At 31.4% G+C, this 144,179-nt stretch overlaps 3 protein-coding genes across 8 annotated transcripts; 1 reads left to right on the top strand and 2 right to left on the bottom strand.

The window, feature by feature from the left end:
• Window positions 1-18,464: 18,464 nt before the first annotated feature.
• On the bottom strand, window positions 18,465-36,480 carry LOC119607363 (mucin-17-like). Of its 2 annotated transcripts, none has more exons than XM_037961233.1 (6): window positions 35,782-36,480; window positions 23,787-25,844; window positions 22,158-23,556; window positions 21,611-22,101; window positions 19,943-20,084; window positions 18,465-19,880 (listed from the first exon to the last, which is right to left on the bottom strand). In XM_037961233.1, exons 2-6 carry the CDS (start codon window positions 25,803-25,805, stop codon window positions 19,783-19,785), a joined length of 4,149 nt encoding a protein of 1,382 aa, XP_037817161.1. In that variant the 5' UTR covers window positions 25,806-25,844; window positions 35,782-36,480; the 3' UTR covers window positions 18,465-19,782. The 2 variants fall into 2 exon arrangements, with proteins under 2 accessions (XP_037817161.1, XP_037817160.1); XM_037961232.1 differs by having other exon boundaries at window positions 18,466-19,880; window positions 19,937-20,084.
• An 861-nt stretch (window positions 36,481-37,341) lies between these two features.
• LOC119607372 (HIG1 domain family member 2A, mitochondrial) lies at window positions 37,342-38,096 on the top strand. Its single transcript, XM_037961246.1, has 2 exons — window positions 37,342-37,620; window positions 37,722-38,096. The coding sequence occupies exons 1-2, from the start codon at window positions 37,482-37,484 to the stop codon at window positions 37,883-37,885; spliced, it is 303 nt and encodes a 100-aa protein (XP_037817174.1). The 5' UTR covers window positions 37,342-37,481; the 3' UTR covers window positions 37,886-38,096.
• A 14,079-nt stretch (window positions 38,097-52,175) lies between these two features.
• On the bottom strand, window positions 52,176-135,696 carry LOC119607366 (uncharacterized protein DDB_G0283357-like). Of its 5 annotated transcripts, none has more exons than XM_037961235.1 (8): window positions 135,549-135,696; window positions 95,484-95,575; window positions 61,542-63,136; window positions 59,163-59,338; window positions 58,765-58,884; window positions 57,912-58,689; window positions 56,604-57,832; window positions 52,176-56,281 (listed from the first exon to the last, which is right to left on the bottom strand). In XM_037961235.1, exons 4-8 carry the CDS (start codon window positions 59,334-59,336, stop codon window positions 53,300-53,302), a joined length of 5,283 nt encoding a protein of 1,760 aa, XP_037817163.1. In that variant the 5' UTR covers window positions 59,337-59,338; window positions 61,542-63,136; window positions 95,484-95,575; window positions 135,549-135,696; the 3' UTR covers window positions 52,176-53,299. The 5 variants fall into 5 exon arrangements, with proteins under 5 accessions (XP_037817163.1, XP_037817162.1, XP_037817164.1 ...); XM_037961234.1 differs by lacking the exons at window positions 95,484-95,575; window positions 135,549-135,696 and adding exons at window positions 75,655-75,924; window positions 76,254-76,529; XM_037961236.1 differs by lacking the exons at window positions 95,484-95,575; window positions 135,549-135,696 and adding an exon at window positions 90,189-90,308.
• Between the last annotated feature and the right edge of the window lie 8,483 nt (window positions 135,697-144,179).

The following is a 144,179-nucleotide window of genomic DNA, read 5'->3' as shown; positions in this document are numbered from 1 at the left end:
GCAGACAATTAGCCTTATGCTCTATTACGGCCTCAGTTGTGTCAAAACTTCTTTGGCATTGTGTTTTCTTCGATATAGATCTTGTACATATCGTTATATGTTCTCCGCGGATGTTTGAAGATCCTTTTGGCAATGCCTAGGGTATTGACAGGGTAGTTTAATACCTATGTGTAGAGCCCAATCCCAAGCTAATGTAGTCTTCTTGAAACCAGTAGACGATTAGCCTATTGCTCGATTTCGGCCACAGTTGTGTCAAAACTGCTCCGATATCGGGTTTTCATCGGTATAGATCTGTTACATATCGCTATATGTTCTCCTCGAATATTTAAAGATTCTTTTGGCAATACTACTGCATGTAACCAGTGGTGGTCCACACTTTAAGAACTTATCGAAGGTAATTAGTCCTTATACTAGCACTGTAATGGTGTCCACACTATAGCAGCTTAATAAATCACTGATCACTCAATAGCTTTACAGGTATCCAATAAGATTTCTTTAACCAAGATCCTTGTACTGACGTATAACTCCAAAATAACTGTTCCCCTATTAGCATATATTACGGGCCCTTGGAATAATGACCCAGTCGTCCACATAAGAAATCATTTTCAGTTCTTGTTGAGATGTAAGGAACTAAGTGAGGAGTTTATTAATAGGGTTTATTAGTTTGTTTCTATACTTAACGAATGCTTGAAGTCTGGGCTATTCGTATTGAGTATTAAAGATATCAGACTACATACATATATTGAGCTGATAGGGTCGAATGCTTTCTACAATTTAGCTCTATTAAGATGGCCCTTTTACTAATCCTCTACTAGTTTAAGTCCTTGTCCTAATGCGTCTGTGCTCTGGAGTTCATATTGTCAAGAAGCTATTGTTAGGTGACGTTAATGCTGTAGGAAGAGAAATGTTTCAAGTCTCTTCGGGATAGTCGCTACTTAGAAGGGATGAAGGCCTGCAGGAGTTTCTCTTAGAAGAAATTTTTCCTAGTTTGAGGGTTAGGATGTATATCAACAAGTACACAATTAAATTTGCTCGATTTGCTCGAGAAATGAGTTTTATTTGAAACACTATTAACTATTAGATTCCAAAAATTTTTGGAGTAGCGATGGAAAATAGTTTGGAAATCAATCGCCAACATACAATCATTACAGTTTCACTTTAAATTGGTCTGACCGGAAGTGTTTCTAAAACAAATTCTAAGGAAAACGGTGGCGTATGAATATTTAAAAAATATTACTCATACTATCCGTAGTACTTGTATGATCTTACATGTTAAGTATTCGCAATGTGAAAATGAAAGCCACTCTGATTTCAATAGATAAAATTTTTGAATTTAAAACTTTTGAATAGACCTTCGCAAAATATTACAACATAAAATATATGAGGAAAAAAAAAAAAAACAATAGAAATGAGTAGAATATGATTATCCCAGTTGAATCCCTGTAGTAGACACGAGTTAAACAAAACACATAAATAAATAAAATATGAGAAAAAATAAAATTATTGCTATCAAGGGAATTTGTATGTTTGAGAAGTGAGATAAAAAAGAAAGAAAACAGATAAATAAATGAATAAATAAATAAAACCTACATACCGACATAAAGGTACATAAATACAAATATTGTATTAGAATAAGTATTGTGCTAAATGTTTGCATGAACCAAATTTATGTTTAAGACCAAACAAACAAACAATTTAGTTTTTTTTTTCTTGTTTTCTTTTTTGAGAAATTATGATTAAATAAAACAGCCATTAGGGAATATGCTATATACATAATATATACAATATTAAACTAAACTAAAAAAAATTAAAACAAATCATTATATACACCAGTTAGTACTCTTTACCAACTATTGATAACAGCAAACATTTATAATTATTAATGCTATTACTTTCATTTTTTTTTAAAGAATTGTCATGAAATTGATTATTAACAAGATGTTTGGTCTGCATACAGTTTTAGTGCCGGGAATTAAATATCTGTTTTTTATAAATTCCTTTTATGCTTTTTGACCCCCTCCCCCCTTAAACGTCAAATCATCTTTACAAATTATATAAAAAGAAAATACTTATACAACGTTATTGAGACATATTTAAGGAAAATCTACAATAAACAGATTTAAATGAAATAAAATTTAAGAAATTTTAAGAAAAAAAAAACCTAACAACAAAAACATATAAATTATTTAAAATAAAAACAACAACAAATACAATAAAATATTTTTACAATAACACAAAACAATAGATTATTTGCAAAACAAATAAAATGGTATTGTTCTAATATTGGAGAGATTTTCAGGTTTAGAACAGAAATAGTAAAGAACAGAAGAATTGTACGGTAAAACATGTTAATCTGACAAATGTTAGAACAAATCTATAATTTTCCACAAAATTTTGAATTTACTTTAATTAAATCTGAATTATAGTTCAGCAAGTCCACTACAGAAAACTTTGCAATTTTAAGAACATTTATGTACAAGCTTCGAGTTATGATGACAATTTCCGTATCAGAATACCCAAAAAGAATACTAGGTTGATATCTGATAATAGTCTACACTAACTACTGGCTCAAATACTGTTACTTATATCCGGCTTTCCTATAAACACTTGGTATCCATGAAATCGCCTAATAACTGTTTTTCAGGCTGAAATATATGTACCTACGCTAACGATACCATGTCTCGAGATGACGACTTTTAAAATCTAAGTAGACAGTTTTACAAGTCTCGAACATGATAAAGCTGCATTTACTTCCAGCCCCACTGTAATGTCGACGATTTAAATCTGCATACGTAGTCAATTTTGCATATCTTGCATTCAATCCATGTCCCAATTTAGAAGACACTTTGTCGATATGATGAGGGTTCAAGTTAAAGATTGCTATCTATCGAAAGGACTTCCATATTCTTAAAACACGATCAAAGAATGGTCGACAGAAATCTGAGAAGACAGACCACTATCACAACTTGCTGAATACACAAAATGCTCAGGCCCTGTCCTTCATGAATCCTTAACTCTCTTGGTCCTTACTAAAGATTCGTAAGGCTTCTTATTGGGTATTGCAGTGTACCTCCGGTAGGTAATTTGGTAATATTCTAGTCAGTCCGGAAATCGTGGATTTGATTCATACCAGAGACTGTGGTGAAGTATCGACCATAGACCCAATTGTGTTCTAGAAGTATTTTATCGGATTTGATGTAAAATACATCCTCCTTTCAACTAACTAACTCACTACTGGATAGTGCATGATTGGACGCTTGCCAAATCATATGCTCTACCCAATCAACAGTTATTGCAGAAGTTGTTTTAAACAACGAAGACGAAGAATCACTCCAAAACCTGATATGGAAGTATATGTCACAAGCAAATAAAATCAAAATTTGTTAGAAGAAGCAGACAATTCTATTATGGTAGTAACAAGACAGATCAAATTAGAGAGAAATAATGTTAAGGACATCTTAATGAGCCAAATGATCACGCTAAATTACAAACTTCTCATATAGCCTAACGAGGTTTTAAACAAATTAGAATCTGTTCGATATCGAACAAGAAATCATGCATTAATGTACTACTGCATCGCTTCTAAATCGAAATATTTTTTGTTACGAACGCTCGATCGTAAACTGATCGATCGGATATACTCTATTTCGACGACTGATAACCTCGAAAATCGATTGAAGATATTTATGGAAGAATTCTTCCAAACTAAACTATAAGGAACTAAATACATAAAGACCGAGTCTTATATAGAAAAAAAACACCATAATGTCTTTCAGACATCCGAATATCAAAAAGAAATGATGAGGATTTCAGAGATTTTAGATTAAGGGATGTCACCGATGGTTGTTGACTGCAGTCACATTGTGTTTAAGGCTGTGTACTGGTACGTATTTATAAGATAGAACTCTGATTAACAACTGCTCTGTAAGTTCATGAGACACTGATATCTCTCAAACTTTCAAATACCAATGGCATTATTCAGACATAAAATTTGTAATCTTTGAGAGGCCTATCTCGATGTTGAGTACTACCCAAAAGAACTTTAACAACTTGTAATACGTCCCATTGTTCCAGGATTGGTTGACAGTTTCGCGGAATGTATTATGTTCTCTCTGTTCAAATGAAAATCCAAATCCTGTTGTAGTACATCGTTTGAAACTCTGTTACTCTGTATATGTATTACAATTTCATAGAAATTTACATAAAATCTCTAAGAGAACTTTAACAGCAATTGACGATGTAAGATGACACTGTACGACATTTGAATGCCTTGAGTGTAGTCTGACTATCAATTATCATCAACTTCCAGATCGCTGAGATCTGAGTCTTTAGTAGTTTTTTATATCACTGTTAACAAGCAAGTTTTCATCTTAGAGTCGCCAAAAAATAAGGGGGTTTGATAATTATTATCCCAAAGTCTGGTACCATTATCCTGTCCTAACCAAATAGGCCAATATCGCAAACGTTTTTGTATATTCTTCCTGCATTGGTTTCACTAAGGAAGACTCAAATATGAAATTACTAACGAATGACCAATGAGAGATTTGCGGAGGATTTTCTTATAGATATTCATTATTAAGGTATTCCACCAGGCAATACATCCATAACGTAAGGATAAGCCTAACAATTGAAGTGATGATGTTACCAACATACTTAGTATCATTCCAGCTTAACGCCATACATTATCCTTGATAAATCTGATCATATCGCCTGATGAAGAGATGCAGCTCTGTCTTTGCAAGATTAACATCAACCTATTAGCTTTCGCCTAGATTTCAGTATGACTATTCAAATACTTTTACATAACTGTTCTCCTTCCTTGAAATCCTCATGAAACGTATCCGAGACGTTCTTTCACTCTATAGACGAATGTTCAAATTCGGCTAGAATGCAGTATAACGATTAAAAATTAGATTAAAACATCTATAGAATAGCTATTATGGTGATAACCGACCCATTCTCAAGAACCGTAAATTATACGAGCCGTTTATAGACTAATGCTCAAAACCTCGTAGACTTATAGAAGAAGAAGTTCTGCCTCTAATCGTGCTAAAACAATAAACGTAGATAGCTCTCATTACAACCGAAAGGAAAAAGGTATAATTAGCATTACCCTCATAGTCGATAGAGTTGGACAATTGGTCGCAACTTTAGGGCTTAACATTCTCTTTATCTCCTCAGTTCAGGATCAGGAATGTTTCATAAATTTAAAAGTGGGAATAATGTGGAAGAAATAGAAAATAAATGTTCTCCTTGATATAATATCGGATAACTTATTCCAACTAAAACATCATACAATTGGGGTCTGTATTGAGTTTTTTCAGAAAACCCTTTGGATTGTATGAAAACTTGATATGTGAACGAATTTCAGATTAGATTTTTTTTAATTGAAACGCTATCAATTCCGCGGTTGTCGGATATCACATGAATGTCTTACTTGTCATGCATTGTAGTTGTTGTTGGAGTTGAAAGCCTTTGGACTACGAATTCGGGTCATTCCGAAACGTAGAACCGGCAGTCGAAGAATGTTCTTCCAGCCATGTTGACTAAACAGTTCCTCCTGGGATGTCATTTGAGGAGTCATACCAATTTTAACATCACACAGTTGGGGACACATCCTCTCCCCCGAGGCATGCCAGAAATGATCTTCGTATGTACGAGGGGAACATACGCAGTTATGTGTCCTCGTATATGGCTGCTTTGAACGACATTCATAGAGACGCCATCAATTGCGCGGTCGCAGGATACTGCATGAATGTCTGCATATAGCAGACACAGAAGAAAACCTGACGCGGAAAACAAGAGTTGTTCTGGCACAACTAAGATCGGTATGGAGCAACAGGCTTAATGCCTACTGGCTACGCATAGACGAATGGTCAGCATGTGGTCAAGGTCCACCCACCACATATGCAACTGCTCAGCCAACCCTACTTCACTTTGTTCAATGGATTTATGGACAGTTGAAGAAGCACAATTTTAAGGCCTGGACATAGATGTAGAACCCTCAACTGGAATATTGTATAGTTTTAGCTGTTACAACAACAACAACTTGTCATGCAAAGCAATAGTAACGGGTCATAAGTCCCCAACTTATATTTAAACTATTTGGACTGAGAATATAGTGAGAGGCTTAAGTTGTTTCTTAAATTGCTATAACTTTTAAACTCTCGACTTTATAACAACCCAATATTCTGGCAACTGAAATAATTCCCGAAAATTCAGTAAATTCAAAATTTTGTTAAAAATTGCAAAATACTTATGATAAAATTTTATGTAGTTTATAAAAAAAATCCTAAAAAACAATAAAACAATTTAAAATAAAAAAAAAACACTCTTAACAAATAAGAAACACTCACTATAAGAGTTAAGTCCGTCTATAAAACGAATTCCCCAATATTTTTCACCTCAAAGGGAAAAATGTTACTTAGACTCCGTATTATATCAAATAAACGGAAATAATGAATATAAATTTAAATTTATTATAGAAACAAAAAAAACACCATATAATTTTTTTGCTTTTTTCTTAGCACTTGTTGTAATAATTAAATTAATCAAACTATAGTTTTAATTATCAATTTGAATTATTTAGCAAAACATTTTAATTAGTTTTTTATAATCTGTATAAATGTGGTTTCATTTAGGTTTCTGGAGCAAAAAAAAAACGTTTTTTTTTTTAATTTCATTGAAAAATTTAATTAAATGACTTCAACATCTAAAGAATCAATTTATTACTTAATAAAATATTTGTTTTTTCTTTTTAATTTACTTTTTGCCTTAAATATTTATTAAAAGTAAAACCAAAGAGTAAAATGTATTATACAAATGAAATTAACAAAAAACTATATGTTGTAAGTATATTAAATATTTTATTTTTTAAATAAACAAACAAAGCGATTTTATAAACAATTTTATTCACACAATATTAAATTAACAGAAAAAAAATTAAAACAAAATATTAAGAAATATTTATGTATGTAACTAAAATAACTTTATTGACAAAGAAATCAATAAATAAATAATAATATAAATATATAAAAAATAAATAAATGTAAATGTATTTATGTAAAATAAAGAAATATCGACAAAATGTAGAAAAAACTTAGCAACAAATTGTTTGTTTTTTTTCTAAGCGTAGTATCCTTAGCCATGGTAAGTGATTATTTAGAAGTACTTCTAACAATTGTTATTGGTTTGTAGGCGAACAACGCGCTAACTGTCAAATAAAGACGAAAAGATTTCCTTCAGACAAGATCACACTCTCTCAGACTTACACTGCACAGTGGTATAGGAAAAAAAAAAGAGGGAAATAATTCGGTAACTTCTAAACGGTTAATCCGATTTTAATGAAATTTGGTATGCACAAAGAGGAGGTGTTGTCGAGTTTAGGTTTTGAATTTGGACCTTATAGGCCAACCAGGGGCCCGGCGGGGGGTCCTCAAATTAGGACACCTCGGCTATGTTAAATTTTTAAAACGATCCTATTTCTTCATTTGAGTTCCGATTTAAAAAAAATTTCGTATATAGAATCTCCTCATCGAGCACTATAAAAAATGTCGTCGTAGCAGTAAATTATCTCTTATAGTTTAGGAGATATTCGCATTTGAATATTAAAATTTTAAAATTTTTACCGTCCTTACTTTAGTTTTTTTGATAATAGCAGGTCCAAATATTTCCGATTTTCGCCATTTTTTTTTATTTGCTTAACAACAAGTTTATATACCAAGCAGTGAAAGAATTATGTAAAAATCATGACTGAGTCCAAAGTTATAGGCATTTAAATTTAAAAAATTAAAAAAAGGCGATTTTTTGACATTTTTTTGGGAAAAAAGTATCTTTTTCTTTTTAAGTTATCTAAAAAGTTTCTAAGAAGATGTATATAGAATTTATACTTTTTGGAAAGCTGACTTTACATAAAATACGATAAATGAAACAAAACCTAAAAATTTTTGATACCGAGGGGACCAGGTCCATCCAAAAAAACCCTATTTTTTATGGAAAATTAAATTTTGAGCAAAAATTCTCAAATCGCATAGTCGATATCAAATTATAGTGACCTGTTTTATATGACCCAATAAGTTCTTAATCATTTTGTAACGGGTTTCGATAACCCCGCCCCTGGTATGGATATAATAGGCAAAAAACCAAAAAATCCCATTTTTGGGATTTTTTAAAACTTTTTTAGGAATTCCGGGATTTCTAATAAGAAAATTCGAAATTTTTATTTAATTTTGGATTTTGAGTAAAAAAATCTACCTAACTGTAAAATTTCATCAAAAAATATTCATAAATAAAATTTTTATTGCAATTTGAAAAATTTGTATCTTCGCAAAAACTGAATAAAAAACATTTTTTAATTTTTTTTAAAAAAAGTATTCCGCGAATTTTTTAATTTTCAAAAATTATATACAGTTTTGAAAAATAGACAAAATTACCTTTCCATTGATATATAACATGCCTACCTAATGTTTTTTAAGTGACAAATTAATTAGGGAAAACTCAACATCTTTTAGAAAATTTGCCTAGCACTATTATTTTCATCCATAAGGTTAACTCTTAAATTTGTTACATATATGGATGAAAATAATAGTGCTAGGTAAATTTTCTAAAAGATGTTGAGTTTTCCCTAATTAATTTGTCACTTAAAAAACATTAGGTAGGCATGTTATATATCAATGGAAAGGTAATTTTGTCTATTTTTCAAAACTGTATATAATTTTTGAAAATTAAAAAATTCGCGGAATACTTTTTTTAAAAAAAATTAAAAAATGTTTTTTATTCAGTTTTTGCGAAGATACAAATTTTTCAAATTGCAATAAAAATTTTATTTATGAATATTTTTTGATGAAATTTTACAGTTAGGTAGATTTTTTTACTCAAAATCCAAAATTAAATAAAAATTTCGAATTTTCTTATTAGAAATCCCGGAATTCCCAAAAAAGTTTTAAAAAATCCCAAAAATGGGATTTTTTGGTTTTTTGCCTATTATATCCATACCAGGGGCGGGGTTATCGAAACCCGTTACAAAATGATTAAGAACTTATTGGGTCATATAAAACAGGTCACTATAATTTGATATCGACTATGCGATTTGAGAATTTTTGCTCAAAATTTAATTTTCCATAAAAAATAGGGTTTTTTTGGATGGACCTGGTCCCCTCGGTATCAAAAATTTTTAGGTTTTGTTTCATTTATCGTATTTTATGTAAAGTCAGCTTTCCAAAAAGTATAAATTCTATATACATCTTCTTAGAAACTTTTTAGATAACTTAAAAAGAAAAAGATACTTTTTTCCCAAAAAAATGTCAAAAAATCGCCTTTTTTTAATTTTTTAAATTTAAATGCCTATAACTTTGGACTCAGTCATGATTTTTACATAATTCTTTCACTGCTTGGTATATAAACTTGTTGTTAAGCAAATAAAAAAAAATGGCGAAAATCGGAAATATTTGGACCTGCTATTATCAAAAAAACTAAAGTAAGGACGGTAAAAATTTTAAAATTTTAATATTCAAATGCGAATATCTCCTAAACTATAAGAGATAATTTACTGCTACGACGACATTTTTTATAGTGCTCGATGAGGAGATTCTATATACGAAATTTTTTTTAAATCGGAACTCAAATGAAGAAATAGGATCGTTTTAAAAATTTAACATAGCCGAGGTGTCCTAATTTGAGGACCCCCCGCCGGGCCCCTGGTTGGCCTATAAGGTCCAAATTCAAAACCTAAACTCGACAACACCTCCTCTTTGTGCACACCAAATTTCATTAAAATCGGATTAACCGTTTAGAAGTTACCGAATTATTTCCCTCTTTTTTTTTTCCTATACCACTGTGCACTGCTCCCCTTCAACTTACACTTGTTCAAATTTGCTAAATTATCCTCGTGCAAGATAAATTAAAGTTAAACAATGTTGGGATTTCTTCTAGAGTTGCATTCCCCATATTTTTCCTGTAATGTTCTGGTCAGATTTCTGCAGTTCATAAACTCAGTTTCCCGGACGTAGTACCTAATCCAAAATAATATCACTCTAATGATATTTGGATCTAATTTCGACTAATGCCTGACAATGGCAAAGCAAGTGTTTCAGAGTTTCACTGTCCTCTTCACAAGTTCAACATTCGTCAGAATCCGCACGTCCGATTTTGTATAGCAGTACCCGTAATCGAATGTGTCCACACATCATACAAACCGCAGACTTGATTATTTTGAGGAGATACATATCTCGTCCTGCTCTCATTAGGGTCAATCCATAAGATCTTTGTGGTCCTACCCACCTTTTCATTATACCAAGAGGCTTTATCGGATCCTCTTAACCATATTTGTAATTCAGACTTCGTTGCGTCAAATGGTTCTCCGTTCGTCACTCCAGAGATAGTTAGTTAGTTAGTTAGTTAGTTAGTTAGTTAGTTAGTTAGTTAGTTAGTTAGTTAGTTAGTTAGTTAGTTAGTTAGTTAGTTAGTTAGTTAGTTAGTTAGTTAGTTAGTTAGTTAGTTAGTTAGTTAGTTAGTTAGTTAGTTAGTTAGTTAGTTAGTTAGTTAGTTAGTTAGTTAGTTAGTTAGTTAGTTAGTTAGTTAGTTAGTTAGTTAGTTAGTTAGTTAGTTAGTTAGTTAGTTAGTTAGTTAGTTAGTTAGTTAGTTAGTTAGTTAGTTAGTTAGTTAGTTAGTTAGTTAGTTAGTTAGTTAGTTAGTTAGTTAGTTAGTTAGTTAGTTAGTTAGTTAGTTAGTTAGTTAGTTAGTAAGTTAGTTAATTAGTTAGTTAGTTCATTGAATGTTAGTTAGTTATTTGAATGTTAGTTCAGTTAGTTAGTTAGATAGTTAGTTAGTAAGTTAGTTAGTACTTAGTTAATTAGTTAATTAGTTAATTAGTTAATTAGTTAATTAGTTAATTAGTTAATTAGTTACTTAGTTAGTTAGTTAGTTAGTTAGTTAGTTAGTTAGTTAGTAGTTAGTTAGTTAGTTAGTAGTTACTTAGTTAATTAGTTAGTTAGTTAGTTAGTTAGTTAGTAGTAGTAGTTAGTTAGTTAGTTAGTAGTTAGTTAGTTAGTTAGTTAGTTAGTTAGTTAGTTAGTTAGTTAGTTAGTTAGTTAGTTAGTAGTTAGTTAGTAGTTAGTTAGTTAGTTAGTAGTTAGTTAGTTAGTTAGTTAGTTAGTTAGTTAGTTAGTTAGTAGTTAGTTAGTTAGTTAGTTAGTTAGTTAGTTAGTTAGTTAGTTAGTTAGTTAGTTAGTTAGTTAGTTAGTTAGTTAGTTAGTTAGTTAGTTAGTTAGTTAGTTAGTTAGTTAGTTAGTTAGTTAGTTAGTTAGTTAGTTAGTTAGTTAGTTAGTAGTTAGTTAGTTAGTAGTTAGTTAGTTAGTAGTTAGTAGTTAGTTAGTTAGTTAGTTAGTTAGTAGTTAGTTAGTAGTTAGTAGTTTAGTTAGTTAGTTAGTAGTTAGTAGTTAATTAGTTAGTTAGTTCATTGAATGTTAGTTAGTTATTTGAATGTTAGTTCAGTTAGTTAGTTAGATAGTTAGTTAGTAAGTAGTTAGTTACTTAGTTAATTAGTTAATTAGTTACTTAGTTAGTTAGTTAGTTAGTTAGTTAGTTAGTTAGTTAGTTAGTAGTTACTTAGTTAGTTAGTTAGTTAGTTAGTAAGTTAGTTAGTTAGTTAGTAGTTAGTTAGTTAGTTAGTTAGTAGTTAGTTAGTTAGTAGTTAGTTAGTTAGTTAGTTAGTAGTTAGTTAGTTAGTTAGTTAGTTAGTTAGTTAGTTAGTTAGTTAGTTAGTAGTTAGTTAGTAGTTAGTAGTTAGTTAGTTAGTTAGTTAGTTAGTTAGTTAGTTAGTTAGTTAGTTAGTTAGTTAGTTAGTTAGTTAGTTAGTTAGTTAGTTAGTTAGTTAGTTAGTTAGTTAGTTAGTTAGTTAGTTAGTTAGTTAGTTCAAATCAAATGCGAAGAAATACACTTAGGCCTCCATCGGTCCCACTGCCCTTCTTGGGAATCGAACCCATGCCTCTGATGGAAATCGAAACCTCGAACTCCGGTCCATACTATCCTCCTTTCCAACGGAAGTGCAATAATTTTCTTCCACCTTACTCCTGAAATAGCGGAGTGTCGAGTTTTCCCACCTCAATGAATCAGCTACGTCACTAGTCCTATGTCAATTCTTCACCATTTCGAGAATTTTGAAAAAATTTTAATATTGAAACAATTTTTATAAATAAAACTGCAATTTGAAGATTATTTTGAATTTCAAAATGTGAATTTTATTCTTTTTGTTTTAAATTTCTTTTTATTCATTTTATTTTAATATTTTTTGTTGTTGTTTTTGTATTATTTACTTATCAAGTTAACTTAATTTCTTACATACATATGTTTTCTGTTTATAATAAGATTTTTTTTTATTATTTTTTTCTCGTTTTTTATTATTAATAATAATAATAATATTGGTTGTAATGGGATTTATTTTTTTATTCTTTGTTAAATAATTTATTTTTGTTGTTTGGTTGTTAATTTAATTTTACGTGGGATTAATTAATGTTTGATAAGGTTTACCTAAGTTAAAGGGGTCAATGGGGGACTTGTTATTATTTTTTGTATATATATTTTTTAATATTTATATAAATTTGTTTATGTTTTTTTAATGTTAATATTTATATAAATTCTATTAAAAAGTGGCGTTTTTTAGGTGAATTTTTTTTTATTTATTTTTTTAATTTTTAATAAAACAATTTTTTGTGATTTTGATTTATTTTTTTTTATTAATTTTGTATTTTTTGTTTTGTTTTTAAAATAAAATATATATAGACGATATCTGGTTTAAAGCCAAAATTTTAACAAAAACTTTAATGAATGATGATAACAAGTGTTAGAGGAGAGGGCCAATGAACTCGTTTATTTTAGGGATTAAGATTTTGTTTAAAAGAATATGCAGTTTGTTATTAAATGTTTATATTTTTTTAAATGATTACATAATATTATCATACAATAAATATAACCCTTTTTTAAAAGAAATGCACACATATTGGATCCATGATTATAAATGGTTTATTTTTAGGTTTTTAAAATCAGTTTTTGAAAACTCCCTATAAATTCTATTAATATTCCTGGGTATTAACTATATATTGCTAGGAATTTTGTTTTATAATTTTTAAAAAAAGTCATGTTTTTTGCAATCGCTTGATAATTTTTTTTTTTTTTTTTTTTTGTTTAAATAAACATTTTGTAATTTATATAAAGTGTTCTTGTTAAATTATCAATTATGACCAATAATAAAATAATTAATTATTATGTGGGGGTAAAAACAAGAGAACTGATAAATCCACATCTATAATTAAATATGTAAATTTGATTAATTGCCTGTTAAGAAATTGAATGAAAGAAATCATGCGATAAGTCCATGTTATCATCTACGAAAAGAACAATATTCACTTAGGGTTTCGTTGAATGGAAAATTTTCAAAGAATTTTCCTGTTATAACAGATATATTCTCGTTTCGGATGGCTTTTGCCAAGGATGATAAGTATGATATTTATGTGGTAATCAGCAGAGACTGTGCATTGTAGAATGTATTTTAAAATTTCAATAGCACATTGCTGTATACCCTACATCACTCTAGACCTCGCACATTTAATGTCTCATGGACATATTGCAAAGCAACATCAGAAATGCCCGATTATATACTAGAGACAGAGTTTGTTATATAGAATATCATTGTCAAGCGGAACATTAGAGCGAACAACCCTAGAATCTGAATCAATTGGCTCTAAACTGCATTGAAAATCCACACTACAGTCTACTAAATCACAATATAAGCTTCCAGACAGAAGTGTGTGCAATCGGGATTGTATAGAATTCAATCATTGTCAGTAAATAAACAATAATCTATATACATATAAGTGAATTCTAGGGGACTCAAGGATGTAATGTTTCTCTTACAACATTTGATAACTTTACCTCTTGTTTCCTCGATAAGCTTTTTATAGGAAATACGGCTTCTCATAAAAATCTTATCGATATTTTCAGTTGAAGGACTCGGTAAAACGCACAACTTATGTATCGAGCCGGACGACTCTAGTTCTTATTATCGGACATATCCAGTATGCGTCGGACTTATATATATTGAGCGGAGCGATATCGTTTCTTACCTTTAATGGAAATGGTCCCTATCATCAATACGGAGTGTCACCACCAGATGGACTACCCAACTACGATCTACAAACAAACATCTACTGTCAAACATGCTTTCGAAAACATCGCTATTTAAGCCATATTCTAGTCTATAGTCTAGTCCATAGTCTAGTCTATAGTCTAGTCTATAGTCTAGTCTATAGTCTAGTCTATAGTCTAGTCTATAGTCTAGTCTATAGTCTAGTCTATAGTCTAGTCTATAGTCTAGTCTATAGTCTAGTCTATAGTCTAGTCTATAGTCTAGTCTATAGTCTAGTCTATAGTCTAGTCTATAGTCTAGTCTATAGTCTAGTCTATAGTCTAGTCTATAGTCTAGTCTATAGTCTAGTCTATAGTCTAGTCTATAGTCTAGTCTATAGTCTAGTCTATAGTCTAGTCTATAGTCTAGTCTATAGTCTAGTCTATAGTCTAGTCTATAGTCTAGTCTATAGTCTAGTCTAATAGTCTAGTCTATAGTCTAGTCTATAGTCTAGTCTATAGTCTAGTCTATAGTCTAGTCTATAGTCTAGTCTATAGTCCTAGTCTATAGTCTAGTCTATAGTCTAGTCTATAGTCCAGTCTATAGTCTAGTCTATAGTCTAGTCTATAGTCTAGTCTATAGTCTAGTCTATAGTCTATAGTCTAGTCTATAGTCTAGTCTATAGTCTAGTCTATAGTCTAGTCTATAGTCTAGTCTATAGTCTAGTCTATAGTCTAGTCTATAGTCTAGTCTATAGTCTAGTCTATAGTCTAGTCTATAGTCTAGTCTATAGTCTAGTCTATAGTCTAGTCTATAGTCTAGTCTATAGTCTAGTCTATAGTCTAGTCTATAGTCTAGTCTATAGTCTAGTCTATAGTCTAGTCTATAGTCTAGTCTATAGTCTAGTCTATAGTCTAGTCTATAGTCTAGTCTATAGTCTAGTCTATAGTCTAGTCTATAGTCTAGTCTAGTCTATAGTCTAGTCTAGTCTATAGTCTAGTCTATAGTCTAGTCTATAGTCTAGTCTATAGTCTAGTCTATAGTCTAGTCTATAGTCTAGTCTATAGTCTAGTCTATAGTCTAGTCTATAGTCTAGTCTATAGTCTAGTCTATAGTCTAGTCTATAGTCTAGTCTATAGTCTAGTCTATAGTCTAGTCTATAGTCTAGTCTATAGTCTAGTCTATAGTCTAGTCTATAGTCTAGTCTAAAGTCTAGTCTATAGTCTTGTCTAAAGTCCAGTCTACAGTTTAGTATATAGTCTAGTCTATAGTCTAGTCTATAGTCTAGTCTATAGTCTAGTCTATAGTCCAGTCTATAGTCTAGTCTATAGTCTAGTCTATAGTCTAGTCTATAATCTAGTCTATAGTCTAGTCTATAGTCTAGTCTATAGTCTAGTCTATAGTCTAGTCTATAGTCTAGTCTATAGTCTAGACTGTAGTCTAGTCTATAGTCTAGTCTATAGTCTAGACTGTAGTCTAGTCTATAGTCTAGTCTATAGTCCAGTCTATAGTCTAGTCTATAGTCCAGTCTATAGTTCAGTCTATAATCTAGTCAATAGTCTAATCTATAGTCTAGTCTATAGTCCAGTCTATAGTCTAGTTTTACAATAAATTGTTCCTTTTCTATTATATCTCACACTATTATCCTCTAAAACTTGTAAATCGGTATAGTAAACCAAATAAATTCGCCCAAAATTCAATTGTTGTTATATAGAAGTAGGAATCAACGAAAATAAATAACCAAAGAAAAGTAATGAAATCAAAACAAAACCAATTGAAAATGTTAAAATATATACTTTATTTCTTGTTTTTTTCTCCGTTTTAATAAATAAAAAATATTATAATTCAAACGTATTCCAAAAAAAGCATTGTTATTTTTAAATATTAAAAATTAATTAGCTCGTTTATTGTTTTTATTATTATGTATTAGTATTATTTTGTGTTATTTAAGTTATATGCATATTGAAACTATTGTTTATTGGTTAGTGTGTGTGGTTGGTTTTTAAATTATTATTTTCTACAATTTTTAAAGTGACGACGACAGTTATTACTTTTGTTTTTTTTTTTTTCCTCTTTAACTTTAGGGCTTTTTATGGGTTTTTTTGTAAATATTAAAGTAGTTTTTGTTTAATTTTTATTTGTTTATGTTTAGATTATTATATTTTATTTTTATTCTTTCAATTAAAAACTAAAATCTACATAAAGAATTGGATTTTTTTCTTGTTTTTTTATTTAAGTTATTTTATATAATTGCCATAGATATAAGGTTTTTTATTTATATATAATTTCTTGTTTTCAGTTTTTTTTTATATTTAATTTATAAACTATAATTTTTATTCAATAAATTTTTTAAGTAAAATCTTTTTCCTTTTTTATTTTGTATTTATAATATGGTTTAATTTTATGTTTAAACTCTTCTTAATAAAGATTTTACTTGTAATTTGTTAATGTTTGTAAATTGTTTGTCATGATTTGTTTAAAGGGTTATAGCAGTAGGGGAGTTTGTTTGTTAATAAATTAACTTTCTTTTTCTTTAGGGAGTTTAATTATGAACCTTTTTTTAAACAGTTTTTAACAGTTTGTTTAAATTATTTAATTGATTTTGTGGTAAAAATTAACTTAAAACATATTTTAAACAAAAAACACTTAAACAAATTAAAGATTCGTTTTACTTGATTATGAAGCATTTAAGGTAATTTTATTTATATTTTTTATTTAATTTTGTTGTTGGTTTTAATATATTTTTCCTGTACTTCTGGGAACTTTTAACTGATATGAACATTGTTTTTATAAATTTTAATATTTTTTTAAGTTTTTTTGTACAATTTTACCCAGTGTTTTAAAAATAAGTGATTAGACTGTTTAATAAAGTTGCTAAAGAAGGGGAAGTGGGTTAAATGTTTGAAATCAGACAGTTTATTTTAAGACCTAACAATGATTCATTTCGGGAAGAAGCAAAATCGTCCCAGTAAGGAAATTGTTTAATTATAAACAAGTAAAAAGTTCAATGATTTGTTTTAAAATGAAAGTAAAACAATAACATTTAAAATAAATTCACAATAACCTTTTTTTCAAAAAGCTTTTTTTAAAGCTTCTTTTTCCCAAAAAGCTTTTTTAAGAATTCTCTAAGTCTTTTTAAGTTTAAAAGCTTTTCTAAACATTTTAGATAAAAACTTTTTTAAGCACTTTGAAATAGGAAGCTTTTCTAAGCTTTTAAAGCATTATAAAAGCTTTCGTACAAAAAAGCTCTTCTAAGCCTTTTCACAAAAAAGGTTTTGAAAGTTTTTTATAAGAACATTATTGAAGCTTGTTTACAAAAAAGCTTTTCCAAATTTTTCTACTAAGATTTCTTTCAAAAAGCTTTTCAAAGGACTAAAGCTTTTAAAGTCTTTTTTTACAAAAATGCTTCTTCATAAGAAATTTCTTAGCCTTTTAAAGCTTTAAAGCTTTATACAAAGCTGTTTTAAGCATTTTGAAATATAAGCATTAGTAAAGCTTTTAAAGCAAAATGCTTCTCTATTTGTGTAAAAAGCAGCCTTTCGAAGCTGTTTGATTGAATCTGAATGATTTCTATGTTTTTGTATAAAACAATATCTTGCTTACAAAAACACTTTTCTACTAAATTGCTAAAAAGCTTTTCTAAGCTTTTTCTACTAAAAACCAGTTTTAAGTTTTTTTTTATTAAACGATTTTCCAAGGTTTTCGACAAAAAAAAAAAAAAAACTTTTCTAAATGCTTTTAAAAAATGTTTTTACTAAAAAGCTTTTCTCATAGTATATTTACTAAAAAGCTTTTCCTAGTATTTTTTTCAAGCTTTCTTACCAAAAAACTTTTCCTAGCTTTTTTATTAAAAGCTTTTCCCAGCTGTTTTTACTAAAAAGCTTTACCCAGCTTTTCTACTAAAAAGCTTTTTCCAGCTTCTTTATTAAAAAGCTTTTCCCAGCTTTTTTACTAAAAAGCTTTTTTACTAAAAGGCTTTTCTTTTTTACTAAAAGGCTTTTCTTTTTTACTAAAAAGTTTTTTCCAAGGTTTTCGACAAAAAAACTTTTCCAAATGCTTTTAAAAAGTGTTTTTACTAAAAAGCTTTTCATAGTATATTTACTAAAAAGCTTTTCCAAGTATGTTTTCCAAGCTTTTTTACCAAAAAACCTTTCCCAGCTTTTTTACCAAAAAACCTTTCCCAGCTTTTTTACTAAAAAGCTTTTCCCCAGCTTTTTTACTAAAAGCTTTTCCCAACTTTTTTCACTAAAAAGCTTTACCCAGCTTTTCGACTAAAAAGCTTTTCCCAGCTTTTTTACTAAAAAGCTTTTCCCAGCTTTTTTTACTAAAAAGCTTTTCCCAGCTTTTTTTACTAAAAGCTTTTCCCAGCTTTTCTACTAAAAAGCTTTTTCAAGCATTTTTACTAAGAAGCCTTTCCAAGACTTTTTACTAAAAAGCTTTTCTTATCTTTTGTACTAAAAAGCTTTTCAGTAAAAAAGCTTTTCAGTAAAAAAGCTTTTTAGTAAAAAATTCTAAAGAAAATTTTCCAAAAAGCTTTTTTTTACGGACAATTTAAAACCTCTTAAACATTTCTAAAAACAACTGGATAAAATGTCTTTCTATTTCACGACAACAACTTGAAAACAAAATTATTTTGCACATTATTTTTTTTATTAACAGTAAAAGCTGATTTGGATTTAAAACTAAAGTTAATCAGACAATCAAAATACAATTAAAGAAAATCAAAATCTATATTCTCAATTAGACATTTAAAGGTTGTTTTACAAAACGAATATGATCAATCCATCGTACATTAAATGCACAACAAAAGACAAAGAAAAATGTTTGTTTCAACTTATAACTAGAAAATTAATAATTAATACATTCAATATGTATGTATATGTGTATCTATATATGTATAATAAATTGGTAAAAATATGCCAATTAATAATAAAAAAAGTTAAACGTTATAAAAGAAACATATTTATATAATAAACACATACGCTTCATATACGTATCTATAATTTCAAGGGGGAGGAAGAGGGGGGGACGACCACTTATTTTTGTTCAACTTAACTTAAATATTATGAGAAATATTACACATTATCTTTTAATCAGTTATCATTATAAAAAACATATATATAAAAATATTTAAAACAAACGAAAAAAAATAGAAAATAAAAAAAAGAAGATATTTCTTTTTAAGCATTGTTAGTTCTTAAGAGTAGCCTGTGGTTTCATATATTATTGAAAAATATTTACTTAACACTTTAATTGAAAAGGTTTTGGGTTGTTATAAAAAATAAAAGAAAAACAAATATAAATTTCAATTTATATAAAGTTATATGTACCAGAAAAGAAACTATTGAAACGACTTTGTAAAAAAGGGGAAAAAATTAAGAATTATGTTGAAACTTAAAAACTAGAAGATAATAAAAAAAATGTTTACCTTTTTGTTTTAAACATCATTACACTCGTACAGGTTACAAATTTCATGATGATGTGAATACCTTATTTTGTGTAAATCTATTTGCGACTTCGGTAGAGCACCTTCATCATCTTCATCATAATCATCATCATCGTCGAAAACAGTTTTTAGCAGAGGCCGAGGATTTTGAGAATGATGTGAGGAGAGCAGTTTCGCTTTATTTAACGTGTTGATGTTGTTGTGTGATGTCTGAAGTTTAACTACCACCACTACTACTACTACCACTAGTACTACTATTATCAATGAGGGACGATTTTTTTACAGGAGTAGCCTCGTTCGTATCTTTACCAGATGCTACAAACATTTTAATTAAACGCTTTTTTGTTAATGTTTGGTCTTTTTTAATGTACCTTTACTTTTGTTATTTGAGGTTGTCGCTGGTTTTTTGACTGGCGTTGTTGCTTCTTCGGATGAGCCGGCATCGGTTAGTGATTTCCTTTTTGCAGCTCTTTCGCCTCGAGAAGCTTTTGATGTAGACGGTGTAGGTGTAGGTGTTTCCTAAAATAAATAAATCAATTTTAAAATAAATTTTGTTAAGCTTTTTCTCAAAAAAGCTTTATCAAGGAATTTCTTTTCTATACAAAAACCTTTTCCATAGAATTTTTTCTATTTTTTTTTTTTTTGAAATAAAAGCTTTTTAAAGAGATGATTTTTTACATAAAATAGTTATATTGAAAAGCTTTTTAATATCAACAATTTTTTGTAAAACACATTTCTATAGAACAATTTTTTTGTGGAAAAGCTTTTTAAAGAAATTATTTTTTAGTAAAAGTTTTTTTTATTAAAAAGCTTTTTATATGAATGGTATTTATTGAAAAGCTTTTTTATATGTATTTTTTATTTAAAAATCTAATTTAAAAAAGCTTTATTGTATTTTTTTATAAAAAAGCTTGTTTCAATATTTTTATTAAAAGCTTTTTTAGAAATGTTATACATTAAAGCTTTTTTTGTTATTTTATTAATAAAAGCTTTTTTGTAGAACAGATTTCTATAGCTTTTTAAGGAAAATGTTTTTGGTAAAAGCTTTTTATAAGAAGGCAATTTTAAACGAAAGTTTTTTATTAAAAAGCTGTATTTCAATGTTTTCTATAAAAAAGCTTTTTAAAAAAAAGCTTTTTCAAGCATGTTGATATAGGAAGCTTTTATAAACTCTTAAAACAACATAAAAGCTTTCGTACAAAAAAGCTCTTGTAGCCTTTTCACAAAAAGGTTTGCATTTAAGTTTGTTTACAAAAAAGATTTGAAAAAAAGCTTTCTTTTTACAAAAAAAGCCTTTCAAGCTAAAAGGCTTTTCTAAGCTTTTAAAGAAAAATGCTTCTCTACATATGAGCTTTTCTAAGATTTTAAGAAAAGCTTAAGATTTCTTTTTAAAAAAGCCATTCAAGCTTTTTGAAATAAAAAGCTTTTCTAAACTTTTAAAGAAAAATGCTTCTCTATATGGGAAAAAATATTTCTAAGCTTTTGTATAAAAACTATATCTTGCATACAAAAACACTTTTCTACTAAATTCCTAAAAAGCTTTTCTAAGCTTTTTCTACTAATAACCAATTTTAAAGTTTTTTTATTAAAAGGTTTTTTCAAGGCTTTCGACAACATTTCGAACATTTTTACAGAAAAGCTTTTTCATTAAAAACTATTACAGAACTTGCTATAGAAAATCATTTTATAGAATACCTTCTCATAGAAAAGCTTTTTATTGAACATGTTCTTGTACAAAAACTTTCTCACAAAAGCTACTTTTCATAAAAGCTTTATTAAGTAATGTAATAGAAAGAAAAGCTTTTAAAAAAACGCTTTCTACAAAAAAGCTTTTAAAATCTTCACTTTTTATACAAAGCTGTTAATTTCCTACTGGGAACTTAAAAAGTTACAAAAAAACCTCTTCATTTTATAGAAAAAGTTTTTCACATCTTAGAGGGAACTCAAATAGTTGATAAGACAACTCCATAAGTAATAAATGATCATCGTCCCAAAATAAATATGGATCGTATAAAATCCTCTCTAAATCCCTAATTCCAACTTACTTTTTGAGGTACAATTTTAGATGATCTAGATGTGGTTGGTGTTATTGGCGATGCAGCTCTTGCCTTAGCTAAAGGTGACCTTTGTGCACGTGGCGTTGTTTTCGATGCACTTGTCGCATTTAGAGATGATTTCTTTTGCGTAGGCTTATACTCAACATCCGATTCAGCATCATCTGAGGATTCGTCATCTTCGTCATCATCGCTATTGCCCAACTTCTTCTTGCGTTTAAGTAAAGTTTTTCGTTTTTTAGCCGACGATTTACGTGAACTGGACGAGGTCGCTGAACTAGCCGCACGTTTACGTTTATTGGCTGCGGACGTTGAGGGCGTAGCAGCTGTGGTGTTTGATTTACGGGCTGATGAGGCAGCAGCGGTGGTAGTTCTTCTAGATTTTCTACTAGCTGCCGTTGAAGGTGTTTGACTTTCGCTACCCTCTGCTAAAGAGGATTTCTTTTCAATTTGAGATTCATCTTTGAAGAGGGATATATCAACTGAAAAAAAAATAATTAATAGTAAATGCTTAAGTGAGTTTTACAAAAATACTTACGACCATCAGGATTTTCCTCGGTTAATTCTGGTCTTGGTACCAAACCTTTCTCCACATCTATAGCCTTCTTTAGTATGCTTTCAATGCGATTTCTTTCGGCTTTGGGCAAACGTAAGTGTCCCTTATCGATACGCTTCAGTTCAACCGTTGTTAGCACACACTCAATATCGGTGTGATCATAGAAATCCGGTATAAAAACATTGCTGTCTTTAGTATCCTCCGACAGCCAACGAATGCTTATGCGCGGTGAGGTGCGATAAACATTTTGCATTGTTTGGCACAAATAGAATGTACCCTCAGCATTGCGTACGGCCATGTATTCATTTTTATAGAATACAATTAAACGATCCTCATTCGACATGGGTTTGGGCGAATTGGAAGCCTCACTGGCGGACAGCTTGGTTATGTAGGCCAATTCCGGAAGAGGACTTTGGTAGAGTATTGTCTTAAGACGATGACGTTTTGATTTACGATCCGAATCATCATCGTTAGGTGTTGAGGGTGTGGAATTTGATGCAATTAAAATGTCGGCTGTTTTAAGTTTTCGTTTGACACGAGTAGTTGTAGCTGCTGGTTTTTCTTCTTGTGTTTCTGGGGTTTTAGTTTCTACTACAGGAGTAGCGGCTGTAGCAGCGGCTGTAGCAGCGGCTTTACTTTTAGCTCCTTTACCTAGACGACCAAATTTTTTGACAGGTGTCGAAGCTGCTGTTTCTTTTTCTTTTTGTGTTGTTTCATTAGTATCCTTAACACTATCTTCAGCATTTGATTTGCTGTTTGCTACTGCTGTTGTTGTTGTTTTTGCAGTAGTTGTAGTTTCAGCCTTTTCAGTCGATTTAATCGATTTTGCAGTTTCCTCTTTCTCCTTGGGAGCAGTTTCTTTAATATTATCTTCTGGTGTACTTTCCTTGGATGTTTTTGTTGGTTCCTTTTCCTCGACAGTTGCAACCTGTTGTTTTTCCTGATTTTTAGCTGGCACACTTTCCACTTTATCTTTTTTACTGTTTACTTCTAACGAAGTTTTAACATTGTTCTCCTCTTTTCCTGTAGATTTGACAGCGAGCGTTTGTGTTGTTGTTGTGGGTGTTTTTGTTTCTACGGCAGTGTTTGACTTGTCCGTTTCTTTTTCAGTTTTTTGTACATCTTTTAAGGGGACGCTTTTTTCTCCATCTTCTACTTTAGTTGGTGATTTGGTAGTTTTAATTGTTTTATCTTTTTCTTTATCTACAACTTTTTCTTTACTTTCCGTTTTTTTGTCTTCTGGGGAATTCTTGATTTGATTAGAATCATCTGTTACTTTTTTGTCATCAGTTTTAGGTGCTTCCGTTTGTTTGGGAATGGCTGCTGCTGCAGTTGGTGTAGCGGGAGTGCTAGACTTTTCATCAACAGTTGAAGTTTTCTCCTAAAATAAGAAGTTTTAAGAAGTGTTAAAATGTTTTATAGAAAAACTGTTAAAAATAATAAATTTTTTAAAAAAGGTACTTTTTAAAAATGTATTCTAAAAAAGTACTTTTCTGAAAAAGGTTCTTTTTAAAAAATTTACTTTTCTAAAAAAATATACTTTTTAAACCCGCTTTTCAAAAATGTATTTTAATCGCTTTCAAATAATTTAAACCACCTTCTTCTTATTACCTTTTCTGTTGCTTTCTTAGCATCCGCTAATTTCTTTTCGCTTTCACTGATCTCTTGATTATCCGTTTTATTTGCTTTGACAATAGCTTCTGGTTTTTCTTCTGTCACTTTTGATGCGAGTGGTAATGGTGCAACCGTTGTTACCGGATTTGAAGTAGTATTGGTAGCAGTAATTGATTTTAAATCATTGACGTTCTTCTCCATAGATTCCTTTAACTCCAAGGCTGGTGCAGCCGGTTTGTTAACTGTTAGTGGTGTTGGTGCTGTTGCCGCATCTAATTTCATATCTTTCGGCTTGTCTGTCTCCTTTTTATTGCTGTCAATAGCAGAAGCTAAACTTGACTCTGTTGTTGGTTTATTGCTGTCATTTGAAGCTGTTTTGACAGGTTCTTTTTCAGCATTTACAGTTTTAAGTGGTACTTTTGGGGGAGACAATTCATCCAAAGCTGGTTTAGCAGCACCTGTTGGTTTTGTTGCAACAGCATTAGTTGCCGGTGTAATGGTAGCCGAGGTGGTAGTGGAGGTGTTAATGGGTCCAACTGTTGGAGTAGTGGTAAATGTATTAGTAGCACTAGGTGTTTGTGCTGTTGTTGCTGCTGGTAATGCTGTTGTTGTTGGTATTGTAGATTTAAGTGGTGAAACCATGGTTGTAGTAGCTCCTGTTGTGTTAGTTGTTTTATTGCCCATCGCAGCTGTAGTGGCCGTTGAAGGCATTTGTTTTGTCAATTGTACCGGTGTAGATTGTGGTGATTTCAAAGCAGCCACAGTAACATCCGCAGTGTTTGCAGCACCAGTCTTGGCGGGACTAGTAGTATTGCTAGTTGCTGTATGTGTAGCGCCATGTGTTGATTTTGGTAAATTTTGTGAATGTCCCGCCGAATGTGCCAAGTGTGGTCCTTTAGCTCCCGCACCGCCACCAGTATTTGTGGGTGGTGTGAATTTATTTTGCTGGTGTGCAACACTTGGTCCTGTTGTTGTCGGTTTCGATGGCGTTAATGATATGGATGGTGGTGGGCCTTGATGTTTAGAGCCAGAGCTGGTATTTGTATTGCCGGTAGACATTTTGGGATGAGGACCGGCCGATAAATTGCCACCGGCAACATTAGCTGCAGTTACTGGTGTTATTTGGGTATTCGGTGGCAGATTTGGTGGCTTCATTTGGTTGGTCAAAGGCGGTGGTGGTGGAGGAGTAGCAGAACTCATTTTATTGCCACTCACCGCTGCCGCCTGAGCTGCCGCAGCTGTAAGGTAACGTGATAGAGCATTCTGCTGCTGTTGTTGCTGATGTTGATTCTGATGCTTCTGCTGTTGTTGTTGCTGCTGCTGTTGGTGAGACATTGCAGTTGTGGTAGGTGGCGGAGGCGGTACACCCTGTACCGGTTGCTGTTGACCATGGCCATGTTGACCCTGACCGCCACCGTGCTGTTGTTGTTGCTGCTGCTGTTGCATTTGCTTGGCCTGCATCTGGTATTGGAACAGCTGTACAAAGTTTGTGGGTAAGGCCTGTAATGTTTGTTGTAGCTGATTAAAAGCGGGATTGGCAGCTGGATTACCATTGGCCTGCTGTTGATAGGTTTTATTCAACAGCTCCGCTGCTCCCGCTGTACGTGTTAAAGATAAAGGTTCACCACTGCCACCAGGCCCACTACTACCCGGACCGGCAACACCTCCCACACCGGCTACACCACCTACTGGGCTAGGACCTACACCTCCGCCCATATTGTGGTGTTGATGTTGTTGTTGCTGATGCTGTTGTTGCTGCTGCATTTGATGTTGAAACTGTAAGAATTGCTGCTGTTGCTTCAACATACTCTGTATTCTTTGCTGCTGCAGAAAAGCATTTATGTCGGCCTGTGCTGACTGTGGTATGGCATTTTGACCATGTACTAAATTCTGCATTTGTTGCTGTATGCCAGCAGCAAATGTTTTTGCTACCTGTGGCATATTGTTGGGACCATTGGGCGGTCCTCCGCCCATGCCACTGCCACTCGAACCAGGTGGTTTTTGATTGTAACTCATTTTGTCATTCAATTTAATTTGTGTTCGTTATGAAAAGCACTGGAAATAAGAAAACAAGTAAAATAATTATTTAGATTTATTTTTATTGCTGAATGTATGTATTTTTATACATATTGTGCTGTTATTAAACACATCGTTAAGTTAACATCATGTTTTGTTACGTCGTTTTTTTATTATGATTCACTACTTCCATTTTTCTCTGTGTGTGATGGTGGCATGAGCCAGGTTGCAAGTTATAGGCCAAGGTTTACAGTAAACAAAAAAAAACAATAATAAAAACAATGTGCTCCGTATACTTTCGTTTGTATGAGTGTTCAAGTAACACAATGAATATATTTTAATACATAAAAAAAAACATTTTTGTGAAAAACTAGTTCAAATTGATATGTTTTCCTTCTGTGCCCGATATTAATACAAATGATAATAATGTTGGTTGGTAACATAATGTTGCCGTATGTTGAACTTGTTAGTAAAACAAAATTGTTCAAATTATTCAGGATTGAGGGAAAATTATACATTTATACTTCATTTAACAACCTGAATATTTAAGACGACAATGGAAGACTAGACTATATACTAGACTATAGACTAGACTATAGACTAGACTATAGACTAGACTAGACTAGACTATAGACTAGACTATAGACTAGACTATAGACTAGACTATAGACTAGACTATAGACTAGACTATAGACTAGACTATAGACTAGACTATAGACTAGACTATAGACTAGACTATAGACTAGACTATAGACTAGACTATAGACTAGACTATAGACTAGACTATAGACTAGACTATAGACTAGACTATAGACTAGACTATAGACTAGACTATAGACTAGACTATAGACTAGACTATAGACTAGACTATAGACTAGACTATAGACTAGACTATAGACTAGACTATAGACTAGACTATAGACTAGACTATAGACTAGACTATAGACTAGACTATAGACTAGACTATAGACTAGACTATAGACTAGACTATAGACTAGACTATAGACTAGACTATAGACTAGACTATAGACTAGACTATAGACTAGACTATAGACTAGACTATAGACTAGACTATAGACTAGACTATAGACTAGACTATAGACTAGACTATAGACTAGACTATAGACTAGACTATAGACTAGACTATAGACTAACTAGACTATAGACTAACTAGACTATAGACTAACTAGACTATAGACTAACTAGACTATAGACTAACTAGACTATAGACTAGACTATAGACTAGACTATAGACTAGACTATAGACTAGACTATAGACTAGACTATAGACTAGACTATAGACTAGACTATAGACTAGACTATAGACTAGACTATAGACTAGACTATAGACTAGACTAGACTAGACTATAGACTATAGACTAGACTATAGACTAGACTATAGACTAGACTATAGACTAGACTATAGACTAGACTATAGACTAGACTATAAACTAGACTATAGACTAGACTATAGACTAGACTATAGACTAGACTATAGACTAGACTATAGACTAGACTATAGACTAGACTATAGACTAGACTATAGACTAGACTATAGACTAGACTATAGACTAGACTATAGACTAGGCTATAGACTAGACTAGACTAGACTAGGACTATAGAACTAGACTATAGACTAGACTATAGACTAGACTAGAGACTAGACTTAGACTAGACTATAGACTAGACTATAGACTAGACTATAGACTAGACTATAGACTAGACTATAGACTAGACTATAGACTAGACTATAGACTAGACTATAGACTAGACTATAGACTAGACTATAGACTAGACTATAGACTAGACTATAGACTAGACTATAGACTAGACTATAGACTAGACTATAGACTAGACTATAGACTAGACTATAGACTAGACTATAGACTAGACTATAGACTAGACTATAGACTAGACTATAGACTAGACTATAGACTAGACTATAGACTAGACTATAGACTAGACTATAGACTAGACTATAGACTAGACTATAGACTAGACTATAGACTAGACTATAGACTAGACTATAGACTAGACTATAGACTAGACTATAGACTAGACTATAGACTAGACTATAGACTAGACTATAGACTAGACTATAGACTAGACTATAGACTAGACTATAGACTGGACTATAGACTAGACTATATACTACACTATATAGACTATAAACTATAAAGCAGATTAAATTTTCCACGGATTAAATAAATTAAATAAATTTTCCACGGATTAAATAAACTAGAAACCCTGCGAACTGTTAACGAGATTAGTACCCTAACGGATTATGTTTTCCTCTTTAAATCATAAAATTTCCAATTTCATATTTTCAACAGAACAAAATTTAATAAGTTATAGCAGCAGTTATATTCACACCTAAAGACAACTATTCCCAAGCATCTGGCAATACTCAGCAAAAGTAATATAGACATCTATCCATCTAATACATACAAACTTAAATTCTTGGACATTAGAAGAAGCGTTAGAGAGACGAAATACGAAGAAATGTGGAAAAATAGTTCAAATAACCACAATATCAAAAAAAAAACACACACACACACGAAATAATGTTACCTGTATTTATATGGAAACGATATAGACAAAAACATAACTTACCTGTACACAAGGTACAAATATTTATAATCTAATTTTAGTTAATATTTGTATTTGCAATTTTACTCTCTAATTTCTCTGTCTCTCTTCTAAAAACCTAAACACTCTCAGTTACACTGCAATATTTGGAAAATAAACACAAATTTCATTTTATTTCTCATTTCACTGGGTGTGAAATGAAGTAATTTTGCAAATGATGACGTACAAACATGTAAATTAAAAACGATTTATTTTAACAACGATTAGTGCCAATAAAAATCAACAATAACTATAGACTACAACAACTAAATCAATGCCTAGTGCTGTTGTTGATGACAACAACAGCAACCATTTAAGATATACATTTTGAAAGAGTGTGTTTGGGACTTTTTTCGAAAGAATTGCCTGCTTAGCTTTATTGCCAAACTTCATATAGAAAGATTACACTTATATAGTAAGTATTGTAGTATTTCGTGTGTTGTGTTCAAAAATATAATTCCAACACTTCACTCTTCTTCACTCATTTACACTCTTTTGCAAAATAAAAGAAATACTTTTGGATACAATGTATATTCTGTACTAAATGCTTGCCTGTATGTTTTACAGTATGTATGTGTGTGTGTGTGTTTGGTTTTTTGCCGCCTTACCATGCCTCCTCTGCTATATAAAATTTTTGAGTAGTGTAGTGCACGTTCAACGAACTTTTGTTTATGATATTTTGTTATTGTTGTTTTTTTTTATTTTCTTATATTCTGTGATTTGTTGTTTTATTATTTTTTTTTCTATTGTAATAAGAGGCTCACTATTATATTAGACACTTCCTCCAACGTCATAGTGTTTTCTTGAAAAGAAATACTTTTGCCAAATATACCAAATTCTATGTGTAACAGGGTTTCTTAATGGGAGTGAATAAATTTATAAATTTTGTGTAAAACTGAAAGCTTTATGGAGAAATAACCTTGCAAACACATTAATTCTTTAGTTTTTATCAGGAGAACCTAGAATTTATAACACCAATAGAATTTTGCAGTAGAGACATGTAAATTGAATTTGAACAATTGTTTGAGTGTTTTAACTAATGGACCCAATGTGGATTTTGATACAGAGTTGAAATGTATTTGGCAATACAAGAACAAGTCCTGCAGACTTCCAAACAAATGTAGTATCTTTCAGGTCTAATCTTTAGAACCAGACAACACTTGTATTTGGTAGACAGCAAGAACAGGTTCTACATACTTCCGAACAAATGTAGTACCTTTCAGACTGAGATCTTTGAGATGTTGAAAGTTGTAGGGTGATCTAATCTTTAGAACCAGACAACACTATCAAGAGGCAGACATATGAACATAACTAGATCGTCTTAGAATCTATTAATGCCCCATTATATACATACATACAGAATTGTGTGGGTCTACGACCAATATTTCTAATCAGGGAAATCTATTATGAGATAGAAGTAGATACAGAATGATACTTAATAAAGATGTCATTTAGGTTTTATACCAAATCCACTTCCCCGTAAAAAATATACTAAAAATAATTTTGATTCAATAAGTATTCTCTTCTCCATTTGGCGCTAAAAGGGAGCACATAGACTTAGAAATTATACGCCCAGTAAAGACGAAAAAAGACAACTGTTTGTATATTTTTACTAATGGATCTAATGGGAATTCAGATACAGTTACAGGAGTGTATTTGATAGCTGTACTATACAAGAACAAGTCTGACAAACTTCCGAGAGAATGTAATGCTTTTTAGACAGAGATCTAAGAGTTCTAGAATATCGTTGGGAGGTCTAAACTTTATGACTTTAAAATGTTAATGTATTCAGCACTTAGGATATCGTTGGGAGGTCTAAACTTTATGACTTTAAAATGTTAATGAATTCAGCACTTAGGTCTTTAATATGTCAAATTATACAGTATTAGTTTAGTGACCGGCTACAAAAGAGGTTACAAAGCATTAGTGATAATAAACACAAGTAAATTGTGTACTAGGACACCGTAATATATGGGATAATGTCAAAAGGGGATACAAATCAAGGTCATAAATATGTGACAGAAATTGCTGAAAAAATGTTTTCATTATAAGCTAGGTTATACCATAACCAACTTCTTGATTTGATCAGATGATTAAAAATGTTAAGTTCTCAAAAGGGACCGACTTTTACTTTCATCTACTTGAATGGTAATTCAATACTTCACTCTTTAACAATCTTCTAGTTTATCAATGGGCCCCTTGTGTACCTTAAATAAGTGCTTCCCAAAGTTGTTTGTTCTTTCTTTTATAAAGATCAAATTAGTTTTTAATAGAGACTAATCATTTATCATAAATTGATGTTATTGATTGGCAACGATTGTGATTCAAACCAAGAGCTCGTTTTTCAAATCATGTTTAGTGATCAACGTGTTAACTACTTAAGCTACTGCTTTACGGATCCCTTGAGGAATATATTTCATCTCGAAAGCCTCAATAAACATTTTAATGTCTAATGTTTTTAATAACTTTTTTAAAAGCTAAATATTGTTTATTTTTCGCATATCTTTATGCGAATATATCTCTTAGGGTATCCTTATTTGGGAACCATTCCCTTAGAGTACACATCCCTTTTAAACTAGATTGATTAACAGTCTATGAGAAACATTTATACGGATCTTTTAGTGTTTTAAACATAAATAGAAATGGAATGTAGTAAGGTCCCGAAATTGGTCTACGAGCAATATTTCGATGTATTACAAATGAAATGACAAAATCATTACACCCTAATCTTATTGATGAAAAAATTTCGACCATTAATTCCAATTTTATTTCGTATAATCAAACATAGTATGCGTTCATTAACGCCAAATTCCAGTCTTATACAGATTACAGGAACTAGTTCATAATTTCGTTACAAATGTTCATCTAAATTCATATTTAACGAGGCAAATAAACAACAAACTTCTCTTTTATATGTCTATTTTCTTTATAAATTATTATATGTAATGTTTTTCCTATTATTCTTGTTAAAATAAAATTAACTAAATATTTAAAGAAAATACTTTTATGAAAAAACTTTATTAACCAAACATATGTACATATGTATTTGCCCACGTTGAACACAACTCAGCCAAAAACCAAGTAATATTCAACGCAATCATACATCCATCATTTGTTTAACCTAATGAATTTCTCTTTAAAAACTTTGCCAATCAAGTTTAAATTAAATTGTATAACACACAAGATTACAATGAGATAAAATAATAAAACGTTTAACCCTTTTTTTTTGACATCTCTCTGCTGTTCATAGTCATGTGAATGAATGGTTAGATGGATGTGGATGGATGTCTGAACAAAGCTGCTCTCATTCACCACAGATTCGCACAATACTCTTTTGATTTTTTCCTTTAAAAAAAAAAGCTATGAAATCCATAAACTGATATATGTAACTCTCAGTTATAGTGTGGTGGTGATGATGATGATGGTGTTGTATTGTAGCTTGTGGCGGGTATATTGGTGATGATGGTAATGGTGTTACTATGATTCGTGTGGTTCGTTTTTTGTTGGTATATAGAACGACGACGTTTATTCCTATACAATTTTTATTGTATAAGCATTCACACACAATTAAAATAAAGCCTCTGCAAGAAGAACAACATTGTAAAAAAAATGGAATGTGCAGGACAGCACAGCAAAAAAATGCCGGCATCCTTAGTGACACAGAAACAGAAAACTATTAACTAAAGAAAAAAAAAATCAATGTTGTTTTAAACTGTATTTTTTTGTTTATTTGTTTTAAGTTTTCTCTTATGTTACACACATGCTATGGTTATAATGAAGGACTGACTCTGATTGTTTGAGTTTCTTTAAAAGATTGTTTAAAAATACAAACAACAACAAAAAACTACACATTTTGCCAATACGTATAGAGTTTGTATTTAAAATATGTCAAGAATTTTAACGAAAATTGTTGTTTTGTTTAACAGTTTTTATTAATTTCCCACGTATTTAATAAAACTTAAAGTTTAAAAAGGAATCATATTATGGCAAACGGGATAATTTATGTAGAATTAATTAAATAGTTTAATTTAAATGCTTAAAGTGTTCGTGTAATTAGTAACTTATCATTGTTGGTAGTAAATTACAATAGTAAATATAGGAAATATAACAACAATTATAAAAATTTTAAAAACATAACATTTAAAAAGTCTTAAACAGTAATACAACTATACCAACAATATAAATGAGTCGTAAACTTTGTAACAAAATTTTAGCAAACAAACAAGGGGACAAAACTGTTCCATATGAAAGACCCAGAAACAGAAACCTAATCACAACACTAGTTTTCTTGACATCAGGTGATATGTTTAGATCTAAGACCGCATTGGATTATAAAAAAGCCTAAATAGAACACTTTCACGGAGGTAAACTTTGCATCACATGAGTACCAGGGTACTCAGGAGTAGTCACCAACCAAAGAGCTAAGCTCGAAATAAGCCCTCCGTAAGGTTTCTTAGAATCATGAAACGGTGAATAGAACCAAAAAGTTTCTATAGGGTGACCCCAACGAGAAGCTTAACCTAATCTTAGTTAACTAAAATTTCATTTATTTTACGGCCATTTATAAGAACTTATTTATACTAATCAATCAAACAATCCATTTTTAAATAGACAATACACTAAAAAAAGCTTTCTTTTATATTTAGAACTCGTTTCTTTGTCAAAGTTTATTATTAGTTTTGAAAAACATCCGGTTTAAGTTTAAAAAAAAATCAAACTATTAATTAATTTTAATAGTTTTACACCTTTTTAAGCAACTTATTTAATAGCATTTAAACATTTGGTTTGTATATTTAGAAAAACTAAAAAAAAGACTTTATCAATTTCTTTTCGCGCCATAAATTATTGCCAAACAGTGCTCTGCTTGAGACCTTTGCTTGCCATTGTTTTCGTTTATTTTTCTATAGTTTTTCTTAAAGCTTTTTGATTATTTACTATTGGGGTATGGTTTTTGATCTTCATTATTTTCCTTATCTTACTTTGAAATCACTAGATAACTTATTATTTTGTTAGAATTTCAAATTGTTATTCTATTAATATACTAAATTAGTTTAGATTTTTTTCCTTATCTTAAACATTATCGATCATGAACTTGATCTAGTATCCATGTGTTAATTTGGAAGGGGCATACCAGGAATAGATGGCATTAAAGTTGGTGGACTGCCATGCTTATATTTAAAGTACATATTAAAAATTATCTTATATATTAGGAAACTACGATTTGATCTCCAGTTCTGATATTTCTTTTTATGTTTTTTCATACTTTGTGGTTGAATATGTAGGATTTACACAAGGAATGGGAAGAGTGGTTGGCATAAACTTTCATATCGTTAAAATATCCCTACTTCCACTGTTTTAGATCTAATTTAGAACTTGGAATAAACTTTCATATCGTCAAAATACCCCATCTTAAACTTTTTAGACATAATTTAGAACAGGTATGTATTCTTGGAATAAATAGGACAAACACATGCCAATAATCTGGCCATTAAAGAATCCTGACGAATCTTAACCAATTTTTGGAATCCTCCATGGATTTTTATGGAAAGTTTTTAAACGATCATGGACCATAACAGAGCTCAGACAGACGAAACTATTTCTAACATATTTATAAACACATTGCTCTGGGACTCATAACACGGTTAGCCAGATTTGTCTACTGAAATCATGATTATCTATATAGTAGGCCTGAAGGGAATGTTTACACAACTTAGCAAGTAGGAATGAGTTCTATACGTGATTTCAACTTACAGGGAACTAAAATACTGTTCAAAATACCAAGTTTATGGCCCTTAGTCACTATTATATCTCATAGAATATATGACAGCTCATAACAATCCTGGAATAGTAATGTGGATTGCATATAAAATTTGCTTTGGAAATAGGTAGTTATCATATCTACATTACTAATGAGATCACACAATTATTTTTAACATGATTTAGCAAATTCCTTTTAAAAGAATAAATTGTCAACAATATTTCAACAGAAAAAAAAAGAGCGGCAATCTAAATCTCTAACCCAACAATCTCATTCTTATCTGGCAACATTCAAAACACCTCAACACACAAAAAAAAGGTCGGTCAGTCGTCGCTAGTTACAGTCACACAATTAAATGGAAAAACACCACAAACAATAATACTACCACCACAGCCGATATGTGGTTTAAATTGGCACAAGTCAATAGCACAAACATATGTATGTACATACTCTTCAGCAAGCTGGAAGAGCTAAAACAATTATTAATTACTTTTATTTAAAAATCAAGGAAAAAAAACGGGGTAAATTCTATATAATACTAATATTTATCAATACGGGAATATATAGATTTTTTTTAGCTAAAGTTGTCTAACCAAAAAAACAGATTCAAATAAATAAAACGGGAACAGAGTTTAACAAGAACCAGCAGCAACACAGAAATTGACAATAATAAATCATTTGGCCTCAAAGTAAGTTTTTAGGTAGAAAAAAACCACATCACATACAACACACAACAATTGTACGATTGTGAAGTGGCGCGCGGCATTAGAAGCAGGAGATGGAGCAGCAGAAGCAACCTAAACATACATTTGCAAAAACAAACAAATACACAAGTCTCCATATACAGAACAAAACAACACACTTTTTGAAAAATATCAAGAGAAAACCAGAAAGTATAAACGGCTATGACAGACCATGTGTTACGCTACCATGGAGGTTTTTAAATGGAGGCTAGGACATCAAATGGTTGGGTTTCTACATGATTTAAGTGCGTAATGGTTTTCAATCCTCTATTATTGCTATTGTTGTAATAGTTTGAATGTGGACGATAGTTCTTTCTGGGGCGAAATATGTTGGCTTGATACAGCTTACGCTGATTTAACAATCTTTGGATGAGCCTCTATTGACAGCGAATGTCAGTTTCACCGCCCACAGTTTGAAAACGATTATGTGATGCTTCCAGGTGTTACAAGCTACAGCATAAACTCATAATACCCTCCTATAACCATCAGTTTGTATATAGCGTATAAACACACATAAAAATAAACACTAATACGCGGAAGCAGCAGCGGCAGCAAAAACCCCAAAAAAATATATAGAAAAAATAACTAAGAAAGCAAAAAAACAAGTAAGCGTCAATGTGGATCACTTAAAAACAGAGAAAATAATAAAAAATACATGAAAAAAACTTGTATAAAAACAAGAGGAGGTTGAACATGAAAACCAAAGCAACGCGCTCCATTTTAGCCTGCGTCAATGTGGCTAAAGTGGTCGCGCGCATTTTTTTTTTCTTACGACTACGTGTTTTTTTCTGTTTGTTACGGTGTGTTTTTATATAGAAAATCATGTTTTAAATTAGAAAAAACTTACATTTTTTTATTACAGTTGACCACTATACAAAATTTCTTCTTAAATTTTTGTTGTTTTTAATTAATGTTTAGTTTGTTGTTTTGTTAAATGACCGGTTTTTCTTAAAGACTTTTTTGTTGGTTTTTAAGTAAAAGTTTTTTTAACTGTTTGTTATATTAATGAAATATTGTTTTTTATTTTATTATAAAAGAAAAATCTTAGTTTTCTTTATTTTTCACTTTTTTCTTGTTAATTTTTTTATATTATTTGCTTGTGTTTGTTGTTCTTCTTCTGTTTAATAATGCTGCTTGATTATTACGTTCTTCATTATTATTTGCTTGTTGTTTCTCTCATTTCTTCTTCTGTGTTTTTCTCCGCTTAATAAACACACATTTATGCACAAACATATATACACAAGCTCTCTGAAACACACACGCACACACATACAAATATCTACATAACTACTGCGGCATCGTTTGTTGGGAGAAGAAAAAAATGTTTTCCTTGAATTATTCACTTGCAATTTTTCTTAATTAAACACTTGTTTTTCTTTAGATTTTTATGTTTTTTCGATAACTGACGCTTGCATTTACATTTTACAATAGATCTTAGTTATTTTACATTAAGTTAAATGTAAAAAATTTAAGTTTTTCTTAAGCGAGACGTGAAAACGAAATTTTTTCACAAAAATCCGAAAGTACACGAACACGATTGTTTCGAATTGCCAATTGTAAGCATTAGGTAACACATGGTTGCATTTTCTTTGGCTGCCCTATAAAAACACAGAGTTGTTATATTTATTGTTTGGGTAGTTGGTAACGCGTTGGCATTTAAGCGAACTGCCAGATTGTTTTGTTAAAGCTATTAACGGACATTAGTATATTTAAGAGATATATGATGAAATTTTTGTATTTAAATAAAATTTAATGAGAAAATTCAAAATTTAGTCTTAAATTAAGTATGTAGTTTAATAAACTGTAACAATTTACTTAAAGAAACCACTAACTAAACAGTAACACAGAACTTGCTTAAAAAAAGCATTATTATCTATAAAATTAGACATAAGTTTTATTGAAATCAAAATCTTTGTCAAAATTAATGAGCATCGGTCAATAATTTGCCCTATCCCCTATATAAGGTCTCCCTTAGAAAACGACTTAAACGTTCATAACTGACTTATAAATTAAAGTATAGCGACGAATTTTGAAATAAACAAACAAATGTAGCAATCAAAATTCTTCTACATATGGAGATCGGTTTACAATTGATCCATACCTCCATAATCAATTGATCGTAAACAAAATTTGGTGTTATAATAAAATTCGACAAAAATTATCTGAAAATTCAAAATGTACCAGAAAAAAAATGAAATTTTTAAAATAATCTTTAAATCATGGGAATCTATTAAAAAATAAAAATTATTGTTCTATTTAAGGTTGACATCTTATATTTTCCTAATTTAACGTTATAAATTATAAAAAAATTAAAATTTTCATGAATTTTTAATATTATAAAATGTCATATCGTTGAAGAATTGAAAAACATAGCTGAAAACTTTGACGGCTTGCTATTAATTTTAATCCGTCGCCGTAATTCAAAGTATTAAACGGCGTTGACATTATATTTTGTCGGCAAAAGTCTTTGCCGGTCGCATTATTATTTTTACCCAAAAAAAAAAAACTTGTTTTGTTGCAACAATAATAAACTACAATATCACAACAATGGCTCCACAACAGGTAAATTTACCCAATGAAGACCTCGATTGGATACAGATGCGCCAGGAATCTGGTCCAGTGTTTCCCGAATCAACCAAAGAAAAAATGATGCGTAAAATTAAGGAAAATCCCTTGGTGCCCATAGGTAAGTCGTATTTTGCAAATTATATAAGAAAAAAGAAAAATTACATTAAATATTTGAAACAAATTAATTGCTATTGCGTGTTTCTAATTCTTAATACATAGGTTGTCTTGCCACAGCCAGTGCCTTGGGTTTTGGTCTCTACAATTTCCGTACGGGCAATCGTAAAATGTCACAGATGATGATGAGAGCACGTATTTTAGCGCAAGGTTTCACTGTAGCCGCTTTAGTCACCGGTGTTGTGATGACTTATGGCAAAAAAGATTAGGGAGGGAGCTCTATAGTTATACCCATGGGCTGGTTCCTTTCGAACTATTAACTTTTTGTAGCTTTATAAATATTTTTTGAAGCAATAATAACTGTTTTATTTTTAGTTGTATTTAAGATTTTTCGGAAATAGAAAAGTATTGTTTTTGTAACACAATAATATTCGAAATAAATGTTTTGTAAATGTACTACCAATTTTCCCCAAAAAGTAAGTTTCAAGGTGTTTTTGATGGTGATGGTGTCATTAATTTAAAAGTATTCCATTGTATTATGCACGCTTTTTGAATACAAACTTAAAGTATACAAATCTAAACATAGGTGGTACCTTTATATTTTTATAACAATATCTAAAATTTTTCTTAAAAGAGGGGGACAGGGCAGAAAATATACAAGATGTTGGATTTGTTTGCTTTTTTAAGATTTATAAATTTTGACACAGTGACGAAATATAAACAATTATTTGTATTTGTTGTTGGTTTTTGTTAAATAGATAATCGATCAGTAAGTATGTGGTGTTTAATTAATAAAAAATTCCGTTCATTGATCATGGATCTCTATTTGTGTGTATTGCCGCAAGATACACGCGCCTCTCTATAACAATGAGAGCAAACTTAAAAATATTAGGGTGGTACCAATTAAATTTTCAATGTAAAAGTTTTTACTCGTTTATAACCAAAACAAGGTAGGTATGAGTTTTTGATATTTAAAGAAGTTGCTATAATGATGACTATTTGTAAGGCAACCTTAGATACTGTTTCAGGTCAATGACAGAGGAGATATTCCAGCATTTCTAATTGCCAGCCGTCTGTAGGAAAACTTTCGCCAAATTAATTCCAATCCCTTTTTAACATAACAGTTGTATAGATAAGCGCTACTTCAGAGATAGCGAAGAGTCTAAAGGTACAAACACTTTTCTTTAGAAGTTGGTTTGCTGCTGACTGACATTTTTGCATCATAAAGCATGAGTGACAGCTTTGTAGGAATTATGATGTAGACGAGCTTCTGGAATTATCGAATTGGAGAAACTTTCGCTATTCTTAAGTTTTGGGGATATGGCTTTGCACTTTGTGATATATGTATGCATAGCATAACAGGACATAGAAAGGAAGGATCTATGGTCCATTTTATCCCTTATTCTCTATTTCTCTATAAATAACATCTGCTTTTCTTTCTTGGAAACAGTAAGTGGGAGACGTCGTCGGCCGGCAACCATTGGACTTACTAGACAACTGGAGGAAACAGAAATTTATTCTTATAACAAAACCAGGAAAGACGCTAGATGAATCACAAGCATACAGACCAATTTGTCTCCTTGATACACTTGGCAAATGCTTAAGGAGACATCGGATGTCGTTGTTGCAGCAGCGAAACGTGTAATATCGGTTTCGCGGAGTTGACAATTATTGGTCGTTGTTTGTTGAACTTCGAGTCGTTCCGGCGCGAAGAACCGATTTTCGTGGGAACGTATCAGATGTCGTCGAACAAAGTGAAGGTCTTTCTAAGAGACAGTATGGCTCTAGAAGGCCAAAGTCAACAATAGATGCAATAAACTTTCTAATTGATTCTGCAAGGATGAAAGCAATCAAAGTCAAAACCAAAGGCAAAAACAGGAAATGCAGTGCCAACATCACACTCAATATAAAAAACGCTTTTAACTCTGCTGGTTGGAAACATATTATATTGTCTATAAGATCAATTGATGTTTGAATCAGACAAATTTACAGAATCGTACAATATCTCATCAGGTGTCCAACGTTATATTCGAGCTTAAAAAAATTAACATAAAGTTATGCCGACTAAACAGTTCTTTCTGGGATGTCATCGGAGGAGTCATCCCAACTTTAGCATCACACAGTTTAATCATTCATACAGACGCCAACAATTCCGTCTCTATGAATGAGGTTACCGCTTGAATGTCGTACTTAAAGGTCGCCCACCGCCCATAGCAGGCAGAAGAAAACCTGCCGCGGAAAACAAGAGTAGTCTGGCACAATTTAAATTGGGATGGAGCAACAGGCTTAATGCCTACTGGTCACGCATAGACCGTTCCGTCCCTAACGAATATCCGGCATGTGGTCAAGGTGCTCATGACACCCACCACATATTCAACTGCTCAGCCAACCCTTCATCACTTTGACCCATGGATTTATGGACATATCCAGTGGAAGTAGAACAATTTTTAGACCTGGATATTGATGTACTCTCTTTATCTAATAGGCTTAATGCACATGAGCAACAGGCTGGTCACGCATATACTGTGTCGTTCCAAACGAATGTCCAGCATATGGTCCCCAAGGTTCCCATGATTCAACTGCTCAGCAAAACCTTGCTTCACTTTGTTCAATTAATTTATGGACAAATCCAGTTGAAGTAGCAACAGTTTAGGCCTGGACATTGATGTAGCTGTTACAAAAACAACCTAAAAATTCCAGAAGAAGCGACCTTGGTAGTACTCGAAAAGAAGGTCGAAATTCAACTATATGCAGATGAAGCCGTCAAAACAATAAGAAACTGGATTAAAGCTATGAATTTACTCCTGACAGACCACCGTCCTTTCCGTCGTTAAATAGAAGACAAGGCGGACTAATCTGACATATGACACAGGAAGTTACAGGACACGGAATCTATAGGACCTATCAACACCGCAAGATGCAGAACTTATTCGCAAATTACAGGATGAGTCTCACACAATCACAGTGAATAAAGAAATATCAACAAAAAAGCTGACCACCGCACTAAGCAGTACCTATTGATAATTCCGCGAAAAAAGATAGAGCCATGCATAAGAGAACAACTAAACACAGAAAACATAATCGAATTTATGAGGACGTCAGAACATTGGTTTACCAATGACCATGACGCATATTTTACAGCCATGAGTAGTAATGTTCCACGGAGTGTGGGTGTTGACACTGGAGGTGGTTTTAGTCGGCATGAATCCGAACTTATTCAGTAGAGAGAAAACTGTAATAAAGAATTTCCTCCTATTCGAAATAAAACACATTTGTTTGTTTTGTTTTTGTTTTTTTTTTCGCAACATTCTTAAAATGCGGTTGAAATATATTTTTTTTTAAATTTTTTCCAACTTTTACATTTAAGAAATATGTGAAATTTTAAACTTTATTTCCAATTCTTTCAATGTTTTTTTTATTTTTCTTTTTGATATTTGGTGGTTTTTTATCAATGATTTTGTTTGTTTTGTTTGTTTTCTTGTTATTTTTGTTATAAGTTTTGGTAATTTGTGTTTGTAATGTAAGAGTTTTGTTTTTGTTTTTATTACAATTTATGTTGTGGTATTATAAATAGATTGGAGTTTCAAAGAAACAACAATTTACATTATGTTTTGAAATAAAATTTTAACAAAATAAGAATAAATTTAAGTTAAATTTTACTGTTTTTTTTTAATAAAATTAAAATAATAAGTTGGTTTTGGTTTATTTTAGTTTTTTTTTGTAAAACAAACAAAAGTTTAAAAGGAAAGGAAATTTGTTTTTTTATAACTTGCTTTTTTGTTTACTTTTGAAGGGGCTGGTGGGAGTTGCCAATGTTTTATTTGTAAGCAAGTTTTTAAGGTTAGATTTTTTTTAAAGATTTTATAACTTAACTAGCAGTTTTTGGGGTTTTAAGTCAAAAATACTAGTTAATTTAGATTTTTTATTTTTTTGTTTTAAATTTTTCCTCATTTTCTTTTACAAGTTATATTTTTTTGTCAAAAAAGGCACAAATACCTCTTGTTTGTTTTAAGCAAAAGCTTTTTTTTATTAATTTTTTTTAAAGAAAAAAATTAGCAATTTTGTGGGGAAAAATTTATGTTTTTTTAAGGTTATGTTTTGCCATTTTTTTTTATTTCATTTTTATTTTACTTTTTTTTAGTTAGTTGTGTCGACCAGTTGTTTGTTTTGTTGTTTTTTTGCTGTTACTTATTTACTATTGTATTTTTTTTTTAGATTTTTTATAATTTTTAAATTTTTTGTTTTATTTTTTTTGTCGTTTTTTTGTTTTTTACTATTTAAATAATAAAGTTTTTTATATTATTTAAGACTCTTGTTACTTAATTGTTTTTAAGTTTAAACAAGTTTTATGTTTGTTTTAAGAGCCTTTACATTTACTTTTTTTTAAAGTTTTAAGTGCTTTATAATTTTGTTTTTGTTTTTTTTTATAATTTGACAAGGATATTTTTTAAACAAATTTTCATATCCTTGTTTATTAGTTCTAAAGAAAATTATAAACAAATGATAAAAATTTATTGTTTAAATTTTAAATGAAAATTGTCTCAAATAAAATAAAGTTTTAGATTTTTTTTTCTTTTACATTAAGGACTAATTTTTGTTTATAAGAATTATTTATATTATAATTTATGACAATTTGTAGAAATTTTAAAGTTTTTACAAGTTGCTTTTGTTTAAATTTTAATTAAATCATAGAACTATTAAACTACTTTCTTTTAAATTTAAATGTGAACAATTAATTTTGTCAAGTTTGGGGTTTTTCTTTGTAATTGTTAAATAGATAATTTACATTTTTAAAAGGAAATAAACAATAAAAAGGTTAAAATTTTAAAACAAAAAGGAAGAAAATTAAACAAATTTAGAAATTCTTTCAAAATTAAGTAAAGGAAATCAAAATTTTTGTCTAAAAATTAAAATTTAAAAGAAAATTTTCAATTTAAATGTTTTATACCAAAAATTTAAACTTTAATTTAATAAAACTATTTCCCTTTTATTTTGTCTTCATTATATTATCTATTTCGTTAGTTCTTTGAGTTGCTTTTTGTGTCTGCACTTTTCTTTTTCCTTTATTATTTCTTCCTTCTTTATTGTTTATTTCCTTTAAACAGAAACTATTTAATTTTCTTATTTTTTTATACATTTTTACTTTTTAAATTGTTTTATTCAATTTTATTCTGTTTCTTTTTAAATTTTTATTATTTATTTAACTTTGCTATTTTATTTCGTTTATTTGTTTTTAGTTTAGTTTCTTTAATTATTAATTAATTTATTCATGTTATTACTTTAAAAAGGGGGAGGAGTTTGTTTACAATGGTTAGTTGTTAGTGATTTACTTTTTCTATGGGGTTTTTTTAAGAGGGGCGGGCGGGAAGTTAAAGGAGTTTAAGTAGTATAATATTTGTTTTTAAATTAAAAAATTAAATATATACAAAATAATAATATTTTATTTTAAAGTTTATAATTAAAAGAAAAGACACACAGTAGGTGTTCATAAAAAGTACTCAAATAACAAAAATTTTAACTAAAAAAGAGATTCATTTGTAGTTAAAATTTTTGTATTTGTAATTTTATTAATAGAAATTTAGTTGTAAATTAAAGACAAACTTGCAAGTTGTAAAAAATTTAAAGTCAAAAAAAAAAAAAAAAAAAGAGAGCAAAAAGTGCAAAGGCAACATTTTTAATTGGTTTACTTCGCGGTTATACAAATTTACCCGCTTTACAAAAAGCAGAAATCTTCTTTTCCCTTGATTGATACTTTTATATACTAATGCTTCCTATTTATAGTTTAAGTCCCAAAAGTCAGGGGAAAAGTGTGCAAGGGCAACATTTTTAGCTGATTTTTCTTCCGATGACACAAAAGAAAGGCTGTGTATAGTAAAGAGCAAAATAAAGTCAACATTTTTAGTTGTTTTCACCCTTTTAAGGTTGCATTTTTTAGAAAAGTGAATGTTTAAATATTAAGTCCAAAAAGGCAGGGAAAAGTGCAAAGGCAACATTTTTTAGTTGTTTTTTCTCCTGGTGATAAAAATTTGCCCTCTTAACGGTAGCAATTTATAGAAATTAATATAAGAGCAACCCACTTTCACCTAGATTGATAACTTTACAAAAGATTGTTTTCTCCTTAATGTTTTAAGTCAATAAATGCAGGGAATTAGATGCAAGGGCAACATTTTTAGTTGCTTTATCTTCCGGTGACATAAAATTGTCCCCTCAAGATTGCAATTTTGTTTAAAATAATGAAAATAAACAAAATTCTTTTATAAAAGAAAGTTTTCTGATTAAGGAGAAACGAGCAAGGGGCAATATTTTCACATGTTTTTTCTAACCATGACAGAAAATTGTCCCCTTAATACTGCAATTTTTAGGAAAGAACAAAAATAAACAAAATTCTTTCCACTTTATTGATACATTTATAAAAGTAAGTTTCCTGTTAAAGGTTTAGGTCCAAGAAGTCAGGTAAAACGAAATTTAAAGTGTTAAGGGCAAAGTAAGGGCATTTTTTAAAATAATTTTTCACTTTTTAGTTCGAAATCTTTTAAAAAAGAACCATATAAGACAATAGCTTCTGCTCTTGAATGTTATTTTGAAAGTAAACTTAAAAGTATTAATGTCAAGTGCAAAAGGCAAATAAAGGGCAACATTTTTTAGAACTAGTGTTAAAAAAAAGTGAAAATAACAAAACAAAGCCACAATTTTAAACTTATTAGGCGAAAAAGGGCAAATGAGGTCAATATTTTTAAACGCTTTTCAAACGTTAATACAAAATTTATAAATTATGCAGCAGAAATAGTTGCTTTCTCTTTTCTTGTTTGTTATTTTTTAAAGTTAGTTTAAATATTTCACATTGAAGTGCAAAATGCCAAAGAAGGGCAACATTTTCTTACAAGTTTCTTAAAAGGTAAATAAAGGGCAACATTTTTTAGAGCTAGATTTGAAAGAAATTTAAAAGATTGCTCTTCAAAAGTGCCAAGAGCAAAACAAAGTCACAATTAGGAATTTTTCCCCCCTTGGCGGCCAATTTTTTAAAAAATTTCACATTTAAGTGCAAAAAGCCAAAGAAGGGCAAAATTTTTTTTGCAACTTTTGATATCTTGCAAGTAGTGTTTTTTAATTATAAACTAAATTTGTATTTTTAAAGTATTTTTTATCCCTTAAAAGCAATATTTTAAAAGCATTTTCTTTCTTAAATAAAATATGAAAACTAAATTAAAATATTTATATTAATTAATGCTTAAAAAATGCCATTTAAAATATTGCTTAATGATTAAAGCTGTAAAATGAGGAGAAACCAAACAAATTGAAATCACAATTACAAAGTTTTAAAAAAAGAAAGGGTTTAAAAGTGTTTGAAAATGGTTTTCAGTCCAATCCAAATAATCTCTATGTTGGAAGTAATTCTTAACATTATTTAGATCTAGATCTCTTGAAAATAGTTATTAGAACAAAAGTAGTTTGAAATATTCACAATTATAATAAAGATTTCAACAAGGTTTTCTTTTTTGGAAAGGAATTTCAAGTTTTTGAACTTTATATGGATGATTTTCAAGATTTAAAACATTGTAATAATTCCAATTTTTAGTTTTCTCCCCGTTATTTTACCACATTTTTATAAGGGATAAGATCTTTTAAACTAAATTATAAAATTTTAATTGTTTTATGAATTTTAAATTTGTTAAACTAAAGTTTGTTTTTTTTAATTAAATTTAATTATTTCAGTATATTTTTTTATAATTTCTTATTTGTTTGCTTGTTGTTTGTTAAATTATTAAGAAGAAATTATACTTTAGTTTAAATTTCTCTATAAATTTACACTTTTCTAATGAAATTTGTTTATTTTGTAAAAAAAAGTATTTAGTTTTTAATAAAATTTACGAAAAAAAAAACTAAGAAAAATAAACAAAGAAAAACAACTTAAAAAAAGTTGTAAAGTGTGGCCAACCTTAAGGCAGAGTTAGTTTGTACGTTGCGTTACGTGAGGTATCAGTTGTTTCGCGTTTTTTTTCATACAAAAACTTAACGGCAATCTCTTGTACAAACTAACGATTTACACAGTTTTACGTAAACAAAAAAAAACGAATCAGCTGATTCATCATGAAACTATCTAAGCCTTTAATAGTAAACAAATTTTTATTTTAACAAAGTTGTAAACATTTCATTTTCAAAAAAAACTTTGTTAAAATAACTATAAGTTTAACTAATAAGTTCTTGAACATTTTTTTACTAATTATAACAAAAACACAAACCTTTAATTATAAAAAGTTAGTGTTTTTGTTTTAATTTTTAAATAAATTTCTTAATTTTTTAAATAAATTTTAATAATAACTATATACAGTTACTATAGTATATTTGTTTATATATTCTAATTATTAAGAATATAATAATTCTTGTTTTTTTGTTTGTTTTAATATAAAAAAAAGCTTGAATTTTGAAATTTTTATAAGTAATTAACTTTATACAAATTAAAATAAACCAAATTAAAGAATTTTACTTCACTTTTTTTTATAATAATAATAATAATAATAACTATACAAAGTTACTTTTGCTTTAGTGTTGTTAAAATATTTAGCAAAAGTTTGCAAATTTTTTTTTATAAATTTCTAATAAAACAAAAAAATTGTTTTTAATTATAATATAAATTTTGAAAATTAGTTTTCTTGAATAATATTTAAATTTGTTTTGTAAATTGTTTAAATTATAGTAGTTACTTACAAAATACTTTTACTACTATAATTTGTTTGTTGCTGTTTTGTTTATTAATATATACTTCTTTGTTTTAGATTTTTGTTGTAAGTATTACATATATATTATTACAAATTTCTTTACTTTTATCATTTGTTGTTTATATATTTAGTTTGTTGTTTTAATAGTAAATAAAATATTTTACATAGGAGCCTATTTTCAACAAAAACTGTTAAGAGTTTTTTTAATAATAAATTAAACAAAATTTAAAAAAAAAACATGTTTGTAATAAATATGTACATTTAATATACACATAACAAAGAAAATACTCTATGGAAAACAAAAAAGAAATTAAAGAAATAAAGTAATTTAACAAAAAAATTAAAGAGTTTTAAAAGTTATAACAGAAAATTATTAATTATATTGTTAATTATAGATTGCTGTTTAGTTCTTTTTTTTATTTTTTTTTTTTTAAGTTTATAAACACAAATGAAACTATTAAACATGTTTTTGTTTACTATTAAATGTTTAAATTACAAACAATTGTTACAGAGAGAACAGAATTATGTTTAACGCAGGGAGTTTACTCTCGATTTGCAATTTTTTTAAGAGTAATCCCCCCAAGTGTGTTGTTGTTGGTAGAACTGAAAATTCTTTTTTTTATTAATTAATTAATTTAGAAATATTTGTCATTTTGACTAGAGTTTAGTTTTAAATTATCGTTTTATTTGTTTAGCTATTAGTATAAATAATTTTGCAATATTTTATTAAAGTTTTTGTTTGAATGCTGGCAAAAAGTATTGGAAAGCGACAAAATTATCATATTTTATATAAAAACTAATGTTACTCCTTGATTATAGTCTAAAGTTCTCTTTTGTATCTATTTTAATCTATTCTCTTGACTGTAGTCCGATCTATAGTTTTGAATATAGTTTGAACTATAATCTGAACTGTAGTCTTGACAATAGCCTGAAATATAGTCTGTACCATAGTCAGAACTATAGTCTAGACTATAATCTGAACTGTAGTCTATACTACAGTCTAAACTATAGTCTGAACTATACTCAAGAATATAGTCTGAACTGTAGCTTTGACTATAGTCTGAAATGTAGTCTATACTATAGTCTAAACTATAGTCTAGAATGTAGTATGAACTATATTCTATAATATGGTCTGAACTGTAGTCTAGACTATAGTGTGAACTGTAGTCTAAACTATAGTCAGAACTGTAATCCTACCTATAGTTTGTTTTAACTATATATTAAACTATATCATCGATTATAATCTGGACTATAACATGAACAGTCTGAATTAGTCTGGATAATAGACTAACTATAGTCTGGACAATAGACTGAACTACAGTCTGGACAATAATCTGAACTATAGTCTTGACTATAATATCGACTATAGTCTGGACTACAATGCCAATTATTGTCTTGACTAATGTCTAGACAATAGTATCTACGGTCTGTACCATAATCTGGATTATTGTCTATACTACAGATTCGTAAATAGGCCCGAAACTAGGCTAGGCTTGCCTTAAGTCGCGACTATTGTAGTCTATACTATGTTCGTGACATATATACTAAAGTTTTTAGAATAGACGTGCTCTTTAGAATTGTCTGAAGTCTCCTCTATAGAATAGATTATAATACCGATTAAAGTGTATACTCTACTGAGATATTCTGAAACCAAAAAAAGGTTCATCTGTATTAAAGAATTAAAATACAACCTTATGTTTTCTCAGGGTTTAAGAAAGAACTTTGAATAGAGAATGAGAAAAGCCAACATCTGTTTCTTCCGATTAAGAAGAACTGAATTATACTTTGTTCTTCCAGAAAGGAACACAATTTAAACCAAAAGAAACAAAATGCATGCCACAATGATGAATAAGGAAAACTTTAGCAATTTCTCCAAACGATCTTTATATAATGACAGCTTGTTAAGAGATTTAGCTTGTGAACTTTTAAAAGTAGAGAATGTTTCAGCTTAACAAGCATTACAACAAAGATTTCTCTATTTAAATGATTCATCAATATATGTTTTGGAATCAGTTTTTAACAATTGTTTTGCATTCATGTTATACATAATAAACAACTAAAGTTGTTAAAAAGGATACCTTAAGATACTCTTTGGAATTAACTGTTTAGCCTGAGCTATTTCATTTCTTATAAACATTTCTTTTTTTTTCAAGGATTCTGCTTTTCTGAAAGTTAATATCCAACTTGCAAAGGCAAAAGTTATTTGTGCAAGTGAGTAAAAGTAGCCAAAGAAGTAATTTAATAACACACAATAGCAAATTAGTAAATTTTATGGGGATTTTCTTTAAATTAGTAATTGTTAGAACATTTAAAAGATTTGTAGTTGTGATTTTAAATTCCAATTGTTTACAAGTTTTACAATAATTTTTAGTTTAGGTTTTCTTACTTATCTGTTCTTTAAAGTTGCATTGTATTTGAAGTAATTTATTTGGAACAAAATATCAACTGCCAAAACTTTGAAAACAAAAAGAAAAAAAAACTTAAACAAAACATCTCACAGCAAATTTACAAAATCCTCGACAAGATAACTAACTGCTTCTTACTACAGAGTCTTCTATGAGCAAAGGTTCAGAAGGTGAAGACAACAACATCTTTTTAATAAAATTTACTTTATATAACTTGCTTGCAAATGTGTTTTTAATCTTTTATTTGGTCTTTTTAAACAATAATCTTTACATTTATTGTTGAATACAGAATTTTTTATTGCAAATGTTATTCTTATGTTTAGATTTTAATAATTTTGTCACTTTCTTTTCTCTAATTTTATAAAATTATTATAATTTGCCAATATCCAAAAACAAAACTTAACGAAATTGTTTTCAAAATTTGTAAAAGTTTTTAAAGTTTAAGTCTAATTTACATTAGCATAACAATTTTCAATACTTTTTTATGTAAAATATTAGATTTTGAAAAATTTTTGAGGATTTTTTTTTTTATAAAAAATTTTGAAATTATTTTGATAATGTGTTGAGTTCAGGCAGGAATCCCGATTTCTTAAACTTTCTGATATACAGAAAAATTTTTAACATTTTCGAAAAGTTTTTAAACTATTTTTTTAAAATGAATTTATAGATTTACAGCTGTTTCTTAAACTTAAACAATAAGATTTAATTTTGAAAAATTTTTAAAATTTTTAGAAAAGATTTTTCATTTACCAAATAAAACCAAACTTGAGAGTCGTCCACAGAGTATAACCAAACATACACATACAAACAATTCACTTCGATTTGAAAACTTTTTCAATTAAAGTTTAGTTTTTTTTTAAATATTTATTCGACTAAAGTCTGAACAATAGTCTGAACTATAGTCTATACTATAGTCTTGATTATAGTCTATACTATAATCTTGACTATAGTCTATATAATAGTCTATACTATAGTCTTGACTATAGTCTATACTATAGTCTTGACTATAGGCTATATTATAGTCTTGACTATAGGCTATATTATAGTCTTGACTATAGTCTATACTATAGTCTTGACTATAGTCTATACTATAGTCTTGACTATAGGCTATATTATAGTCTTGACTATAGTCTATACTATAGTCTTGACTATAGTCTTGACTATAGTCTATACTATAGTCTTGACTATAGTCTTGACTATAGTCTATACTATAGTCTTGACTATAGTCTTGACTATAGTCTATACTATAGTCTTGACTATAGTCTATACTATAGTCTATACTATAGTCTTGACTATAGTCTATACTATAGTCTTGACTATAGTCTATACTATAATCTTGACTATAGTCTATACTATAGTCTTGACTATAGTCTATACTATAGTCTTGACTATAGTCTATACTATAGTCTTGACTATAGTCTATACTATAGTCTTGACTATAGTCTATACTATAGTCTTGACTATAGTCTATACTATAGTCTTGACTATAGTCTATACTATAGTCTTGACTATAGTCTATACTATAGTCTTGACTATAGTCTATACTATAGTCTTGACTATAGTCTATACTATAGTCTTGAATATAGTCTATACTATAGTATTGACTATAGTCTATACTATAGTATTGACTATAGTCTATACTATAGTATTGACTATAGTCTATACTATAGAATTGACTATAGTCTATACTATAGTCTTGACTATAGTCTATACTATAGTCTTGACTATAGTCTATACTATAGTCTATACTATAGTCTTGACTATAGTCCATACTATAGTCTTTACTATAGTCTATAGTATAGTCTTGACTATAGTCTATACTATAGTCTTGACTATAGTCTATACTATAGTCTTGACTATAGTCTATACTATAGTCTTGACTATAGTCTATACTATAGTCTTGACTATAGTCTATACTATAGTCTGAACTATAGTCTATACTATAGTCTTGATTATAGTCTTGACTATAGTCCATACTATAGTCTGAACTATAGTCTATACTATAGTCTTGATTATAGTCTATACTATAGTCTTGACTATAGGCTATATTATAGTCTTGACTATAGTCTATACTATAGTCTTGACTATAGTCTATACTATAGTCTTGACTATAGTCTATACTATAGTCTTGACTATAGTCTTGACTATAGTCTTGACTATAGTCTATACTATAGTCTTGACTATAGTCTATACTATAGTCTTGACTATAGTCTATACTATAATCTTGACTATAGTCTATACTATAGTCTTGACTATAGTCTATACTATAGTCTTGACTATAGTCTATACTATAGTCTTGACTATAGTCTTGACTATAGTCTATACTATAGTCTTGACTATAGTCTATACTATAGTCTTGACTATAGTCTATACTATAATCTTGACTATAGTCTATACTATAGTCTTGACTATAGTCTATACTATAGTCTTGACTATAGTCTATACTATAGTCTTGACTATAGTCTATACTATAGTCTTGAATATAGTCTATACTATAGTATTGACTATAGTCTATACTATAGTATTGACTATAGTCTATACTATAGTATTGACTATAGTCTTGACTATAGTCTATACTATAGTCTTGACTATAGTCTATACTATAGTCTTGACTATAGTCTTGACTATAGTCCATACTATAGTCTTTACTATAGTCTATAGTATAGTCTTGACTGTAGTCCATACTATAGTCTTTACTATAGTCTATAGTATAGTCTTGACTATAGTCTATACTATAGTCTTGACTATAGTCTATACTATAGTCAAGACTATAGTCATGACTATGGTATTGACTAAAGTCTATACTATAGTCTTGACTCTAGTCTTTACTATAGTCTGTACTATTGTCTTAACAGTACTATAGTATTGACTATAGTCTGTACTATAGTTTTAATTATAGTCGCTACTATAGTCTGGACAATAGTCTGTACTATAGTCTAGACCGTAGTCTATACTATAGTCTGTACATTCTTGTATAGTTTAAACTGTATCGATTATAGTCTGTACTACAGCCTGAACTATAGCCCAACTATTGCTTCGAGACCATATCGATTGTAGTCTAGACTACATTGTCTTGTATAGACTATAGTCTTGACTATATTCTCAACTATAAATTAGACTGAAACTTTGACAAAAATCTCGACTATTATCTTGAATACAGGTTATAGTCCAGACTATATACACACTTCATCATATAAATGACTACAATCTAAAACATTTGCAAACTTCAGTGAAGAGTTCTTTTTTTCTTTCTAAAAACTCTGCATACTTTATGTTGGCCACACTCTGTAAGACAAACACTATTGAATGACAAATTTTGTTTAAATTAAAATGGAAAAATTTTCAGTTCTCCTTTTTTTTAGAAAACCTAAAGAAAACGAAAAAAACTAAAATATAAAAAAACTTAAACAAAAAGAAAATAAGTAATTTAAATATAGTTTTTTTTTGTTGGTTTTGTTGTTCTAATTTAATCCTTTATTATGCTGTTTTTATAGAAGGATAATTTATTAATTTATATATATATTTTTTTTTGTAGCATTTTGTGTTTTTTTTATGTGTTTAATATTTTTAAGTAATAATCTTTACTTTACACTTCTTTTTTTTACAAAGTTTAAATTGCTGGTGATTTAGTTTTCTTTACTATTGAATGAAAATATATATATGAACAGGTTTGTTTGTTTTTTTTGTAAATTTTTTTGAAGTTTTTTTTATTTTAACTCGTTTAAACAAATATATATTTTTTTGTTTTGTTTTATAATATATATAATTTTTTTTGTATTTTTTTAACATTTTTGTTGAAATAAATTTTAAATGTTATTCTTTTTTTTTAAAGGTTTTGCTAAAGGTGTAGATTTTCAAAATATAAAAAAATTATACAAAAAAAATGTAAACAAATTTTGAAAATTTGATTTGTTTTAAGTTTAAATTTAACAAAGAAATAGCAAAAAAAAGAAGAACGGAAAAATAATAATAATAATAAGAAAAAACAAATTAAAGTTTAAATTTTAAAGTTAAAGAAATTGTAGTTTTAAGTTATATAGATAAATTATTTTATAACAATATTTAAGGGTAAAAAAAGGAAATAATAGAAACAAAAACAAAAGCACTAAAAGTTAAAAGAAACTAGTTTTTAAATTAAGTTAAATTTGTTTGCTAAAACTTTTTTTTTTTGTGTAAATTGAGGAGTTGTGTACATAAATAACAAGGCTTTTTTGAGGGGTAAAGTTTTCAAGGGAGAGGTTTTCAAACTATTTGTAAACAATATTAGTTTCAGTTTTTAATTTTAACTCTTCAAATTTTAAGTTTAAGGGAAAATATTATTAAGAATTATTTCCATTTTTTTTGGGAGTTTTTATAAGTTTTGAATAGAAATTGTTTGTTTTTGAAATATTCTCACCATATTATTTTCATCATTTGTTATAAAAAGGTTTGTTTTCTTAAGGGGAACGAACCTTTTTAAATTTTTAATATTTTTTTTTTTTTTTTGTATTTTTTTTAAATTTTTCATTTTTCATTTGTGTTGTTAATCATGAGTGTAAAGTGTTTGTATTGTATTATGGTTTCAACGTGTTAGAGGTCGTGTCATCATGGTCACATGTTTCAAAATGGAGGCATTTTTATCGATAAGACAAGAAAAAGTATTACCAAATATATTCTCTTCTAGCATAACATCTTCTTCGTGTTGTTGGTCGTAGTTATGGGCCGGTATTATATCATTGGCATTGGTGGCGGCGGCCAAAAGCATCATAGCTGCTGCTGCAGAATCCAAAGAGGATTGTGTGCCATTAGTGGCTGTGGTCCAATATTTACAGGTGATTATGGTTTGTTTGGTAGGCTGTTCTTCCAAATTCGTAATGCTGTTATAGGGAGTAACTTCTTGCAGCTGTTGCTGCTGCTGTTCCTTAGCGGCTTTGAGTGTTTCGTTTAGTTTTTGTTTATAAGCATTCAAATCGGTTATGTTATCATTATTGTTGTTGTTATTATGTATATTATTGTTATTATTATTATGGCTGCTATAGTGCAATTGCTGTTGTTGTTGTTGCTGCTGATAGAAATTTTGTGAAGCTGAATGTCTTCTTTTGCGATTGGCGGCTAATTTCAATTTGGCCGCTGAATTATTTAAAAAATTTTGCATTCTTTTGTAACTATTACCCGGCAAAGTAGAGGGTGGCGTTAGTGCGTTTATATTCTGTAAGTTTTTTAGATTTTTCTCTTCTACCAACTTTTGTGTACCCTTTAAGGTTTCTCTATCTTCATCTTCTTCAGCTACTGCTGCTGCTTCCTCGTCTTCATCGTTATCGTCTTCATTTTGTGGCAAATTTTCCTTAATAATATTATTTGCCATTTCATTTTGTTTATTTTTATTAAACATTTCCTCCTCTAGTTGTATATTAGAGGGTATATTAGTAGTAGTTTGTTGCCATATTTTAGCCAAATTATCATGTTCCCAATTTAAAGTTTCCATATATTGTGTATCCTCACTTAAAGAGCCACCCACTTGTTTTAACAATTTCATGGGTTTCATAAAGTTTGTTGTTGTTGTTGTTGCTATTTCATTACCCTCCTTTTCCCTAGTGCCCTCAAAGTTGTTCTTTAATGGTTTATGTTGCCATATATTATTATCTTCCTCTTTGTCATTAAATTGCCAAAGATTTTTTGTGTTTGTTTCCTCTACTGCGGCTGTTAAGTTCCAATTATTAACCATTTCCGTTTGCTTAAGCATGTCTTTATATTCATCAGTTTCTTGTGTTAATTTTCCATTATTATCTGGCTTTAATAAATCCTCTATTAATTGATTAACTTTTTGCAACATGGAAACTTGCATTGGATCTGTTACCACATTTTCTTTTATATCACAATTCCAGGGATTTTTCATAGCATCCATAGACATTTCTTTGTTATTGGTATTATTAAACATTTTATCTTCCATTTCTCCAGCTACAGTGTCAGTTAAAATATCTGTAGTTTCGCCTATATATAAATCTTGCATATAACGTAAATCACTCATTATTTCATCAGCTTCTAATTGTAGTTCATCTCTTAGTAAGCGATTAGCAGGCAAAGATTTGCCATATTCACAGCTATTGCAAACAGCACACATGCCCCACAAAGTATGCAGGGAATTGCTGTCCAAAGAGTTTTCTTCACTTCTTTCCATTTCCACATTAGAGGGAAATTTCCTTTTAATATCTAGCTGCTGCTGTTGTTGCACTAGTAGTTGTTGTTGCTCTTGGGGCAAACAACGTCTTTGGTGGCATTGTTTTTCTACCTCATTCATAGACCAATTTTGAGCCAATTGTGGCTGTTGCTGTTGCACTCTGGCAGCACAAAAATCTACTTCATCACAAATGGCATTGTCTGACATCCATATGGTATTGTTTTCCATACTATTACCGCTACTAACAGTTGCTATATTATGCATATTATGACCCGGGGTCCAATTGAAATGGCCGGCATTTAAATGATTTTCGGCGGCTGCTTTGGCGGCAGCTGCCACAGCTTTAGTAACAGCGGCCATAATGGCTTCATTGTTAGCCTGGCGACTCAAAGAAAATGTATTATTAAACATATTAGTAACCTCCACCTGGGGTGTAGGGAAAGCTGTGGGCAATTCCACCATTTTGGCGGCCGCCAATTGAAAATCTTGTTCCTCCGTCTGGCAGGCTATTTCCCCAGAACGTTTTACCCGAAATTTAATAACAAAGTTATCATTTTTATTCTCCTCATTAGATTTTCTGCCATATTTCAATAGATTAGTATTGGAAGTAGCCACTTCTTCATCTGCCATATAGATATCATTACGTGTGTATTCTAAATATTCTTCGGAATCATAACGCAATAAACCACTGCTGGTGCGTTCAAATTCTACCGTGTCCAGAGCATTGCTTATATCGAAAGTATGACCATCAACAAAATTCTCTATAGGATGGAAATGTGTACGCTCAGAATTCAAAAGATTCTCTTCCTCACCACTTCTAAAGAAATCCTTGGGCAAACGTGTAGCATTCGAACTTTGCAAAGGTTTCGTTTGCGGCTGTACTAGGCCGCATTGTTTAATGCGACTATAGGCCACAAAACCACTAGTGTTAGCACAATGATTGGGTAGTGTAACCGCTGGTCCCATAACCATATCGGCGGCTTCCTCGCCATGCTCTTGATTGACAATGCTATCGCATACATCATTGCCATACATTTCAGTGAGCGACATGGGATTGGAGGCACACCAGGACTTTAAATCTGGTTGTGCATTATGTCCATAAGCGGGAGCTTCCCACGTAGCACCAGTAATGTTGGCAGCCGAGCTGTAGCTGGCTAAATTATTATTATCCGACCTTAGAGAGTCCATTTCTTGGGCTTGTGTGAGTAGACAATTGTAGGGAGGACCAGCATTGATGCCCTCCGACCATTTTAGACTTTGGTAAGGAGGAAATTGTAGATTAGCACCTAAATTTTGATTATTCAATGTTAAAGAAACAGAAGAGGAGTCTTTAGATTTGTTAAAATCACTAATACCACCATCAGTATCGGTCTGTAAAGAGGACATCTGTAAGAAGAGAAATAAAAAGGTTAAGTTAATATAACATGAGATTTAGATAGATAGATAGATAGATAGATAGATAGATAGATAGATAGATAGATAGATAGATAGATAGATAGATAGATATATAGATAGATAGATAGATAGATAGATAGATAGATAGATAGATAGATAGATAGATAGATAGATCGATAGATAGATAGATAGATAGATAGCTAGATAGATAGATAGATAGATAGATAGCTAGATAGATAGATAGATAGATAGATAGATAGATAGATAGATAGATAGATAGATAGATAGATATATAACTACATAGAAAACTCACCTTTTCACCATTTGCAGCATTACCCACATCCAGCTGACTCAATTTCTTATTCGAATGCCACACCTTATAAAGAAAACTTTCATCGGTATCGCCGGCCGCTGAATTAGTACCAATAGCATCTACACAATCACCAGATGTAGACCAGATGGAATTTTGCAAGAAAACATTAATCGATGGCGTGTGAGCACCCAAAGAAGCACCAGCTTCAGTTGTACGTAGAACACCGCCGCGAACACCACCCACAGACTTATCAAAATCATCCAGATTACTGGGCATGGAGAAATAATCGCTTGAATTAGCAATATCGGCGCCAGCGCCAGAACTAGCGCTACTATCATCTAAACGTGTATTGTTCGTAATCATGGATGATGTTGAAGCCGTCGAAGATAATTTATTATTCAATTGATGATCATAGTTTTGTTGCTGGTAATTGGACCAGAAATTCCATAAATCCTTCTTGAAGGGAGCCACCAAAGCATTGAGTGATGTAGTGGCATAGAAAGCAGAAGATATGCCGCCTCCTAAGGGATTGTTAGCTTTAAGGGAATTGTCTACAGTTGGCTGGCTGCTGAGGTTGGGAGTAGGTTCAGCATTTTTCCATAAGGCCTCTACACTGCTATTGAATTTAGCCTTAAATTGTTGAAAATCTAAAGGATCCACCGAATCGTTGGACTCCTCCAAACAAGTTTCTATATCTAGATTAGATTTTTGCCCCTGGCCTTCACGTTGATACAAACGTTTGGGATTGGGATTCAAACTATCCATGGCTAGTTCAGAAACAGAAGCCAAGGTATTATCATCATAGTCCTCATCAACATAATCTACACCTTCTTCGGTGTATTGTTGTTGGCACTCATCATCTTGATCATACTCATCATCATCACAACAGAAGGATAAATCAATGTAGGGTTTCATCATTAGAGGTTTCTCCTCCTTGGCGGGTATTTCATTTAGAATTTTACGCACATTATGCTCTTCATGATCCATGCTATCGGAATTACTGCGATTACGTTTGTTAGCGCCACCACCAACACCAGCGTTTTGACGACTCAAAAACTCTTTTATCAAATCGGGACCCATTTCCCAGCAACCTTTAAAATCGGTATCCCAAGCCGGTGAAGAATTACGATGATGTGTGTAGTGATGATATTTATTACCACCAATAGAATTGGGATTGGTACCAACGGATAATTTGCGTATGTTTTGTATAGTTTTACCTTTGCACAGAGCTACAAGGTGGTGTATTAAAGATTTTAAGAATTATTTTATGGGCAATTAAAGGATTTTTAAAAGAAGTCTCAAACTTACCTTGATTACGACGACGTTTAGATTTCTTTTTAACACTTGCTGCTGCTGCTACTGCTCCTTGATGTTGTTGTTGTTGTACGTCGCTACTATCTACGGCTGTTCCAACAGTTGCACTCACTTTTTGTTCTGCTTTTAATTTCTTTTCCACACTTTTATCCGCTGATACACTACGATTATTATTATTATTGTTTGCACCAAAATTTGAAGACGATATTATAGAACTAGCACTACTTGAAGTTAAAGATGCTGAAGTATTATTATTATTATTGTTATTTATATTATTAGAATTGCTATCAACTACTATAGAACGTCCTACAACGGGCCAAGTTAAAGATTTTGCATTACGACGCCAGATGCGAAAAGAATCTTCCATTTCCTTGGACAGGGCCGGAAAGGCTCGAAAATAACGTTTTTTCGGATCGTTATCTAAATCATTTAATGAATCCGCTGTTGTTGTAGCAACCACATGTTGATGATGACGTTTACTATCTGAGTTTACAGTTGAATTGTGAGAATTATTATAAATTTGTGTTAAATGTTGTTGAGTATGAGCTTGTTGCTGATGACGTGTATGATGATTATTGCTGCTGCTGCTACTGCTGGCTTGTTGTTGCACTTGTGTTGTTGATGTTTGAGTTTGTTGTTGTTGTATTAGAGAATCGGTATTGAGATGAGTCTCAATTAGAAAACGTTCTTCATCACTTAGATTTTGTGTTTGTTTTTCAATATCCTTTAATTTTTCACACAATTCATCAACTAGTTGTTCAATGGTAGCAGTCTTTATAGGAAAAAATATGTTTTTTATTAAATTTCTATTATAAAAAAATTGAAAAATTATATTCGAAATCCCTACCTCCTGTTCATTAGATACAATTTCTCTTAAACACTGTACAGCATTTAGTTTTTTTAAGGTCTCAGTATCCGAAGGTAAATGAAAACGTTTGTGACCTCCCTTGCGTTGGGCGAAAAATGCCTAAATTGTTTTGAAATGTTAAAGAAACTATTAATAACGGTTTTTAAGGATAATTGTTAAATTGAAACAAAGCGGAAAGTTTTAAATAACATTTGTTTACAGAGCAAAAAAAAAATCAAATTAGCAGATGCCGGCCATATAGAAATATGCCGGCGATATAGAAAATATAATAAAATTTAGATTTTTGCAATTGTTTTGTTTTTTTCAGCTAATTTGATTTTCTTTCTCTTTATACTAAAATTTTCTTTTAATTATGGAACTATTTCTTATTGATTTACTTCCAAGTTGCTGAATTCAATTGGATCGTTTACTTGAACTGACGATTGTAAGAGAGATAGTAGAAGTCTTGTATAGATCTGTGGTGATTCAACGCCTAATTGCTCCAAACGTGATACTAACCAATCAGAGATGGCGTTCACGGCTCGAGGCGATACTAGTTGAGGATACTTCATACCTTTATTTGTTTGTTTGTGGTGATTTTTTAAAATTTTAAATGGAAAAAAATATAACAAAATATTGATATAGTTGTTTGTATTTTATAATTTTCAACAGATAATTTTGTACAAGTTTATGGGAAAAAAGGTGCCAAAAAGTAGAGAAACAACGTTAAGAAAAGTTGGGAATTAGTTATGAAAAAGTTATTTGGAGGCCGAAATGTTTGTGAAAGTTAGCTTTGAAACAAAATTAACTTTAATTCTACTTTCTATCGTTTAAAAGCTTTAGAATTCTCATGAAAGCTAAAGCTTTCATAATATTAACTTATATTCTAAAAAGCTCAAGATTTTTTAAAACAAAAAATCGATTGTAAAAAAGTTTTATATTTTCTAAAAGCTTGTGAAAAGCTTTAGAAGTCCTAAAACAAAAAAATATTCATTTAAAAGCTTTAGAATTTCTAAAACCAAATCTATCACTAAAAAGCTTTAGTAATTTTAACACTAAAATTATTTCGAAACTAAAATAAATCCATCAAAAGCTTTAAAGCATTCAATTTTCAAAAAAAAACTCAAAAACTTGGAAAAGGGTATAATTTTCTCGAAAAAGAGTTTTAAACACTTTTGTAAGCCAAAATCTTACAAAACAAAAAAAAAAAAAAGCTCTAGAAAAAAGCTTTTTTTAAAAAAGCTCTAAAAATAATTAAAAACTTTCAACTTTCAAAATTTACTATAAGGGCTTTTTAAGAATTTGTGTGTGTAAAAGCTCAAACACAAACTTTTGAAAATATAAATCAAAAGCTCTCGAAAAAAGTTTTTTTTTTTAATTAAAATCGATTTTAGAACTTAAGTATCTCACTTAAAAGCTCTTTATTTTTTAAAACCAAACTTCATTAGGAAAATAACCCAAGAGCTTTTCTAAAAGCTTTAAATTTATAAAATAACCTAAAAACCCGAAAAAAAGCTTTTTTAAAAGGTCTTGGGAAACCCATAAACTATAGAACTTAGAAAAGAAATCAAAAGCACTCAAAAAACTTTTTTGAAAGCTCTGCATTTCCACAACAAATATAAGAGCTTTTACAAGTAATCAAAATCCTTAAAAACTGTTTTTTTAATTTTTTGTTTTATAAAACAAACTCAATAACTTACAAAAGGAATTTGAAGCTTTCGAAAAAAGCTTTTTTGAAAGCTTTGGATTTCGAAAAGGAATCTAAAGCTTTGAAAATTGTTTATAAATATGAATCTAAAGCTTTTAAAAACGCTTATTTTAAACTCTGGAGTATAAATATGTTATACAAGCTTCAAAGTAAATGTTTTTAAAAGCTTCTGGATTTCTGAAATAAACTTACAAAAGGAATCCAAAGCTCTCGAAAGCTTTTTAAAGCTCTAAATTTTGTAAATATAAAAACAGAACTCTTAAAAAGAATCTAAAGCTCTTCAAAATCTGTTATAAAGATTACAGAGGGAATTTAGTTTTTAAAAGCTTTTGTTTACAAAAGGAATTTAAAGCTCTGGAAAAAAGCTTTTTTTTAAGTTCTGAATTTCCCAAACAATAATCAAAAACTCCTAAAAGTTAACTAAAACATATGTTATAAACATTTCAGAGGGAATTTTGTTATTAAAAGCTTAAAACACAAACTTTTTGGAAATTTTGAAAATTATTTAAAATTTTGAAACCCTTTAAGCTTCAATTAACGTTGTTTCTCAATAGAACAGTTACACAAAAAAAAAAACTCTACTTTTACAAAATAAGTTAACAAAATAGAAAACACAAAATAAAATTTGAAAAACAAACAAAATAGATTAATAATTTTCAAATAAAACTTAAAGTCCTTTGCAATTTTTCAAACTACAATTTAAAAGCCAAATTATTTTCATAGAAAAACTATCTCTTTTCAACTTACAATAGCCAAAAGTAAAATTAAACAACAACAACAATATAAAAACGAACCAAAAAGTGGTAAATTTAAAACTAAAACTTAAAATTAAATGAAAGAAAAAAAAATATGTAACAATTAGAAAACCATTAAAGCTTTAATATTATTGTAATAGAAATAAAAAAGCTTTAAGGAAATTGTTAAAAAAAATTAATTTTTGGTAATTGTAGTTAGTGTTTTGAAATTTTGAAACAACAAATGGCAAATAGGACCTTAAGTGTTGGTGGTAAAGGGTTAAAAATAGGTTGTATTTTCTTTTATAAAGGATAATAAAAAACAATTAACTTACCGTTACTTTGCCAAAAAAAAATTAAAAGCTTAACTTTGTCTTCCTTCCCTTTAACTACAAGAAATTGTGGTTTTAATGAGTTAGTTACTATTATTTCCTTTTGTTTTTGTTTTGATAGCGAGAGAGAAACTTTCGAAAAATGTTGTTGGTTTTGTAATTAAAATAAATTTTAAAGTTGCTAGAAAATTGTTGTATAAACACTCCTACTTTTGATGTCCTTTTGTTGTTGTAAAAGGATATTTTTAAACGTGGTCTGCTTAATAGTTCTACTTTTATATTTCTCTGGGATTTTCGAGTTGTTGTTGTTGTTTTTTGTGTAAAAATGTAACGCTAAATTTTGCTAGAACGTGGGATTTTCTTCTTCTTCTTTTTGTACAAAGTATGTTGTTGTTGTTGTTTTTCTTAACGTTTTATATGTTTTTGCTTATAATGTTATAATGTTGTTCTTGTTGTTGTTATTTGTTTTAGAGTTGTTGTTGTTGTTGTGTGTTTAAGATTTATTCCTCGTATTGAACTGTTTCAGCCAAATGAAGAGCTACAACTGTATCCAAAGCTGCTAAGGCAACACTTGTTACGTTGCGGTACAACTGAACTCCTGGTGCAGCAGTTTTTGGGGCAGCTGGAAAACAAGCGCCGTTGTTGCTGGTAGCTCCTGAGTTTATGTTATAAGATTGCATGTTTAGCAAATCATTTTCCTTAAATACTCTTAGATGTAAAGTCAACATTGTTTTATATCAAAACATACAACAAAGTTTTTCACAAAATCTTCTTTGGTTAAATTCCAAAACAATACTTTTTTTTGTCTTCTCTAGTGGTTTAAGCGTCAAAACCAACGTTTTCAAAACAAATAATAGTTGTAAACAGTAAATGTGTTGTGAGTTTGTTGTTGTTGTTGCAATCCTTTTCTTTTAATAATATGATTTCATTATTTCAATTGTTGTTGCTGCTGCTGTTGTTGTTGTTATTCTTGTGTTCTTGTTGTTGTTTTTTGGTTAAGCAAATTAAAAAATTGTTGTTAACAAAAAAAACAAATGGTAAAAAGAAACAAGTTGTACAAAAGAAAAATAAAATACGAAAAGAAAATTTAAGAAAACATTTAACGTTATGTTTTTGTTGATTTAATATTTGTTATATTAAGCATTGCTTGACGTGTTTTTTAATCCTTTAAAAAAAGTATTTTGTCAGCAATTGTTTGCCTAAGATTTTAGTTAATAAATTTCCTTTTAACGTTAAGTTTTTTTTTTCAAATTTATCAAAAAATAAACAAAACAAAATAACAAAGTGTTTGTTGCAACAAATTTCTCTTCAATTGTTGTTGTTGTTGTTGTATATGTGAGTAGTAGCAAATGTTTATTAATTCGTTTTAGTTGTTGTTTTACTGCTCCTTTTTTTTTAGTTCTTTAAAATATCTTCATATTTGCCCGTTTCTTTGTTTTTTTTGGTTTTGTTGTTAGGAGTTTTTCTTCTTTTTATTTCGTTAGTTGTTGCCTTGCTTCTCTTGTAGTTGTTGTTGTTGCTTACTAATCAGCTTTAGAAAACTGCTGTTTCCAAGGTATAATTCTACTCTTAGTTAGAGTTATAATTCTTTTAGATTTCTGCAAAGATAAATATCAAGAAAATTCACAAATTAAGTAAAATGTTTGTTTTCTTAACTATTAGCAATCAATTTTTTTTAATGTTATTTATGTAAATTTACAAAAAATTATAAACATTTAAAGCTTTTACTATAAAATGGTGTACATGATTAACATTTAACATTTAAATTTGTCAGTAAAATGTTGTTTTAGACATTTGCTCATATAATTTACATAAAAAATGTTAATTTTACTTTTCTTTCGTTATAGTTAATATTGGTTTTAATAAAAATTTATTTAAAAATTTATTTAAAAATTTCATAATTTTAGTAATCTTATCGTAAATTGAAATGTGTGATAAATAAAATTACATATGTGTTTTCAACATCTTATAATAACGTCAAACGAATATTAGTTAATAATTTGTTATTTTTAGTTTAAATGGAAATTATAAAGTTTTTAGAACAATAAAACTTTACAATTCTATTTAGTTTTAGCTTAGTTCTAGTTCAGTTGTAGCTCATTTCCAGTTCAGTTCTAGTTCTGTTCTAGTTCAGTTCTTGTTCAGTTCTTGTTCAGTTCTAATTCAGTTCTAGTTCAGTTCTAGTCCAGTTCTAGTTCAGTTCTAGTTCAGTTCTAGTTCAGTTCTAGTTCAGTTCTAGTTCAGTTCTAGTTCAGTTCTAGTTCAGTTCTAGTTCTGTTCTAGTTCAGTTCTAGTTCAGTTCTAGTTCTGTTCTAGTTCAGTTCTAGTTCTAGTTCTGTTCTAGTTCTGTTCTAGTTCAGTTCTAGTTCAGTTCTAGTCCAGTTCTAGTTCAGTTCTAGTCCAGTTCTAGTTCAATTCTAGTTCAGTTCCAGTTCAGTTCTAGTTCAGTTCTAGTTCAGTTCTAATTCAGTTCTAGTTCTAGTTCAGTTCTAGTTCAGTTTTAGTTCAGTTCTAGTTCAATTCTAGTTCAGTTCCAGTTCAGTTCTAGTTCAATTCTAGTTCAGTTCTAGTTCAGTTCTAGTTCAGTTCTAGTTCAGTTCTAGTTCAGTTCTAGTTCAGTTCTAGTTCAGTTCTAGTTCAGTTCTAGTTCAGTTCTAGTTCAGTTCTAGTTCAGTTCTAGTTCAGTTCTAGTTCAGTTCTAGTTCAGTTCTAGTTCAGTTCAGTTCTAGTTCAGTTCTAGTTCAGTTCTAGTTCAGTTCTAGTTCAGTTCTAGTTCAGTTCTAGTTCAGTTCTAGTTCAGTTCTAGTTCAGTTCTAGTTCAGTTCTAGTTCAGTTCTAGTTCAGTTCTAGTTCAGTTCTATTTCAGTTTTAGTTCAGTTTTAGTTCAGTTCTAGTTCAATTCTAGTTCAGTTCTAGTTCAGTTCTAGTTCAGTTCTAGTTCAGTTCTAGTTCAGTTCTAGTTCAGTTCTAGTTCAGTTCTAGTTCAGTTCTAGTTCAGTTCTAGTTCAGTTCTAGTTCAGTTCTAGTTCAGTTCTAGTTCAGTTCTAGTTCAGTTCTAGTTCAGTTCTAGTTCAGTTCTAGTTCAGTTCTAGTTCAGTTCTAGTTCAGTTCTAGTTCAGTTCTAGTTCAGTTCTAGTTCAGTTCTAGTTCAGTTCTAGTTCAGTTCTAGTTCAGTTCTAGTTCAGTTCTAGTTCAGTTCTAGTTCAGTTCTAGTTCAGTTCTAGTTCAGTTCTAGTTCAGTTCTAGTTCAGTTCTAGTTCAGTTCTAGTTCAGTTCTAGTTCTGTTCTAGTTCAGTTCTAGTTCTAGTTCTAGTTCTAGTTCTAGTTCAGTTCTAGTTCTAGTTCTGTTCTAGTTCTAGTTCTAGTTCAGTTCTAGTTCTAGTTCTAGTTCAGTTCTAGTTCAGTTCTAGTTCAGTTCTAGTTCAGTTCTAGTTCAGTTCTAGTTCAGTTCTAGTTCAGTTCTAGTTCAGTTCAGTTCTAGTTCAGTTCTAGTTCAGTTCTAGTTCAGTTCTAGTTCAGTTCTAGTTCAGTTCTAGTTCTAGTTCTAGTTCAGTTCTAGTTCAGTTCTAGTTCAGTTTAGTTCAGTTCTAGTTCAGTTCTAGTTCAGTTCTAGTTCAGTTCTAGTTCAGTTCTAGTTCAGTTCTAGTTCAGTTCTAGTTCAGTTCTAGTTCAGTTCTAGTTCAGTTCTAGTTCAGTTCTAGTTCAGTTCTAGTTCAGTTCTAGTTCAGTTCTAGTTCAGTTCTAGTTCAGTTCTAGTTCAGTTCTAGTTCAGTTCTAGTTCAGTCCTAGTTCAGTTCTAGTTCAGTTCTAGTTCAGTTCTAGTTCAGTTCTAGTTCAGTTCTAGTTCAGTTCTAGTTCAGTTCTAGTTCAGTTCTAGTTCAGTTCTAGTTCAGTTCTAGTTCAGTTCTAGTTCAGTTCTAGTTCAGTTCTAGTTCAGTTCTAGTTCAGTTCTAGTTCAGTTCTAGTTCAGTTCTAGTTCAGTTCTAGTTCAGTTCTAGTTCAGTTCTAGTTCAGTTCTAGTTCAGTTCTAGTTCAGTTCTAGTTCAGTTCTAGTTCAGTTCTAGTTCAGTTCTAGTTCAGTTCTAGTTCAGTTCTAGTTCAGTTCTAGTTCAGTTCTAGTTCAGTTCTAGTTCAGTTCTAGTTCAGTCCTAGTTCAGTTCTAGTTCAGTTCTAGTTCAGTTCTAGTTCAGTTCTAGTTCAGTTCCTGATTATAGTCTTATAGTAACTCTGGACTATAGTCCAATCTGTAGACTTTTTGGTGTTCTTCGGGGTCCTCCATTTAACATAACCTATGTATGTCTGTCATTATCACCAAGCTTAAATTTAAACCCTTTTTAAAAAAGAAATTCCAATTATCAACCAAAAAAACACATTGATAATACAGAAAAATTTAACAGAAATGTGCAATCTTATCACAAACAAAAAAGTAAAGATTTCAATAAGCTTTTTACACAAAAAAGGGCGTTAACGCAAAAGTGACTAAAAACGGAACAAACATTTATGAATCTAATTAAATTTCCCAAAATACTGAAATGTTTAATTTTAGACATTATCCGTCATCTTTTAAATAAAATTTTGAATTATCATAACAATATATTTACATATGGAGAGTTTTTTTTTTAGAATTATGGAGGTCAATTATTGTAAAATAATAATAATGGGGGTTTTAAAAATAGAGTTATTTATGTAAATAAACAAAAAACTAATATTGTATTGAAATAAATAAATTTATTATACTAAGAAGCTGTTTTGTGCTGTTTGGTCATCATAAAAATTTAATTAAATTTATATTAAAAAAAAAGAGTACAAAGGGAAGTATAACTAACTAGGAGGAGAAGGAAAAACGTTTAAGTAAAAATCCTTGTGTATATAATTTGTATAACAATTATAAAATAAACTAAGTTAAATGTTAATATATTATAAACAACAAGTTTAAAATATTTATTAGTGTTATAGTTTTTATGTTATTTTTGATTTAAAGATTTTTGAAATAATTTTAATAAGATTTGAAATATCGATTATAAAAAAAGGCAATTAAAAAACTAAACACATAATTTTTATTATCAGCTGGAAGAGAACAAGTTGTCAACACTAAATGAAATTATGCAAATAAGTATCAAATTCTCAGCATCCTTCCCCCATCACATCAATTGTTAAATGTCTACAGAAATGATTCATGTTTCTTGTTTTTTTTTTCTAAAATATCTAAAGACCACAGAGAGAGATTACTTTAAAAATAAATAAAATGTTTATTATTTTAAAGCAAAAAAAGTAATAATACATATATACAAACAAATATACACATACATACATTTTCTAGATTAGAAAGAAGGTTTATTATGACAACAAACCCCCATAATAGAAATTGACCACAATATAATACAAGATGATGAGGTGTCAGATTGTGAAGCAGGCGAGTGTGGTAAAATAATTTATAGATTTATAATAAAACAAAAAACACAGGGCAACAACAACAAGATGATGATTAAATAGCAACAGGTATTATCGGTTAAATACAGCAGGATGGGATTTGTAATTAAAATGAATTTAGTCATAAATGGAAATTATTAAGGAGGGTTTTTTTGATAATAAAAAACAGGGGTTTCAAATTTAGCTCCTTTCTAGCTCAGTTCCAGTTCAGTTTAATTCAGTTCTAGTTCAGTTTAGTTGAGTTCTAGTTCAGTTCTTGTTCAGTTCTTAGTTCAGTCTTAGTTCAGTTGTAGTTCAGTTTTAGTTCAGTTCTAGTTCAGTTCTAGTTCAGTTCTAGTTCAGTCTAGTTCAGTTCTAGTTCAGTTCTAGTTCAGTTCTAGTTCAGTTCTAGTTCAGTTCTAGTTCAGTCAGTTCTAGTTCAGTTCTAGTTCAGTTCTAGTTCAGTCTAGTTCAGTTCTAGTTCAGTTCTAGTTCAGTTTAGTTTCAGTTTCTAGTTTCAGTTCTAGTTCTAGTTCTAGTTAAGTTCTAGTTCAGTTCTAGTTCAGTTTCTAGTTCAGTTCTAGTTCAGTTCTCGTTCAGTTCTAGTTCAGTTCTAGTTTCAGTTCTAGTTCAGTTCCTAGTATCAGTTCTCGTTCAGTTCTAGTTCAGTTCTAGTTCAGTTCTAGTTCAGTTCTAGTTCAGTTCTAGTTCAGTTCTAGTTCAGTTCTAGTTCAGTTCTAGTTCAGTTCTAGTTCAGTTCTAGTTCAGTTCTAGTTCAGTTCTAGTTCAGTTCTAGTTCAGTTCTAGTTCAGTTCTAGTTCAGTTCTAGTTCAGTTCTAGTTCAGTTCTAGTTCAGTTCTAGTTCAGTTCTAGTTCAGTTCTAGTTCAGTTCTAGTTCAGTTCTAGTTCAGTTCTAGTTCAGTTCTAGTTCAGTTCTAGTTCAGTTCTAGTTCAGTTCTAGTTCAGTTCTAGTTCAGTTCTAGTTCAGTTCTAGTTCTAGTTCAGTTCTAGTTCAGTTCTAGTTCAGTTCTAGTTCAGTTCTAGTTCAGTTCTAGTTCAGTTCTAGTTCAGTTCTAGTTCAGTTCTAGTTCAGTTCTTGTTCTAGTTCAGTTCAAATTCAGTTCAATTCTGTTCTAGTTCAGTTCAAGTTCAGTTCTAGTTCAGTTCTAGTTCAGTTCTAGTTCAGTTCTAGTTCAGTTCTAGTTAAGTTCTAGTTAAGTTCTAGTTCAGTTCTAGTTCAGTTCTAGTTCAGTTCTAGTTCAGTTCTAGTTAAGTTCTAGTTCAGTTCTAGTTCAGTTCTAGTTCAGTTCTAGTTCAGTTCTAGATCAGTTCTAGTTCAGTTCTAGTTCAGTTCTAGTTCAGTTCTAGTTCAGTTCTAGTCAGTTCTAGTTCAGTTCTAGTTCAGTTCTAGTTCAGTTCTAGTTCAGTTCTAGTTCAGTTCTAGTTCAGTTCTAGTTCAGTTCTAGTTCAGTTCTAGTTCAGTTCTAGTTCAGTTCTAGTTCAGTTCTAGTTCAGTTCTAGTCAGTTCTAGTTCAGTTCTAGTTCAGTTCTAGTTCAGTTCTAGTTCAGTTCTAGTTCAGTTCTAGTTCAGTTCTAGTTCAGTTCTAGTTCAGTTCTAGTTCAGTTCTAGTTCAGTTCTAGTTCATTCTAGTTCAGTTCTAGTTCAGTTCTAGTTCAGTTCTAGTTCAGTTCTAGTTCAGTTCTAGTTCAGTTTCTAGTTCAGTTCTAGTTCAGGTCTAGTTCAGTTCTAGTTCAGTTCTAGTTCAGTTCTAGTTCAGTTCTAGGTTCAGTTCTAGTTCAGTTCTAGTTCAGTTCTAGTTCAGTTCTGTCAGTTCTAGTTCAGATCAGTTTAGTTTCTAGTTCAGTTCTATTCAGTTTTGGTTCAGTTATAGTTCAGTTCTAGTTCAGTTCTACTTCAGATCTAATTCAGGTTCTGTAATTTATAGTTTTGCTATAATCTTGTCCTATATCTAGTCTACAGTGTGGACCATATTCTAGTCTATAATGTGAACTACAGTCTTCTCTATAGCATGTAATTTAGTTTAGTCTATAGTCTAGTATATAGTCTGGACTAGAGTGTAGTCTACAGACTGGACTATAGTGTAGTCTACGTCTGGATTATAGTATAGTCTTTAGTCAGGACTATAGTCTAGTAATCTATAATCTAGCTGAAATTATAGACTGTAGTCTAACCTATTGCTTAATGCCTGTAAATCGGTTTTCTGATTTGTTTTGTTTGCCTTTTGCGATATTTTACTGTTTGTTGCATATTGTTATTTTGGAAAATGTGTTTGGTTTTCTTTTTGTAAGAAGCCATATTTTTACAATTAGGTCACTATTATATAGAAAGACAAACTATTTTTTTCTGCTTCTTCTTATTACATTAATAACAACAATATCTAATATTAATAGCTGTTGTTATTTTTGTTATTAGTTTTGCATAAAAAACATTTGTAGTAACAATGTAACCAATATAGTAGTAGAAGCAGGCAACATGATTAAAAAGAGGAAAAAATTTAGGTCATCTTTGTACTGCTACTACTAAGTACATACACTACTATTTGCAAAGAAAAACAACAACAGCGACAATGACAATAATGACAACAAAAACTATGCAAGAATACTATTTAAGGGTAGAGAGTTTAGTGGGAACGAGCGAAAGAGAGAGTTAGGATAGGGAAATTAATGTTAGAAACTATTGCGTTTGTTTCAAGTAAATTGCATTACATGTAGTTATTGTTTTAAATTAACAATAACAATAAAGAAAATAAAATATGCAATGAAAATAATGGAAAAAAAAAAAAAATCAGCTGCTTAGCTTGGTTAGTTGGTTTTTGTTAAATCTTAACAAAAATTAAACCAAAAAGAAACGGTAAATTGTAAAGAGGAAGAGAATTTGTTAAAAGAAAATAAAAACAAACAGCAGGTGAAGTAAAGAGAGGAAAAGTATTAGAAAAAGAAGAAGAAAAAAAGAAAAGTAAAATTAGTATGTACAATAGTTTATTTTCTCGTATTTTATTATTGTTGCTGTTTTTGTTTTTACAATTTACTAACAGACCATGGTTATAGTAGTAGTTGCAGCACATGTGCAGTTAAATACAATATTGTACTACTATAACAACAACAACAATAAAAACAACATACATAGGTACATACATATCTATATTACAACAAATGTATATTACATTTTAGTAGTTGTTGTTGTTTTTCTTTACATGATATTTATAGTATAATTTGCAATTTCCCAATGTTGTTTTGTGGCATTTGTTGTTTTTTTTTTTTGCCTCTTTCTTTATATTTTACAAAAAAATGTATCTATGAAAAAATCATACATTAAGTATAATTTACAATAAAATATGTATAAAAACAATAAAAAAGATTAAGAGTAGAGGAAAAAAGAAACGGTAGATTTACTCACTCTCATAATAACCGCAAAAAAACAAAAAATACACATATGTAAATACGTGTGTAGTTTTTTTTTTTTTTTTTTTTTTTGCTATTTTTCATTAAGGTAAATGAGTAAATTATTAGTGAAATTTAAAATACTTGTAGTAAATAAAATTAGCAACAAAAACAACAACATTATACATACAAACATGGTTATGATAAATTATTGTTGTTATGCATTAACAATGTCTATCAGACCCGTATTTACGATACCCTACATTCATATTCACTAATTTTCGATTGATGTCTTTACATTATATTATTCAATTCACATCTAGTTCTGTTCTAATTCAGATCTAGTTGAGTTCTAGTTCAGATCTAGTTCAGTTCTAGTTTTCTTCTAGTTTAGTTCTTGTTCAGTACTAGATCAGTTCTATTTCAGTTCTAGTTTAGTTCTAGTTCAGTTCTAGTTCAGTTCTAGTTCAGTTCTAGTTCAGTTCTAATTCAGTTCCAGTTCAGTTCTAGTTCTAGTTCAGTTCTAGATCAGTTCTAGTTTTATTTCAGTTCTAGTTTTAGTTCAGTTCTAGTTCAGTTCTAGTTCAGTTCTAGTTCAGTTCTAGTTCAGTTCTAGTTCAGTTCTAGTTCAGTTCTAGTTCAGTTCTAGTTCAGTTCTAGTTCAGTTCTAGTTCAGTTCTAGTTCAGTTCTAGTTCAGTTCTAGTTCAGTTCTAGATCAGTTCTAGTTCTAGTTCAGTTGTAGTTCAGTTCTAGTTCCTTTCTAGTTCAGTTTTAGTTTAGTTCTAGTTCAGTTCTAGTTCAGTTCTAGTTTAGTTTTAGTTCAGTTCTAGTTCAGTTCCAGTTTAGTTCTAGTTCAGTTCTAGTTCAGTTCTAGTTCAGTTCTAGTTCAGTTCTAGTTCAGTTCTAGTTCAGTTCTAGATCAGTTCTAGTTCAGTTCTAGTTCAGTTCTAGTTCAGTTCTAGTTCAGTTCTAGTTCAGTTCTAGTTCATTTCTAGTTCAGTTCTTGTTCAGTTCTAGTTCAGTTCTAGTTCAGTTCTAGTTCAGTTCTAGTTCAGTTCTAGTTCAGTTCTAGTTCAGTTCTAGTTCAGTTCTAGTTCTGTTCTAGTTCAGTTTTAGTTCAGTTCTAGTTCAGTTCTAGTTCAGTTCTAGTTCAGTTCTAGTTCAGTTCTAGTTCAGTTCTAGTTCAGTTCTAGTTCAGTTCTAGTTCAGTTCTAGTTCAGTTCTAGTTCAGTTCTAGTTCTAGTTCAGTCTAGTTCAGTTCTAGTTCAGTTCTAGTTCAGTTCTAGTTCAGTTCTAGTTCAGTTCTAGTTCAGTTCTAGTTCAGTTCTAGTTCAGTTCTAGTTCAGTTCTAGTTCAGTTTAGTTCAGTTCTAGTTCAGTTCTAGTTCAGTTCTAGTTCAGTTCTAGTTCAGTTCTAGTTCAGTTCTAGTTCAGTTCTAGTTCAGTTCTAGTTCAGTTCTAGTTTCAGTTCTAGTTCAGTTCTAGTTCAGTTCTAGTTCAGTTCTAGTTCAGTTCTAGTTCAGTTCTAGTTCAGTTCTAGTTCAGTTCTAGTTCAGTTCTAGTTCAGTTCTAGTTCAGTTCTAGTTCAGTTCTAGTTCAGTTCTAGTTCAGTTCTAGTTCAGTTCTAGTTCAGTTCTAGTTCAGTTCTAGTTCAGTTCTAGTTCAGTTCTAGTTCAGTTCTAGTTCAGTTCTAGTTCAGTTCTAGTTCAGTTCTAGTTTAGTTCTAGTTCAGTTTTAATGAAGTTCTAGTTTAGTTCTAGTTCTGTTCTAGTTTAGTTCAAGTTTAGTTTAGTTCTAGTTTAGTTATAATTCAGTTCTAGTTCAGTTTTATTAAACACTTTTCAAACAAAATTGTATTCCTTTTTAGTTAAATTTAAACTCAAATTATGCACATGAGCAAACTCTTTAAATTGTTCAATCAATAAATTGATTTCTAATATTTTAATCAGCTTAAAAGCTAACAACCACGACCTTGAACTTGTAAAATAATATAAGAAAACAACCAAAGATCCCTGGAGAACATTAAAATCCCAAGGACAATTCTTCAAATGCAACAACACCTTAACATACATTTTAAGTTAAACTCAATTTCTTATGAATCTATAAAAATTTAACATTTCTATCATTAGCATAAAATTTACCGCAATTTCTCAATTAATTCACTACGAATTGATAACATAATAATATTTGGCAACAAAATAATGATGTCAATTTTGTTTTTATTTAAAATATGTCCCCATAATAATTTTATTTTAGCAAAAAACCTATGTACATAAACCCCATGTATATGACGTTGTCTAAATTAATCAAATAAAATTTTGTTCTTGTTTTCAATACTGGTTTCAGTTAATGTTTAGAAAAAAAGTGAAAAAAAAGAAAGATAGAAAACATTAAAATAAATTGTATGAAAAAGAAAAATACATATAAAATAAACACAGAGCATAGAAACATAGATAAAAATAAAAATTAAAAAACACACGTAATACCAAAAACACACACACACATTTTTCATAATGGACCAATGAATTCTAACCGAATTTTAAAGATAAACATTTGACTTTTTATCTGAAAATTGTACCGGTAATTTTTATTGGATATGTTGTTGAACTTGGAAATTGGAGCAAAATGAAATGTCTTTTATCGTTGTTCAACTTTTTGATATAAAAAATTAAGCAAACTGCAGATCTTCTTTGAAATTACAGATTATAGAAAACTGAGCTGGAAGTGAAGATCAGAAGAAGAAATGAATTGGAACTAAAATAAAATTAAACTAAAATTAAACTAGAACTGAACCAGAACTGCTCAAAAACTTAACCAGAATTGAAGAATTGAATCAGATCTGGACTGATATCGAACCTACAAGAACTGGACCGGAGCTGATGTAGAGCTGGATTAGAATTGATATAGAACTGAACTAGAAATGAACAAGAAATATAACTGAACGAAATTTGAAACAAAATCTGAACTAGAATTGAACAAGAACTAGAACTGAAGAAAAACTGATCTAAAACTCAACTAGAAATCAACTAGAACTAAACTGGAACTGAAATAGAACTGAACTTGAACTGAATTAGAACTGAACTAGAACAGAACCAGAGCTGAACTAGAGCTGAACTAGAACTGAACTAGAACTGAAATAGAACTGAACTAGAGCTGAACTAGAACTGAACTAGAACTGAAATAGAACTGAACTATAACTGAACTAGAATTAAACCAGAACTGAACTAGAACTGAACTAGAACTGAACTAGAACTGAACTAGAACTGAACTAGAACTGAACTAGAACTGAACTAGAACTGAACTAGAACTGAACTAGAACTGAACTAAAACTTAACTAGAACTGAACTAGAACTGAACTAGAACTGAACTAGAACTGAACTACAACTGAACTACAACTGAACTAGAACTGAACTAGAACTGAACTAGAACTGAACTAGAACTGAACTAGAACTGAACTAGAACTGAACTAGAACTGAACTAGAACTGAACTAGAACTGAACTAGAACTGAACTAGAGCTGAACTAGAACTGAACTAGAACTGAACTAGAACTGAACTAGAACTGAACTAGAACTGAACAAGAACTGAACTAGAACTGAACTAGAACTGAACTAGAACTGAACTAGAACTGAACTAGAACTGAACTAGAACTGAACTAGAATTGAAGTAGAACTGAACTAGAACTGAACTAAAACTGAACTAGAACTGAACTAGAACTGAACTAGAAATGAACTTAACTAGAACTGAACTAGAACTGAACTAGGACTGAACTAGAACTGAATTAGAACTGAACTAGAACTAAACTAGAACTGAACTAGAACTGAACTAGAACTGAATTAGAACTGAACTAGAACTGAACTAGAACTGAACTAGGACTGAACTAGAACTGAACAAGAACTGAACTAGAACTAAACAAGAACTGAACTAGAACTGAACTAGGACTGAACTAGAACTGAACAAGAACTGAACTAGAACTAAACAAGAACTGAACAAGAACTGAACTAGAACTGAATTAGAACTGAACTAGAACTGAACTAGAACTGAATTAGAACTGAACTAGAACTGAACTAGAACTAAACTAGAACTGAACTTGAACTGGAAAAGAACTGAAATAGAACTGAACTAGAACTAAAATAGAACTGAACTAGAACTAAAATAGAACTGAAGTAGAACTGGAGTACACTAGAACTGAACTATAACTTAACTAGACCTGAACAGAACTAGAACTGTATTAGAACTGAACTAGAACTGAACTAGAACAGAACTGGAACAGAACTAGAATAGAACTAGAACAAAACTAGAACTGAACTAGAACTGAACTAGAACTGAACTAGAACTGAACTAGAACTGAACTAGAACCAAACTAGAACTGAACTAGAACTGAACTAGAACTGAACTAGAACTGAACTAGAACTGAACTAGAACTGAACTAGAACTGAACTAGAACTGAACTAGAACTGAACTAGAACTGAAATAGAACTGAACTAGAACTGAACTAGAACTGAACTAAAACTGAACTAGAACTGAATAAGAAATTAACTAGCACTGAAATAGAATAGAACTGAACTTTCTAATTAAAGACTGAAATATCTCAGAAAATTTGCTAAAATGATTTTTATACAAAAATCAATTTGTAATTTCTTAAAAAAATAAACTAAATTCATCATTTATTTAAACAAATTTTGAATAATTATGGCAATTTTTTTTTTAGTTTTTTTCTGTTAAATTTTTACTGATGACGATGATTTGTCATCAAAATCATGTGGCAGCACACTTAAACTCACGTAAAATAAATTTGATCGCGAGCGGAAAAAACTGTATGAGACGAAAGGGAGAGTAAAGCAACAGTATGATTATTTGCTGTTCTTGATTTTAGACAAGAGAATGAAACAATGAATGAATTAGAGAGAGGGAGAGAACAAATAGGAGGTGGTAAAGAGTAAAGTAATAATGAGAACATTGATGTTTAAAGGGATCGAGACAAGAGTTTTATATTTTCTATATAACGATAAACATTTTGCTTTTCTTTTCTATTATTTTATTTATTTTAGACGAAATGATTAAACCATATAAAAATGTTTTTTTTATTTTATTTTTGAGGAGTGTAGGAATATATAGACAGACAAACGAACGAACGAACAACTAAACAAACATAATTATAATTACATAATTTTTTTTGTAGTTTTTGGGGAAAATTAAATTAGAATAAAACAAGAGCACAAATAAAAATATGAATGAATTTTAAAATAAAAATATAAAATTGTTGTAAAAATTATAATTACAATTAAAAAAAAAAAAAAAACATACATTCCCAACCAAATAAATCTTATTTAGGTTTTATTTTGGTTTTCTTTTCAAAAATAGGCCTACAACAAATTATCGGGCTTGAGTTATGATTTCATGGAAATTTTCGTTTTTAAAAGTCGTTTTTTATATATTTTTTATAAATAATTTTCGTAGTTCGTTTAAAAAATATATTCGTTTAATTTTTTTTTATGTTCACTTTAAGGAAAAAAGAAAAGTTTTTCTTTTTTTCTTGTTGATTTTTAATTAGATTTATGGATTTTTTGCTTTGAGCTTAAAAAAAAAAAAGAAAAGATTAAAAAGAAATTATTAAAAAACAACAATAAAAACACATTGTTTTGTTTGTAAATTCTGAGAAAGAAAAAATTTACACATTTTTTTTAAAATTTCACGGTCACTTTTTTTAAAATTTTTTATTTTTATTTTATTTAAAATATTTCATCATATTTTTTTTTTAATTTGTTTAAACTTTTTTGCTAAGTGTATTTTTTTAGATAAAAAACTATGTATATTTTTTCAATTTTCTTTTTTTTTTTAATACTATTTTATTATAATTAAATAAAGTAAGAAAGAAGAAGTAAAAAAAAACTTTGTTGTCAAACCTCGTTTTTAGTTAATATGGAAATTATTTTGTTTATTTTAATTCATATTAAGACAAAAAAACAATAAAGAGCGTGTTTGAATAACAAAAAATCAAAATCCGTTTCTTATTATTGAAATTAAATTCAATTTTTTCTTTAATTTATTATTATATATTTTTTTTTATAAAAAGCTCCGCGCGGTATTGTTGCGTGTATTATAGAGTTTAGAGCAGTAGTAAGTAGTGAGCGAGCGCAGCGCAGTGTGAGTGCAATACAGCACAACTAAACTGAATTAACGTTTGACAAATCAAGTAGTATGAACTAAAGAAAATATTAAATAAAAACTCACAGATACACACTCTCTCACACATACATACACACACACATTCACTCATATGCTAAAACACATGGAAACGGAAAAACACTATAAAACCTAAGAAACCGTAGAAAAAGTGAGAGAAAGAGAAAAAAATCATACATCCATTCTCCAACTCGTTGTTTTGTACTCACATTCGTACGTAAAACCAATTGTATATATATCAAAGTATCTATGTATCTTTTCTTTATACTTTTCGCTGTTGTTGTTGTTGTGACGATGTAGCTATTATTGTTGTTGTGTTTGTGTGTTTATTTCTTCTATGTATTTTGTTGTTTCGTAATGTAGAAATGTTATATTTTTATTATTGTTTCTCTTTATTCCTTTATTCGATTGCATTCACTTAATCATTCTCATTTACCTTATCCGATTTTTTAGTATAATGCAGAGCGTTGCCATATAATGAAAACTACAGGTGAAAATATTTAAACACATACATAGTTGCATAGAACTGAACTAGAACTTAACTAGACCTGAACTAGAACTGAACTAGAACTGAACTAGAACTGAACTAGAACTGAACTAGAATTGAACTAGAACTGAACTAGAACTGAACTAGAACTGAACTAGAACTAGAACTGAACTAGAACTGAACTAGAACTGAATTAGAACTGAACTAGAACTGAACTAGAACTGAACTAGAACTGAACTAGAACTGAACTAGAACTGAACTAGAACTGAACTAGAACTGAACTAGAACTGAACTAGAACTGAACTAGAACTGAACTAGAACTGAACTAGAACTGAACTAGAACTGAACTAGAATTGAACTAGAACTGAATTACAACTGAACTTGAACTGAACTAGAACAGAAATAGAACTGAACTAGAACCGAACTAGAACTGAACTAGAACTGAACTAGAACTGAACTAGAACTGAACTAGAACTGAACTAGAACTGAACTAGAACCGAACTAGAACTGAACTAGAACTCAACTAGACCTGAACTAGAACTGAACTAGAACTGAACTAGAACTGAACTAGAACTGAACTGGAACTGAACTAGAACTGAACTAGAACTGAACTAGAACTGAACTAGAACTGAACTAGAACTGAACTAGAACTGAACTAGAACTGAACTAGAACTGAACTAGAACTAGAACTGAACTAGAACTGAACTAGAACTGAACTAGAACTGAACTAGAACTGAACTAGAACTGAACTAGAACTGAACTAGAACTGAATTACAACTGAACTAGAACTGAATTACAACTGAACTAGAACAGAATTAGGACTGAACTAGAAATGAACTAGAACTGAACTAGAACTGAACGAGAACTGAACGAGAACTGAACTAGAACTGAACTAGAACTGAACTAGAACTGAACTAGAACTGAACTAGAACTGAACTAGAACTGAACTAGAACTGAACTAGAACTAAACTAGAACTGAACTAGAACTGAACTAGAACTGAACTGAATTAGAACTGAACTAGAACTGAACTAGAACTGAACTAGAACTGAACTAGAACTGAACTAGAACTGAACTAGAACTGAACGAGAACTGAACTAGAACTGAACTAGAACTGAACTAGAACTGAACTAGAACTGAACTAGAACTGAACTAGAACTAAACTAGAACTGAACTAGAACTGAACTAGAACTGAACTGAATTAGAACTGAACATGAACTGAACTAGAACTGAACTAGAACTGAACTAGAACTGAACTAGAACTGAACTAGAACTGAACTAGAACTGAACTAGAACTGAACTAGAACTGAACTAGAACTGAACTAGAACTGAACTAGAACTGAACTAGAACTGAATTAGAACTGAACTAGAAATGAACTAGAACTGAACTAGAACTGAACTAGAAATGAACTAGAACTGAATTAGAACTGAACTAGAAATGAACTAGAACTGAACTAGAACTGAACTAGAACTGAACTAGAACTGAACTAGAACTGAACTAGAACTGAACTAGAACTGAACTAGAACTGAACTAGAACTGAACTAGAACTGAACTAGAACTGAACTAGAACTGAACTAGAACTGAACTAGAACTGAACTAGAACTAAATTAGAACTGAACTAGAAATGAACTAGAACTGAACCAGAACTGAACCAGAACTGAACTAGAACTAAACTAGAACTGAACTAGAAATGAACTAGAAATGAACTAGAACTGAACTAGAACTGAACTAGAACTGAACTAGAACTGAACTAGAACTGAACTAGAACTGAACTAGAACTGAACTAGAACTGAACTAGAACTGAACTAGAACTGAACTAGAACTGAACTAGAACTGAACTAGAACTGAACTAGAACTGAACTAGAACTGAACTAGAACTGAACTAGAACTGAACTAGAACTGAACTAGAACTGAACTAGAACTGAACTAGAACTGAACTAGAACTGAACTAGAACTGAACTAGAACTAAACTAGAACTGAACTAGAACTGAACTGAATTAGAACTGAACAAGAACTGAACTAGAACTGAACTAGAACTGAACTAGAACTGAACTAGAACTGAATTAGAACTGAATTAGAACTGAACTAGAAATGAACTAGAACTGAACTAGAAATGAACTAGAACTGAACTAGAACTGAACTAGCACTGAACTAGAACTGAACTTGAACTGAACTAGAACTGAACTAGAACTGAACTAGAACTGAACTTGAACTAGAACTAAACTATAATAGAACTGAATAAGAACTGAACTAGAATTGAACTAGAACTGAAGTAGGACTGAACTAGAACTGAACTGGAACTAAACTAGAACTGAACTACAGAATATATTGAATAATACAGACTATAGAATAGATTAAGTCCGGACTATAGAAAACAATAAATCATTGTTTCAAAATAATCTGGCAGCCCAAAATATAATTCTTCTCATTCTCTCTGTAGCACCCATCCATCTCCCACTTCGCACTCTCATTTTAGAATAAAAACTCAAAATCGAAATACAAAAAAACAAACACCATAATATCAATCACACAAAACAGAACCAAAAAGAAGAAAAAGACAAAATAACAAATTGCATTAAATCATATGGTTCTTAAATAATGTTTAAATACGTTTCTGGGCAAATAAAATTAAACAAATAAAAAAACGAAACAGACAAACTTTGTCTAGTCCAAACTCTAACAAATTGACGAATAAAGTCTAAGTGTAGTAAAAAAATTTACAATAAAAAATAACGAGGAAAAAATAACAACAAAATTAGAACGAAAATGTTAAAAAAATAAACATGATTACTATTATCACAAACACCACCACTAATATTATTTATAATAAGTACTAACAAACACTCTAATACGAAAAGTACGTGCATGAAAATGTGAGTACGTACTCGTATGCAAGTACCAGAACCAGGTTTGAACAGTTTGTTATAAAGGTACATTTTTTTGAGGGGGTTGTTAGAATTGAAATTAAAAGTATTTTTTTAAATTAGTTATTTGTTAGAGGTAGTACTGGTAGTAAAAGGATTACTGAAAACATTTGTCTAGAGAAATGTAAAAAGGTTATTATGGTCAGAAGGACCATAAAACAGCGGAAAATATTTCTACCCGCGAATTCGCTAGTACAATAAGAAGATTACAGAATTATGTTTAAAACTGTAAACCTGGTAATGGATTAAAAAGTGTTTTTTAAGTCTAAGTGTGTAAACATACATACAGACATACAGAAGACACAATTCAAGGTTAAATTACTACAAAAAATACCTGAAATGTCAAACAATCTGTTCATATTAAAAAAGGTAATTTTTTCAGCTTAAGAAATTGTTTATTGTTATTTACACGATTTTACGCTGCTGATCCGCTATTTTAAACCGTTTTAGCTAAACAAAACCGCAATAGGTTTTTTCTAAAAGAAAAACTGTTCTTCATTAAGTCTAACGGAGGAAAATCCGCATTAAAGTTGATATAAATCGTTGCAAAATCATATATAGTCCAGACTATAGCCTGCTCTATACTCCAGACTATAGTCTAGACTCTAGACTCTCTATAGTCCAAACTATAGATATCTCTATAGTCCAGATTATAGATATCTCTATAGTCCAGACTATAGACATCTCTATAGTCCAGACTATAGATATCTCTATAGTCCAGACTATAGATATCTCTATAGTCCAGACTATAGACATCTCTATAGTCCAGACTATAGACATCTCTATAGTCCAGACTATAGACATCTCTATAGTCCAGACTATAGACATCTCTATAGTCCAGACTATAGACATCTCTATAGTCCAGACTATAGACTTCTCTATAGTCCAGACTATAGACTTCTCTATAGTCCAGACTATAGACTTCTCTATAGTCTAGACTATAGACTTCTCTATAGTCCAGACTATAGACTTCTCTATAGTCCAGACTATAGACTTCTCTATAGTCCAGCCTATAGACTTCTCTATAGTCCAGCCTATAGACTTCTCTATAGTCCAGCCTATAGACTTCTCTATAGTCCAGACTATAGACTTCTCTATAGTCCAGCCTATAGACTTCTCTATAGTCCAGCCTATAGACATCTCTATAGTCCAGCCTATAGACTTCTTTATAGTCCAGCCTATAGATTTCTCTATAGTCCAGACTATAGACTTCTCTATAATCCAGACTATAGACTTCTCTGTATAGTCCAGACTATATACATCTCTATAGTCCAGACTATAGACATCTCAATAGTCCAGACTATAGACATCTCTATAGTCCAGACTATACATATCTATAGTCCAGACTATAGACATCTCTATAGTCCAGACTATAGACATCTCTATAGTCCAGACTATAGACATCTCTATAGTCCAGACTATAGACTTCTCTATAGTCCAGCCTATAGACTTCTCTATAGTCCAGCCTATAGACTTCTCTATAGTCCAGCCTATAGACTTCTCTATAGTCCAGCCTATAGACTTCTCTATAGTCCAGCCTATAGACTTCTCTATAATCCAGCCTATAGACTTCTCTATAATCCAGCCTATAGACTTCTCTGTAGTCCAGCCTATAGATTTCTCTATAGTGTAGTCTAAAAACTACTCTATTACCTAAACTGTAGACTTCTCTATAATTCAGACTATAGACTTCTCTATAGATTAGTTTATAGACTTCTCTGTAGTCAACTACTTCTCTATAATCCATATTATAGTTCACACTATAGACTATCCTCTCTATTGTACAAACTAGGGACTTTACTTTAGTGCGGGCTATAAACTATTGTATAGTCCATACTATAGACTATCATGAAGTCCCTACTACAGTCTATCCTACAGTCCAGAATATAGACACACATAGAATCTGAATAATTTCAACAGGTAAAGTACTTCCAATTCTAGGTACAAAAAGTACTCTATATTATTACCCATCACTGACATCTGTCTACTTAACCACTACAATTACAATTAACTCTCATCGTAACTAACACAAAATGTACAATTTTCATACTATAAGTATTTAATTTTTTTTGTTACCAGTTATACATATATAAACTAACTAAAACCATAATAAAAACTACATATTTTTTCTTACTTTAGTTAGTCAGTTATTTTAGTTATTAACTAACGACTAAAAACTCGACTCTTCAAGGACGTTGTATTATTTTGTTTTAGTTTTATTTTTGTTTTATAACTCTTCCACCTTCCATTTACACTTTAACACACACGACTTTATTACATTAAAAAGTAAAGAGAATGAGAAAGAGATAGAGATAGTTAAATGAGGAAAAACTATGAATATCATTATGATTATAACTAAAGATAATAATTTGGTTTTCCACAACAACTTCTCTAAAATGTTATCAACAAATTTTATGATTTAGTATAAATAGATGTTTGTATGACCAGTCCATTCAAATTGTTTTTGCTTCTTTGTTGTTGTGATTTTTAATTGTTATTGTTGTGTTTGTTGTGAAAATTGTTTGCCAGTATTAAGACGCCTTATTAAGTGTTTATAACACGTTTACAAAAAGAAAAAAACATATTTAGAAATTTTCTTGTTTTTATGTTTTGTAAACAAAAATGGAAGGGAGGAGATGATAGTTGGTTTTGGGAAAAAACACGTGGATTTCATTTAGTTATTTATATTGAGATTTTTTAGAGTGTCTGTCAATCATTTAAACTGATTAGAAATTGGGAATTTTTTAAAATAACGGAAATTTTAATTTATGAATGCCATGATGAGTAAAAAGGGAAAATTATATTAAAAACCTATTAAAGTGATAAAAAACTGCAAATTTTATAGACCAGACTCTAGTCTATTCTATAGCTTACACTCTAGCAAGTCTATACTATAGACCAGACTCTATATTCTAGTCTATTCTATAGACCAGACTCTGTAGTCTAGTCTCTTCTATAGACCAGACTCTGTAGTCTAGTCTCTTCTATAGACCAGACTCTATAGTCTAATCTCTTCTATAGACCAGACTCTATAGTCTAGTCAATTCTATAGACCAGACTCTATAGTCTAGTCAATTCTATAGACCAGACTCTATAGTCTAGTCTATTCTATAGACCAGACTCTATAATCTAGTCTATTCTATAGACCAGACTCTATAGTCTAGTCTATTCTAGTCTATTCTATAGACAAGACTCTATAGTCTAGTCTATTCTATAGGCCAGACTCTAGTCTATTCTATAGGCCAGACTCTAGTCTATTCTATAGGCCAGACTCTAGTCTATTCTATAGACCAGAATCTAGTCTATTCTATAGACCAGACTCTAGTCTATTCTATAGACCAGACTCTAGTCTATTCTATAGACCAGACTCTAGTCTATTCTATAGACCAGACTCTAGTCTATTCTATAGACCAGACTCTAGTCTATTCTATAGACCAGACTCTAGTCTATTCTATAGACCAGACTCTAGTCTATTCTATAGACCAGACTCTAGTCTATTCTATAGACCAGACTCTAGTCTATTCTATAGACCAGACTCTAGTCTATTCTATAGACCAGACTCTAGTCTATTCTATAGACCAGACTCTAGTCTATTCTATAGACCAGACTCTAGTCTATTCTATAGACCAGACTCTAGTCTATTCTATAGACCAGACTCTAGTCTATTCTATAGACCAGACTCTAGTCTATTCTATAGACCAGACTCTAGTCTATTCTATAGACCAGACTCTAGTCTATTCTATAGACCAGACTCTAGTCTATTCTATAGACCAGACTCTAGTCTATTCTATAGACCAGACTCTAGTCTATTCTATAGACCAGACTCTAGTCTATTCTATAGACCAGACTCTAGTCTATTCTATAGACCAGACTCTAGTCTATTCTATAGACCAGACTCTAGTCTATTCTATAGACCAGACTCTAGTCTATTCTATAGACCAGACTCTAGTCTATTCTATAGACCAGACTCTAGTCTATTCTATAGACCAGACTCTAGTCTATTCTATAGACCAGACTCTAGTCTATTCTATAGACCAGACTCTAGTCTATTCTATAGACCAGACTCTAGTCTATTCTATAGACCAGACTCTAGTCTATTCTATAGACCAGACTCTAGTCTATTCTATAGACCAGACTCTAGTCTATTCTATAGACCAGACTCTAGTCTATTCTATAGACCAGACTCTAGTCTATTCTATAGACCAGACTCTAGTCTATTCTATAGACCAGACTCTAGTCTATTCTATAGACCAGACTCTAATCTATTCTATAAGACCAGACTCTAGTCTACTCTATAGACCAGTCTCTAGTCTACTCTATAGACCAGACTCTAGTCTACTCTATAGACCAGACTCTAGTCTATTCTATAGACCAGACTCTAGTCTATTCTATAGACCAGATTGTAGTATATTTCATATATAAGGCGTTCCTATTAATTTTAAATTTGTTCATATTCTTATCAAAGAAGATATTATTGTTAAACCATTTAAAGGGGAATCACCTACATTTAAAATTTTTTTGATCTCACTATTAGGGAAATCCCTCTAATACTTTAAAAGCCTAAACACATACACACATAACAAATGTTATCTGATTGACAACAAGTTGTAGCAGAGTATGTATTATTAGACCCTTCCACAACCACAAATAAATTGTGTTTAGAGTTCTTATCTTTTAAATACAACAAAAACAATGAAAATACAAATTTTATTAAAAAAACTATCAGTGAATTTAGAATAAAAAAAATTCAAAACAAATAAACTTCTAAATGAAATTATAAAGTGTGCATGAAAAGTAATATTATTTTGCTAAATTAATTAGTATCGTATTCGTAATGCTTCCATTGAAAAATAGCAAAAACAACGAATAAATGGAAACAAATTCAAGGTTATTTGTGGCATTTTTATTCTATATAGTTCCAAGATTTAGTCATGAGTATTCTAGTACATATTGTATTCAAAAAAATTATCTAAAAAAAAAAGAAAATAAACTAAACTCACACTAATTGAGTTGAACTTAATTGTAAAAACACGAACAGAAAAATATATTGAGGTTTACAAAAATATATTTAAATTGACAAAAAGATGCAACATGTATTGTATTCAGTTAAAAATATCCTTCCTTCAGGTAATACCTACGCAATTTTTTTATTTTTAGATAAAAGTGGGTTTTGTGAAATGAATATTTTTAAAGAGAACTTTATGAAAAATATTATTATTAAAATGTAATATGGTCAATGTTTTTATACACTCAGAGAAAAAATTAAAAATAAAATTTTTAAAGATAATTTTAAAAATATTCTCTTTTTGCTAATATTTTAAAAGTTATTATTATAAAAAAATTTCTAAATTTTCTGTTTTTTATATAAACATTTTCGAAATTCTGTTTTTTATAGAAATTTTTTTGAAAATTTTTTCTGTTTAAAGAAACATTTTATAATTTTTCTCTTTTTAAAGAATATTTTTTTCAATTTTTTTAATTTTTTTTTATAAAAATTTTTCGAAATTTTCTCTTTTTTATAGAACAATTTTCGAAATTTTCTCTTTGTTATAGAAATATACGCTTTTTATAGAAATACTTTCGAAATTTCCTCTTTTTTGTATAAAATGTTGTTTTCTTTATACAAAAATTTTCGAAATTTTCTCTATTTTATAAAATTTTCTTTTTTTTTACAGAAACATTTTCGAAATTTTCTCTTTTTATGGAAAGATTTTTAAAATTTTCACTTTTTATAGAAAAATTTTCTTAATAAAATTTTCTGTTTTTTATATACAATTTTCTAAATTTTCCTTTTTTATAGAAAAATTTTCGAAATTTTCACATTTTTTCAGAAAACTTTTCAACATTTTCTTTTTGTTTAAGAAAATGTTCGAAATTTTCTCTTCCTCATAGAACAGTTTTCGAAATTTCATCTTTTTTTATAGAAAATTTTGAAAATTTTATCTTTTATAGAAAATTTTCAATTTTTTTTTTTTTTATAGAAAATTTTAAATTTTTTTTTTTTATAGAAAATTTTAATTTTTTTTTATAGAAAATTTTCGAAATTTAACCTTTTTTATAGAAAATCTTCGAAATTATCTCTTTTTAAAATAAAATTTTCGGAATTCTTCCTTTTTTATAGAAAATTTTCGAAATTTTCTCTTCTTCATAGAACAATTTTCGAAATTTTCTCTAGTTTTATAAAAATTTTTCGAAATTTTTTTCTTTTTATAGAAAAATTCTCTTTTTTTTTAAATAAAATTTTCGAAATTCTATCTTTTTTATAGAAAATTTTCTCTAGTTTTATAAAAAATTTTTGAAATTTTCTCTTTTTTATAGAAAATTTTCAACGTTTTATCTTTTTTTATAAAATTTTTTCGAAATTTTATCTTCTTTTATTACAAATTTTCGAAATTTTCTCTTTTTCATAGAACAATTTTCCAAATTTTATCTTTTTTTTTTCGAAATTTTCTCTTTTTTATAGAAAATTTTCAAATTTTTCTCTTTTTTTATAGAAAACTTTTGAAATTTTCTCATTTTTATAGAAAAATTTTCTTTATACAAAAATGTTCTGTTTTTATAAAAATTTTTTCGAAATTTTATCTTTTTATAGAAAAATTTTCGAAAAATTTTATAGAAAATTTCTTTTTTTATAGAAAGTTGTTCGAAAATTTCTTATTTCATAGACATTTTTTGAAAATGTCTCTTTTTATAGAATTTTTTAAAATTTTCGAAAATGTCACTTTTTTGTATAAACTTTTGACAAATTTACTTTTTTCATATACACATTTTAGAAAAATTCACTTTTTTTTATAGAAGATTCGAAAATTTCTCTTTTTTTTATAAAAAATATTACGCAAATTTCCTTTTTTATGGAAAATATTGCGAAAATTTCACTTTTTAATGAAAATTATACGAAATTTTAACTTTTTAAAGAAAAATTTTCGATATTTTCACATTTTCATTTCAGTAGGGTACCTTTTGAATTTCGTTGAAGACGTCAATTTTTCAAACATAAATTTATGTGCTTTATATTTTTCTTCAATATTTAGAACAAATAAATCTTAACGTTTTGCAAAAAAAAGAACAATATAAATAAACACATATAAAATATTTCTAAAAATAACAACTAAATTTTGTATTGTATTAAAAATTATAACACAACAACAATGGTGAAATGTACGGACATAATCTGACATCAACACACGAAATGAAAAAGAAGAAGAACAAGTCATTCCAAGTTACCATATATCAAGAAAAATATTGAGCATAATCAATAATTTTCATTTGAAGTCCTTTCTTTAAAGCCTATCCTGTTCTCCGCGCTAAAAATGAAATAGTCTCTCGATTTCTAATACTAGGACATGTCACTTAACAATAAAATGTGCAGTCCCTATTCCCATAGAACCAGTTATGGAACCAGTTCTAAGTCAATTCTACTTTGTGGAATATTCGCTTTATAGCTATTCCCGGTTTGACATCTAATTTGATACATCTACTGCGTATCTGTACCCACAAAGCTATCAAATGTTCAAATCAAAGAAAAATCTCTTAATTCCTAATCAAATTTTCTCTACATCTGGCATCTCACGCCAACAAAAACACAACTTTGCAAAGAATTCAAAAAAGTGAATATTGTTTTATTATTGTTGTTATTTGTATATTATTATGGCATTGTGTATATTATTAAATTAATAAAAGAAATAAACAATTAAAGTTTTTTCATGTTTTGTTTTTTTCTTCGTTTTGAGAAAAAAGAGAAAAAATTTATTGTAAAGAATCAAAATAAATTTTCTTTGTACACTCAGACTCACTTTAATACGAAAGACAGACAGATATAAGTTTTTATAGAAATTAAGACTTATGAATGTTAATATGTGTGTGCAGAACAGTGTTGAAAATAATTAAAGGGACAATTAGAGAATTTTTCAAAAATTCTGTATAAATATAAAGAATAATCTGTAGTAAGGACTATAGAATAGTCTACAATCTGGACTATAGAAGAGTCTATAATTTGCACTATAGAATAGTTTATAGTCTGGACTATAGAATAGTCTACGGTCGGGACTGTAGAATAGTCGATAGTCGGGACTATAGAATAGTCGATAGTCGGGACTATAGAATAGTCGATAGTCGGGACTATAGAATAGTCTATATACGGGACTATAGAATTGTCAATAGTCGGGACTATAGAATTGTCAATAGTGGGGACTATAGTCTATAGTCGGGACTATAGAATAGTCTATAGTCGGGATTATAGAATAGTCGATAATCTGGACTATGGAATAGCCTATAGTCTGGACTATAGAACAGTCTATAGTCTTGACTATAGAATAGCCTATAGTCTGACCTATAGAATAGTCTATAGTCTGGACTATCGAATAGTCTATAGTCTGGACTATCGAATAGTCTATAGTCTGGACTATAGAATAGTCTATAGTCTGGACTATAGAATAGTCTTCAGTCTGGACTATAGAATAGACTATAGTCTGGACTATAGAATAGTCTATAGTCTGGGCTATAGAATAGTCTATAGTCTGGGCTATAGAATAGTCTATATTCGGGTCTATAGAATAGTCTATAGTCGGGACTACAGAATAGTCTATAGTCGGGACTATAGAATAGTCTGTAATCGGGACTATAGAATAGGCTATAATCGGGACTATAGAATAGTCTATAATCGGGACTATAGAATTGTCCATTGTCAAGACTACAGAATAGTCTATGGACTAGCCTATAGTCTGGACTATGGAATAGCCTACAATCTGCATTATAGAAATGTCTATAGTCTGAACTATAGAATAGTCTATAGTCGGGACTAATGTAGTCTATAGTCGGGACTATAGAACAGTCTATAGTCGGGACTATAGAATAGTCTATAGTCGGGACTATAGAATAGTCTATAGTCTGGACTATTGAATAGTCTATAGTCTGGACTATGATATAGTCTATAGTCTGGACTATAGAATAGTCTATAGTCTAGACTATAAAATAGTCCATAATCGGGACCAAGGAACACTCTATATGCTAGATTATGGAATAGTCTATTGTCGGGACTATAGAATAGTCTATATTTAGGACTACGGAATAGTCTACAGGCTGGACTATAAAATAGCCTACAGTATAGCTATAGAATAATCAATAGTTTGGACTATAGAATAGTCTATAGTCTGGACTATAGAATAGTCTATAGTCTGGACTATAGAATAGTCTATAGTCTGGACTATAGAATAGTCTATAGTCTGGACTATAGAATAGTCTATAGTCTGGACTATAGAATAGTCTATAGTCTGGACTATAGAATAGTCTATAGTCTGGACTATAGAATAGTCTATAGTCTGGACTATAGAATAGTCTATAGTCTGGACTATAGAATAGTCTATAGTCTGGACTATAGAATAGTCTATAGTCTGGACTATAGAATAGTCTATAGTCTGGACTATAGAATAGTCTATAGTCTGGACTATAGAATAGTCTATAGTCTGGACTATAGAATAGTCTATAGTCTGGACTATAGAATAGTCTATAGTCTGGACTATAGAATAGTCTATAGTCTGGACTATAGAATAGTCTATAGTCTGGACTATAGAATAGTCTAGTCTGGACTATAGAATAGTCAATAGCCTGGACTATAGAATAGTCAATAGCCTGGACTATAGAATAGTTTATAGTCTGGACTTTAGAATAGCCTTCATTCTGGACTAATAGACTATAGTCTATGTATGGTCTACAAAATAGTTTATAGTCTGGACTTAAGAATAGTCTATAGTTTGGAATAGTTCTTGCTCGCCCCTATCATTTTTTCCTACACTGTATGCATTAATATGGAAATAAGTAACTATGTAGGTACATACATATGTAACTGAAAAAAGAAGAAGAAACATTTGAGTATGTTTAATTTTTTTATCATCTTTTTACATACAAAAGTTTACAACAACGAAAAAAAGGTCCTTGACTTTTGCCAAGTATAATAACAAACAATAAAATACAACAATAACGAAATAATAACAATAAAAAAAAAACAAACAACAAAGAAAGAATTATTACATGAATCACTTATAATTCACAAAAACACAGAAGAAAAAAACGCGTAAATGCGAAATGAATATTGAGCACACACTTAACACCATCACACACAGCTCCCAATTTTAACACCATATATAGAATGACATGTTTTAAGAAAAAAAAAAAAAACACGCGCAGCTATTTATGTTTTTTTGCAAATGCAATAACTATGAATTTATATTGAGCTTTTTAAAAAATTACCATTATTTTTGAAATTTTTGCTTGTTCACTATTTTTCTGTTGAATATTTTTTTTGTTTAAATTGCAAACCAGTTGTGTTCAAAAACAAAGCGTTAAGTTCCAAGACGTTACTAGTACTGGTCAAATTTATCTTTCAAAACATTTCAAATACTGCACAATAATAGAAAAAATTAAAACACACATTCAAAAAAGTATTCATTCAAAATCAAACAAAGAGCCAGTAGAAAAACAAACGTTAGAGCGAATAAAAAGTAATGACCAGTGAGAGCTTTTCTTTGCAGAGCTATTGCAAAAAGCTCTGAGAAATAACTAAAATTTAACTTAATTTTTTTTAATGAAATTTCAAAATGTTCTATTAAAATTAGAGTTTTCCCAAGAAAAGTCCTTTTTATAGTTTTTTGACAATTGATTTTGAACTTTATAGTTGACATTAGTGAGTGCAAAAAGATCGTGTAAAGAGCAGTAGTATATAATTCGAAGAGAGCATTCTCTAATAAACAATATTTCTGTTAAAAAAATAATAAACATTTATCATAAAATTATTATAATATATGTACAAAATACTTATTTGGTTTTTGTTTGAAACAAAAAAAGTAAATATCGCTATAAAGTACAAAAAAGAAACAAATGTTTCCAGACTGTTAATTAGATATTCGAGTATGTACTAGTATAGTAGCACAACAACAACAACAAAGAAGATAATAGCATTTGTTGTTTGGATTATTGAAATAAACAATTAAAAATAACGTGTGTGTGTGTTTTTGTGTTAAAAATTTAAACTCAATGAACTTTAAAAAAAAAAAACAGACAAAAAAGTGTAAAATTTTGGTCTACAACGAAGTTTTTTTTATTTTTAAAACAGTGAAAGTTTTCAGAATAAGGCCACTTCCACAACAAATATCGGGGATTGGGAATCAATGAAACAAATCTTGAATCTTTTCTGATATAATGATACTATAAAACAGTCTATATAGTCCGTACAGTAGAATAGTCTATAGTCTGGACTATAGAATAGACCATAGTCAGGACTATAGAATAGACTATAGTCAGGACTATAGAATAGACTATAGTCAGGACTATAGTATAGACTATAGTCAGGACTATCGAATAGTGTATAGTCAAGACTATAGAATAATGCATAGTCAGGACTATAGAATAGTCTATAGTCAGGACTATAGAATAGTCTATAGTCAGGACTATAGAATAGTCTATAGTCAGGACTATAGAATAGTCTATAGTCAGGACTATAGAATAGTCTATAGTCAGGACTATAGAATAGTCTATAGTCAGGACTATAGAATAGACTATAGTCTGGACTATAGAATAGACTATAGTCTGGACTATAGAATAGTCTATAATCTGGACTATAGAATAGTCTATAATCTGGACTATAGAATAGTCTATAGTCTGGACTATAGAATAGTCTATACTCTGGACTATAGAATGGTCTATACTGGACTATAGAATGGTCTACTGGACTATAGAATGGTCTATACTCTGGACTATAGAATGGTCTATACTCTGGACTATAGAATGGTCTATACTCTGGACTAGAATGGTCTATACTCTGGACTATAGAATAGTCTATAGTGAGGACTATAGAATAGTCTATAGTCTGGACTATAGAATAGTCTATAGTCTGGACTATAGAATAGTCTATAGTCTGGACTATAGAATAGTCTATAGTCTGGACTATAGAATAGTCTATAGTCTGGACTATAGAATAGTCTATAGTCTGGACTTTAGAATAGTTTATAGTCTGGACTTTAGAATAGTTTATAGTCTGGACTTTAGAATAGTTTATAGTCTGGACTTTAGAATAGTTTATAGTCTATAGTCGGCACTATAGAATAGTATATAGTCGGCACTATAGAATAGTCTATAGTCTGGACTATAGAATAGTCTATAGTCTGGACTATAGAATAGTCTATAGTCTGGACTATAGAATAGTCTATAGTCTGGACTATACAATGGTCTATAGTCTGGACTATAGAATAGTCTTTAGTCTGGACTATAGAATAGTCTATAGTCTGGACTATAGAACAGTCTATAGTCTGGACTATAGAACAGTTTATAGTCTGGACTATAGAATAGTTTATAGTCTAAACTATAGACTATTCTATCACACAAATTTCATTTTATAAAAAAAAAAAACGCCATTAACTGAAAAATTATATACGCTGACAGAACTTCCCATCAGACACGCATTAATCCAGTATGAAAAAAAGATTTGCTCAAGTATTTAATTGAAAATTATCTGTTTTCTTGTTTTAGCATGAAATTGTTTAGCCATTAATGGTGGCGGCTGAAAATTGGACGAGAGCCAACCAAGTAATAATGATATCTATCTTGCGATCCTGTACAAACAAACAGACTGACTGACAAAAGACTTGAAAGACAATTATGTTGACAATGTCACATATATTTTACACTTATAGACTGACTACATATTGCTTTTCAACACATGCCAAAATACATGATAATTTATGAAATTTTTTAAGAAATAATTAAAAAAAGAGATTAGATTTACTTTTATTTGAAATTGCAAAATTATTGTGATTTTCATTGATTTTTTTTTTTAACTTTTCAAATCAGTTTTTATAGGCTGACACTATTTGTCTACCATTAAAAACCTTGTTTAGAGGTTAAATATTTTTCTCTCGTCTACATATAGAAAAAAAAACTACGTAAAATCGTATTACACTAGAATGTCAGTAATGACAATTACAGCAATAACAACAATAAGAATAAGAATAACAGCAGTATTAACAAAAAAAATCGCTATTATTTCCATTTTAACGGGAAATATCAATAAAATGAATTCAAAACACTTAATGAATGTAATGACAATGTTGTTTTGTTGTTGCTGTATTGTTCAATGGCAGACTGGTGCGGACTGTCACAAAAATTAACAATACGAATGAAGAGAACGTAATTTTTACTATAATACATATGCAAATCAGCCCTAATACAGACACTTTTTTTAGAGATTTTATTGTTAAACTTTAGAATCAACCACGCCCATTTAAAAAGAGGCGTAAATAAGTTAAAAATATCGATATTGATCATATCAGCAATAAATAAACTACGCCCATTTTAAAAGAGGCGGAAGATGAAGATGTCAGTCAAAATATCAGTTGCGGATTCTTAATCATATTAACGATTTTAATCGTTACTAGTCTAAAATGTTGTTTAGACAATTCTTGATTTAGCTGAAAATCAGTCCTAATATAAGGACAGTCGAAATAACAGTTTTGTATTTTTGATTTATACTATTTAGCCACGCCCATTTAAAAATAGGCGGGAAAAATCTTAATCCCTTTAAACTATTCCTATTAGGTTCTTAATACATTTTCCTAATTATTTTGAACATGTCATAGAAACTTTATGAAAAAATTCCAGAATAGGGCTCAATTTTTCTGCCCATAAAATATTATTGCACATTAATGTAGTTGTTGTTGTTATTTTTACAAGATGGAAAGACCATCCCATAATAAAATATTTAGGTTCAAAATTATAGCAGCACAAATTGAAAGACAATATTTATATAGTGAATTGATACTCTTTGGGAAATAACGAGTTCTAGAACGAGTCCAAAACGAACTATATTAGATACTACAATAACAATCTTATATCTAGTAGTGTCCTATTCAAGAAGTCATTTTTTAGGACTTTATTGTGATTCTAAAGTGCCGACAACAGAGAGAGTTACGTTCTTAGGTGTAATTCTTGTCTGTGAACTAAAATGGAGGCACTGCAAAGAAAATAGGAAATACAAGGTACAACGTTGCTTTGCGCTATATAGGAGAACCAAAGGTATGAAATGGGATTTTAATATGACTATGACGGGACTAGAACAATTCATATGCTTCAATAATCTGGTGCATTTATTTGAATTACAGGAAGTTCAGTTAAGTGGAGCCATGAGCCTTAGACCAATCAAGGCTCTGACTAGTGCGCCGATTAACAACAAGAGAGCATGCAGACACATTCGTCGGTATATTCCTCTCAACCTGCAAACACTCGATTCGTGATTAACTATTAGTTTTTGCAATGCAGATGGTAGACTGAGACAACCTTCAGACGGGCGAGAATCATGTGGCTGTCCTGTGGCACATCCTGAAAGAAAACCTATAGAACTTGACTGCAGCGCTGGCTGGCCACTGGCCTTTCTGGCTTCATGCTAGAAGACTAAACTTACCCAGTTATGACTTCTGCAGAAGCTGCCACGAGGAGGAGAAAGAAGAGAGTATCAACAACTTTGTCTGTCTTTGCCCCGCCCTAGCTGCTTATAAACTAAATCTGTTAGATAGCAAATTTTCTGCACGACTTAACGGATCTATCCGAGGTTGATATCCCAAAGATAGATTCCTTCATTCGTTCTTCAAACTGGTTAGGATAGGAATGCAGGTCAAAGTGTAGTAGTACGCCAATCGTTTCTCTCTTTTTAGGGATCACAAAGGCATCAACGTATTGGACCCAAGTGTGTCACCAGTCCTGACAGCACGGGGACAAGCTGCTAACCTCACATTCGCCAATTAACACTCGTATCAGACATGATACGGTACTTATAGCCGAACGGCTCTTGACTTAAGCGGACTTAACTAAAGTTCGTTTTATCAATGTTTATTGGACTTGCCCGGTAGCATATTAGGAACGAAATTTGTCTGTAACTTTGAGCGGAACTTTAGAGCAAATCCGTTGCCAAACAGATAGCTTCAAGCTGGGAAACGGTCCAGGGCGTCTACATGGAATCCCCATAAACTTAAATGCACTGCCATCTACCTAATCACTACATAAGCGTGCAATGTGTAAATTGGAATGGTGAAATCAGGTCATAAGGTTATATCTGTGACTGTAATGGACTGTAAGAGATCCCTTATCACAACATAGGCGTACATTATGTTAACTGGAATGGCAAAATCAGGTTATGAGGTGACCGTGACCGTAATGGACTGTAAGAGATACCTTATCGATTACTCTTTTAGTGGTTAGATTTGGAAGGAAACTCGAAAAAGTTAATGCAAATTGCAATATTCTGTCCAAGAAACTGAGTTTCTAAACATTGATGTTCAAAACATGCCCTCATAGAGCACTATATAAGATTCTTTCAGTAACATTTCCCATATAAATGATCGCACAAGAAAACGTTAGGGGCCTAGGTGTATTCCTTCGAAACTGCTGTACTTTTAAACTAAAGAACTTCCAAAATATTACCTTCAACTTAACCTAATCTAAAGAACTTTGAAATAGTTTAGAAACTAGTCCAATATAATTAAAGATATATAAACTTACATCATGTGACGGTTTTTTTTAGAAAACCTTAATGGTAAATGTTAGAAATTACGTCTAGCAATGTTGCTAATTACCCGGGATCAGAAATAGTGCTGAAATTAAAAAGAAAATTAAATATAAATTAATGAAAAGTGGAAAAAAATGGATTAAAAAAGAAAAATATAGAAGAAATCTCAAAAGTAAGAACTCTCTATAAAACCATTATAAGAAGAGTAAGATGACATTGTGAATTATTAAAGCAACCGTCAATTGATCGTAAGTTTTATAATTAGCCCAATACTGGCTGTTTTTCGCACAGATCACAATATTGATAAAGTCGCCTGATTACATAGCTAAAATATATATCCTCTTAATAACATAATTTCCTATAATTCTACTCTCAACTGTTCGCATAAGTCTTGCTACTGTTTGTTGTTCTTATCAAAGCATGTAATTTTTTAGAATTTGTTTCAGATTATTTATAGAGAACGCAGAGTTCAAAAGCGAGACAACCTTTTTGATTAAAATTGAATAGAAAAGAAAAACTGGAAATTGAAAATTCAATGAAAATTCAGAAGCAAATGAAAAATCAAAGAAAAACAATTCGAATTACAAATAAAGTAATAAGAAATTGTTGTAATAAAATAAAATTAAATAGAATTAAAACAAGTAAGAAATTATAGTCGGGCGAGGCCGACCATATAATACCCTACACCTTTGACAAAAATATAATGTGATTTAGTCGCCATAATAAAGCATTTAAGTTGAATTGTACCTTGCCTTAGATATACATACTTAAGCCGTTTGTTGTTGAATAAAATTGTGGACATTTAAGTGAAATTTTGATGGGGGCTTTTCATAGGGGCTAGGGTCATATGAGAACCTATTATTATGGAATTCGTGGGGGTCATCAAGTCTTGTATACAACTTGGTTATTGCAGCTTCTTGTCGTGCCATTTGTGCCAAATTTCATTGAATTATCTCTAAAATTGCGACCTGTAGTTTGATTACAAGTTTTAAAAGCCCTATTCGAAGGGTTCAGTTGTATGGGGGCTAGGTGAAATAATGGACCGATGTTAACCATTTTCAATAGGCTTTGTCCCTGGGACAATAAAATATCATGTACCAAATTTCATTGAATTATCTTCAAAATTGCGACCTGTAGTTTGATTACAAGGATTACAAGCCCTATTGGGGGGTTCAGTTGTATGGGGGCTAGGTGAAATAATGGACCGATGGTAACCATTTTCAATAGACTTCGTCTACGGTACCATAAAAGATCATGTGCCAAATTTCATTGAATTATCTCCAAAATTGCGACCTTAAGTTTGATTAAAAGTTTTAAAAGCCCTATTCGGGGGTTCAGTTGTATGGGGGCTAGGTGAAATAATGGACCGATGTTAACCATTTTCAATAAGCTTCGTCTACGATACCATAAAAGATCATGTGCCAAATTTCATTGAATTATCTCCAAAATTGCGACCTGTAGTTTGATTACAAATTTTAAAAGCCCTATTCGAGGGGTTCAGTTGTATGGGGGCTAGGTGAAATAATGGACCGATGTTAACCATTTTCAATAGGCTTTGTCCCTTGGACAATAAAATATCATGTACCAAATTTCATTGAATTATCTTCAAAATTGCGACCTGTAGTTTGATTACAAGGATTACAAGCCCTATTCGAGGGGTACAGTTGTATGGGGGCTAGGTGAAATAATGGACCGATCTTAACCATTTTTAATAGGCTTCGTCACTGGGATAATAGAAGATCATGTACCAAATTTCATTGAATTATCTTCAAAATTGCGACCTGTAGTTTGATTACAAGGATTACAAGCCCTATTGGGGGGTTCAGTTGTATGGGGGCTAGGTGAAATAATGAACCGATGGTAACCATTTTCAATAGGCTTCGTCTACGGTACCATAAAAGATCATGTGCCAAATTTCATTGAATTATCTCCAAAATTGCGAACTGAAGTTTGATTAAAAGTTTTAAAAGCCCTATTCGGGGGTTCAGTTGTATGGGGGCTAGGTGAAATAATGGACCGATGTTAACCATTTTCAATAAGCTTCGTCTACGATACCATAAAAGATCATGTGCCAAATTTCATTGAATTATCTCCAAAATTGCGACCTGTAGTTTGATTACAAGTTTTAAAAGCCCTATTCGAGGGGTACAGTTGTATGGGGGCTAGGTGAAATAATGGACCGATGTTAACCATTTTCAATAGGCTTCGTCTACGGTACCATAAAAGATCATGTGCCAAATTTCATTGAATTATCTCCAAAATTGCGACCTGAAGTTTGATTAAAAGTTTTAAAAGCCCTATTCGGGGGTTCAGTTGTATGGGGGCTAGGTGAAATAATGGACCGATGTTAACCATTTTCAATAAGCTTCGTCTACGATACCATAAAATATCATGTACCAAATTTCATTGAATTATCTTCAAAATTGCGACCTGTAGTTTGATTACAAGGATTACAAGCCCTATTGGGGGGTTCAGTTGTATGGGGGCTAGGTGAAATAATGGACCGATCTTAACCATTTTTAATAGGCTTCGTCACTGGGATAATAGAAGATCATGTACCAAATTTCATTGAATTATCTTCAAAATTGCGACCTGTAGTTTGATTACAAGGTTTACATGGACGGACGGACGGACGGACAGACGGACGGACAGACGGACGGACAGACGGACGGACATAGCTAAATCGACTCAGAAAATGATTCTGAGCCGATTGGTATACTTTAAGGTGGGTATAGGACCAATATTATTGTGCGTTACAAACATCAGCACAAACCCAATATACCCTCCCCACTAAAGTGGTGTAGGGTATAAAAAGTTTAAATAGTTTCACAAACTTATTTTCATTAGCAATATTTCACTATAATTATATATTTTTCCAATTTTTTACGTTTCATTTTGTTTCATTTTCGTTTAAAAAATTTCCATATTTTATCTTAAAATTACTTGTAATTAATGTAAAGAATGTGCCTGTAGATTTACAAGCCTCTTTGTATTTTTTTGTGATAAAAATTTATAAGTTACAAGCCCGATAACAATTTTCCCTCCCATATTTGAAATTCTTTTGTATTCTACAGACAATACAGAGAGGAAGGGAGAGAGCGAGAGAGAGGTTATGAAAGGATCGCTAAAAATGTGTAAAAATAACACAAAACTGAGATCGAATTTGCCATGTGAAAAGTGATAAAAAACAGTACAAGTGTGTAAGTAGAAAAATAAAAAAAACAACAATTTATTTTAAGAAAATGTGTAACAGAAAAAATGAAATGAGCAAGATCAATTGTTAGCATCAGCTATTGAATGAGAGCAGAAATTTTTATAGAACGAGCAGTAGTTAGAGAGGTATGTGTGTAATAAATATTAAAGATAATTACGAAGGCTGGCTGAAAAGATCATATTGAGTTGTAAAAAATGAACTCTGGTTCAAAATAGGAAAGAAAACTGACTTCCAAATTTTCAGAGAAAGGGGACACACATATATTGTCTATTCTGTAGACTGGACTATAGTCTAGTCTATAGTCTAGTCTATAGTTGAGTCTATAGTCTAGTCTATTGTCTATTCTATAGTCTAGTCTATAGTCTAGTCTATAGTCTAGTCTATAGTCTAGTCTATAGTCTAGTCTATAGTCTAGTCTATAGTCTAGTCTATAGTCTAGTCTATAGTCTAGTCTAGTCTAGTCTAGTCTAGTCTATAGTCTAGTCTCTAGTCTACAGTTAGTCTAGTCTAGTCTAGTCTAGTCTAGTCTATAGTCTATAGTCTAGTCTATAGTCTAGTCTATAGTCTAGTCTATAGTCTAGTCTATAGTCTAGTCTATAGTCTAGTCTATAGTCTAGTCTATAGTCTAGTCTATAGTCTAGTCTATAGTCTAGTCTAGTCTAGTCTATAGTCTAGTCTATAGTCTAGTCTATAGTCTAGTCTATAGTCTAGTCTATAGTCTAGTCTATAGTCTAGTCTATAGTCTAGTCTATAGTCTAGTCTAGTCTAGTCTATAGTCTAGTCTATAGTCTAGTCTATAGTCTAGTCTATAGTCTAGTCTATAGTCTAGTCTATAGTCTAGTCTATAGTCTAGTCTATAGTCTAGTCTATAGTCTAGTCTATAGTCTAGTCTATAGTCTAGTCTATAGTCTAGTCTATAGTCTAGTCTATAGTCTAGTCTATAGTCTAGTCTATAGTCTAGTCTATAGTCTAGTCTATAGTCTAGTCTATAGTCTAGTCTATAGTCTAGTCTAGTATAGTCTATAGTCTAGTCCATATAGTCTAGTCTATAGTCTAGTCTATAGAGTCTAGTCTATAGTCTAGTTCTATAGTCTAGTCTATAGTCTAGTCTAGTCTATAGTCTAGTCTATAGTCCTAGTCTATAGTCTAGTCTAGAGTCTGCCTATAGTCTACTCCTATAGTCTACTCTTAGTCTACTCTATAGTCTAGTCTATAGTCTACTCTATAGTCTAGTCTATAGTCTACTCTATAGTCTACTCTATAGTCTACTCTATAATCTACTCTATAGTCTAGTCTATAGTCTAGTCTATAGTCTAGTCTATAGTCTAGTCTATTAGTCTAGTCTATAGTCTATCTATAGTCTAGTCCTATAGTCTATCTATAGTCTAGTCTATAGTCTAGGTCTATAGTCTAGCTATAGTCTAGTCTATAGTCAGTCATAGTCTAGCTATAGTCTAGCTAGTCTAGTCTAGCTAGTCTATAGTCTAGTCTATAGTCTAGTCTACAGTCTAGTCTATAGTCTAGTCTAGTCTATAGTCAAGTCTATAGTCTAGTCTATAGTCAAGTCTAGTCCATAGTCCAGCCTATAATCTAGTCTATAGTCTAGTCTATAGTCTAGTTTATAGCCTAGTCTATAGTCTCGTCTATAGTCTAGTCTACAGTCTAGTCTATAATCTAGTCTATAGTCAAATCTATAGTCTAGTCAAGTCTATAGTCTAGTCTATAGTCTACTCTATAGTCAAGTCTATAGTCTAGTCAAGTCTATAGTCTAATCTATAGTCTATTCTATAGTCAAGTCTACAGTCTAGTCAAGTCTATAGTCTAGTCTATAGTCTAGTCTATAGTCTAGTCTATAGTCTAGTCTATAGTCTAGTCTACAGTCTAATCTATAGTCTAGTCTATAGTGTAGTCTATAGTCTAGTCTATAGTGTAGTCTATAGAGTAATCTAGTCTATAGTTTAGTCTAGTCTATAGTCTAGACTATAATCTAGTCTATAATCTAGCCTATAGTTTAGTCTATAGTCTAGTCTATAGTCTAGTCTATAGTCTAGTCTATAGTCTAGTCTATAGTCTAGTCTATAGTCTAGTCTATAGTCTAGTCTATAGTCTAGTCCAGGGGTCGGCAAACTACGGCTCGCGAGCCAAATGCGGCTCTTTGGATGTGGAGCTATGGCTCTTTAGTTTCATACACATATTTTATTTATTTTGTAAAAAAAATATTTATATATTTTAAAATCTTTCCGAATCGATTAACGATCAGTGTATTAAAACTAACAAAACAATTCTCAAACGTTTCTACAATATACACAACTTTTTAACTTTGCTTAATCGTTCTGTACATGAGCGAAACAAAAACATATACTTTTTGAGTGAAAAAGAAAGAAAACAACACAATTAGCTATTCGCTCATTTCCTTTTCTTTGCCCTTACAATCACACATTTGAGTAAATCCTCATTGAGCCATTTGGAATTTGTATTGGAAGAGTTAGGTAAAAAGTCAACTAACAAAGGAAAATTTAGAGTCATTTTGGAAACTTTAAACAACAAGTTATGATCCAAACTTTCTAAAGCCATACAAACCTATCACTCCCATTGAATTTGTTTCATGTACAAGTTAATATTGCAAGAAAATGTTGGATTCTTTAAAGTGTTAATTGAAAAGTTCCTATAAACAAATGGGGTATCATATCAGCGCTCCTACGAAGTGCCATTAAATAAGATGTAAAACATGATCATACATTCCGAAATTTTCGTGTTTATCGAATTAAAACATATTTTTTGGAAATTTAAGATATAGTAATTAATTAATAATGTGGAGAGTTTGGATACAGTTAAATACTAAAAACTTGGTCTATTTGAAGACTTTAATCTTTTTTAAAGAATTTTATATTTTTTGCACGCTTTCTATAAAAAGGTGCCAAAAAATTAAAAATTTTTAAATTTTCCATGTTTTAATGACAGTGATCTATAAAAGATTGATATATTTTTGACATAAAATTTTTGGCTATAAATAAAAAAGAGATCAGAAAGCTTATTATGGACCCATCCTTACAAAATTTGGTAATGAGATTTTAGATCCTATAAAACTTGTTTGTGTTGATTTTCATTACTATACTTGTATTTTAGGCTGTTGTATGTCATAACTTCGTTTTCGAAAGTGAACTCTAAGAGCGATAGGGTCATTTTCTAATGGGGATCTAGTATGGGGGAGAGGATCAATTATGAGCGAATCATCACCAAATTTTTTAAAGTGATTTTTATTCCTGTTTGTGTTAAATTTCGTCATAATACTGCTATTATTAAGCCAGTTATGAGAGTTAAAATAAAATTAAGAAGATAGATTTTTTGTTCTTATACAACTTGTTTATGTCGAATTTCGTCGCTATACTGCTACTGTTAAGTCAACTATGATCGTTAGAGTAATTTTCTTAAAGGGGCCTTTAGTCAAAAATCTATAAGAAAGATTCCTTGCAGAATTGTCTTGCAGATAATTAAACAAAAAATATGTTTTTGAAGTGAATTCATAACGTATTTGTAATGTTTTAATAAACAAACATTTTGTGGCTCTTTTAAAACCCATGTTTTGTAAACTGTAAATTTTGGCTCTTCCGACTCAAAAGTTTGCCGACCCCTGGTCTAGTCTATAGTCTAGTCTATAGTCTAGTCTATAGTCTATTCTATAGTCTAGTCTATAGTCTAGTCTATAGTCTAGTCTATAGTCTAGTCTATAGTCTAGTCTATAGTCTAGTCTATAGTCTAGTCTATAGTCTAGTCGATAGTCTAGTATATTGTCTAGTCTATAGTCTCGTCTATTGTCTAGTCTATAGTCTAGTCTATAGTCTCGTCTATTGTCTAGTCTATAGTCTAGTCTATAGTCTAGTCAATAATCTAGTCTATAGTCTATAATCCAATTTATAGTCTTATCTATAGTCTAGTTTATAGTCTAGTCTATAGTCTAGTCTATAGTCTAGTTATAGTCTCGTCTATAGTCTAGTCTATAGTTGAGTCTAGAGTCTAGTCTATGGCCCAGTCTTCAGTCAAGTCTGTCTGTTGTCTAATATAGGCTATAGTCTTGAATCTATAGTCAAATCTGTGGTCGAGTCTATAGTCCAGTCTATGGCCTAGTCTGTAGTCACGACTATAGTCTGAAATTTAGGTAAATAGTATTTAATGGTTCTCAAAATAACTTTAACGTTTGCCTTCCATATTTATCATTAATCAAAGATCTCACGGCAAATACATATACATACACGCTCTCAATATACAACAAAAAGAACAAACATCATATCAGTAGCACTCAACAAGAAATAATCAACAATAACAACAAGAACAAAAGAAAAACATTTTTCCGCTGCTGCCAAACTGCCACCAACGAACCCGACAACCTCTCCATTCATTCATCCAACTAATCAATATGGTGTCAATAATATCACAAATTGAGAGTCACAGCCTCCTTCGGCTGTTGATCGTATAAGTATATTTGATTACACGTGGCAACATTTGTTACTTTTATTCATCAACAGAAAAAGATCTTGATACAGCAAACAAAAACAAAAGCAACAGGGGAGCAATGGCAACAACCATTTAAAATAAGATCGCATAAAACCATCTATTATTTATTACTCAGAGTTGAAAAATCTAAGCGCGTCATAAAATTTGAAAAAGAAAACAAAAAAACAATGTTTTTAATAAAAACACATTACAACTCCCCAGTGAAGGAATGGCGTCATCTTACATTAAACGGAAGTGGGTACACGGCACATTTGTGTTTTGATCATGTTTTAAATGAAGAATTATGGAGTTTGGGCAGGAAAATAATGTAAACAATAGTAACAGTATGATCGTGTATACTTAAGGTGGTTTAAGCTGCTATATAGGGAAAGGGGGGATGATTGTATTTAACGCTTGACTGTCAGGCGGGGTGTATGTATATGTGCCTTCAAATTAATTAGTTTATTTAAGGATTTTTAAAGTACAGCATCCTATTTCTTAACAGTTCAATGTACCGAGTGTTTAATAAAACAAAATTTCCACACGTGTTATACGTTAATTAAAGTCACACATAGATTGAATTAGATTTCTCTAGATTACCGTTAAAACTTACCTAAAAGTATTAAAAGAAATTCTAAATATAAACCCTCCTAGGAATTGGAGACAAGCTAATGTTTTAGAAAGATCCCTAACAAGAGGGGGAGAAAGAAATGGAGGAAGATGGTTTTTATTGAAGTTTTAAGGTAGTTTTTGTGATAACTGTACTTTACATTTGTTTGAAATTTTGAAACGTCAGTGATTGATCGTACGTTAGAGTTTTTTTTTTGTTTAAATATTAAGATTTGAAGAATATTTTCTAAAATTAATTAAATGAAGAAAAAGTTTGTTTACTAAATACATGTAAAATTGAAATTAATGGGCTTAGGTTAGGTTAGGTTGATAGGAGGATGTATACTACATCAAATCCGAAGAAATACACCTAGGCCACTATCGGGCCTGTTGTGCGCTCCAATTCAAGAAAAAAAAAATTGTTCATTGAATGTATTATTTTTCCATGTTCAGAAACTCAGTTTCCTGGACGTAATTCCTAAGAATCTTCCAATCGGTGTTGGTTAAGAATGTTATTTCCGGAATAACATCACTTCCAAGATACTTGGATCTAACTTCGACGAATGCCTGACAATGGCAAAGAAAGTGCTCCAGAGTTTCACTGTCCTCTCCACATGCTCTACATTCGTCTGAATTCGCACGTCCAATTTTGTATAGATGTGCTCGTAATCCTGTGTGTCCACTGAGAATACGTACCATCATACTAACCTCAGACTTGCTCATTTTGAGAAGATTTCTCGTCTTGCTCTCATCAGGGTCACCCCATAGAATCTTTGTGGTTCTACCCACCGTTTCATTATTCCAAGAGGCCTTATGGGATTCTCTCATCCATATTTTTAATTCAGCTTTTGTTGCGTCGAATGGTTTTGCGTTTGTCAGGTTAACTACATCGAGCTCCCTTCCCTTTAAAGCTATTACATTCGCCCTTTCGTTGCCGATTACTCCCGAGTGGCCTGGTACCCATATGATGTGAACCTTACCTCTGGGAGAGTATTCAGTTAAAGCTTTCTTACAATCCAATACGGTCTTAGATTTAATTCTATCACCTGATATCGCACAAATTGCCTTCTGGCTGTCGGTAAATATATTAAGCCCTGTGGGCGCCATATTTATTCTAATCCAATTTACACATTCCGTTATTGCTCGTACTTCTGCCTGGAAGCTTGTGTTATGATTAGGTAAACGGTGGTATATTTCTGTTTCTGGATCTTCAATATAGAACCCCAGACCCACTTTGTCCCCTAATTTAGAGCCATCCGTGTAGCAACGGATTCCTACTGGTATTTGCTCTAATGTTCCGCTTGACCAAGACATTCTATCTGGGATTAGCGTTTCAAAGTTTCCGACATATTCAGTGTCTGGTATGCGATCAGGCACGTCCGATGAATGTGTATAACCTTCCAATGTGTCCAGTATACATTGATGACGTGTCCTATAACCGTTTTTGGCCAGTTCGCCTAAAGTAAAGAGCCGTTCGGCTGTAAGCGCCGCCTCATATCTTATATATGTTTCAATGGGTGGAATATCTAGCAACGTTTCCAGAGCCTTGGTTGAAGTAGTACACATGGCACCACTTATACCCAAGCAGCATGTACGCTGAACTCCCTGTAGTAGTTTGATATTACACTTTTTGTCCAAAGCAGTCTACCAGATTATTGAAGCATAAGCTAGAATTGGTCTAATTACACTTTTATAAAGCCAATTTGTCATAGTACGACTAAGACCCCATTTCATGCCTATGGTTCTCCTACATATCGCCCAGCACCGATGTGGTGTCTCCATTTTAATTTCCGGTCAAGTATTACACCTAAGTACTTAACTTTGTCTGTCACCGGTATCTTCTTGCCCAAGAAGCAAGGTTCAGTATATGTAGAAATTTTTGTCTTTCTTGTGAAAAGACAGATTTCCGTCTTCGCCGGGTTAACATTGAGGCCTCTCGGTTGAGCCCAGCTCAAGGCCGTATTCAGAGCCTCCTCAGCTCTTCTACACAAGTAATTTGGATCCTTTCCCTTTAAAAGTATTACGACATCGTCTGCATAGCAGACAGGTCTAAGTCCTTTCTCGGTTAGGGTCCTTAGGAGGCTATTAATCGTGGTGACCCAGAGTAAAGGTGACAAAATGCCACCCTGTGGTATACCGCGAAATACCTTTTTCCTGATATTTATATCGTACATCTCGCAGCTTATCCATCTGTTCCTTAGCATGCAGTTGATCCAGTTACGGAGCACCCGGTCAACATGAAACTGGTCTAGGGATTGGATAAGGGTATCAGTGTGCACGTTATTGAAAGCGCCTTCGATGTCAATGCATACTGCCAGTGTATACAGTTTGCTATCGAAAGATTCACCTATGTAGTGGACAACTTCATTTAAAGCGGTTTCCACCGATCGTCCCTTTACATAAGCATGCTGCTTATATTTAAGGTCATTGTATGGTATGCTGCTTTTAACCATGCTATCGACTATCCGTTCCAAGGTTTTAAGTAGGAAGGACGTAAGACTTATCGGTCGGTAGGACTTAGGTGTCGCATAGCTAGGTTTCCCTGGTTTGGGTATAAATATTACCCTTGCATCCTGCCATTTAACTGGGGTATATGCCAATTTTAAGCATGCAGTGAATATCTGTGACAGATGTACGGAAACCAGTCCCGCCTCCATCTGCAAAAGTGCCGGGAAAATTCCATCCGGCCCTGCAGCTTTATAGGGAGCAAAGCTCTTGATTGCCCCTTTAACCATGTCAGTTGTAATAACTATTTCCTTCCTCCAATATCGGTTCATCTATGTTATTCGATATACCGGGTGGGAAATGAGAATCCATTAGGAGTTTCATTGTCTCCTCCATATCCTCAAGCCTCCTGCCCGTGTCATCGATCATAGATTCCGGTTGGACATGAATTTTGGATAGGAATTTTTTATCTTCGATACGTCATTTACGCTATCTACCTGTTCACAGAAAAGTTTCCAGGAGTCTCGTTTGGCTTTTCGAACGATTTTCATATATTCACCAAGTTTATTACGATACTCATCCCAGTATACTGCGGTCTTTTTACGCCGTGCCCGGTTAAATAGTTTGCGAAGAGTCTTCCCAAGGTTCCGGATCTCCCCAGTTACCCAAGGTTTTTCCTGGGCAGATCTCCGCTCTCGCAGAGGGCAGCTGTCCTCGAACGATTCAACCAGGGCACTTGTGAACGTTTCCACTTTGGCATCTATATCCTCTTTATTTCGACATTGAAAAGTGTCCTGACCTAAACGGTTCTTTAGTAAGGTCCCGAACATTGTCCAATTAGTTTTAATTAATGGGCTTAGTAAATGTCACTTTTAAAGTGATTTACATTTAACAATGCCAACTCAGACGATCTATATTGAAAACTTTGGAGTTTTTGATAGACTCCAGGTACTGAGTTGGACACTTTTGTAAGAACTTCAGTGAGGTTTCAATTCGTTCAAGTATATACTGCCAGTACTTTTGGTAGCGATATGAAATGATCATCGGAGATGTTATCTCCGATTTAGGATGACTAATGGCTTCCATTTCAAACCAAGAAGGGATAAACATACTTAATCAAAAAATTTCTAGCCTCCAAATACATTGACTTTCTTCATCAAATCCATAAAATAATTTGAAGGAGAAATAAATTGAGTCTACACAGCACTAAAGCGATCCTTATCATTCAGAAAGACATGTTTAAAGAAATATAAACTGGAATCGCCCTTAAAAACTTTAACACTTCGGTTTTACCATTGGATTTCTGGATTAAAAGAACTATATTCTCTATTCCAGTAAGTGATCGATTTCAGGCCCCTCGGTTTGTTAGCTTTCGTTATGTAGAGTATAATTGAACTTATTTTCATGGTTGACCGAATTCGGACCGTATTTTTGAACTCCAAGCTTCAAATTGATCTTAAAAAAGATTACGCGGAAGATGGAAGTTAACCGCTCCCAGATGTCATTGTAGAAGTTGATAACTGTGGAATTAAATTTGCTATAAATGAAGAATACTTTTACATTTCAGGGATAGGAAGAGAGACTGAACGATTTCCGAAACCTTAGTCTGTTAGCTTTCCTCATGTAGAGTATAATTGATCTACACCTGCGATAGTTAGAGAAACAGCAAAAAAAAAAAAAAGTTTTGAATATTTCTCTCTAAAGATGTTGCATGAAAACTGATATGAAGGCTAGACGGGTTAAGATTGCGATATAGCTCCTGTTCTTCTGCACAAGACTAAAAATTAGCTTAGCGCCGGACACATGCGACCTGTTAGAAATTCAACGGAGCCAGATCAACACTGATTTTCACCTCAAAGGAGCGAAGAAGGAGTGGAAAACTACGGAAAGTATAATCCATCTGAACTTGAGATCAACGGTAGATATGATACGACTTTTATCCACTAAACACGCCTATATAAAGTTGAGGTTATAGCAAAATTACTTGTCTCTGGCATCCCATGGCTCTCTCTAATATGAGAAGCCAGTGTAGATTCTAAACCGTGTGGATATCAAGGAGAAATTTGTTCTTCTAACTAATAGAGTAAACATTTCTTACATGAGAATAGCTAGGGACATTCCACAAGATTGAATTCTGTTACCACTACGGTTAACTTCTTGCTCATAGAATAGTTCATAATATAGTCCAATCTACTGAAAGTTCTATCTAAAGAAAGTTCAAGATTGTAATTTCTTTGCTATCATACCTAAACAGAGACTTTCAGAAAGCAGCAAAGTATCTCGCAGTAGTTTTAGGCCCAAAACTATTATGGACCATAAACATGCAACCAAATGCTCACTATTAAGGAATTGAAGCATCTATTTCAGCGTTGAGAACTAAATGGAAGGCTATCAGTTCAATAACTGAGAAAACGTTACTTTGAATTCGTAATCTAAGTCATACTATTGTTTGGATGAAAGTCACTTAATAAATCCACCTATTGTAGAATCATTGAGAAAAAGACTAGAAATGGGTCTTTTGGGCATGAGAAATTCTAGATCGGTTGTCATATTGTCATTAAAGAAACTAATTTCTGTTTTAGCTCTAAGTAGGTTCACAAATAACAGAGTAAAGGCGAAGTTTGATTGCCGAAAGTAGGTCAACGGCTTCTGGCAGCTATAATGACAGGGTACTGTTTCAAAAAGGAACCTTGTTAGAAGTTGTCATAATAAGAATGAAAATGGAACGCACGAGTACTTCCTTTTTTAACTGCGCACTGCTGTGACAGGGATAAGGAGAGTGACATTGTAGTTTCCAAGGTGACAAACAATTCCTGAATGAGCTACCGGGCAAGGGTCGGTCTATCTATCTAGCTATCTATCTATCGATCTATCTATCGATCGAGCTAGCAGGGAGCGAGCTAGCGAGCGAGCTAGCTAGCCTAGCTATGCTATCTATCTATCTATCTATCTATCTATCTATCTATCTATCTATCTATCTATCTATCTATCTATCTATCTATCTATCTATCTATCTATCTATCTATCTATCTATCTATCTATCTATCTATCTATCTATCTATCTATCTATCTATCTATCTATCTATCTATCTATCTATCTATCTATCTATCTATCTATCTATCTATCTATCTATCTATCTATCTACTCACGTGGCCGACTCTCTTGGTCCATAGTGGTTCGTTGACGAACCTGTAAGGGATCCTGCGAAAAACCCAATTATAAGACATTAAATGGCCGCATTTGACATGGAGTTAAACCAGCCAGAGGCACGTTATTCCTGCCTCTGGTTGGTTATTTGTCAAAGCAGGGCAGTGTTCCACAGTTTCCTCTTCATTCTCATTTCGACAACTCCTGCAATAGTCGTATTATGGAAGATTTAGTCTTTTAGCATAAGCACCCATAATACAATGCCCTGTTAGGATGGACACCAATATACGTAGTCCCATCTTGGGAAACCCCACCAAACATATAGAACTTTGCTCATCTTGATGTCGAGCAGTAGTTTGGTGATGAACATAGAGTCTGACACTAAGCCTCATATTGACATTATATTACTAATTGATGAATCTAAATAAGATTCATTTGAGAAATCACAAAACATCCACTCATTGTCTTGCTATCATCTTAACTTATCCTTTGGCATTTCTTGTTTAAATATATTTAAAACAAACTACAAACATGCTCCAACTTCCCACCGGAATTGAATGAAAACGAAACCACCAGTTGAAGTTTTGCATACTTAGGAGTTACTTTTACTTTTATAAGCATATAAAAGTAAGTACAAGTATTTGAATAGTATATGATAAATCATTAGCCACTCACTAATACTAAAAATAATATAAATATGAACCTGCCACAAACTTCCCACACAATAAACAACAAACAAAACCAAAAAAAATCTTATTCATGTAACCACATTAAAAATCAAACCACAGCAAAAAATACATATATATATGTATATATTCCTCAGACCCATACATTCTTTATATACCTTCCTACTAATGTATGACTTTTTATTTTTTTGTTTGACAACAGAGTTGGGTAGAAACAGCCAGCCCGGCAGCAGTGAGCCAGACAAAATGTTGAAACACCCAAAAAAAGGTCATTGGCTATGGATGTGCTAAAATACACTTAAACAAAAAAAAAAGTAAACGAAATGAAATTTCAGAAATGGGTGACTGAATGGGAGCTTTTATTTTTTTCATATTATTGAAAGTCTGTCGCACAGTGGTATAGGAAAAAAAAAAGAGGGAAATAATTCGGTAACTTCTAAACGGTTAATCCGATTTTAATGAAATTTGGTATGCACAAAGAGGAGGTGTTGTCGAGTTTAGGTTTTGAATTTGGACCTTATAGGCCAACCAGGGGCCCGGCGGGGGGTCCTCAAATTAGGACACCTCGGCTATGTTAAATTTTTAAAACGATCCTATTTCTTCATTTGAGTTCCTATTTAAAAAATAGCAGTAAATTATCTCTTATAGTTTAGGAGATATTCGCATTTGAATATTAAAATTTTAAAATTTTTACCGTCCTTACTTTAGTTTTTTTGATAATAGCAGGTCCAAATATTTCCGATTTTCGCCATTTTTTTTTATTTGCTTAACAACAAGTTTATATACCAAGCAGTGAAAGAATTATGTAAAAATCATGACTGAGTCCAAAGTTATAGGCATTTAAATTTAAAAAATTAAAAAAAGGCGATTTTTTGTCATTTTTTGGGAAAAAAGTATCTTTTTCTTTTTAAGTTATCTAAAAAGTTTCTAAGAAGATGTATATAGAATTTATACTTTTAGGAAAGCTGACTTTACATAAAATACGATAAATGAAACAAAACCTAAAAATTTTTGATACCGAGGGGACCAGGTCCATCCAAAAAAACCCTATTTTTTATGGAAAATTAAATTTTGAGCAAAAATTCTCAAATCGCATAGTCGATATCAAATTATAGTGACCTGTTTTATATGACCCAATAAGTTCTTAATCATTTTGTAACGGGTTTCGATAACCCCGCCCCTGGTATGGATATAATAGGCAAAAAACCAAAAAATCCCATTTTTGGGATTTTTTAAAACTTTTTTGGGAATTCCGGGATTTCTAATAAGAAAATTCGAAATTTTTATTTAATTTTGGATTTTGAGTAAAAAAATCTACCTAACTGTAAAATTTCATCAAAAAATATTCATAAATAAAATTTTTATTGCAATTTGAAAAATTTGTATCTTCGCAAAAACTGAATAAAAAACATTTTTTAATTTTTTTTAAAAAAAGTATTCCGCGAATTTTTTAATTTTCAAAAATTATATACAGTTTTGAAAAATAGACAAAATTACCTTTCCATTGATATATAACATGCCTACCTAATGTTTTTTAAGTGACAAATTAATTAGGGAAAACTCAACATCTTTTAGAAAATTTGCCTAGCACTATTATTTTCATCCATAAGGTTAACTCTTAAATTTGTTACATATATGGATGAAAATAATAGTGCTAGGTGCTAGGACGACGACATTTTTTATAGTGCTCGATGAGGAGATTCTATATACGAATTTTTTTTTAAATCGGAACTCAAATGAAGAAATAGGATCGTTTTAAAAATTTAACATAGCCGAGGTGTCCTAATTTGAGGACCCCCCGCCGGGCCCCTGGTTGGCCTATAAGGTCCAAATTCAAAACCTAAACTCGACAACACCTCCTCTTTGTGCACACCAAATTTCATTAAAATCGGATTAACCGTTTATAAGTTACCGAATTATTTCCCTCTTTTTTTTTTTCCTATACCACTGTGGGAGAAAGAAAATGAACATTCAATTTATTCCTTCTCGAAAGTTCATTGACCATTTATCCATCTGTACAACTCAGTTAGGTTCACTAAACTCATTTTCAAATAGAAGTCATAAAAAGGAAAAGTTTTTGGTTGATTTAAAGTTCCATACACTCTCAGTTAGGATTTGGAAGGAAAGAAAACAAAGACCTTATCTTTAGAGGTTTGTTTGAGAATTACACTAATATTTAGAAGACATTGCTCTTTTTTTATAAAAAAAAAAGAAAGTTCGTTGTTCTAATAAATTTAATTTAAGACAAGGATATGAATGTTATAAAGGAAGACAATGGTTACTTAAAAGGAAATATTAGTTAAAGGTGGTTACACTTAAAGCAGACAATGAACTGAAGAAAACTTTTATGAACCAAATAAGGCTTCTGGCGAAAAAAGTCATTATTTCTGTCATGAGAAATTCAGTTGCTTACAGTATAGCTAATGAAGGATCTCTGCCAGATGGGCTCTTCTCACCACCCTTATGAAATCTTTTCATTAGATATATGATCTCATGATTTGCAAAAAAAATTATAGGACTTTCTTGTAATGAATGTAGAACTTTAGAAAGTTGAAGGAGTTCTAATAGTGGTCGTTAATTCGTATAAAACGAACCTTTTGTCACTAGAGAGCATTCATTAAAGCAACAACCTTAATGTTTAAAAGTCCTACCGAAGACTTGGAATATCACTCCTAGAAACGAGTCCTTTGCACAAGAGAGCACCGATAGCATTCATTAAAGCTTTAACCTTAAAGTTTAAAAGTCCTACCGAAGACTTGGAATAAAACTCCTAGAGCAGCCAAATGATTTTATAACAAGCAGCCGCAGCGCTAAAAAAAGGTCGCCGATCATTTTGCATTGGCTTGTATCTATGCCAGTGAAATGCTATATAACATACGATCTAGAATATTAGGCGATTAATACTGACGATTAACCTAACATTACATTATCCATTATTTCTGATATTTAGGTTAGGTTCAGGGAGCAGCCACTACACAAGTCCTTAAGTACCAGAATAGGGGTTTACACACATTCAATGTGTCCAAATTAAACAATTCGGCTTATTGTTGAAAAAACCTACTCTAATAGCGACGGCAAATGTTGATCTGCTCGCGAGTTATGTATGGTCGTCATTCTGAAGTAGTAAGCAAAATACTACTATGGATGTGGGTGTATTAGCCTCCACCAAATGCAGAAGTGAAAGAGAAGGATATACTCGGAGGGAGATCTAAGCAATCTCAATCAATAGAGGTTAGGCTTCAGACTCTGAATCCTCAGATGATAGAAGGATCACTATCATACCAAATCCAACAAGAGAATGAAACAAAGCTTATGGTTTGGAGGAGGTGGGCGTCAACATAGCCACCCAAACGACCACCAAAAAAACGTCTATCTGAGGCACAGAGATGGAAGTTGAAGAATATGCTCCAGAATATCATATTGAGACAATTCATAAACACTCCGACGGATTCTTTCTCTCTAATGCACAGAGTAACAGATCTTCCAAACTCCCCGTCTTCTATTATACTTCAAGTCAGAATCCTGCAAGTAAGGGAGACAAAGCCAACCAAGATATTGTGAAAGCAAGCACCTCAGCTACATCAACCTCAAAAGACGTCTTAAAAGAAGTCCATAAAAATGCCAAGGAATAAGCTGGAGAGTGAAGAAGTACAAAATCCCAATAGTCCAGCACAATAAGATCTCATCGACAATGACAGTGGATCAATAGACGCATGACCTGCGAGTTCATCATGAGGTTGGCATCTCATCCTGAAGAACTTGGTGGAAAGTATGTCACCTCTATAGGATGGTGCAAAGCTTGGACTGGCCATGAAGATAAATCTTTCGGTGCTGGCAAAGTCCACTGTTCACATAAAAGGAGGGAACAGTAAATTGGCGAATGAGAGTATACTGGAAGTCTAGAACTGGAGAAATGGAATATCAGAGCTGGGACTTGTCAAGAAGAGGGATCTTTAGGTACTCTCAAAGTCCACTTTCTACATAAAAGGATGGAACAGTAAATTAACGAATTAGAGTATACTGGAAACACTTGAACTACCTTTAAAAAATGGAATGTCTTTCAGAGGAACCTGGAACCTGAAGACACTCTCCTAATGTGCGCAAGTTTATACAAGAAGATCGTCTTTTATATTTCTTAACTGCTCGAGCGCTACAGATTCATGATTAAGGAATATTTATGGGCTAAAATGGAAGATGTAAGTTTAAGTTTCTCCCAAATGAGCAAATTCTCCCATATCTATGGGACGCGCAAAGCTGGGACTTGTCAAGAAGTGGAATCTTTCGGTGCTCTCAAAGTCCACTGTTCACATAAAAGCAGGAAACAGTAAATTGACGAATGAGAGTACACTGGAAATTCTTGAAATGGAAGTAGAGATATGGAATGTCTTTTACAGAAAACTGAAACCTGAGGACACACTCCTAATGTGTGCAACTTTATGCAAGAAGATCGACTCGCTATCTTTCTTAGCAGGTAGAGAGCTACAAAGTCATGAGTAAGAACTATTTATGGGCTAAAAAGGGAGATGTAAGTTTCGGTGTCTACCAGATGAGCAAAGTATCCCTCTTCTATGGGACGGCGCTAAGCTAGGACTAGTCAAGAAAAGGAGAATTTCGGTGCTCTTAAAGCCCACTGTCTACATTAAAAGATGGAAAAGTAAATTGGCAAATGAAAGCATATTGGAAATTCTTAAACTGGGCGTGTAGAAATGGAATGTCTATCACAGGGAATAAAAGGAACCTGAGGGCACTCTTCTATTGGGTGCAAGTTTATACAAGAAGATCGACTCTCATCAACTTTCTCAACAGCTCGACTTGTCAAGAAGTGGGATCTTTCGGTGCTCTGAAAGTCAACTGTTTACATAAAAGGATGGAACAGTAAATTGGCGAATGAAAGCATATTGGATATTCTTAAACTTCCCGCGGAGAAATGGAATGTCTTTCAGAGGAAATTGACACCTTGACACGCTATCTTCCTCAACAGCTTGAGCGTTACAGAGTCATGTGTAAACACTATTTATGGGCTGAAATGGAAGATGTAAGTTTTGGTTTCTCCTCAATGAGCAAAGAGGGATCTTCTTCCCAAAGTCCACAGTCTACATAGAAGGATGTAACAGTAAATTGGCGCATAAAAGCATATTGGAAATTCTTGAACTGGCCGTGGAGATATGGAAGGTCTTTCAGAGGAAACTGGAACTTGCGGACATTCTCCTAATGTGTGAAACTTTTTACAAGAACATCGACTTTCTCATGTTTCTCAACAGCTTGAGCGCTAGAGGACACTATTTATTGGCTGATATGGAATATATGAAATGTTTATACCATGGAATGAAATAATCAACGATAGCACTAAGGAACGCCGATTCCATTATGACAGAAAGATGTGAAATTTCTTTCATTCATGGATTTTTTTTTCTTTTCACATAAAATAGTGTTAATATCTTAAGATTAGGATATCTCGAAGAAGTAAGAAGATATAAAACAGGCTAAGCCTTTATTTTAAAGTGGATAGATTAGACTTTTAGAAGTTTTACAACTTCTGAGGCCAGATTCGTTTTCTGATAACATAACGATAAACAATCGACCACGTATGCGGGTTTTTTTATCCCAAAAGATTTGAATCCAATAATGTTAATAGGTATTGATATTTTTTTGTTTAATTAACTAAGTGGACACTTTAAAATTGTTGGATATTTCATGCAATTACTATATTGCACTGTAATTAAAATTATTTAAATGACATCACAATACAACTTTCCATAAATACACATACTAAAAACATTCCTACATATCTATAGAAAAAATTAATAAATCATTAAAGTGTGTGTTTTTTTTTTAATGCTTATTGTGTCCATATTTATAACAAGAACTGTTGCTCGGTTCGTTTCAGAAATTAAACAGAAATAAAGAAACAACAACAATAACAAAAATTATACACTTGATTTGTGTATTATTAAAGGTTTTTAACCCCCGACAAGGTCGTATGCATAACAAAACGTAGGTATTATACTAACACCCAGCCAAACACTCACTCGCTCTCACCTAAGATCCAAAACACTTATACAAATGCAAAAATTTATTTTAACCATAAACAATAACAGGAGATGCAATACAACAACAGACAGAAGAAAGCAAATTATATGACATTTATGGAGAAACGTCAAAAAAAGCAACAACCACAACAGTAATGGCTAGAAAAAGTGTTTACACACACACTCAGTCAAATTTGTAAGAAAAAGAGATGTAAGTTTAAAATATCATCAATTCTCTTTTTTAAGCTCACCTGCTGCTTTTTTTAAGAAACAAGTCTAGAAATACATATATCGTTTTTGCTTCATCTTTCTTTCTATTTTGCAATAAAAATAGCTTTTTCAACACACAAAAAAAAAGCTAAAAATGTTAACTAAATTTAAAAATAAAGTCAGAAAGATATAAAAAAAATAGAAAAAACCAGATCAGTAGACACAGAAAATTAGGAAAAAAACCAGACGCAATTGAAATTAATGCATTCATTCATGCACATACAGGCGCGCACACACTCACTCTTTCTAAGTATATTAACTATAAACGACAAACAACCAGCCCGCTACTCTCCATTAAATAGCTAAGCAACAAGAAGAGATCACCTTTTAAAAAAAATCTCTTTTTTAGCACGAGCCTTTAATACATGATCAACAAACCAATCAACCATCATCAGCATCATCCACAACATCGCCACAACAGCAGGACAATGACCGCGAAATTGCTGAAAATGTACATAAGAGTCGAGTTGGAAAAATCATCACACAAACATCAGTTTTCTTGGTGGTATAGCGCAGCGCAATTACATGGCAAAATATTATTCAGATAAATATATATACATACAGTATGGTATATAAGTAATGAATGCTTGGCTACATAGATCGGGCTAGATGTGCAAACAAAAAAAAAAAAAAAAAAAAAAAAAAACTTAAAAGAAAACCCAAACATTCAACCAATTGAAAGAAAACAGAAAAAAACAGATTCAAAGTTATAAGAAAATTGGACAAATCACATCACAAATATCGCACAACAAAGAGAAATTTAAAGTGTTGCCAGAAGAATGTTATGGCTTAATGTGATCATTCAGGAACTGAACGTTGCTTGAAGGTGGATCGCTTGATATTTTGTAATAGTCTAGGTGCTGTGATCCATTATTACCATTAAATGTCATGAAAGGATCATCATATACAAACACCTTGCACGATCTTTCCCATCACAAAATGAGCTACTGATCAGCAAAGAGACAATTACTGAGAATTGTCGTTCACTTTTGCTGTAGCGGCCCTATTAAATCATTGTTTGTTTTCGATCCTTAGAATTCAGCCAGTAATTACTCATTTCATAAATCGTCTTACCAAGTCTAGGAACCGAGTTCAAGCAGTTAAAGCACTGTACAATGCGGAAAATAACACTGACCACCAAAATTTGAAAAAAGCCTAAACTCAAAACTTTGATAAACATAACAGATTTTAGAAACAAAGATGAGTTCGAGTTCGATCAAAATCGGGGAGGTTTCAAATTTTAAAACGATATTTCGAAAACCTCATTTGAATTTGAGGAGTCCGAGGTCAGATTCGGCATCAGCGCAGCTCAATCTTTTAGAATACTTTCGTTGTCCGATCGATGACTTGCTGATCAACAACGAGACAATTATCACGTCCTTAAACCCATCGTATGGGATAGTCCTCTTCAGCAAAGTGCTTGTACATGGACCGGCTCAGCCATGTACAAAGATTGCTACCTGATTTCTTCATAGAAGAATTCGGGGCCGAGTGGTAGACCGTTCTGAAGTCTACCGAGTGGATGAAAAAGATCACCGTGAAATAAGGCCGTCAAGGCAGGTGTTCACGTAAAGCACTCGACATTCGTGTCTGGGGAAGTCTATACGAAAGCCAAGATCTAATCACTCATTTCATGGACCTTTTCTCTAGTAGTGTGTTTTTAAACAGTAAAAGCAAACTCAAATGTGCCTTATAATATGGCAAGTCTGACCGAAAACCTGTGAGTTGGATTCTTCTGTACATTTTCACGAAAATCGTTTTTTGGAGAACGAATTTCGACTGAATGGTAGAGGAAATCAATCAGCCATTGTGGTTATAGAAAGCCAGCTAGACTTCTTAATAACACGATATTTAGAGTTCCATTTTAGATCTCAAACAAGAGGTTGGTGACATAAAACATCTAAAGGGGGGGGGCCAAACGCAACGAAATATCGAAATTGAATAGAATTTATGTTATTTTGTAAAGATGGGACTTGCAAACTTATGCCGTGAAATATTGGAAATGGTTCGAGCATCTGACCCTTTAAGAACATTTTGGTATTTGAAATGTAATCAAGTTTGTTTTCCGTGTAAAAGCAAATGGTGAGACTAAAAGTTAAAACTTTCAGATGGCTATTAATCAGCTCTATAGATATCTGGCTACGAGAGTCACTATGGAAGCAAATGATAAGGTTGCCTGTCCAATAAATAGTATTCTAATTAGATATGAAACTTTTTTACTAATCCTCTTCCGATAGGCAAAGGAAAAGTCCGGTTTCTGTGTTGAGTCGTGTTTTGTTCGTTAATGGGTAGCCATTTCTAAGTTCTGACAGAGCTTTAATTCAGATAACGCTTTGGGTTAGTATGCAAAGAGAATGTTTAGATTCTGCAGCTTGCTGGCTGGGACGTCGAGGTCACTTGAAAACTTGAATCTGACAAATGCAAAACAATTCTGAGTCAAAGAGAAAGGATTTAAAAGCCTGGACAAGAAAATCCCACTTGGATGAAATAATAAAGTGGTGGGCAGGACAGCAAAGGAGAGCATTAACCTTAGAAGGACCAAGTAATTCGACTTTTACATAGAGTACGAGCACAACTTTACTTCATACCGAGTGTGAGGTTAGTGAAAGTAGAGTCAAATACTTTAGTCGCGATGTTATAACAAATGTAAAATAGATCGGTACATTTTTGTATGAACGACTTTTTGATATCGAAATGAACACTTTGGGCGTCCTAGATATAATGGACGTGGCACCACCCACATAAAGAAAATTTTAAATTGGAAAATCTTAGAAAATATGACAGCTAGCGTCCTCAAATTTTGTTGGAGATACTTTAATATTTAAGACCAAAAAGTGGCGGAGTGTGACACCTCCCTTCTGAATTAATTATAGAAAATCTGAAAAACTATTCCTTAAATTTTGCACAAACAACTTTGAAATCATTGTAGACATTTCAAGAAAATAGGACGCAATAGGGGCGTGGCAACTCCCACATGAAGTAAATACAAAAATACGTACATATGTATATCTGAAAATCTATTAAGCTGAAGTTCCACACTACGCGTCTTCGCGGCAAAGCATTTCGTGCTTCTCATACCTGCTTTGCATCCTACGCATCAAGTTACATGCTACGCTTCTTAAGCGTCAATTTTTTGCTTTATTTACAAAGAACGTCGATATTTTTTAAGCTTTTTATTTATATTTTCACAATTTAACTCGTTTTAGTTTATTAAAATTGATAAATATACATTAAAAATAGAATATAAATTGTCAAAATCAGCTGACATGTTTGTGCGCCGCTTATGACGCTTATAAAAGTAGAAAGTAGATCTACTTTAAGCATTCTACGCGTCAAGGCATCCTACGCTTTTGTACTTGTAACTTGGAGTACACAACAACATTGATTCTACTTTTTTAACAGCCGCGTAGAATGCGAAGAAGCGTAGAACGCGTGGTATGGACCTTCAGCTTTAGAGCTAGAATGGGGAAAAAGGTAGAGCTAGCTTGGGGAAAAAGGTAGAGGACTAACAGTCACTGATATATTAATTACACAAATTCGTATATCTGAGAAATTATTAGATTTTGCGGACTTTCAATGAAATTCAATATAAAGTCAATGCAAAGAATCGTATAACTAGAAAACTATTAAAGCTAGAATCCTCGAAATGTATATGAAGGAATGTTTTTAAGGTGAAGGAAGATATGACTCCTTATTCTTATTTTTAGGTACAATGTAGTACTTTGTACTAACAACTACTCTGTCTTTAAATATCCTGTCAATTTTATATGAGAAGAGGTCATCTCACTTCCCTTTCCTTTATCCTTAAGTAATTTCACAAGATTTCCCAATTCCCACACTTTCTATATTTTTCTAATTACGTAAAGCTGGCAACTCTTTTTCCAATGCTGCGTACATGCAGCAACATTTTTTTTTTCAATATTTAATGGAAGCGAAAAATATTTTTTTTTTTTTTTGTACAAAACAAAAAATATAAACAACGCAAATATATTTTGAAATGTAGTAAACAAAATAGAGAAAAATTTGTAATAGAAAACAACCAAAAACATATGACACAAAAAAACAACGAAAACAAAGACGATTTTAACAGGCCATGAATGAAATTAATTTCACAATTGTTTGCAAAATAAAATTTTTGTTGTTGAAAACAAAATAAACAAACAAATTAATAATAATAATAATAAAAAAGAGTTAATAAACACTTGAGAAATGTAAATTTTTTTTAAACATGTTCACCTTTTTTTGGGGAAACTAAAAGTCCAAAAACTTGTAGTTTATTTGGTTTTATTTAAAATTTTCCAATTTAAATAGTATTTTTTATTATTAAAACATTGTTTGCTAATAACCACTAATTTAAACACTTTATTTGCTTATAAAAAACCCTAAACAAAAGATTTTAATTAATTTTTTTATTTAATAATATTTTTTTGGCAAACAAATTTTTTTATATTTCTTGTTATTTTCTATGAATATTATTTTATTTTTTGTTTATGCATTTTTAATAACAACAACGTCTTAACACAACTGCGATTCAATGAAATTTAAAAAACAATCCAAACAAATAAGAGAAACTCAAATAAACAACGCACAAAATTTGCCAACAACAACAGAAAACAATAATAAAGATACAATGCAAAAAAAAATATGTAAAAATAGGAAAAAAACCTCATCATAATATTCACATAAAATAGTATATAGACTGAGGAGAAGACTGTGTGGAAATAAAAATCAAAACTTTAGATCAAAACTGGAAAGTCGTCGTCGTGGTCGCCGTCTATAGTAGAAGAAAGGAAACACACATTAAAAGCGACTATACTGACAATGCAACAAAAACATAAAGACAACAACAGCAGCAGCAGCAACTACAACATCCACGAAATTCAAAGGCCAACATACAACAACGAGTACAGTGGGTTGGTTGGTTGCTTGGTCGGTCGGTAGTTTTCGTTTTGTTGTTTTACTGGGTGTTATGTGCAATTGTTGTTGCTCTACAAAGGCCGTTTAGTTTTAAGAGAGAGAGAGAGAGAATATGTGTGCAGTTTTGAGCATAGTGATGCCAGATGTGTGACTTTCTATTCATGTTTAAAAACCTCTCAACATAGAATACTATCAGATCTATTCTGAATAATAAACTTCCTGGGAGTTTGCAATCAAGTCCTTGATGGGCATATACTCTACATCACGTAGGAAGACACAGGAATTCTACATGCAATTGTGTGGCTGAAGAGCTCGCGAAAATAGGTGTACAAATAGACCACTTCTGGGGTACAAGGTAAGGAGTATACAAAAAAACACAGAAACAACATTTTCTACGAACCCTCTCAGGCAAGATGGAGAAACCAACAAACTAGCATTTTAACGAACCAACACATGATAGGGAGTGAACGGCCTATATCATGACACTAAGCCAATCCTAACTTAGCAAAATTATTGCTGTCATCACCGTAGGCATACCGTTTAATCCATACTGTAGAAATTGTTAATATGAGGAAGAAGAAGCAGTAAATTAATGATCTATGTTACTGTTCTGGAATATCCACCTCCGATACCGGAAACATCAATTTTTGGAGGATTCTTCAGAGTTATATTTAGTTAAACTATATAACATAAACGCCTTTATCAGGCATTACTGTTGGTTTGATAAAGTAAACCCCGACTGCACTAAATAGTAGCTTTTTGAGGACTCTCCTGCTAATCTAAATCACTCTCTCTCAGTTTTCATATTTTTAAATACTAAATTTCTACTATAATTATTTTCTATCTCTCTTATAATCATCATACAGGTTCCACTAAAGGGATATCAAGATTTGGAATGTCTATCATTGCCTCTAGAATGTTTTAAATTCCTGTTACAAGTATAGAGAAGGGGTTTCTTGTGCGCCTTTCTTGGAAAAATATGATCCGGTACACGGATTTACATTAAACCAGCTTGGCTTCTAGTCCGTTTTCCTTGTAGTTTCTCTCAATTTCTCCTCGAAATCTCTGTCCAAATTTTCTAGCCCAATTTTGGCCAGTACCTCTAGGATAAGTTTAGACAGATTCCACGACAAAGACAATAGTTTATCGTAGTCCATTTGTTGGTCCAGAATTGTCCCTTTGTAGAATGCAATATTCATAGCAATGGGGTTGCGGACGAACTATTAGGAATAAACCTTTACATAGATGAAAGGAACAATAGTTTGAAACCCTCAGTCTAAGGATTCTGAGGCTTGATAACAGGGTATTTCTTAATTAGGGAATTTGTCAATAAGTGGGACACTAAATATACTAAACAATTGGTAAAACTTTTAGATTGAAGCTCCTTGGGAGTGTATTATCTATCTATCTTTGGATCTACACTTTCTCGCAATGGACCTTATGATCTCCGAATGGAGTTATACCTTTTTATGAGCATAACCCTTCTTAAACTAACCTAAGATTTGAGATTGAAGATAGATTATAGCCATAACAATATATAGTAGGAATGAAGAAAGAGAATCGGGGACCATCTCCAACAAACTTACTCCTTGATGAATTTTCAAGATTTGCATATAACGTTCGTAAAGTTAAATTTAGACCATTTGAATATTTTTGTATGTAGCATTAGCTAGTATGAAATCTTGGAAGTAGTATCTTTGTATTTCCATTCTCAAACAGATCTTATTTAACTGTATGCAATTTAGCTTCAACTCTCCTCTTTCTTTGGCAATCAGATATACATAAGTGCTACCGTGTTCTAAACTCTCTTCGTTTTAAATCGCCGAAAGCGACCTACCTATCTACCTATAATTATTTACAACATTACAGAAGTCAAAATTCGCTATTATTCTTACAAATCTGGCACCACTAGACAAACATCTTAAAATCAACGCGAAAAAAACTTAGAAGAGCAGCAGCAAAATGAAAAATTGCATGCAATCTCTAAGATGTCATTTATCTATGAGTTTGCAAAAAAATTATTTCAAAATCACTTTTTTTTTCGAGGAAGCAATTTTATGCACATGTACACGAGTCTTGCAAATTACAAGGGAGTGAGAGAGTGGAGAGAGGAAAGACTCACTTGCCTTGTCAATTGTTTGACTGCCAACTAAATCGCATATAGTAGTTGTAGTTTTAACATGAATGTGTTTAATTTCTTTTTTCAAATTGCATCATATAAAGAAGAAAGCGAAAATGGGAAAATGGAAAATTGTTTTTTTGCAACAAGAAAATTAAATATTGAGAAATTTCGAAAAAAATTAACAATAATAAAAGGTTTTACAAATATTTTTTCAGAAGACCAGTTACTAAACTTTTGAATAATGATGGTCTTGTTTTTAACGTGTTCTTTGTTTTTAAGCCTAATTTAGAAGATTAATTTTATCTTACAAATAACGAGATTAGTAAAGCATTTGGCAACTATTTATCGTAAAAAAATGTATCCACTATTCCTATTTACATGTGCAGTTAAGAAGTTAAAGTACTCCTGCTTTTTAGTATAGTAAATGCCATTAAATATTTATACATCCAACATGTTTCCATTTCTCTCCTTGTGGTCTTTTTTTCATACACTCTCCTTTGTTTTAAGTCTAAATAACAACAAAAATTGCGCGCGCAATATTGCACATCTCTACAAAAAAAACCAAAACAAAACAATCCCAACTCGCAAAAAAGAAGTCTCTCGGTCTCTTCTTCTTAGTACCACACAAATAAAAGTAACTAGAAACCAAGACGAATTTACGACCAACGACCGACTAAAACAGAATACACAAACGAATTAGGTGAAAAGAAGAAACCTCACAAAAAAATAAATCCAAAGAGGGTAGTACAGAAACAATATTAAAAAGTAAAAACTGAGAGAGGTGATATCAAAACAAAAGACCCGCCAAGACAACAATTATCAACATCACATCTAAATACTCGATCCCCGTTCACTGAAAATATTGATGGTTTGTTATGTTGAGTGTTGTCTATAGCAGGGATGGAAAATTTAGTATAATTATACTTTTAACATCTCCCATGATTACAAGTGTGTCTACTGGGTATGTAATAGTTAAGATAGTCCATGTACTAGTTAATAGAAGTCTATAGATTTGTCATTGGACTAGTAGTCCATAGACTAGGCAATAGAGTAGTCAATAAGAATCTATCAGTCTATGGACTAGTATATTGACTGGTCTATGGATTAGTTCATTGATTAGTCTATGGACTAGTCTATTGACTAGTCTATGGACTAGTCTATTGACTTGTCTATGAACTAGTCTATGAACTAGTCTATGGACTAGTCTATGAACTATGGACGAGTCTAATGACTAGTCCATAGACTTGTCAATAGAATAGCCCATAGACTAGTCAATAGACTAGTTTATAGACTAGTCAATAGACTAGTACATAGACAAGTCAATAGACTAATCCATAGACAAATCAATAGACTAGTCAATAGACTAATGACTAGTATACGTACTTGTATATGAACTTGACTATTGAATAGTCTATGGACTAGTTTATAGACTAGTACATAGACAAGTCAATAAACTAGTCCATAGAAAAGTCAGTACAATAATGACTAGTCTACGTACTTGTAAATGAACTTGACTATTGAATAGTCTATGAACTAGTCTAATGACTAGTCTATGAACTAGTCTATGAATTAGTCTATAAACTGATCTATGTACTAGTCTATGAAAGTCTAAAGACAACACTATTGATTAGTCTAATGACGAGTCGTCTATGAACTATTCTATTGACTATGTAGTATATGAACTAGTCTAATGACTAAATTATTTGTAATTAAGTGTAATGGCTAGTATATGAACTAGGCTATTGACTAGTCTAATGTCCAGCCTTTTGATTAGTCCATAGACTCGTCCATGGAGTATTCCATAGACTCGTTCATAGATTAAAACATAGACTAGTAGTCTATAGACTATACATTAGACTAGACTCGTCAATAGACTAGAAAATAGATTGGACTAAAGACTAGTACATACTCTAGTAAAACGAGACTACTCTATTGAGTAGTCTATTGTCTAGTATATGGGCCAGTATATGACTAGATAATACACTAGTCAACACAGTTTAGTCACTAGGGTTCTATAAATCGACTTTCGAATAATCGAACAATCGACTTTTTGTCGATAAAAGTCGAAGTCGACTGTTTTGTTCCAAAAAAAGTCGATAACTCGACTATCGTCCATGAAAAAAGTCGAAAAGTCGAAACAAGTCAACAAGTCGAAAAAAGTCGAAAAGTCATAAAAATTCGAAAAGTCGAAAAATCGGAAATAGTTGGAAAAACTCGAAAAAAGTCGAAAAGTGGAAGTCGACTATTTTGTTCCTAAAAAGTCGATAACTCTACTATGGTCTATGAAAAAAGTCGAAAATAGTCGAAAAAAGTCAAAAATAGTAGAAAATTTTAAAAAATTGGAAAAAAGCCAAAAACTCTAAAATAGTCGGAAAAAAGTAAAAAAATTGTCGAAAAAAGTCGAAAATAGTCAAAAAGTCGAAAATAGTCGAGAAGTCGGAAAAAGTCAAAAAGTCGACTACAGTAGTTTTCCGATTTAACGACCATTCAATTCTACGAACATCGCATTTAACGAACAAGCTAATTTTTCCTATTGACTACCTTAAATAACGAACAAAACTTGTTTTTTGTACTCTGTTTAACGAACTAATAAAAATATTATTATTTAAATGAAGATAAAATGACATTTATCAAAAATAACAAATAACCTAAGTTGTAGCAAGCGGTGCTTTTATACCCAAAACTGTAACACATTCTGGGTTCTTATTAAATTTTAGTTCGATGTAGCTATGTCCGTCCTTCAGATAATGACTTTAACGCTCAATACTCGCTTAAAAATACGAGTACGCCGATGAAATTCGATACAAACATGTTCTATACTAACCGACATCTCTAACAAATTTTATGGGAATCGGTCCATAATTGACCTTACCCTCCATATCAGGCCCCCTTAAGAAAATTACTTCAACGCTCATTACTCGCTTAAAAATACGAGTATAGCGATGAACTTCGAGAAATAACTTTAAAGCTCATGACAGAATTAAAAATACAGCGATTAAATTCGACACAAATATGGTTTGAAGGTGGGTATATAAGATTCGGAATTTTGTGTTTTGTGCTATTTTTATAAAAAAAGAATTAATTTTTATAAAATACATTTAAAAAATATTTTATGTACCTATTTTTAATTATTTTCCTACCAAAAACCCACGTTTTAGTTAGTACTGCATATAACGAACTTTTCAATTTTACGAACAGGCCTGACAACATATGGGTTCGTTAAATCGGAAAACTACTGTATTTATAAAATACTTAAAAGTCTAAAAGTCGACTTTTAATTAAATGAAAAAAGTAGAAAAGTCGAAAAATCGACTTTTCATAAAATACAAAAAGTCGAAAAGTCGACTTTTCGTTTCAACTATAGAACCCTACTATAGACAATTTTTGATAACAATTTTTTACTATTTAAAATTTCCATGCCTGGTCTATAGGAAGTAATAAACGTCGTTGGCTTTATAATTGTCGGGGTTTTTTTATTATTTTGGGAAGAGAAAATATACAAAGACTATAATAACAATAACAACAACAAAAACTTTATTAAAAAATTAAACCTACAAATATGTATTAAATTTTGTTGTTGCAACTATTTTTTTTTTTATTTCTTCTTTGTTAAGTTTTTTTTTTGATTCATCTTCTCCATTATGATGATGATGATGAAAAATTTGTAATGTATGTTATAATAAAGTTGTTTTTTATTTATAAATCTTTAATTTTTTTTCTTAAGTTTTGTCTTGTATTGTGAAACTGTGGTAAAGCAAAGATAAAAAAAGTAAACAACGTTGACGATGACAACGACTACACCTGTATTGTTTGTTTATGGTAATTTGAAAATATATTAAAGATTACAACAATAGCTCACACACATTCTGTAGGAAGAGAGAGTGAGTTTTTTGTTGTAAAGATTTTTATCAAAATATTGAAAAAGGAAATTGGTTAAATTTGAAATTACAGATTGTTTAACGTGTTAAAAATTTCAAAAATATTTTGTTTTAGGAAATTTCCTATTGTGAAAAGTTCTTTAGAGAAAGTGAATCATATAATGATGAACTTTTTTGGTTCTTCTGAAAACTTGTGTTTTTTAAGATAGAGATTGCTGAATGTAGTCCCTCGTTTCCAGCTGTTATAAGAAACGAGATACTGGAAATACTATCATCCAGAATTATTAAGTTTGACTTACATATATGGTACATCGAGACCAATGTTTCTCCTCATGGAAGTGTACAAGTGTTGTGAGCTTATGTTATGACATAAGTTTCTGAACATATGGCTACACAGATGATCTGGTCATATCTGTGATCAAATTCAAAGACGAATGCCACAGGCTGTTAATATAACAACCAGTTGGTGCAAGAAAGAAGGTTGTGCGATTACAAGATTCTGAAATTTATTGAGCTTGTTAATTATGTTCACTAAAGAATTAAGATTCCTAGGCAAGATTCTGAACAAGACCCATAATTGGAAAAACAGTAAAGTCACATGTACGCCAAAGACTTTTTGATGGAACATGTAGTCTTGTAAAGCCAATAATTTCCAGCTTATTACTGACATACTGCCCCAATTGTTTTTGCAAAAACAAACAAGAAATTAGATCTATCTAGCAGTCATAGCCAAAAATATCTCACATTTATAATACATACATACATAAATAAAGACTTAATAGAATAGAAAAAATCAATATAAAATCCGGTTTGATAAGCTAATCGCTTTTCATTTAATTAACCAATCAGTTGAATGTAAAGTAATCCCGACACGATTTTATTAAATAAAATCATAGATAAAAACTAATAAAGACTTAAAATCTGTCATTTCAGACCATATAATACCCTACACCAGGTAAGAAAAATTGAATACCAACATCTGGAGCTATTACTCCATGAACATTGTTGTCAATCTATTGAATGTTTATATAATACAGAGTTGTAGAGCTACTAGTAGCTTCATATTAACCTCTGTGCGCACTACTGCAGTCTGTAACTAAATGCGAAGGAGGAACAAGATACTAACGTATTTAGCCGGCAGAAGTTGGGGAATGAATAAAGAAATCTTGTTAACTGCGCAGCACTGTATCTGAATATGGTTTTCAACATGTCAGTGAGCAGCCTCGTAAATACCCGAAGCCTGGAAAAAGGGTACAGTCATTACAATCATACAGGCCAATACCCTATCACCCGTTTCGAAGTCTGTTGAGGTGCATCTCCTCCCCCAGCGGTTCTGACACCTAACAGCAACACGTCACCCAATGCCGTCATTTCTACTCAGATCTCACAAGGCTTAAATCAGCAGAGGTCCTGTGAAAGAACAATCCTAGTGGCACTTGACCTATCGAGTACATTCGACAATGTCAGTCATTCCACACTCTTCGGGGATATTCTCCAATCCATAATACACAACAACACGAAGGGATGGATCGAAAGTTATTATTCGCCGTCAGTCGTTCGTAGAGTTACGAGATTGATGCTTCAAAACATGTAGAGTTGAGCATGTCGTACTACAAAGTACTATCGCCGTTATAGTTTAACTTCTATCTCTCTAAACTTTCCGCACTTCCACAAGGCGTGGATGTGATTTCGTATGTGGACGACGGGCCAAACCGTAACAACTTTATTCAAAAGATGTCAGAAGAAGCAGACGAATTCGGTTAAGGAACACAACACCATGATATCAAAGAAGTTTCTTCTGGGATGTCATAGGAGGATTATGGAGGATTATACACTCGGTCACATTTTAGGAGATTTTGCATATTACGGAAGAATATCTAGTAGAGATCCTATATTATGTCCTATTTAGAGTTATGTATCAATGTTGGAGACTACTTTATGGGTCAAATGTAACCCGTTTTTCACAATAATACAGAACAACAAATTTTAAATCGCAAAAGGATGTGTCAAGATGACGAATGTGGATCATTTACATGAGGAGAACAGGTTGCTGTCATCCAGACAACCTGTTGGCATGCCATCTGCCTAGTCACCCCAACCATCAGATTCTGATGGAGGATCCCCCTCCCAGGCACATCCCAATGGACTGCCGACGCTTTCGCAGCGACATCCAAAACGTCATACCTTCGCCATCGAACGTCGATTGACGGTCTATTGCAAGCGCCCGGGAAATGTTGCATCAAATAGCGGTCACCGAAGCCATTAATGGCTACAGATGCAACAGAGTCCTAAATGAACACCCCCTGCGGTATCGGAACCTTCTTGACATAATTAAGTATCGGGTGGTGCAGTCTCCTCAACTGCTACCGTGAACGTATCATTCTAGACAATTTAAATCGTTGCCCTCCCTGTCATCAAAGTCCTCATGACAAGGTGCATTTATTCAATTGTCCCTAGCTCTACAAATTTGCACTTATGGTTAAGACCAACTGAGGTGGCGCAGTTTCTCCAGCTCTCTCTTCCACCCACAGACACAAACAATTAAGTTTTATTATTCTAATTTCAAGAAAGAACTATCGGCCACAGTCGAAATGTTACAACAACAACACATTTTAAAAAAGGTCGAAACCCAGAGACTAGTATACACAGAAGTATACTTTTTATGGAAGATTAAGCTCCATTGATTTCGAATCTGAACTCAGAATTTATCCATTACACTAGGTATTTGAGATATCGGATCATAAAAATAGATTTTATCTATATTTGCGACGCTATAACAGCATGCCTACACCAAGTAGATTGACAAGTAGGTACACACTTGGGGTATGGATAAAGAAACCTTGTTGGCTAGATATAAAACGATTGTTCGGTCAGTGGTTAACTATGCTGCTCCAGTGTGGTCACCTTCGCTAAGTGATACCCAGTGGAGAAACATTCAAAGCTGCCAAAATGCCGCTCTAAGGACTGTAACGGGCTGCCTACAAATTACCTCGGAACATCACCTGCACGAGGAAACGAAGGTCCTTCCAGTCAATGAACTGTTTTGTCATGCTGACTAAACAGTTCCTCCTGGGATGTCATCGGAGAAGTCATCCCAATTTTAACATCATACAATTGGATACTCCCCCGAGGCATGTCAGGAAGGATCTTCGTAGGAAGGAAGGATCGTTCAGGGTCCTCATGACACCCACCACATATTCAACTGCTCAGCCAACCCTACTTCACTCTGTCCAATGGATTTATGGACGCATCCAGTTGAAGTAGCCCAATTTTTAGGCCTGGACATTGATGTAGAACCCCCCAACTAGATTATTGTATAGTTTTAGCTGTTGCAACAACAAGTAGGTACATATTTTTTGCCCACCTTAAGCCAAACCAAAAATCCCCATCTATATTTTTTACACATAAATATTATTATGCCATAATATGCAATTCTTAATCACAAAGGCATGTCCCCTGAAATTAGAGCTCACAAGCGTAACATTTTGTCTTGTAAACCAGATTAGTTACAGAGACAAACAAAAAAATTACAGAAAAAAATTAAGAAACATAGAAAAAAAATAGGCGCTTAAGGTGTCTTTGGTTGTTTGTATGTTTAGGAAAAATATGAAGCTACAAGAAACCCGTAAAAATAGCAAAGAAAAACATACTACAATAACAAACAAGATAATGATGATGACATCTGCCAAAAAGTATAAATTTTTGTATTTAATTGCATTATGACGTGTGCCAAAAACAAAAACAAATCAGCACAGAGTGCATCAAAATTTCAAAAAGGGAAAATCCAGATGTCAGATCACTGAAACACACACGCACACACGCTCTGCAATGCACGTACTCCAACAAAAAAAAAGAAAAGAAAAATTAAAGAGAGAGTTTTGGTATGTGAGTTATTTTTTTTTTTTTTTTTCTTTAATAAGAAATGTTGATTTTGTTTGTAAAAAGAAAAATAACAATGATGATGTTGAAGTGGAAGTAGAAAATACAAAAAAAAAAGAGAAATATCTAGAAGACAAAACATAAGAGGTAAAAGACCTTGAAAGGAATTTTAGAAATGTCAACAAAATATAAATACATAAAAGTAATATTAGCGAATTAAATGAAATAAAAAAAAACAACAAGCCATGTTAAACCGTAAATGTACACATTAAAACCCGAAAAATATACAAGTCAGGAAAGTATAAATTATAAGAATTGAGTAAGAATAGCAGCAAAATTGGGTTAAAATTATTAGTTAAAAAGAGAGCAGTTGATAGCCAATAGGTAGTAAGGGGAAGTACGCTAACGTTGAATGTATTTTTACATAAATATTTCAGTGTTGAAAACGCTGTACATGAAACTGTTAAGTTAAAATTGGGCAAGGGCAATGGTCAATATAGGCCGATTCTTATAAATATGAGTAGAGCGATTTACGTTATTTATGCAAAATAAAGTCAAGTCATTTTCTGAAGGGGACTTTGTTTTTGGATAAATGAGGCCCGATATTAAAAAAAATCGTTAGAGTTATGTATAAAACCCAAGTTCTGCCGATTTTTGTCGATATAATAGAACATTTGACATAATTATAAGCTCAAAAGTCCTATCCGGGGGTACGGTTGTATTGAGGACTAGATGAAATAATGGACCGATTTCAACAATTTTCAATAGGCTTCGTTCTATTAAATTATCAGGCCTGTGGCCTGCGCACCAAGTTTACATACACACATACGGACACTCTTTGCTTAATCGACCCAGATTGTGATTATGATCTGACGTGTATATACACTGTATACTTTAAGGTGAGTATAGGACCAATATTTTTGGCTGTTACAAATGTTTCATGACAATGCATACAAATGGTCTTTCTAATAGATGTTTTTGGAAAGTTGTCTATATCCATTACGGTTGTTGTTGATGCAATAGCTAAAACTTTACAATAATGTAGTTGGCGGCTTCTACAGGTTTGTCTGTGCAGTTTAATATGTGGTGGGTATCATGAGAACCTTGACCACATGCTGGACAAGGTCTACGCGTGACCAGTAGGCATTGAGTCTGCTCATCCATCCCGATCTAAGTTGTACCAGAACGTCTCTTGTTTTCCGCGGCGCGATTTCTTCTGTGTCTGCTATAGGCGATGGGCAACTTCCAACCGCGGAATTGAGGGCGTCTCAATGAATGTCATTCAAAGGAATAATCTGCTGACTACTGCACATAACTTCCTTCCTTCCTGACATGCCTCGGGGGAGCATCCAACGGTGTGATATTAAAGTTGAGATGACACCTCCGATGACATCCTAGGTGGAACTGTTTAATCAACATGACATTATGTTCATTGACTGGTAGGACCTTCGTTTTCATTATGGTCATTGAGGCGCCTGTCTTCGCTATTTCAACGCCTAAACAGTTGCCCATCGAATCCCAGCACTATATAATTTTTAAAAATTATCCGTTTATACGGAAAGGTTATTTGTGGACCAATCTTCTTTGAGCATTAAATTTTCTAAAAGTAAAACCGAACTTTCTCTAGAAGGAGATTTTGGAAATGCAATAACCGCTATTATATGGGAGTATTCTTCCATCTTCCTGGGAGGTATCTTTATAATATCCGCTTCACCGTATAGGTTGTGAGACCATTCGTCCATTGTATTTAATCTGAAAGCTGTGTTTAGTGCTAATTTCCTGGCCAACAATTCAGTTGGTATTTAGTTGATATTGGAGAGCTCTAGTTGATATCTTGTAGGTTCTTTGGGGAGCGATTTCTTTTAAGGGAGATTAGATACTAGCGTAAAGTAAAATCGAAATTTTGCCTGGATTTACATTCCACTGTTGATACTCCACGAAGTTATAATTTTGAGTGCTTTTGAGAGTCTTTGAGATATCGTTTTCAGATGAAATCCTAGTACTGTTACTGCAACGTCATCCGTGTAAGCAAGAGTCGTGTATTTCAGGAAATCCAATCCAGAGTGAACATTTTAAGTAGGATATAAGTGTGCGACGTTCGGATTTATTTCAGGAAGGACCTTTATGTGAAAGCATTAAACCGAGACAACTTAGCAAGTCATAAAATACAAAATAATACAGAAATTAGGAGTATATTGACTTCACAATGAATAAGCATTTATAACTACTGGTACTTTTTGTACCGTACCCTCCACAATATATGGATAACTTGCTATCGGGGTTCGTTTTACATGCATATTAAACTGTTTGCACAACAAAACTTCATTTTGTCTATTAGATTTTAAAAATTGGCATAGAACAAACTACATTTTTATTCTTGGACCTTGAGAGACAACCATCCGATTAAAAAAAATTGTAGTTTTAAATATTACAACTAGGAAATGCACATGTCTATCCTTCATATTCCAAATGTCATAGAGATTGAAAGTAAAAATCATTAATCAATAATTGATTTTTTTTTTCCTGTTGCCATAAAGAAAACAAAAAATATCGAGCCTTGGTAGAAAGTGTGTCACGAAGTTTAGAAGCAACTAAACAATCCAAATATCTAGATTACCTAACAATATTTAAATAAAGTAATAATTAACTAAAACATAAGCAATTTTAGCACATTTAATTAATGTTATAAAATGCAACACTACAACTAGTCACACCTTCCCGCTCTGAAAATATTTGTCAGTAAACAAGTAACAGTGTGTGTTTATAAAGATTTTTGTTAATATTTTTGTTGTTAAAGAAATCTATACAAATACAAGATATTTTATTTAATGATTTACTTAAAAAAAACTAGTTTTGAAAAAAAAAAAAATTAAAAAAGATGACAGCAAATCAGACATTTTATTAAACTTTTAACTAATTTAACAGCACTATGCAAAGTGCGCTGGAGAAGGAGAAGGTTTTGACAAAGGGGTAGAGTGGTAAGAAACACACGAAATGAATAAAAGCGACAATAACGACAACAACAACAACGTTGGCATACATGAAAAGCTTAAAATATTTATGGCCAATGCAGCTGACGACTTTTTAATGGAATTTCATGAAATTCCAAACATACCACAAACATCATCATTAAAATATCAAAAAGACACTATGATATAAAAGTTAAATTTAAAAGCTTTTTGTTAGTTTAACAACAAAGCAAAATAACAAATAATTATATAGAATTATTAATAAAAAGTAGAAAAAATATTTTATATAAATAGGTATGTATATTTTTAATATTTAATTTATAATATTTTTACTTTTTCCTTTAATTTTTATTTAATTTTATTAAAAAAAATTAGTTTATTTTACTAAAATTTGATTTTTAATTTGTGTTTTCAATTCCTTTTTCTTACTTCTTTCAAATTTGTCGAAAAAACAAAACGCTTGATTTAATTTTTTATTTTGTTTTCTATACATACATAGTTGCCAGATGATTCGTCTAATTGGCTTTTCAAAACTGTCAAGATCAAATGGTACATACGATTTTTCTATGATAAATTTTTCAAACTTATGTATTAGGGTTCTTCAATTAGAGCAAAATGTTCACTTTTCCACCTTTTCCGAGTTTTCAATTTTCATTTGCAATATCGCTCCATATAAAATGTTTTTTATAAGAAAAATCGTCAAAATAACAAAACATCAAATCTGGCAACTTTCACACCCAGTGTGCAAGTGTCTGTTTAATTTTGACTTTTATTTTCTCTTCCTACTCTTTGAAAACAATTTACTACTCGTTACTTTTTTTTCACTAGTTAAAAAGTGTAGCCAAATTTTTCCAATAAGCGCGCCTGTCATTGGAAGCCGATTGGTATTTTTTTCTGGTTTCTATGAGAGCAACGAATAACACACAAAGAGAGAGAGGGAAGGAGAGCGAAAAAAACTACAAAAGCGGCCATCGTGCAATAACCTTGTACTTATAACACACAAAATACAAAAATACCAAAAAAAAATAAGCAAAATACTAACTTTATAAACAAATTAAGAAACACCTTAATTAACAAACACCAATTTTGTTTTATAAAAACCAAATAATTCTCATTTAAACTTCTCTTACAAGTATTCCTTCTGTTCTTAAAACAAATCACCAAACTCGCACTATGCAAAAAAAAAAGTCGTTGTATGTGTATGCAATGGGTTTTTTCTCATATCAGGTGAAAATTTTTTTTCCACTTAAATTTTTCACACACCACAAAACAGAATTTTTGCTTTCATTTTCTTTTTTTTTTCATAGCAAATTCTTTTACATTTTCTTTAAATTTCTAGTTAATTTTATTTATTGTCGTTTATTTTATCAATTTGTTTTAAAGTTTTCGCTTAATATTTACCTTTTAAACAAAAAAAATTAAAAGTTTTCTTTAATTGTACGCGATTGATTTCACTGAATCGCGATTGTAAAACATGGCAGTCGAGCAAATTTATAACGAATGAATACTTGTATTGGAAAATAACAAAAAAATATTGTTGTATATTTTCTGTCTGCTTCTGTCTTTTTCTTCTAACAAACTGCTAAACAGAAAGAGAACGAGAAAAAGTGTACATGTGGCCAGATTGTCTTGGTTGTGCAAGTGTTTAATTTGCACTAGTTAAGAGAGAAAATAAGTGTGGTAAGCTTTTGCACATTGTTATTAAGGGAAAAGCCGTTAATAATCAAGAATTTTAAATTAGTTTTACACTAAATATTTTGAAAAAGATTTAATTGATTTTGTTTTGGCACACCAGTAAAAAAAAATTCTCAACGTCCAAATTCATAGAAGATTCGAAAAACTGCATATTAGCAGCACTAATAATAGAGTTTTTTGCGCTGTGTTATCGACAACAAACCTTTTTCAAAACTGCTTTATCTTGTGTGTATACCTTTACAGAAAGGAAGCAGGGTAGACAACATTTAAATGTAGAACAAAAAAGTCGAAAAATAATTTTTTTACCTTTTCACTATTGACCATAATAATTATACATTTTGATTTGAGAATAAAATAGAATATTAGACAAATTCTGGACAATATTTTTATTTTGTATTAATGGATATAAATCATCCATTAATTTTAGAAAAAGTAATCCAATAAATGTTGTAAAAGACTAGTCTATAGTCTAGTATATAGTCTAGTATATAATCTAGTCTATAGTCTAGTCTATAGTCTAGTCTATAGTCTAGTCTATAGTCTAGTCTATAGTCTAGTCTATAGTCTAGTCTATAGTCTAGTCTATAGTCTAGTCTATAGTCTAGTCTATAGTCTAGTCTAGTCTATAGTCTAGTCTAGTCTATAGTCTAGTCTAGTCTAGTCTATAGTCTAGTCTAGTCTAGTCTATAGTCTAGTCTAGTCTAGTCTAGTCTAGTCTAGTCTAGTCTAGTCTAGTCTAATCTAGTCTAGTCTAGTCTAGTCTAGTCTAGTCTAGTCTAGTCTAGTCTAGTCTAGTCTAGTCTAGTCTAGTCTAGTCTAGTCTAGTCTAGTCTAAGTCTAGTCTATAGTCTAGTCTATAGTCTAGTCTATAGTCTAGTCTATAGTCTAGTCTATAGTCTAGTCTATAGTCTAGTCTATAGTCTAGTCTATAGTCTAGTCTATAGTCTAGTCTATAGTCTAGTCTATAGTCTAGTCTATAGTCTAGTCTATAGTCTAGTCTATAGTCTAGTCTATAGTCTAGTCTATAGTCTAGTCTAGTCTATAGTCTAGTCTAGTAGTCTAGTCTAGTCTATAGTCTAGTCTAGTCTAGTCTATAGTCTAGTCTTTGGTCTAGTCTATAGTCTAGTCTAGTCTATAGTCTAGTCTATTAGTCTAGTCTATAGTCTAGTCTATAGTCTAGTCTATAGTCTAGTCTATAGTCTAGTCTATAGTCTAGTCTATAGTCTAGTCTATAGTCTAGTCTATAGTCTAGTCTATAGTCTAGTCTATAGTCTAGTCTATAGTCTAGTCTATAGTCTAGTCTATAGTCTAGTCTATAGTCTAGTCTACTATAGTCTAGTCTATAGTCTAGTCTATAGTCTAGTCTATAGTCTAGTCTATAGTCTAGTCTATAGTCTAGTCTATAGTCTAGTCTATAGTCTATAGTCTAGTCTAGTCTATAGTCTAGTCTAGTCTAGTCTAGTCTAGTCTAGTCTAGTCTAGTCTAGTCTAGTCTAGTCTAGTCTACAGTCTATAGTCTATAGTCTAGTCTATAGTCTAGTCTATAGTCTAGTCTATAGTCTAGTCTATAGTCTAGTCTATAGTCTAGTCTATAGTCTAGTCTAATAGTCTAGTCTATAGTCTATAGTGTAGTCTAGTCTAGTCTAGTCTAGTCTAGTTTAGTCTAGTCTAGTCTAGTCTAGTCTAGTCTATAGTCTAGTCTATAGTCTAGTCTAGTCTAGTCTATAGTCTAGTCTATAGTCTAGTCTATAGTCTAGTCTATAGTCTAGTCTATAGTCTAGTCTATAGTCTAGTCTATAGTCTAGTCTATAGTCTAGTCTATAGTCTAGTCTATAGTCTAGTCTATAGTCTAGTCTATAGTCTAGTCTATAGTCTAGTCTAGTCTAGTCTAGTCTAGTCTAGTCTAGTCTAGTCTAGTCTAGTCTAGTCTAGTCTAGTCTAGTCTAGTCTAGTCTAGTCTAGTCTAGTCTATCTAGTCTAAGTCTAGTCTAGCTAGTCTAGTCTAGTCTAGTCTATAGTCTAGTCTATAGTCTAGTCTATAGTCTAGTCTATAGTCTAGTCTATAGTCTAGTCTATAGTCTAGTCTATAGTCTAGTCTAGTCTAGTCTATAGTCTAGTCTATAGTCTAGTCTATAGTCTAGTCTATAGTCTAGTCTATAGTCTAGTCTATAGTCTAGTCTATAGTCTAGTCTATAGTCTAGTCTATAGTCTAGTCTATAGTCTAGTCTATAGTCTAGTCTGTAGTCTAGTCTATAGTCTAGTCTATAGTCTAGTCTATAGTCTAGTCTATAGTCTAGTCTATAGTCTAGTCTATAGTCTAGTATAGTCTAGTCTATAGTTTAGTCTAGTCTATAGTCTAGTCTATATTCTAGTCTATAGTCTAGTCTATAGTCTAGTCTATAGTCTAGTCTATAGTCTAGTCTATAGTCTAGTCTATAGTCTAGTCTATAGTCTAGTCTATAGTCTAGTCTATAGTCTAGTCTATAGTCTAGTCTATAGTCTAGTCTATAGTCTAGTCTATAGTCTAGTCTATAGTCTAGTCTATAGTTTAGTCTAGTCTATAGTCTAGTCTATAGTCTAGTCTATAGTCTAGTCTATAGTCTAGTCTATAGTTTAGTCTAGTCTATAGTCTAGTCTATAGTCTAGTCTATAGTCTAGTCTATAGTCTAGTCTATAGTCTAGTCTATAGTCTAGTCTATAGTCTAGTCTATAGTCTAGTCTATAGTCTAGTCTATAGTCTAGTCTATTCTCTATAGTCTAGTCTATAGTCTAGTCTATAGTCTAGTCTATAGTCTAGTCTATAGTCTAGTCTATAGTCTAGTCTATAGTCTAGTCTATAGTCTAGTCTATAGTCTAGTCTATAGTCTAGTCTATAGTCTAGTCTATAGTCTAGTCTATAGTCTAGTCTATAGTCTAGTCTATAGTCTAGTCTATAGTCTAGTCTATAGTCTAGTCTATAGTCTAGTCTATAGTCTAGTCTATAGTCTAGTCTATAGTCTAGTCTATAGTCTAGTCTATAGTCTAGTCTATAGTCTAGTCTATAGTCTAGTCTATAGTCTAGTCTATAGTCTAGTCTATAGTCTAGTCTATAGTCTAGTCTATAGTCTAGTCGATAGTCTAGTCGATAGTCTAGTCGATAGTCTAGTCTATAGTCTAGTCTATAGTCTAGTCGATAGTCTAGTCTATAGTCTAGTCTATAGTCTAGTCTATAGTCTAGTCTATAGTCTAGTCTATAGTCTAGTATATAGTCTAGTCTATAGTCTAGTCTATAGTCTAGTCTATAGTCTAGTCTATAGTCTAGTCTATAGTCTAGTCTATAGTCTATAGTCTAGTCTAGTCTAGTCTATAGTCTAGTCTATAGTCTAGTCTATAGTCTAGTCTATAGTCTAGTCTATAGTCTAGTCTATAGTCTAGTCTATAGTCTAGTCTATAGTCTAGTCTATAGTCTAGTCTATAGTCTAGTCTATAGTCTAGTCTATAGTCTAGTCTATAGTCTAGTCTATAGTCTAGTCTATAGTCTAGTCTATAGCTAGTCTAGTAGTCTATAGTCTAGTCTATAGTCTAGTCTATAGTCTAGTCTATAGTCTAGTCTATAGTCTAGTCTATAGTCTAGTCCTATAGTCTAGTCTATAGTCTAGTCTATAGTCTAGTCTATAGTCTAGTCTATAGTCTAGTCTATAGTCTAGTCTATAGTCTAGTCTATAGTCTAGTCTAGTCTAGTCTATAGTCTAGTCTATCGTCTAGTCTATAGTCTAGTCTATAGTCTAGTCTATAGTCTAGTCTATAGTCTAGTCTATAGTCTAGTTCCTAGTCATAGTCTAGTCTATAGTCTAGTCTATAGTCTAGTCTAGTCTAGTCTAGTCTATAGTATAGTCTAGTCTATAGTCTAGTCTATAGTCTAGTCTATAGTCTAGTCTATAGTCTAGTCTATAGTCTAGTCTATAGTCTAGTCTATAGTCTAGTCTATAGTCTAGTCTATAGTCTAGTCTATAGTCTAGTCTATTGTCTAGTCTATAGTCTAGTCTATAGTCTAGTCGATAGTCTAGTTTATAGTCTAGTCTATAGTCTAGTCTATAGTCTAGTCTAAAGTCTAGTCTATAGTCTAGTCTATAGTCTAGTCTATAGTCTAGTCTATAGTATAGTATATAGTCTAGTCTATGGTCTAGTCTATAGTTTAGTCTGGTCTATAGACCAGACTATAGTCTGATCTGTAGACTATAGTCAAGCCCACAGATTCAGACCTAAAGGATTCAAATTGGTGAAAACTCCATTATGTCATTTAGATATTTAATATATTGTCAGATAATCATGTTCTTGGTTCAAAAGGCCCACTGTTGGCATTGTGGTACTAACAAATACAAAATCTGGCTTCACAAATAAAGTTTCATAGCCGCCTTTCTAACACCAGCAAAAACATTATGTTAAACTTCAAACTCTTTTCAGTGTTTATTGTATTTCTCCCACAAAACAATGCCCAAATCTAAAAATATCCTATGGTTTATTCTTTGAATTCATTAATTTGTTTTTATTTTAACAAATCAAACATATTCAATTCAAAAAACACTTTGTGGCGCCTTTTTTTGAGACGACATTATTACCCGTAAAATACGATTAAACACACAAAATGCAACTGTCGAACATAGATTATTATTGTACTTATAAAATAAACAACAGGATTGATTTTACTCTGTCCCTCTCTCGCTCTCTGTTTTGCTATTGACACAAAAGGAAACAAAAGGCAAACAATAAAATATCCTTTAACGCCTTCAATTTGTTTAGAAACAGGTAAGTGAAAATTAGAAAAAAAACCGAACAAGATAAACAGTCATTATTATTGACTAATTGTGTGTATGACGATCATATAAAAAGAAGTAAAAGAGGGATATTTATGCACCTGTCAAATTATGTAGTTGGAAAGCAGACTAATACTGCGGCTATGCCGAATGTTATACATACATATGTATGTACATATATCCACCATTAAAATGAAATTGGGGCAGTGTGTGAAATTCAACTCCGTGTTCCACCATCTTTTTAAAGCTTTTGAGAAAGCGTTAATCGGAATTATAGCATTATACAGAAGGGAACTAGGCTATAGATTATACTATAGACTAGACTATAGACTAGACTATAGACTAGACTATAGACTAGACTATAGACTAGACTATAGACTAGACTATAGACTAGACTATAGACTAGACTATAGACTAGACTATAGACTAGACTATAGACTAGACTATATACTAGTCTTTTAGGTCTGAATCTGTGGGCTTGACTATAGTCTACAGATCAGACTATAGTCTGGTCTATAGACCAGACTTTATAATATACAGACTAAACTATAGACCAGACCATAGACTAGACTATAGACTAGACTATAGACTAGACTATAGACTAGACTATAGACTAGACTATAGACTAGACTATAGACTAGACTATAGACTAGACTATAGACTAGACTATAGACTAGACTATAGACTAGACTATAGACTAGACTATAGACTAGACTATAGACTAGACTATAGACTAGACTATAGAATAGACTATAGACTAGACTATAGACTAGACTATAGACTAGACTATAGACTAGACTATAGACTAGACTATAGACTAGACTATAGACTAGACTATAGACTAGACTAATGACTAGACTATAAACTAGACTATAGACTAGACTATAGACTAGACTATAGACTAGACTATAGACTAGACTATAGACTAGACTATAGACTAGACTATAGACTAGACTATAGACTAGACTATAGACTAGACTATAGACTAGACTATAGACTAGACTATAGACTAGACTATAGACTAGACTATAGACTAGACTATAGACTAGACTATAGACTAGACTATAGACTAGACTATAGACTAGACTATAGACTAGACTATAGACTAGACTATAGACTAGACTATAGACTAGACTATAGACTAGACTATAGTCTAGACTATAGACTAGACTATAGACTAGACTATAGACTAGACTATAGTCTAGACTATAGACTAGACTATAGACTAGACTATAGACTAGACTATAGACTAGACTATAGACTAGACTATAGACTAGACTATAGACTAGACTATAGACTAGACTATAGACTAGACTATAGACTAGACTATAGACTGGACTATGGACTAGACTATAGACTAGACCATAGACTAGACTAAAGACTAGACTATAGACTAGACTGTAGTCTAGACTATAGACTAGACCATAGACTAGACTATAGACTAGACTATAGACTAGACCATAGACTAGACCATAGACTAGACTATAGACTAGACTATAGACTAGACTAGACTATAGACTAGACTATAGACTAGACTATAGACTAGACTATAGACTAGACTATAGACTAGACTAGACTATAGACTAGACTATAGACTAGACTAGACTATAGACTAGACTATAAACTAGACTATAGACTAGACTATAGACTAGACTATAGACTAGACTATAGACTAGACTATAGACTAGACTATAGACTAGACTATAGACTAGACTATAGACTAGACTATAGACTAGACTATAGACTAGACTATAGACTAGACTATAGACTAGACTATAGACTAGACTATAGACTAGACTATAGACTAGACTATAGACTAGACTATAGACTAGACTATAGACTAGACTATAGACTAGACTATAGACTAGACTATAGACTAGACTATAGACTAGACTATAGACTAGACTATAGACTAGACTATAGACTAGACTATAGACTAGACTATAGACTATACTATAGACTATACTATAGACTAGACTATAGACTAGACTATAGACTAGACTATAGACTAGACTATAGACTAGACTATAGACTAGACTATAGACTAGACTATAGACTAGACTATAGACTAGACTATAGACTAGACTATAGACTAGACTATAGACTAGACTATAGACTAGACTATAGACTAGACTATAGACTAGACTATAGACTAGACTATAGACTAGACTATAGACTAGACTATAGACTAGACTATAGACTACACTATAGACTAGACTATAGACTAGACTATAGACTAGACTATAGACTAGACTATAGACTAGACTATAGACTAGACTATAGACTAGACTATAGACTAGACTATAGACTAGACTATAGACTAGACTATAGACTAGACTATAGACTACACTATAGACTAGACTATAGACTACACTAAAGACTAGACTATAGACTAGACTATAGACTAGACTATAGACTAGACTATAGACTAGACTATAGACTAGACTATAGACTAGACTATAGACTAGACTATAGACTAGACTATAGACTAGACTATAGACTAGACTATAGACTAGACTATAGACTAGACTATAGACTATAGACTAGACTATAGACTAGGACTATAGACTAGACTATAGACTAGACTATAGACTAGACTAGACTAAGCTATAGACTAGACTATATGTATAGACTAGGCTATAGTCTAGTCTATAATCCAGACTATTAGTCTAGTCTATAATCCAGACTATAGTCTAGTCTATAGTCCAGACTATAGTCTAGTCTATAGTCCAGACTATAGTCTAGTCTATAGTCCAGACTATAGTCTAGTTTATAGTCCAGACGATAGTCTAGTTTATAGTCCAGACTATAGTCTAGTTATATTCCAGACTATACTTTAGTCTATAGTCTAGTCTTTAGTCTATAATCAGAAATTGTTTCAGAAACGTAAAGAAAAAATTGAAATAGATTTACAGTATATTCCAAATATCGGCTAACTTCAAATCGATCAATGTTCATGGTTCATCATTCTCTCTCAACAATCCAACTTTGCTGATCCCGAAAAGAAACAAGAGGAAAATAATGAGTAAAGAACAAACGTTTGAGTGTGTGTTACATGACAGTGAGAAATAAAAACAAATGTATAAAATTGTACAAGAACAAGTGGAAAATAAATACAAAAAAATATGATCGCTCCAAAACAATGACCATTGTTGTAGTCAGTCGATCAGTTGTTGTTGTTATTGTATTGAAAGTTGTGTATCTGAGAACTACGAGTACACACAGTGGTACACAGATACAAATACATATACGTAGAAAATAAAAGTACTTTTAGTGTAACAGTGATGGGTAAAGTATTGAGTTGAGAATAATGAACGGATTATAATGTCTAGCGGATCGTAATTCTTATGAAATTTTATTCCTTATTAATAAAATATTTTAAGGGAAATCCTCGTCTACGGTTTTAGAATCGAACCACTGCCATTTCTGTATTTTAGAGTAATCAGTATACATAGATCCTATAAAAGTCTTCAATTGATAGATATGAGATCGGTACGGAAATATATATCTGTGTTAAAGAATACTTTTGAAATGTCGTGTAGAG

Source organism: Lucilia sericata, unplaced genomic scaffold (genome assembly GCF_015586225.1).
Source record: "Lucilia sericata isolate MDLA Ls3-8-SP2 unplaced genomic scaffold, ASM1558622v1 Contig000690F_arrow, whole genome shotgun sequence".
Lineage (NCBI taxonomy): Eukaryota > Metazoa > Arthropoda > Insecta > Diptera > Calliphoridae > Lucilia > Lucilia sericata.
Note: the sequence above shows the minus strand (reverse complement) of the source record. Positions and strands in the feature narration are given on the sequence as shown.

Coding starts and splice junctions, on each gene's coding strand:
- LOC119607366 (XM_037961235.1), bottom strand. CDS start 59,336: ATGAAGTATCCTCAACTAGTATCGCCTCGAGCCGTGAACGCCATCTCT. Junction 58,885..59,162: donor TTGAATTCAGCAACTTGGAA/GTAAATCAATAA, acceptor AAAACAATTTAG/GCATTTTTCGCCCAACGCAA. Junction 56,282..56,603: donor ATGCTGCAAATGGTGAAAAG/GTGAGTTTTCTA, acceptor CTCTTCTTACAG/ATGTCCTCTTTACAGACCGA.
- LOC119607363 (XM_037961232.1), bottom strand. CDS start 25,805: ATGAGTTACAATCAAAAACCACCTGGTTCGAGTGGCAGTGGCATGGGC. Junction 22,102..22,157: donor CGAGGAAAATCCTGATGGTC/GTAAGTATTTTT, acceptor TTTTTTTTTCAG/TTGATATATCCCTCTTCAAA. Junction 20,085..21,610: donor CTAAAATTGTACCTCAAAAA/GTAAGTTGGAAT, acceptor TATTTATTTTAG/GAAACACCTACACCTACACC.
- LOC119607372 (XM_037961246.1), top strand. CDS start 37,482: ATGGCTCCACAACAGGTAAATTTACCCAATGAAGACCTCGATTGGATA. Junction 37,621..37,721: donor AAATCCCTTGGTGCCCATAG/GTAAGTCGTATT, acceptor CTTAATACATAG/GTTGTCTTGCCACAGCCAGT.